The sequence below is a fragment of the Cloeon dipterum genome, chromosome 4 (assembly GCF_949628265.1).
Source record: "Cloeon dipterum chromosome 4, ieCloDipt1.1, whole genome shotgun sequence".
In the NCBI taxonomy this organism is placed as follows: domain Eukaryota; kingdom Metazoa; phylum Arthropoda; class Insecta; order Ephemeroptera; family Baetidae; genus Cloeon; species Cloeon dipterum.
The window spans coordinates 1833583-1955936 of NC_088789.1; the positions used below are offsets into that span (position 1 = coordinate 1833583).

Consider the following 122354-nt stretch of genomic DNA (forward strand, 5'->3'; position numbering starts at 1 on the left):
AAATTCAAGTTCATAAATAGTTAAACTGGATAAAATACACTTTTCGCTGTCCATATATGGGATTCTCATAAGAACTGGAAAAATAATGTATGTAACCTGGCGGCAACTGTAATTTTTCCATAAATATGATAAAATCTGTCAATCGCAATCTATGCACACCCTTCTCACTTGATTCCCATTATTGGAAATTCTATTTAAATTTAGAGACATCAGCCCGAGATGATTATTTAAGGCGGCGGCTGGCGGGACGGGCTAAGCAGAATTTTTTTGTCCCGCCCTTTTCACTGTCAGTTGACAATATTTTTAACATGATATTTGATGATGTTAAGGGCCAGATATTTTCTCCTACACATTTTTAATTATCTACCCTTTTTCACTAGCGACTGGCTGAGATCTCTATCAAAATATTGTTAAATTTGCACCTTCAAACACATTTATACTGAGATTAATTGCAATATGAATAGAATTAAATTTAAAAATATAGCTCTTATAATCAAGACCGCTTTTTATTTCCAGAAAGAAAGATAACATTAGAATTACTTGGCCGCAGGCGCCTTCTTTGCCTTCTTGGCTGTCTTGGGCTTAGCGGCCTTGGACTTCTGGATAGCTTCTTTCCTCTTCTGAATGAGTTGTTCATAGCGAACCTGCTGCTTGGTCTTCTGCAGAGGCACGCCAGTTTTCTTGGCCAAGAACTCCTGCTTGTCCAAATGCTTCTTCTGAATGGTTAGAATGGCTTTCCTCTTGAGAACGGCGGCATATGGGTTCAATTTGAGCATAGCCCGCACGTTGCGCAGAGGGTTCAGCTTCCTAACAGCACGCACTGGCCGCTTGTTAGGAGTCCTCAACACCTGGATAAATAAATTGGATTTAGCAATGTAAGAAATAATTAAATAACCTTTTACCTTGCGGATTTCTTCGGCCTTAAGCAACCTTGACAGGTCAGTGTTGGTCATCTTAGGAGTGGGCAGGTTGTAGTCCTTCTTTTCGCTGGAAGGAGAAGACCAGGTGCCATAAATGGCATCAAGCGCTCTGAATGCACTCTCTGTCCAGATGATAAATCTGCCCACATGACCACCTACGGAAAAATAATAATCATAAGCCTCAAGTCAATCCCTAAAAACCAAAGTCTTACCAGGTGCCAGCTTGAGAAGACTCAATTTCTTCACGGAGCAGACATCAACGCCAGGAATGTTCCTGAAGGCCAGCTTAAGACCCTGGTCCTCACCGTAGATGATGAGGGGTCCGCGACGCTGCACACGACGCCTGTTCCTCATCTTTCCCTTTCCGGCGCGCAGTCTCCTGCTGCGGTACACCTTCTGGACATCGGTCCAGGCCTTGATGCGGCGCAGGAAGATGACGGCCTGCTTGGTCTTGTTGAAGCTCTGAACCTTGTCGGACACAACCAACGGCAGCTCAGGGATGTCGTGAACCATGTGTCCCTTGGACATGACCAGGGCGGGCACGCCACTGGCAGCAATCGAGGACACAAGCGCGAAACGACGCTGGTTCACATTAATCCTGAAATATTAATTTATTTAAAAAACCACAAATACAAAATCGTGGACAGTGAATTACCTGCGGTGCCAACGCCTCCAGGTCTTGGTGGGAGCGAACATGCGACCTCCGCGACACATGTTGCCGAACGCACCCTGGCCAGAGCGGTGAGTACCACCTCCCCTGACCCTGGGAATACGGGCGACAGCCCTGCCAGTGCCCCACGACTCGGCACTGGTCTGGTGGCCGGCGTCCTTGTTGACAGCGTACGGCTGGCGACGGTTCTTGGACATCTGATGGTGCACAAAGCTGACCACATCAGGTCTGATGGGTGCCTTGAACACTACAGGCAGGTGCACACTTGTGCCGGTCTTTTCATTCTTCTCCGAATAGACGGTTATCAACGGGCGCGCAAGTGCTGAAGCCATTTTTGCGCTGCGAAATAGAAATTTAATTATTAGTCGGTTCTGTTAATTAACAAGGGTAATCAAACACGCTAAATTGATGCGAATCAACTTTTGGGAACAGTAGATACGTTTTTAGGTGCTTTAAAGTGATCCATATTTTTTAAGCCACTTTGGCGACAAACCATGTGCCCACAAACATCGCGAGAGGCTGACAACATTAACGCTCCGGGCCACTTAAAGTGGCCCAGTCCAGAGATGGACCGCAGGAATCTCCAAAATTCTATTTTAACATAGACATTCTTAAACGTATTCAATGAATATTAATGCGGAAAAGCGATGTAAATAGGGAAAATACCACCAAACCACAACAAAATAATGGAATCCGGCACTTCCTGAGCAAGTGGCGTTGCACACTTGAGAAGGAAATTTATCAACAAGACAACTTTTACGGGTAAAATTATCAATGCAATTACATTGGCAAATGAATCAAAAATTATATTCCGTGAAAATTGATCGCAATGGTGTTAGGATGACAGAAATAATTCCAAATATAAAAGCAGACATACCTTCAACCCCGATCAGTGCGCACGTAAAACCTTAAGAGTCTATAAGAATGTGGCAGGATCCGTGCCCGTGGATCTACTGGAAAACCTCTTTGAGATGATAGCGCGAAAGTTTAAACTGAACGAAGCGCGTGCGCACATATATGGGCGAGAGCGCTCGGCTGCGTTCGGCTGGCCAGCCGGCTCCCGCGACAGCGACACAGATCACACGATCACAGATGCACAACAGCAAAACAACCAACACATGAACACAACCACATGGCAACTAGCATTGGCTATTTTAATTAATAAAAATTTGTTTCTCTACACTTTTTATAATATAGCCGAACAATTAAATTAACCGTAAGCCATGGTAAAAGTCCATAAATCATTCTAATATCCTTTTTCTGTTCATTTTAATATTTAAAATCTCAATTTCAGACGGAAGAAATGGACTGCGAAGACAACAGCGAGATTGAAACTGCAGACACTTTTATTAAAGTGGATGACGCGGGTCCAGAAACTTTCAAGAGCGACCCAGAAAACATTATTCTTGTGCCAAATGCTCTCGACCCAGAGACAATGGTTTTACATCATCTGGCATTTGATGCAGAAAGCAAAACCTTAGCCGTTTTCAAATACGCGAGAAAGTAAGGAATTTTTATCAGTGTATTTTCTGCTCAAATATCTAAATTTGTATCTTTTACTAGGGTTCGCAGTGAAGAAGGCTCGAAATCGTCAATCAAAGGGCCTGTTGGGAAAATTGAAATTTGGGGCACTTCCCCGCTTTACAGATTAAAGCAATCAATTTTTCTTCCTGGAGAGTTCAGTTCAAATGAGGGCCTTGCGTGGTACAAAGGAAGATTGTTTTCATGTGGAATCCATGGCCACCTTGTAGAGTATGACATAGAAGCAGAAAAAATTAAAGTATGTGTTGAGTTCTATCAATTTGGAAAAGATTTGAAATTAATTTTAAATTTTAGAAATGGACTCCTGTGCCTGGAGGCATTAAGTGGTGTTTAGCAATTGATCAAGCAACTGGTCGAATTGCAGTAGGATCAGAAGATGGATTTGTCATCATAATGCAAATCTATGACTATGAAATCGAGTTGGAGAAAATTCTCGACCGGCAAGAAGACAGGGTTTTGTGCATTTCTTGGAGCCCTGATGGCAAGAAACTTGTCACCGGCTCACCAAACGCCGTTCGAATTTGGGACGTGAAATCAGGGCAAGCTGTGGACAGAATCACCATTGGCAAAGTGGTGGCCAAAGATGACACCATTGTTTGGTGCACGGCATTCTTGGACGACTCTACGTTCGCAACTGGAGACTCCAAGTAAGCATTATTAAATTTTTGGGAACTAAATATAATAATTTTCTTCCTCAGAGGACGAGTCTGCATTTGGGATGCGAAAATGGGCGTTTGCAGTGAGACGCACGAAACAAAATTGCAGCAAGTGCAATGCCTGGCTACAGCAAAGAATAAAATCTATTGTGCTGGTAATGGACTTCAACTTTTTTAGTTTAATAAATTAAAATTTAAAAAAATGTATTCCTACCAGGTGTTGGAAAGCAGATTCAAGTGCTACTGAAGGGAAAAGAGGAATTCAGCAACAAGTGGGTTGTCGGTGCCACAAGGACCATTCACACTCATGATGTCAGGGCACTCGCTGCCATCACGGACAGCGAGCTTGTCTCCGGTGGAGTTGACTCGTATTTAGTTGTGTCCAGGGCTCCTCCAATCACGGTCAATGTGATTCCACCTTACCGCAGCTCAGTATGATTATTTTTTCTTTCGAGATAACAACAATTAATTATTCTTGATCTAGGATGTGCAAATTTCATCTCAGAAGAGACTGTTCATGATCCGCTACATTAGTAGCACAGCTGTGCTGCACCTCCCAGAAGACAGCTTTTCTGCCAACATGCTTTTGCGGTTCAACACAAGTTCTCCTATCACAACCATTGGCTTGTCTGAAGATGGCAACTGGTGTGCGCTGAGCACTGTCAAAAACGCGAAGATGTTTGCTCTGGTAGGTCGTTGATATTCTGCTTTAGTTCAAAGTAAATTAATTTAATTCCCTTTAGAATTGCTTCTCATCCAATGCCAAAGCTAGTGCCGAGTTAGTGTTGCTTCCGTCTAATGAGTACAAATCGTTCAAGAGGATACAGTTTTCTCAAAACCCGGGCAACATGGCAGCAGTGTTTACGAAGAATAACAAAATTCGGATTCTGGCACTTTCCTATGAATTTAAAGCGGTGACTGAAACGCATGTGGTAAATTTGGAGCAAGGTGAGTTAAATTAAAATTTAAAATTAGAGGTCTCAGCCAGCCAACGTTGAAAAAGGATCAAAAATTAAAGAGTGTAGGAGATAAAATGTCTTCCGGCTGTTCAGGCAGTTAAACACTATCAAACTTAACGTTTAAAATAATTTCAGCCGCACCAGCCGCTAGCTGCTGGTGTAAATGGCCAGCCGCCGCCTTAAATAAATTTTCTAAACGCGGCTGACAATGAGAAATGAGATCTCTAATTAAAATTAAATACAAGGAAAGATCATATAATTATCATAAATATTTTTTCAGTGCTGCCGACATATTGCACTATAAATTTGATGGCCTTCACAGACAATCGACTGATTGTCTCAGACTTTGAGGGAAATGTGGCTTTTTCAAGCCAAAAGAATGACTGTTCAAAGGTAAATTATTTATAAAAATAATCTTCCAATCTGTAAAATGAATTTTTAGTCACAAGATTGGACTCTCCTTCCGAAGCATACCCACGAGGTGACAGCATTAACAGTTAACCCAGAGAATAGAAACAAAGTGATTCTGATCTACGCTGATGGACAGGTAATAAATTCACTGAGCCATTTTGAAATGGATAAAATATTAATCCACGTTGCAGATATCCGAGTTTGCAATGGAAGGCTTTTCGTATAAAATCCTTAAAGCAAAGGAAGAGAGCAACGAGGAGAGTTCGCGTTGCGCGCCTGGGAGCTCGCTGACAACTGTGTGCTGTCATAATTCAAGTGATGGCCTGTTCATGTCGGTGGATGGTGGAAAACTTATTGGCTTCAACTACTTCAACATGCTGCTCCAGAAACATGGAAAAGGGAACGCTCTTTATCCTTCAGTGATCGAGACAAATTTTGGCAAGTTCTTGGTCAATATGGCGCAATTTGCAAATGGGGACATTTGCATAGTGCGTGCATCTCACGAGAGGTTATTGGAGAAACTCCCTCCTATGCCAGCAGCAAAGTCGTACGGCACTCACTTGTTATAAAATAAAGCTTTATTTCTTAGAAAAATTTAACAAATTTTCAATATTAGCAATTTAAACAACTACAAATATTCTTAGATAATTTATTAGAATTTTTATATGCCGAATTTACAAAAGAATTAAAAATGACACAGATTTTTCCCGGATATGCCGCCTAGCCATCTCAGCAAGGCACCAAATAAAGAACGTTTTGTGGAATTTTTATCAACTTTGATTTTATAAAAGTGGAATTCGCGGGGTTTTTTATCGACGTCTTCCGACTTCTTTGTAAAAATTTAACAAATTGTCAATATTAGCAATTTAAACACTTATAATATTTCTATCTTGGCTCATTTATTTGAAATAATTGTACAGTCAACTTTTTTCTTTCACAAAATAGCTGTTTTGGGAGACCCTCCTATATAAAGAAATATACTTTCCTGCAGGCAGTGTCACGGGTATCAGGACTTTCTCACAGAAAGTTTCCCTATCACAAGTGAATTGGTTCAGGTGGCACATAGGAAGGCTGGTGAGAAAGCTCAAAACAAATGTGTAGCAGTTGTAACTGTCCTCGTTGTACCTAAATGAAAATTTAAAATAATCGAGTCAATTGGCAATGAGGGTTAAGGAAACAAAAGAACCTTTCTGGAACCCAGTTTTCACTTTGCAGACACGTATTTAGTGCACTGTCCCATGAGATTTCAAAGAAATCAGAGGAAGTTGTGTTGCATTGAATGCTTAAACACTCATCCCAATCTTTGGCTGGTTCTTCTTTCAATCCGTGCTCGTCATAGGAAAATATATTTCCTCTAGAGTTTGTGACACCTATGTGCAAGTCCGCGTTGTTAGAATATGATCTGCGGGGGAAATTGTTATTTTTATCCAAATTATTAAATTTCTGCTAAACTTATACCTCAAGAAATCGCCATTTGTAGGCCGCAAGACTAAACTGCAAGGATATTGCGAGGCTCGTGTGAAAGGAAACGGTATGCTGAGGATCAAATTAAATTTAATTATTGCAAAATATTAAAAATAATCAAAATTACCTAAAAGGTGTGATGTCAGTGTTGGTTGTTAAATCTGCATTGCACTCTGGGCAACCTTTTGGCACAGAGAAAACAAAAATATCAGATTTGCAATGATTGAAGCAAATTAATCCTGGATCTCTGTTCATTTTAATTTATAGAGAATTTCGATGGAATTAAATAGGTCATTGTAGTAACGCCTCTATACTGATTCTCGTACAAATAATACGTTAAACGAGGAAAAAGAATTGTTTACTATCAGTTGTTTCTGTATATTTTTAATTTGAAACTTCCGCAGAAAAATAAAAGCACCACCTGGCGACCAAAGGTTATCTGTTCAGGAAAAACGACAGGTATAAAGTATATCGGTTATTTTTCCGACTTTTCCAATGACCGGTAAGATTTGTATCTAAAAACGCTAAAAACTATATTTTGACTTAATTCTATTACATATGAATTTGTCCAATTTCAAAATATGGTTTAAAATTAACTTGTATTTAATGCTGATACGCATTAAAGATTTCGATTAATGTGAAATTTCATTAACCGCCTTGGAATCGGTAGACTCCTGCAGAAGAGGGAGGGGCATTCAATTCCATTTTGGTACCAAAGTGACAACACAGAGAAGTTTGATTTCTGAGTCACGATCGCATGATTCGCCTAAGTTTGCTCTGAATTTTAATTCACATTGGCCATGGGAATCTTTTCGACAGCGTCTTCCTTCGACGCTGACGTTGGTAAGCATAGAAATTCAACACTGACGAGCACAGAAACTCCCAAAAGTTGCAGAGACCCTAATTTAATTAACGGGGTCTCGCACTATTCCAAACACCTTAATACGCAATCATATTGAAAACACATTTGGACTTTCTTAGAATCCTGTTTTCCTTTAGAGAAAGCCACCGACGAGAAAAATACCACGGAGAAATGGGCCGAAATCATGGACATTTGCGACAGAGTGGTTACAACCCAAAACGGGGCAAAGGAATGCCTCCGCTCAATCATGAAAAGGGTTATCCATCCTGATCCCCATGTCGCCCTGCAGGCTCTTACCGTAAGTTTAATTTATTGCACACGTATATCCTGTATTCATTCACGGCATGAATCCTGCGTAATCTAACAACTAGACAACTTGTTTTTATTATTAAAATTTTGTGTACTCTTGGCACTTACGTATTACGAGTCAATTTGAAATTATGTAATTAAGATGCATGTATTGTGACGCATATTGTGTACAAGTTTTTCAATCATAGGCCATTAGTTTTGTCTAACTTAATCTGTGATGGTAAAAATTACATAAATTTTTTGCAAGAGTTTTTTTTATCACAACGCAGGGTTTAAATTGTAATAAAATTGTTATCTTGGCTTTCAGTTGTTGGATGCCTGTGTAAACAACTGCGGCAAACCATTTCATTTGGAAGTCTCATCTAGGGATTTTGAGTCTGAAGTTAGGCGCCTTGTCTCCAGAGGCGGGCGGACACCATTGCAGGAAAAATTGAAGTCAATGTTGAAATCATGGGCTGAGTCACCAGATTTCACGAAAGACCCTCAGTTAAGCCTCATCCCTTCACTCTACAAAAAGCTGAAAGAGGAAGGCGTGGACTTCACTCCGTCACATCAGCCTGTGGAACCCATCAAGCTCTCAAAGGACCCGAATGTTGTTCAGAGCAAACAGGAAGAGGATGACATTGCTAAAGGTGAGACTTTTGGCTCCGGGATAATTGGTATTAAAAAATACTAGATTTTTTATGGTTTTGGCTTTGAAATAGCCGAAGAGGGGGGCGTAATCAAAGGACTACAGTATGACCGCTCATAGGGGGCCTGATGCGCCACCATATTGTAGTCCCTCGGCTGTTTCGACGTTTCGACGCCAAACATTTCGGTTTCACGCACATTAAAAAATCTAGTTTATTTTTTTATACCAAAACCCGGTCGAAGGAAACATTCCTATTAACCGAGTCTTTGGGTGCAGCCATTGAGTTGTCCTTGAAAGAGTCTACCAAGAAGTCAGGCAGTGGAAGCAGCAGCATCGGCGGTGCTATCAGCAGTTCCTCCCTTTACCCATCGATGAACAACTTTTCTTTGAAAGCTTCTTCACCACCACCGCAGGAAACCAAAGTCCGAGCGCTCTACGACTTCGAAGCAGCAGAGGACAATGAACTCAGTTTTAAAGCTGGTGATATAGGTAAAATCTGATTGAGGTACTAGTGTTCTTTAACTAAAATCGCGCAATTTCAAGTTTTTGTGACTGACAATACGGATCCCAATTGGTGGAAAGGTCACTCTTCTAAGGGAGAAGGCCTCTTTCCTGCTAATTTTGTCACCACAGACTTGTCAGAACCGAAGAGAAGCGTCCAATTCAATGAAGCTGTAGAGGTAAAAACACTAACTTACGAAGAGGAAGAGGAGGAGGACACTTCTGTCCCAGAAGTAGACGAAAGTAAAATTGATAGGCAAGTAGTACTCACATCTCTAATCAATAATCTAATTAATTTAACGCTCTCGCAGGCTGTTATCGATCATCCATGATATTGATCCCACTGACGAAGCTGCTTCTGGCGTGGATCCTTCCTTGGAGAAGCAAGTGAATGCCATGGGACCACTCATAGATGTTGAGCTTGAGAAAATTGACCGGCGGCACGCAAGTCTCACTCAGCTGGCTACTGAACTGACTGATGCACTTAACATGTATCATTCGCTAATGAGAGAAAACGTGAAACCAGATTGGAACCCTTACATGCAACCTCCACAGGTAGGATGACAGTCTTACTTTATTCAATCAGGCGTGGGACCATAAATTAAAATCAAGGAATTATATTTGTAGTCATCGTTACTAAAAGTCTCGGCCGCAAGATTTAAAGCGTTGGCTGGCCATTTTCACTGGCTGCTGGCGCGGCCGACTTTAATCTCTGCATAAATCTTAAGCTTTGGTCGAACTGAAAATTTGACCTTGGATCGTTTTCTTTTTCAGGCATACGGTCAGCAGTTTCCTCAGCCAATGCCTCCCCCTCCTGCAGGCATGCCTGCCATGTACCCAGGGCCCATGCCAGGGGGCGGACCACCGCCTCAGGGACCCCCCGAGGGCTACGCATGGGCACCTCCACCAATGGGAGTTCCTTACGGACATCTGCCTGCAGATTACGGGGCCACTCAGTACCCTCAGGGTCCAGCGATGCCACAGAACACTCCCTCGTCAACAATGATGTGATAATTTTTAATTAGATTATGATTAATGGATATGAAGAAAGATTTATTTCAATTCCTAAGAAGGCTTTTAAATTTTGGATCACGAATCAAGTCGTTGGTTTTAAGTTGGGAGTTCCCAAGCTCTCCAAGATATTTTCTTAAGCAAAAAAATAACTCCCATTAAGCATCACACATTGTTTGTCTTTCGGACCAGGCGTTGCATGAACTTAAAAACAAAAAATCTATCCGCCCCTTCTGTAAGATTGGACACTATCTGACGCAATCTTAGCAAGAATGCAGCTCTAGTTTTAATAATTCTTCCCCGCGTGTTGGCTTTCTATATTTATACCGAGATGCGTTCTGGATTTTGTGTATTTACAATCTTTTGCATGCAATAGCTATCTTCAACACATTCTATATAATTATTAACTAAGTGAGAATGGATATTATACCTGCTAGTTAATTGAAAAATTATCTGCTTCATATTTATAAAAAGCCTGTTCAAACTGTGAATGTTGATGAGCAAAAGTTGAGGTGAAACAAGAGATGAAAGGACGTTGTTGCATATTTTACTACATCAGTTGATTTATCATGTTCGGAATATGTATATTGAAATGGACATTTAAAATAAATTGCTCCGTAAAAATCACACGTTTTTAAAATAACACTTAAATCCTACATTTTACAAATGCTTGCAAGAGGAACATATTATTGAGCTGGGAACATTCTCAATCGCTATCATCATCAAAGAAACTTCCAATTCTGTTGCCTGGCTTTGGCTGAGTTGGCCTTGTGTATCTGGTAATATTCATGGATGGCGGTGGAGAAGTCTTTCTCGCCTGCAATGAAGGATTTAAATAACAGACCTCAACCTCCCATGAATATGAAAATACCGATGGAGCTGCGGCCTTGGCGCCTCTTGCTCTGCTTCCTCTGCCACCCCGCGAACCTGGTCCTCTTGCAGGCCGAGCTGGAGGTTCATCCATATACGGATTCTCATCATCTTCATCTGAGATTTGGGCAACTTTTCGACTAAAACAAAGGATTACGCTTATTTTTTATTTTCCTAATTATGCGTAGTCAACATCTAATATTTGTTGATATATGTAACAACTGCAAATTAACTAATTCCCCTTTATGAATTAAACGTGAAAAGATGCACCAATATAAACTTCAATATAAATTCAAAATATTCATATTTCAGAAAAATGCGTAGCATGCAAAAATTTGCGGAAAAAATGATCAGAATGGTGAGAAAAAGTTTAGGACATCTAAGCTAAAAAACTAAAATCACCCTCTGGCAACTCCTCTTCCCCTTCCACGGGCTCGAGTTGTCTTTGCGCCTCTTCCTCTGGAAGTTGACTCAGCAAATGGATCTTCATCGTTAATGCTCATGAGTGTATCTTCATCTGCATTGCCGCCATTCTCGCGAGGTTCTTCAAGCATACCTCGAACCTGTATTTTTATTATTATGTTGACATCATAATAATTTCATTATTACGCACTTCATTGATTATCTGCTCTGCATTTTCAGGTCCATTTTTCGTATCTCTGATAGCCTCAAGTTCTTCTCTGATCTCATCTTCCTCAATGATTCCCTTGTCCAAGATGCTTTTGACAACTTTGTCCTTAATTTTTCTGCAGAGAATATTTTTACTGATGATTCAACTAATTAATAGAGCTCTCACTTAATGACAATGTCAAAAGCGGAAAGGTCGCCTTTCATTTGCTGAGCAAGCGCTTCATTCACAGATACAACAGGCAAAACTTGCATTCTCTTTCCTGCTTCACAGTCATTGAAATATTTCTCCACAAGTTCTTCAACATTGTGCAGCACAGATTCTGTCTGAAAATTACGCTTATCAAAGTCAGCTGCAAGAAATTCATTTATTTATACTTTACCTTTGCAGAGTCAAACACGTCCTGGTCCAATTCAACCTTGATCTTTTTGGGAGCTTGAGGTCGCTTGATAGCAATCATGTCAGTCGGGTTAGCAACCTGAAAGGCAAAAGTTAGGATTTTGTCGTGGTAACGGCAATATTGCGCAACAAACATGTTTTCTGTTGAATTGATTGTTGACCTTTTCTTGCAACAAGCAAATTCGCGTTTGGTTGTTGAGCTATGCGCTAACACGACGATTAATAGAGGTCTCAGCCGGCGGCTGGCAGGACCAGCTTAGCCAAATTTTTCACCCAGTGCCGGCTCGGATCGGTCAATATTTCCTATTTTGTGCAGATTTGTTCTTTTAAATTGCCATTTTCTGCCTCAATTTCTCCAAAAATATATTTCTCTGACAATTTTTCAAGTCATGAGCTAGTAATTAGAAAATTATTTAAAATTAAGGTTTAGCGTTGCCTGCAAGAAACTGGTAAAATTGAAAAAAACGCTTTTTACCACAGCACTGTATTTAAAAAATAAAATAAAATGCGGGATATTTGCCGCCCTGGCGGCTGCCATGAGACCAACAATTTGCACACTCGCGAGGCACAGCGCGGCTGGCTGAGACATCTAAGATTTAGTAAAAATTACCTTTTCTTCAAACTGAAGTCCAAAGCGAACAGTATTAAACAACTCTTCCTGTTTGAAGCATTCCACTCTCAGTCTGACCAGAGGCAATTTTGGCTGTTTAGGATTTCCTACAAATTAATACTGTATTTATCAAGATTTGGTAAAAAAATAGCTGTGAAATTAGTACCAGTCAGTTGGCCTTCCGCTTCTCTCAGTAGTTCTTCGACGCGTTGTTCCAAAAATGCTTGCACGCCTTGCTTCATTGTGCGAGAAGGTTTGTCCCTGTATTCAGTGGCGAGGTCGACCACATCAAATATAAAAGGCCTGACAGTCTCCAGAGGAATTGGTCGCATGTGGAATTTGGTTCCCTTCACATACAAAATACCAACTTTCTTTTCCCTTGATTCTCCCTCACACAGTGATGTTGCTACGGAGCTGCCTGTTGTGATTAAAAATAATTATTTTAAATTGGTTATAAATAAAGTTCTTTTAGAGGTCTCCATCACGTGGGCTGTCGCCGGTGAAAAAGGGTAAAAAATTAATCAGTGCAGAAGAAAAAATGTCTTTTAGCCGCGCCAACTGCAAGCCGCCGGTGAAAATGGCCAGCCGCCATCTTAAATCTCGCGGCTGAGACCTCCAAGTTATTTAATTTTGATATTTAGTTCTAGTTGACCTGGTTGAGTGACATAGAAGTTTCTAGTTGCATTGAATTCAGGTTCAATCCTGCACTCGTGCTCATGGCCCCAGAAAACCAGGTTCATCGACTCAGGGAGATACGATTCATGGAGGCACTCGTCTTTCGTGTGGGCACTTCTGTTCTGATGCAGAACCATAATGTTGAACCAGCTATCAGGTTCCTCAGGCTGCATGATGTTGACCTGGCGGGATGATTAGTAATTTTTCTCATCAGAGAGGAGAGCCGGCACGTACTTGTTCTTGTCTGAACAACCGACTAGCCATCTTGTCCTTCAAGGATCCAAGCCCATAAATCGCAACTCTAGTGTTGCCTTTGGATATCAAAAGGGGCACCAGAGAAATGTCATCTTGCAGGTTTGTGTACTTTCCAAAGTAGTTAATTAGACCAGCTGCGCTTAGCATGTCGAGTGAGCACTTCGCATTGTAGCCTGAAAATTTTGATTTTTGTATTAAATCACAGAAACCACATAATTTATGTCTTACCAAGGGGATCATCATGATTGCCGTGGATGGAAAAGATTGGCAGAGCAACGTTCAAATTTGGATTCATATAATTGACCATTGGATTCGCTGAGAAACTAAAAATTTCAGCAGGATCACTGAGCACGTTGATGTTCACCTCTCTGAATAACATAAAACGCTGTTAAAAATTAGATAATTAAAAATCAAACAAGTCATACATACCCATGTCCCATGCAGTATCTGTTTAGCAGGTCCATGCACCTGCTGAGACAGTTGACAGAAGGTTTTCCATCGTGGAACAAATCTCCGCCAAGCAAGACAAAATCCACTTTGTGTTTCACGCCTAACTTCAGGATTTCCTCAAACGTGATGAAAGAATCATCTCCTAATAAGTCGCAGCTTTAATTAAAGTTGAGTGTTTTTTTTTATTATAAGACCTCTGACAGGATGTGTTTCAATGTATCCCAAATGAATGTCAGTGGCAATTAAAATCTTCATGGTGTTTTCATCATCTTGAGTTATGTTTGAAGCCATTTTCGACTTCCTTCAGAAAACTTATCCAACAGCTGAAGGGTTTGAAATAATGCTAAATTTATAAAATGACACATGGTTGTTCCGGACAACTCTAAATCAAAGGGAATCATACCTTAGAAGTTAAAGGGTTTCCACACAAAATAAATTTGGACGTTTCTTATGTCAGCTGTGTTCATCCCGCTTAATCTGACTGAGTTAATCTGTCAGTCAGGCCGGTCAGGTGGTCACGTGACTGGCGAATGGTAGCGCCCTGCTAGACATTTTTTGAACTATCAAATTATTTTGCCGGCTTGCGCGCGATGGACTTTTCTTTTATTGGCAATTTAGAGCAGGCTGAGTTGCGTACGAGGAGTGTCAATCTTTATAAAAAAAAGTATTGGAGTGGTGATGGTGATAGAGTTTCCATAGTTAGATTGTGAGCATTATGTTTGTTCCAGAAATTTCATTTTGATCCTATTGCAACCTTGAAAACGCCGGAGACGCTGCATCCAACGTGTTATGCATAGTGTCAGAAAGCCCAGAAACACACACGTGCTAAAAACAGGTTTTACAGTTGTTGTATTTGCTGGCACATGAAGTGTTTATCAGGTCATGAGAGTTAATAACATTAAGCAAGCACTTCACACTCGACTAGAAATGATACGTAAATAATCTATTCTTCAGCAATTGAGTTTTTTTCTATTTTTTTATGCGTATGAAACAAAAATCATAGCCTTTGTCATCGGTCAAATATATGTTTTTGAATTTCAAATCAACCTCTTGGAAAGCTTATTTAAAAATAAATTTCATAGTTATTTCAAAATAATAGAAAATTCTAGTTATGTCAATGCACGAACTCATCTTTTAGGATTCAGTTGAAGCCAAAATTGACCTAAGCAGCAGCGTACATTTTTTTTTAGAAAAGTGGCTGCAAAGTTAGCTCTGTCTCCTTACTTGAAATCCTATTTCACAACAAAGAGTTTCCCTAAACACGCTTTTGGACAGGTCTCGACGAGAAGAATCGAAATCTGTCAAGAAAATGTGCTCAAGCGCTAGAAATTTTTGGGGAAAATGGAAAAAAAATTTTGTACAAGGTTCTATTTTATTAGAACCAATTTTTTATCGTACAACTGCTTATTGAATCCAACAATTCAAACAATTTTCAATTGTTACCCTGTCATTTTGATATTAAATGAGATTTATAGATGAAAAAATAAACTTCTCTTTGGGAAATCAGGGGAAAACATTATTTAATTTCATTCATTGAAAAATTCGATGGTGAAAGATAAAATATATTTTTAAAAATTCTGCTTGCTCTTTCGAAACGAACGATCAGCTTATCGAGTGCAAACAAAAGATGCAGATAAAAATTCCTCTATCACCGGGCAGGCACTCGGAGATTTGTGTCGGACGACTCACCGGGCTGCGCGTTGGTGCAGTGTGCTCTGAAGCGTCTCTGTTTATCCATGCCAAATAAGAATAAATAGCCGCGGGAGCAGTGCAAGACTCGCGCACGGTTTCATAGGTTGATATAAACGCTCCCATCCTATCCGATGCACTTGTCACGAGACCGACTAGTTGCTTCTCGGCGACGACATCCAGCAGCGCTGGCTGGTTTAACGCATCTTTATTACGATTTACCCTCGGCACGCTTCACTCCACTGTCAGGGCCGAGTGCAAACGCAGCGCGCTGTGTACTATTCAATTAATCCAACAGCGGGGCCATCGATCGGTGGTGCGCTAGTATGGCTTTCGACGAAAAACAGCTCTTGATCAAAGACAACTCGACAGAAATTTCGGCGTTCTCGTTGTCGGACGCTACTTCCGTGAAAAAAACCAGCAAAAAACTGACCAAGAGGCAATGGCTCACGGTGGTGGTATTCGGCATCGCCAATTTTATTGCAGCCTTGTGCATCTCGCTGCAGGCACCATTCTACCCTCAGGAGGTGAGTTATTATAATTTTACGTCTTAGTGTTTATAGGTCCATCGCATAATTAAATTATTTTAAAACAGGAAAACAATTTTTGTCGCATTGTTGAGGCATTCTCAGGAGTGTCAGAGTAATGGCAGATATTTGAGCATTCCGGAGAACTATTTCTGGCTACCGAATGTGACCAGAGATGACAAAAGGTGGTTAATTTAGAGTTTTGAAATGTTTAAATAGCTCAACAGGCTGGGAGGCGCACCGGCGCCGACTCGCCACTTGCTGGTTTTCACACCTTTCCAGCGGCTTGAAGGGACAAATTTCTGATAGAAATAAATTTCAATTGTGCTGAGGTCGGAATGGAGGCAAAAAAATGTTGTAACCGTTCAAATTCTCTGTGCTATGTCAGGTGTTTCGCTCCTTGTGCAAGTGAGTTTGGTTCTCACGCTCTTGACTTCCCCCAACTACCCTAACCAGTGGCTATACCTTTAATCTAAGAAATATCTGTTCAATTTCTTTACGTTAACGATTAGAAAAGATTTCTGGAAGGCACTATTCAAAAGCTACAATCCTCTCTCGCTGGTAAAACGCTTTGGTGACAATTTTACACGATTGAATGATTTTTACTGATCTTACAACTATTGTAGAAACGTGAAAGAGCACAAATCAAGCAGTTTGAACAATTAGAACCGTCTTATAAACCATCTAAATCGACTATAAATTCTTGAAATAAATTCTGCTTCTTTCCCAAATTTTAATATATAGAGATGGAATTTTCCAGCTTGAAAAATATGTTCTCGTCAGTTTTCTAGAACGAAATAGTTTTTCGTCACCTTAATAAAGTTTATTACGTAACAATTTGTACACCTTTCTTAGTTAGTTATTCTTGCTGGCAAAATAAAGCACAGGATTTATCAAAAATGTTGTATTTTTCAATTAATTTATAATAAAAGCGTAAACTCTTTTAACACATAATTATGTCACGCTAAAATTAAACGATTGCTGTCAAATGCAACCAGCTTATTGTATGAGTGTGTAATTATTCACTTTATTATTCTCTATGACAAGGAGTTGCTAATTTAAGTAATGAGTATTGGCACAGACAATTAATTTGGATTCCACTTTTGTAGGGTCGTTTCTAATCGGTGATCAAAATGCTCAGAACGCGTGTACGCACCCCAGAATGTATAAGAAAAATATAGTAAAAAATAGTATAATTTAAAATTACGCGTTTGTGACAATATTCAAACTAATGTTCAACTTTTTTGGTATCAAAATTTACAAGCAGTGTATATTAATTTATAATAGATATGCTAGTACAGAGATTTGAACATGGATAATTTTAATTTTTTACTTGATAAATAAGAGTCGAGAATATTACACCACTAAAAGTAAAAGGTTCTCCTAGTTCATCGACACAACCTCGAGTTTAGAAATATTGAAATATAACAAGTATTTTAAATTTCCTCAAAAGAAAAGAAGAATAATTATGATGAGTTGTAGTAGTTATATTTGAATAAATAAATTATTAGAATCTCTAATAAAGCGTTGGATTTTTTAAATCAACAAATTCGATCTTACCAAATAATACCACCTGTAATTTTAAGAAAATTGTTTAACAATATTTCATGTGTCAGGTTTCTTTAAAATTATGGACCGAAAAACATATTTCTTGAGTGTTACCTAACTTACGTGAGTTATTGAACTTTCCAGGCTGAAAGGAAGGGAGCTACAGCCACGGAATATGGTTTTGTGTTTGGAATTTATGAACTGACGTGCTTTATAACTTGCCCTATATTTGGAATGTATGTAAGTAACAAATAATTTGAAAAATTATTTCCAATTAATTTATCAACTATGGACAAATATATTTTAGCTTCCAAAATTGGGGCCAAGATTTGTATACAATGCAGGTATATTCGTCACAGCAGTCAGTTGCATCCTATTTGGGTATGATTGAAAATTTAACTTCTATTTCCGTGATCCACTCATCGCGCTAATTGCAGGGTCCTCGACTACGTGGAAGATCACACATCCTTCCTCGCCCTCTCGTTTGCTGTTAGAATTGTCGAGGCGCTCGGTTCTGCAGGAACACTGACAGCCACCTTTTCCATTATAGCGGCTGAATTTCCAGAGTCGGTCGCGACTACTTTCGTAAGTCAATCGAGACATTGAATAATTAATTACAGCTCTATTAACTATACTATTCACACGCAGGCGTCACTGGAGACGTTTTTCGGCCTTGGCTTGATTGTTGGACCAACGGTCGGCGGTGTTCTTTACCAGGTGATTATCGCACCATATATTATTTTTCTTATTTGTATGCAAATCCTAGCCGCATTATGGCAGTGTCGATTTCATTCCGATATCTGGATTTCAAAGACGTCAACGGCCTGCCTTGTGCACGCGACACACTTAATATATAGAGAAAAGTGCACTCGCCGCGTTTCCTATTGGAGGTTAATTACACTCCATTTCACTCACAGTCTGAATCTTTTGTTTGTTGATCAAGAAATGTTTGTCTTTATTCAATAACCTGTATTCTACACTTTTTGTTAACTTGATCCCAATGTTTAAAGAAAAGACCGTCTTTGACGAATTTTCTGAGCACACCAATCGATTCTTGCTGAGGGTGGAATTAGTTAAAGTGGATATTTAAAGTCCAGCGCGACGTGTGAACTTTTTTCCCGCCAAAACAATATGAATGTGAGAAGTGCGCATGCGTCAAAGCTGGCTTGATCTGACAAAGAAGTCATTTGTACAGGCGGTCTCTCTGTGAGTGCTCAAACCAGCTCTCACGCATGCGCAGTTCTCGCATTCGTATTGTTTTGCCGGGAAAAAAGTTCGCACGTCGCGCTGGACTTTAAATATCCACTTTAACTAATTCATCCCTCAGCAAGAATTGATTGGTGTGCTCAGAAAATTCGTCAAAGACCATGTTATTATGCCCCATGATTTCAAAACACGTAGTAAAATTAATAAAAAAATTCCAATAAGAAATAGTTTAAGAAATTGTGTCTCTTCTAGTTTGGAGGATTCGTGCTGCCCTTTTTAGTTACTGGAATTGTACTTTTAGTCGGCGGAACTGTCTCTGTGTTGCTCTTACCCGGAGAAACAATACAATTAGACGCTTCAAGTGTGGTTGCTTCTCGTAATTCAGGTATACCTTAACACTTTCAATTATCGGTAACGATTTTAAGATTTTAAAATATTTAGGATTGCTTGCTATTCTGAGGGTGCCTTCAGTAGCACTTTCAGCAGCATCCATTGTTGCGTCATCAATGAGTTTGGGATTTATTGCAGCGACTCTTGAGCCTCATCTGAGACAGGTAAATATAACTATATGCAAATATTTTGAAATGAAAAATAAATTCTGAATTTGAATTGCAGTTCAATCTGAGTCCTGTGCTCATGGGTTTTATGTTCATCATCAGCGGTGGGATGTACGCCATCGTCGCGCCATTCGCTGGCTTCCTTTGCGACAGGGGAGTCGGCCCAAAGGTTTTGGCCTCCGTGGGAAACTTTTGCATTGCCTTTTCGTATTTTCTAATTGGACCGTCACCGTTCTTCGCAATTGACACGTAAATTTTAATTCAATCTAATGATATAAATTTCATTCCTACAATTTTAGTGTTTTGTGGATGGTGATAATTGGCTTGATGATTCACGGCACGGGAATCGGTTGCTCGCTGGTTACTGCATTTATTGGTGCCCTTCAATCAGCAGTGTAAGACGATATTGTCTTATGTAGACAATGGCTATTCATTTTTCTTGGTTTTTGTAGGAAGAATGGCTTTTCTAACGATATTTCCACATACGCAATGGTATCGGGATTGTGGGCATCTGCCTTTGCCTTAGGAGCATTCGTCGGGCCTTCGATTGGAGGTGTGATGCTGGACTTGGTCGGCTTCAGATGGGGAACCCTAGTGGTTATCGGCACTCACGCCTTATCAGTGAGTTTCTTGAATTTATAAAAGATTTTTCCTTTAATTAAGGCAATGTTATCATTGCAGTTTATCGCACACATAATTTTCATCCAAGTGGAATCTCCCAGGCCGAAATACACGGAAATTGTAACAGAAGAGATCCGTCCACTGCTAAAAGCGACGCAGGTGCGGGCGTAATTGTAAAATTGGTACTGTTAATTATAGGTAATATATGATTATTGTATGTGTGGCAAACACCTAATTTATTTTATATGAAAGAGATTGCACATTTACGTAAACATGAAAGAGATACAAACTTTTTTATAGAAAATAAGCTACATGCGCTGTAAATCATATCAGTATAAGATACAAAAGACAAAACTATCCTTTAACCAGACTTGTATTTTGATTAAAACTCAGATTTCTTGTAAAAGACATCATCGGTACTCATATTTTTGTTCCAAAATATTTAAAAAAGAAATGCTTAAATTATTCCGCGTGCCGGGGTGGTGTTGGTGATTAGCGGCGGTGCAGGGTGTATCCACTGTATCCGCTGTATCCAGTGTAGCCGACGGGGTAGGCCATCGCGGGGGCGTGATAGGCCAGCGGAGCATGGTACGCGGGGGCAGCTACAGCCACGGCGGGTGCAGGGTGGTAGGCCACCGGAGCGTGGTACACGGCGGGAGCAGGAGCGTGGTATACAGCGGGAGCTGGAGCGTGGTAGAGGGCCGGCGCGGCTTGGTAGACGGCGGGGGCGGCGGCGACGGCGTAGCCTCTCTTGTCGCGCGGAGCAGCAGCGCCGGCCATGGCCACAATGCAGACAATCACCTGGAAAGGTAAGGCATAGTGTGAAATGGGGGCATTTGCTTGAAATTTATAAGGACACTTTTGCGCTGCGATTTTAGATTCAATCCTGCCACTGTGCATTCTTCACTTAATATCTTTTCTTTTGACGGGCTGAAAACCGAAATCGGTTGAGCCAATCGCCGTAGAATCGTAAAAACTGATATTCTTTAAATCCAAAAAATCTTTTCCGATGTTTCTACGGCGAATGGCTGGACTGATTTATGTTTTCAGCACGTCTCAAGAAATAATTCTAGAAGCATAATGCACAGCAGAAGGATTGAGGGTCAAATCGCAGCGGAAGTTCCTTAAAATTGACAGTATACACTGAGGGCTTACCCAACTGGTGCATTAAAATTATTTTATCAGATTCTCTCGTTTCACTTCCACGGACAAGCTGATTTAAAGCGAATTTAACTTGGTTGAATTATGAGAGTAAACGCAAATTCTTCAAATCATTTGATAAATTTTCACTCTATACACATGATTTTTTAAAAATTTAATTTAAGTCGTTGTAAAACTATGACGATTTAAACCAATTAATGATCTAAAATAAGGAACCCCTTCAAAAAGAAGAGTTTGACTAGCAAGGCAATACTCCAAACCTTTGAAAATAAACTACATTTGAAAATTTGAAAGAAACTCAGTCTTACGCAGTGGCAATAAATTAACTGAATAAATGGAACTTACGAAGGCAGTCTTCATGTTGGTTGCTCACTGCTTTGGTGGGTACCTGAGATGTGATTCGAATGCGATTGTCTCCTTTATTTATATGAGAGGGCAACAGGTGCATGCACAAATAGGACTCCTCCTCTCCTCGGTAACTCAAGGAACAATGCTAGAAATGTCACTTTTGTGGCTAGGTCAGGCGACTGCTCATATTCAGTACAATTAACGCAGTGAGGCAGGTCGCGCCGCTTGATTATTATGGTTGGGTAAACGCTCTTTACAGATTGTGTGTGTGTATGTGTGGTCTCGTTCGAGAACAAGACCGGCGTTGCATAATTTTTGTTATGACATGCTGTGCGAGCCGAGTTTGCGTTTCATCAATTAACGATAAAATAAAATCAAACCAGTTTTGTTACTGCGGCGTGATCTGATTTTCTTATTTCTTTCCTGACGAGAGTCAAAATAATATGGGTGGAACAGTTGTGTAATTTCCCATCATTAAAGAACAACACAAGAAGCCGCTGATGCATGCATAGCTTTAGCATTGAACTACAGGGAAAACGCATTCCGGAGAGAAATTGCTCGCTTTTATAATGCATTACATCACGATATCTATAGTACTATATGATGCTGTCACGGACCACGGTTTTTTCTATTTAAATCGGTCATGTTTCAATCTCCCAGGAACTTGCACTTTTATGATCTTAACACACCATTTTACGGCTTAATTGGTGAATGCATGTTGCTTCTTAATTAGGACATTTGTAAAAATCATTGATGGAAGGTGAGAATTGAAATCATGTTTTTTACAGTCAAATCAGTCGGGTGAATTTATTTTACACTCTGCGGGATCACAATATAAATCGATGTGTGTGGTATAATAAATAACTCGAAATGGTGTTTGATGTGGTTAAAAATCTTTGGTGCATTCGCTTAGTAGTGGAGGCCGTGGAGACCGTAGCCGTGGGCGTAGTTCTTGTAGCCGTAGCTGTAGGCGGAGGCGGCGGGGTAGGTGTTGTAAGCGTTTCCGTAGACGCGGCCGTACGAGTTGTAGGCCAGGGGGCTGTGGCCGTATCCGTAGGCGACGGGGGCGGCGTGGTGCACGGAGTGCACGTTAGCGTAGGAGGTGGCGACGGGGGCGATGGCCTTGACGACGGGGGCGGCATAGTGGTGGCCGTAGGGGGCGGCGGCGTAGCCGTAAGAGTTGTAGCCCAAAACTCCGGGCTCGGCGGAGGCCACGGCGGCCAGGAGGGCGATGCAAACCTGAGGGTGGTTTTTTAGAGTTTAAATTTTACAAAATGTTAAAATTTCTTACCAGGAATTTCATGTTGGTTGGTTGGGCTGTTTGTTTGCTGTGCTGCAGACGAACTGATGCTTTGGTGAGGCAGTGGCGGAGTTTATATAGCGCACCCAAGGTGGATGTGCAGACAGGCACCTCTTCTGCACGCGCCACTCCCCCCGCCCGTCGCAATTACGCAGCCCTTTGGCCATCAGGGACACCACACCTTTGGTGCAATACTCGCACTGCATGAAAAAGCGGCGGCTGCGGAGATTTGCTCACTCAAGTGTGCACTGCGATAATTATAATCACTTACCTTGCCGCACGCGCTTATTTCCTTTTTTTGGAGAGCTTGCCTGCTGGCTGCAGAGCATGACGATGATTTGTTTTTTCGTTCTTTAAAAAGTGATCACGTTTCTTCCAACGGAGGGTTATTATGGCAAATCAACTTGGCACGCTGAGGCCGAGCGGGCGGTGATTTTTGAAGGCCTCCAACCGCGGAAACAAAAGGAGAATAGACAAAATCGCTTGAGGACGAGAGTCTGATTGGTTTCTTGTGTGTTAGCGTTCGATTTCCTTGCCAAATTAAGGCAGCTGATTCAAAGAAACACTGGAAAGATTTTACCGTGCATGATTAATTATGCAAATCAATGAGATGCTAGTTTAAAATAAGTTATTCTACACACGAACCAATCATAGATGGAATTTAAATTCAATGTAATATTTCTTTATTTACCTAGCTAATAATTATAAATAATAATTACGAGAATGGAGCCCAATTCAAACCTCATTATAATCGGACTATTCATCAAAAGTACAAAATCAGAATTATGCATCTTTCACTTTGCTCTTTTTCTAATTGGGTCGTGTGCATATTGAAAATACCAAACGAATATTATTCAAATTACCTGCAAGACCTTGTCAATATGCGTATCCGCCTGCAGGAATACTATTTATTTCCGGAAGCATTTAACATAGTCCAATAAAGAAATTAGCAATATTTACAACCAGGTCGCGCGAACGCAATCAGGGCTCCTTGAAAACTAATTAGGAATTAACATTTTTGTCGCTAAGTCACGCGTAAATGCTGTTCGTTATTATTCCTTCAAATGCGAATAAATCAAGGTTAAAACTTTCGGCTAAAATGCAGTGCAACGTTGCGGTCAACTCTTGCTGGCTGGGTTTGCCCGCGATATAAACAATAATGGTGAACGTGATTTCGTGAACGTATGTATTGATCAAAATGCATATCCTGATTCTGTAACAATTATTGTGCCACTCTCAATGCTATTAGCGAGATTGATCTTGTTAAAACTTTATTGAGACAAATTTGCGATTTGGAAAGTCACGCCGGTAATTCGTGATTGTCTTAATTATTAGGACGAAATGAAAGGAAAAGGACAACATGAGATTTGAGTTTTAATAGCTTAAAATTAGCTCTCCATTTTTCTTTGTTTTTCTGAACTTTTTCTCCGAGCTGGATCAAGATGGTGATTGTTTCAGGAAATTAATTATCAATAAATTATCTACCATGTGAAAAGTGCGCGAAGAAACGAGAGTGAAATGGCATTGCGCACTCGTGTTATGCAAGGGAACATTGATAAACATCGCAGCTCACACATCATAACGTTGTGCGGATTACTACAGACATGCATGGCTAAATTCTTCACTCTGATTCAAAATTAAATCACACGCGTTGTGCGTTTTCAGACTCAATGTGTAAATTAGACTTGATAGCTTTCGCGCGCCGAGCAACGCCTTAAAAAAACTACTAATTTTTAACCTTGTCTTTGCACTCGTTGCAGAATTTTGTGATAATATCTGTTACATAAAAGCGGGTTGTTTACTTGGATTTGCAACAGCGACACTCATTGTAAGGCTGAGACGTTTAATTATGGTCATAAAGTCTTTGCTCTCTTTGATCGTTTGTATATGCGAGCCCGCGACAGATTTATTTATTGCCCTTCGCACTCCACTGGCTCATATATTAATGGATGAAATCGTGCTGCAAACCTTACTCTTACAGATCTGCGTTGCTGATTCACTTTGCAATTTATGCCTTATATGAATGCTGATGATCAAATTACTATTAATTACTTTTACACCGATATTTTCCTGTGAAATTATTTGCATATTTAGCTCAAAGGTCACATGATAAAATTTCAATATCTAACTGTTGGAGTGGACGAGGCATGAACACCATTTAAATTTCCTACAAAATATCTAGAGGCCTCAGCCGCAAAATTTAAGGCGGCGGCTGGCCATTTTCACCGGCGGCTGGCGGTCGGCGCGGCTGACAATATTTTAAACGTAAAGTTTGATAGTGCATAACGGCTCGAAGGGCCGGAAAACATATTTCGAGTCATTTTAAATTTGTGACCTTTTTCACCGGAGGCTGGCGTGGCTGGCGCAGCTTAGCCAGATACACTGCGGCGGGCGCTGCTTAGCTCGGCTAGTTGGCTGGCTGACACCTCTAAATATCATAAATCTGATTTTAACAATCTTACGACTATTACGACGAAAGGAGACTCGTTTGAAAATGTGTTCCACAATTTATACTAATATAATAACAGTGCAAATAAATATAGATATGTTTATTTTGATTTTAGAGACAAAGTTTATTGTTGAAAATTAAAGTGTGCCATTATTTTGTTGTCACATGGTCTAAAAATACTAAAATTTACTTTAAATAATGCAAATATTTCTTTAAATTTAAAGTAAATGATTTCAGTGGCCAATTTTTATAAATATCCTATATTTTATTAATGTTTTGCTAAAATATGCTTCGCATGTAACTGGTTGGATGCTATAAAAGTAATTTTAAATTGGGTAGCATATAAAAAGTACCTTTTAACAGTAGACGTTCAAGTTTACAAGTCTTGTAGATGATATTAAGCCAATAGGTTGAGATCGATAGGATTAAAATATAAATTTATATTTAAATCAGTCTGATAAATTTATTATACATTCTTGGATCACGAAACATTTGAGCGGATATCATTATGTGGGAATAAATAGATCGAAATGATGTTGGATGCGCTGTCAAAAACAATCTTAGTAGTGGAGGCCGTGGAGACCGTAGCTGTGGGCGTAGTTCCTGTGGCCGTAGCTGTAGGAAGAGGCGGCGGGGTAGGTGTTGTAAGCGTTTCCGTAGACGCGACCGTAGGAGTTGTAGGCCAGGGGGCTGTGGCCGTATCCGTAGGCGACGGGGGCGGCGCGGTGCACGGAGTTCACGTTGGCGTAGGAGGTGGCGACGGGGGCGACGTAGTGGTGCCTGTAAGGGGCAACGCCGTAGTTGTAAGAGTTGTAGCCATATCCGGGCTCGGCGGCGGCCACGGCGACCAGCAGGGCGATGCAAACCTGAGGGACAAAAAGGGTGAATTTTTAGTGTTAAAATTTCACAAAATATTAAAAATATTTGAAAAAGTTTTAAAATCAAATTCTCACCAGGAATTTCATGTTGGTTGGTTGGGCTGTTTGTTTGCTGTGCTGCAGACGAACTGATGCTTTGGTAAGGCAGTGGCGAGTTTATATAGCACCTAAGGTGGATGTGCCGATATATGGGCGCCTGTTCTGCATGCGCCACTCTCCCCGCCCGTCGCAGTTACGCATGCAGCCATCAGGGACACACCTTTGGTGCAATCGCACATTTCAAATGATGTTTATTATGCTTCACCAGGGCAACTAAACCCCACACATCCTTATACATCCACGACTAATTGAAAAAGCCATTAGCTTAAATGAAAGAACGTGCGTTAAAGTTTACACATTCTAGAAGGTGTTTTACTACAGGATAGTAGGGCATTGCGAAATTCAAACTCATTTTCATTCAAGCTCTATTTTCTTATAGTGAGACAGATTTCATCCAATAAAAGTATATTTGTAATTGTGTAGAATGGTAATCTCTCATGAGTGATCGCCCAAATAAAAATTCATGCGCGCTTTAGTACAAACTGTAAGTAAAACGAACCTATTCATTTTTCCATCAAAATTAAAGTAAACGGCAAAAAATATTAGGAGGAAATTTTTTGAAATAATGAAATTAATGTATTCGCGAAGGCATGAGACTTTTAAACGGTTAATTTCTTAATAACAATTAAAAAAACGAAGTGTTTAATTCCCTGATTTTCAATAAAATATTATCCAAAAATTAAATTAGGTTAATGTTTGTTTCTTGAAACTTTGCTTAAGGACATTCCGTGGTTTACGAGCTCACCGAGTCCCAATGGCACCACAAGGTGGATAACATATATAGGGGGCCCGAGTGGGCGCAGAGGAATTTGGCCCATAATGTTGACAATTTAAACAAACTATATAAATTAAATTTGCTGTCTGCTGCCAAAAACATCGATTTCAAAATATTTTCTGGGATCTTTCTTTTAAAATTTGGTATATCAATTTTTAACAGATTCAAGCCGTATTTTGTTTAAACCATATTAACAAAGTAAAATTTTGTAATTTTAAAAAGGAGATGTCATTCGAGCCGAGAAATTATTAAAGATCGAGTTATTTGCATCTTTTTGTGACATTTTTAATTTGAAAGTAATTTTAATCGTTAAAAATGGCAATTTCCAATATTTTTTTGGAGAAACAGCTGCTGTATGTGGACATTCTTTCGCCTCTCTGCTTCGAGGTCTTGTTACTGAAACGACAAACATTTATCCCTAAGCCCGCTGGAAAGGTGCGAAATCCGCAGCTAGCGGCAAATTAGCACGTTGAGCTAAGGTGATCATTATTTCAAGACAATTATTAACTAACCATTTTTCGCTAACTCTGATAATGCACAAACAGTAATAGATCGCTGAAATTCTCAAAAACAAATGCATTATAACAGTGCGATCCAACGGGCAGGTTGAATGCTTACAACTGCGATTTAATTAAGAAAGGGATATTTAGAGGGATTTGAAGCCTTGTTCTAGCAGTTTTTGGAACTCAAATGTGTCAGTTGATCAATTTTGTTGTGGTTTATGTCATCTGGAATTTTTTCATTTCATTGCATCTAAAGTTAATTTAAAACAGCTTCCCAATTTATCATTTAAGTTTTGGCAGAAATGTGCTTAGCATAACTCAATATAAACTTTGTGGATGTTTAAATTTATTTTCTTGATTGAAAACGAGCCAGAGGTTGAGATAAAAAGTATTAAAAGATAAAAATTATATTTGAATCAGTCTGATAATTTTATTATACATTCTTGGATCACAAAACATGTAAATGTAAGGCAATAAATAGATCGAAATGATGTTGGATGCGCTGTCAAAAACAATCTTAGTAGTGGAGGCCGTGGAGACCGTAGCTGTGGGCGTAGTTCCTGTGGCCGTAGCTGTAGGAAGAGGCGGCGGGGTAGGTGTTGTAAGCGTTTCCGTAGACGCGGCCGTACGAGTTGTAGGCCAGGGGGCTGTGGCCGTATCCGTAGGCAACGGGGGTGGCGCGGTGCACGGAGTGCACGTTGGCGTAGGAAGTGGCGACGGGGGCGACGTAGTGGTGGCGGTAGGGGGCAACGCCGTAGTTGTAAGAGTTGTAGCCATATCCGGGCTCGGCGGCGGCCACGGCGACCAGGAGGGCGATGCAAACCTGAGCGATAAAAAGGGTGAATTTTTAGTGATGAACTTATGCGAAACAGTTTTACGAAATATTAAAAAATTAAGTTCTAAAATTTAATTCTCACCAGGAATTTCATGTTGGTTGGTTGGGCTGTTTGTTTGCTGTGCTGCAGACGAACTGATGCTTTGGTGAGGCAGTGGCGAGTTTATATAGCTCACCTAAGGTGGATGTGCAGATATAGGCACCTGTTCTGCACGCGCCACTCTCCCCGCCCATCGCAATTACGCAGCCATCAGGGACAGGGACACACCTTTGGTGCAATCGCACATTTCAAATGATGTTTATTTATGCTTCACTAGGGCAACATTCCTAATCTGTTACGTGCAGATTTACATAAAATTATGTATTAATTAATACAAATAAGAATTATTATTTTAATCATGGTTTCTTCTAATATTTTAAAGCTATAGCTCTGAATCCAAATTAATTTCCCTGTGAGTTTAAATTTATTTGATTTGACATGAAAGGCGCGTGAGACGACATTCGTTATTGAGCGTCTCTGGTAGTTTTTTTATAGCAAGGCAAAACCTTGTCAGTCTGTGCCTTTACAGAAGTGTAGTGGTACTTCTCATTTAATTTTGTTATCAAATTTTGGTTTATTAAAAACCATAATTAATGTCGGATAGGAGCAAAAAATTTTCAGGACGCTAACGTAGCAGTTGGGGGGGGGGGGCGCTCGGCCTGAGGGATTTCAAAGGGCCAATTTTAAATGAAATATACAGGGAGTGCATCGGGGAATGCCTGCTACGTCTATATATATAGCCAGTCTGGCACTCACCACAATATATGATCAGTATTGCGTATTGTTCCTATGCTTCAGATTCAGATACTCTTTTATTTTGAATGAATTAGACACCAAAGGTGTACAACAGACATATAATAATTAAATCACAGATCAATGCTTGTTGTTTGCTTTGGTGGCTTTTGGCACAGTGTCAATAAACTGTTCTTATCACATTCGAAAAGAATACTCTCTTATTTTGTAAAGCCATTATTTTGTGATGAGTGATATAATATACAAGAACATCTTTAATGAATATAAAGGTTTCTATATTACATTCAGTCAGCAACTCTTGAAAAATGTATTATGAATTTTACCTATAAAGTGAGCTTCATAAATTATAAGTTTCTATTTATAAATTTTATCACTTGGCAAGACCACTTTTCTTTAATACTTGTGTATAGAAATAGTAGAATCCAGCCCGTTGACTCGCACTATTAAGGCATCCTCAGGAGTGTCAAAGCAGTGGGAGATATTTGAGCAGTTCCTGGCTGCCCAATGTCAGAGATGGCAATTTAGAGACTCGATGAAATGCTCAAATAGCTCAAGGGGCTGGGAGGCGTACCGGCGTCGACTCGCCACTTGCTGCTTCGTTTCCGCACCTTTCCAGCGGCTTTAGGAACAAATGTCTGGCGTTTCAATAAAAGACCTCGGTGAAAAGATTGCCACATTGGGCCCAAGTTCCTCTGCGGCCACTTGGGCCCCAATGCTATCCACTTAGCGGTTTATTGGGACCCAGTGACCTCGTAGCCAAAGGTTAAACATATCTCACTTTGAAAAAATAAAATGGGAGGGGATGATAATGATCAAAATAGTTCAAATGAAAATTACATACTCCATTTTTCCTGTTAAATTATCAATTTATTTATATGTACAACCGTATATTTCTGCATATCAAGCGCAAACAATAATTTACAACCGTTGAGAGGGCATCATGGCTTAATTTTTAGTAATAGTGAGATCCGTAAGCAGATCCAAGTCCAAGTCCATGTCCATGTCCATATCCGCCATAAGCAGATCCATAGCCGTATCCTTGGCCGTAGTGAGGTGCGGCCAGGGCGACGGAGTGCGTGTTGGCGTAAGAGGTGGCCTTTCCGTAGGGGTAGCCATAGCCGCCATAGCCGTGTCCATATCCCAGGGATCCCAGTCCGTAGCCGTTGCCGTAGCCATTGCCGTAGCCTCCATAGCCATTGTAGCCATAGTCATCGCCGTACAGTCCACCGTAACCCGATCCAAGATACGAGTTGGAGTACGAGGTGGCCACGGCCACAGGGGAGGCCGAAGCACAAGCGGCCAGGAAGGCCAGGCTGAAGATCTGAAATTTTTTTGATAGTATAAGAAAATGATAAAATAGCAGCATTTGCGAAAAAACAGCCGAAAAACCACCAGTTTTGGGTTGTTCTGCATTTTTCCGAATTTAACCCCGAAAAGGTCACATTTCGCGCCAAAAAAGTGAAATTGTGGAAAATTATGATAAAGCGTTAAAATTTTCGTTCTTTTGGTGAAACTAGTGGCTTTTATAAATGCATGCGTTTCGGGAAAATGTGCAAAGTTGCAGAAAAAAACGCAAAAACAGATTTTTGCGATGGAAAAAGGTTTTGATTAATATAGTGGTTAGCTAAATATCGTGTAATTTTCTGAATAAGTAAATCATTCACAACAAAACTTAAAATTATGATAAAAATGCAGATTAATAAGAGCTCAAAATGCCCTACTAAGATTTTAATTAAAACTGCACCTTGAAAATATAAAAATTACACAATTTAGTTTTGGTGCATCAATAAGCGAATGAAGTGTTCCAATGCCAAGTGACTTACCACAAGAGTGTTCATGTTGCTTGAATGCTTGCTGAGGGTGAAGTGGATGCCTTTGGGCTAGATCCGCTCGCTTTTATACCTCGAAGCATGTGCATTGCAAATTTTTAATCACGGCCAAACACCATGTAACATAACACTTGGTGTCAGCGGTTTCACTCGGCGTTTTGTGGTCGGCCAGTTAATTTTAATGCAGCGGCGCGTGTGCATGCACTCGAGCGTGCACCGCGCGCGAAATGTGTGTGCAAAACGCCGGTCAAGTTGGGCAATCTCTGCTGCAGTTCGGCTTATTTGAACTAATGGAGCTGACCGGCCGGCGCACGCTCCATTCGTCGCGGTATTGAATTTGTCAACGCCCGCGTCGAGAGGCGTGAAAATGCCATTCATTGTCTTTTCCCACGTGCGCACCCTTCTCTTTAGGAAATCGTATCTTATTGTTCTGATATATATGTCGTTTGAGGCAGGGCTGTGAAAATTAGACCGTTTTTTCAGGAAATGGTCGGCTATTTTTATACATAATAGACGGTTTTTTGAGACATAATTTCAGCCCAAAGTACACGTTTATTGGCTATAATTTGAATTTTACTGACGTTGCTATAAAGGTCATTTTATTGACGCTCCAAAAGCAGGAAAAAAATTTTAAAAAAACACGATTTGAAATAGATATTGTTGAGCTAAATTAAACAGTATTATTTATCCTGTATACTGGGAGGGACTCAAGTCAATATTATTTATTCCAATTGTTCCCTCAATCAAGCCTTCAACCATTCCTATCAATAAAAACTGAAAAAAATCAGAGTGCAGAAGATTGAAAGAAAGTAGGGAATATTTTTAAATGCAGTATTTAACTTTTTCAGTTATAGTTGGGAATAGGGTTGAAGGCGGGGTGGTTAGGGGGAGGGTTGAAGGGACGTCTGAATTGAGACCCAGCCAACCCACTGAAAATGGTGACAAAGAAAGCATTGTTTTATTCTCTTGACATGAAAATTTTCCTTAAAAATTAAAACTGTGACGAACATTTCTACTAGCGAAGCAAAATTATGCACTTTTATCTACATCATCTATTATCTTTTATAAACATTAATTGGAATCTAATATATATGAAATAAAATATTGTAAAATTATTATTTTATATCTGTACCGTTGTGTGGATACAAAAAATAAATAAAATTATTTTAAATTAAGAACTGTCCAAATTTTTTTTTATAACCTTATAAATATTAAGGAAAAAATTGTTCTAATTAATTCCAGTTTTTGCCTTGTCAATAAATAATTCATATATATTTGGATGAAATACCAATACGTCATATATGCACATGGCGGAGTACATATAGATAAAATAAAATGAAAATTGATTAAATAAATATTGCAAAAAAGCTGCATTTCAAGCTGTCTGTTTTTTATACGTTTTCCATTCATTGTCTTCAATTTGGGCCGTAAATGTTTAGTTTGAATCTATTTTATTCAATCACAAAATAAATTTATAAACAGCAAAAATGTACGCGCAGGTATTTTTTTTTTTTAAATTACAAATTCCGTTTCCTCTATTTGATTGTTGCTCAGCAATGAGTAAAATCGGACACGTATTCAACGATCGCTGATTCACAGTATTCTTATTCTCTGAGGTGAGAATTATGTTCACGAGGTAAAATACTGCTTAATTCGAGGCCTGATGCTGTTCTGTGCGAGAGAGTGTTATTTATTTTTCTTTCAAAATATTACACCAATAACTATCCGTTCCCAGTAAATCCGTGCATTTTAAATGTCACAAAATAAATTTGAGACTCTTTCAATTGTACAAAAAAAAATTTAATGCGCAAGTTTATATATTTGCAACTTTGAATTATGCTACTGTAAAATTTTTATGACCTCTAACTACGAGAAATAAATTATATAAAAAGCTCTGCATTTATTTACGAGAACCACATTTCACTTTTTCATTTATGGCGCAGCTTTAAAATTATCTGCAGCTTTGCGTTGGGAACTGTAGCGCCCTCTCTATATCAGTGGTCGTAGTATCAAAAGGCATTTTACGATCAAAGTATATATAACTTTTTTATTGTTAGGAAACGGTCCTCATGCCGAAAACTTGTCAAAGTTGATCTGGTTTACTGCAGCTTTTCAATCAATTTATCTCCAGAAAATCCTTTATTTAAGTTACAAATTCAATTAAAATAGATCATTAGAAAATTATTTAATATAGAGAATCTGATTGATATTTAGATGTCAACGACGGGCTGGATGCTTGCACATTTGATTCCAATGAATTGCTACGATGAGTCCACAAAAATTTGAGATGGATGTGAAAAGAAGTCCGACTCGCTACCTCCTGCATGCGTAAATTATAATTCCACGGAATATTACGTATTGCCTGCAGCGTTCCAATAAAATTCCTAGATGTGGAGGCATGATGTTCCTTTTCTAGACTGGACTTCTCCCATTGAGTCTCGTGTCATTCGTTCGCGAAATCGCGAGTTGATTGCATTATCTAAAAATGGATAAAAAAAAAATACCAAGAATTTAACATTTCATCTTTAATATTAACGCAATAAGTGATACCGGTTTGCAAGCGACCGTGCGCATGACATCCTTTCAATTTCAGAGATTGACTGGGGTGGTTGATCCAGAATTATTCTTGCAATCACCGAGTGAAAATATATATTCAAACTTGCAAAGTGGCTTTTCGTCATATCGGCGGCACTTCCGCTACAAAGCCACTCATTCCCAAAACTGCGAGTGACGAGCGCAAAACTGGTTTCTAGTCCTCTTCTTGTCACCTTCCCTCCGGGCTGTGCGTGAGTTCTTTATATTGTAGCCCGTATATAGAGAATGTAAGGCAGCTTCGGTGAAAGCATTTATTATAAGATGAGATCGAAAGACAAAAGGAGCACACGCGTCCATTAATCAGCAGCCTCTTGTTCTTTGCAACACGACCAAACAACGGAAATTGAGTCGAGGAAGTATAGTGGTGTTTATACGTTCACACAGAATTACGTCGGTAATCGTTATACAATGTGTATATTATTGAGTGAATGCGAAAGCGGTTTGTTGTCCTCCAGCTATTTCCGTGTAATGATTTTCAATCGTTTTTTCTCTCTCTCGTGTAATTTGTAGAATTAGGAGAGAAAACTCTTACTTCTAATAAGCAGTTGTTTGGCAAACGTTCACAAAAAATAATGAACGAAATATTTGTTAGATAAAAAAGTGTAAGTTTTATTTGCCAAATGTTGGTAAATTGATTTCTGTAGAGAAAGAGTCTAAAATATAAGACAATATCCTTCGAAGAAATAAACTAAATTAAATTTAGCCAATTTGTTGCATTTTGCTAGAATTTTCTTAGCGATTGAATTATTATAAATTTAATTATGTGAACAGCATAATAAAAGTCAGCTATTTATATTAAAAGAGCGGTCGTTCTTTTATTATAATAAAATTAAATATAGAGGTACAAATGGAGCAAACATGAACTTATATCAAACTGACAATAATGGCGGTGATGTTATATCATACAGGCGAAAAAATGGAATAACACAAATGCTATCATTACACCTGGGTGGTGAAGGAGGAGGAGCTGTAAGAAGTGCCTCCAGCCTCACCGTGTCCAGGGTGGTGGGTGATCTGCAAACTGCCGCTCGCGGCGTTGCTCAGTTCGGCTGCCGAGCCGAACACGCTGGTCTGCCTGGACAGCGGGGAGGCAGCCACCAGGGGAGCCTCCGTGGCAATAGAACGGACGGGCGAGGGAGACCCTTCGGCAGGGAGGCCATTGAAGAAGGTGGCAAAGTTGGAAGCGTAATTCTGCTGTTGGGGACGGCTGGGGGACGAGATGCTGGGGGCGGCGGAGCGGAAGGGCACTCCGGTGGCAGGGTATTGATCCAGGTTGATGCCCTGAGCGAGGAGTTGTTGGTACTGAAATTATTTGGAGGGTGTTAGAATAAAGCTGTAATTATACTGTCCTATTCAGAAGTCACTGTTTAGATTTCTGAGCACACCAATCGATTCTTTAGGGTAGAATTAGGTAGCGTGGATATATTTTCCGACCAAGAAGTCCAGCGAGAAGTGCGCATGCGTCAGAGCTGCCTGAATCTGACAAAAAGTCATTCGTACAGGCGGTCTCTATGCAAGTGCTTTCTGACGCATGCGCAGTTCTTGCATTCATATTGTTTTGGCGGGAAAAAAGTTGCGCTGGACTTTTTGGTCGGAAAATATATCCACACTACCTAGTAATTCTACCCTCAAAAATCGATTGGTGTGCTCAGAAAAACTTGGTCAAAATAACGGTTTTTGATCAAATCATACCTGTTCACGGAGGGGCACAAAGTTGACCGCATCAGGGGGTGGCACGATGGCTGGGGGCGGCTCGACGATGCGACGTCCGCCGTTGGGAATGACCGAGTTGACCACCTGCACAACCCCAGGGACGGCTGTGGGCGTGGCGGGGTTGACGGGGGCCTGAGTGACGGGGGCGGGGGAGAGGGAAAGGGGCCCCGAGGCGGGAGGAGGAATGCCGAAGACTGCGGCAGCATCGGCGGCGAACGCGGGCGGGTTCACCATCTGGGGCTGGGGCGCCGCAGGGGGCGCAGGGGGCAACACGCGCGGGGGTGGAGGGATGTCGTTCTGCTCCTCGCGCACGGGGGCAGGTTCGATGGGGGCTGCCGCGCCGGCGTGCAGGGCGGCGAACATGGGCGACGAGCCGTCAGCGACGATGATGCGGAAGTCTCTCGGGGATGGCAGCGAAGTGGGCTCGTGGAAACTGATTATGCGACCTGCGCTCAGGTGTAGGCTGAGCAGGACCTGGAATTAGAGGAGGATGAGAAAAGGAATAAAACATAGAAAATTCTCAGGAATGCTGTAAAAACAAAACTAGAGGTCTCAGCCGCGAGATTTAAGGCGGCGGCTGGCCATTTTTACCGGTTGCTGGTGCGGCTGATAATACTTTTAACGTGAAGTTTGATAGTGCTTAACAGGAAGACATTTTTTTCTCCTGCACTTTTAAATTTTTGACCCTTTTTCCCCGGCGGCTGCCCACGAGACCCAAATTTGCCGGCTGCCGCGGCGCAGTGCGGCTGGCTGAGATCTCTGATACAACATTCACTCAATTAAAATAAGTGTAAATTTATCACAGCCATTCTTATAAAAAATAAATTTTCTCGCTCTAGCTATTCTACATTGGTTTGTATTCCTCGAGTATGCATTTCCTAGTACATTAAAATTGAATTTCAAATTTTTTAATAGGATTCTTTTGTTTAGTAACATTTAATTGTTAATTTTTTATTCATTTTTCGCGTTGATTTAGCAATGAATGGGGCAAGGTTGATCTATAGATATTTTCCTTCTAATTATCATGCTACTTAATAAACATCTCTATTTCGGACTCAGATAAAACGCGTTTAATTTAAAGTTAGAATTGATGCAAAAGCATCACACAAAAAATGCACCTATAAACTTGAACTTTCCACTCTGTTTCACTAAACTAGGTGAACCTTTTTTGTTTTGTGCTAAAAGTTGATCATTTCATAACGACGCAAATTATTTTTAAATGCTCTTGCGCGCACAACCTTGGGTCTGATTGCGGTTCCAAAAATGACAAAAAAAATTCATTAGGCAAGAGACCTATTCCACTGATCGAGTTTAAACGACCAAGCCGCACGTCTGGAACCGGATATCTGGGTCAATTTTTCCGAAATAGCATATTATGCGTTGGGCAACAGTCGCCCTCGCGCGCATAACTTGTTTTGTTTCAGACAAAAAGCATAATCAGGTTAAGTGAGGTAGTTGAGGAAAGTAACTGGCTCGCCTATTACCATGTTCGAAAGACACATCAATCAGATTGATTAAGTGTGTGAAACAATAATGGGCTAATATATTATATGCGAACGCCTTAGGCAAATGTAAGACTTCTCTAGGTTGCATTCGAGTGAATAAAAATGGTATTATAAACAGCCGTTACATAACGCGATCGCGAGACTAGAGTAATTCACCAGTCTGCGTCTAGAAAAAAAAGAAAGTTTATAAGAGCACGAGGATCAAACGCGAGCGTAATTTTCTGAAGGCTGCGTGAAAAATGGAATAAATGCGTCGGCCCATAACACTATGCGAATAATAATCTATTCACTTTTACTCTCCGCCAAGGAAAGGGAGTTGTCAACCGAGGTTTTATTTTTAGAATGCAGTTAATTACAATGAACGCCGTGTTTGATTTGTGATATTTCTGCGGAATAGCATTTCTCTTTGCTGCGCGCGCTCCTAAATTCTCCAATATATCGGCTTTCACTGGTGGACACGTATGAATCGAAAGATGCTCCGATCGTGTGGGAAGATTACACCACAGATTTCACTTATAAATAATTAATCGTCTTGAGGAGGAAGAGCGCCGCTTTGTAATGCAATCTCAATAACGAATGAATCTTTTGATTTGTGCGGCATTGAGTAAAGGCGGTGTCAGTGAAGCTCACGCGTAATCGACGCAATGCCAAGTCGCAAACAACTATTGCATGCACTTGATAGCTTTCACAAACTGTACTCTTGTAGTTACACTGTTACAATCAATCGTAATTGAAGCAATGCCAAAATTGGCTAACACGTAAATGGTGTAAAATAATTAATTTATTTTGTATCAAATAGTCGGTGACAAAGTAATGAGGAGGAATTTCGTGCTGGGATTTCTCCTAATTACACTCGACAGTAAAAAATTTCTCATCCATGCTACTTTTGGGTTGGAAATCGAACATTTTTTACTCGCCGACAAGTGCCAGGTGCCTCTGGCCACGTCGGGGAAAAATGTAAAGTTAATTTACAAAAATCAAGGCCTAAAATTAACGTTATAAATTCAATCAGTTTATTAAACACCAGTTGGTGTACAAACGCTTACAAATAAAAATTAATTATTTTACACCATTTACGTGGGTAGCCAATTTCACGTTAAGTAACGATTTGTTGATTTCCCATTTTCAGCACTGAAATTATTTGCAAGGTTCAGCTTAGTATTATTTAATCATTTTTAAAAGTGCAAATTTTAGAAAATATCCGGGCATATGAGAAAATTGGTATAGTTTGTGAAATACCCGCATCACTCATATAAAAAAAAGCTTTTGGCAAATGACGTAATGAAGTAAGATTCACTCGAGATTGTCATTAAAATTAAATTAAATGAGCTGTTTTATTTTTCAAATTTCCTAAGAAATGTCGTGCTTCCCATGCACCGAGAAAGCTTCTTGTAATTTCAACACGAAAAATTGTAAATAAATGAAAAATAATTTATTTTGCATATTAAAAAGTAACTGGGTGTGGCATCTAGTTGAATTAAGACTGTACTTACCCCAAGAAGTGCGAGCTGCAGTTTTGTCGACGCCATGGCGAGAAATGTGCGAAAAGCCGGTGCGGCGGCGAGTGTATAGGCTGGCTGACAGCCCCCCTTTCTAAAGCGTGTATGTTCTGTGCCCTTCCTCCGCCTGCTCCAGACCATTTACGCGACCCGCACCATCCACTTTCAATATTCCAGGTGGGTGCACTCGCCACACAATCGGTCTCGAGATCGTAGGTGGAGAAAGTAATAAGCAACGTGCGAATTCAGTTTCAATCAACGAGATATTTTTGCAATGCTCCAGTTGCACCGCAGAATCTGCAATTCATCGGCGAGTTTATTGGGTGAATAATCGGCAAACTAGTTTAAATAAGAAACTTTGCAGTGATTTTTTCTTTTTCCAACAAGAGAAATATTCGATCTCAGGAAGTATGCTTGAGGAGCAAACATCTGTCGAAAATATGACGGCACGAGGGCAATAAAACGTGAAATATAAAGTGCAACAACCTCCGGAATTTGACGCGAAGCCATAAAAAGCGAAATCCATACTCAAGCTCAGTCAGTTTTACGTTCAATAGAGCAAAGTTGTGTCTTGCTCTCGTTGTCAGAGCTCATTAAACTAACAATGATACATATTCCGATCCCGGAGGCACTTGTATAGTAATTACGCGCGCGCACAATGCAGGTGATTGTTGAGAAAGCAGTGAAGGAGTCGCACCGCTGGCGACATTCGCCATCACGCAGAATTTAAAAAATCCCGCAGGTCGTGGGAACAGCCGAAATTATCCGCCTCGAAGGTGCTTTGTGAAGCGAGGCACGCACGACCCAAAACACCAGTGAAGACCTTGTCTCGCTCTTTCAATTGTGCATCCGAAACAATTTCAACTAGGCAGGAAAATATGAAAATATGACACTCTAAACGCAGCGCTGAAAGTAAAAAAGTCCTCTTTTGCGGCTTTTTTCGCCACCGCAGGAGAAAACTCGAAGGCTTACAGACTTCTTGATTCCAGTCCATTCACCGATTTCGCGAGCACTCTCTGGTTTCGATTTTTTTTTAACAAACAAGTTGAGTAAATTTCACGCCGTATATTCATTTAGATGCCGGTTGAACCTGACCTTCTTTCCTGAAGACTGGAAGAGGTTCCATGTTTGAGAGTCATGAGAATATTGGAGATCTGACCATCTGACAGGTTTGGAAACTATCGTAGCTCTAGGGCTTGGCAAAACTAGTTTCGTAGTCATTTTATGGCAAGTTTAAATAGAGTTATTAAATAAAACCACCTAGTAAATTTAATAAATAATGCGAAAATATTATCACTGCCAGCAGTTGGTGCTTATTAAAAAACTAACTCTTATAAACACAATCAATTAATTAGTTTAAAAAATAATACACTTTAGCTTATATTCAAAACAGCATTTAAAAATACTACTGCTTTCTATTGGCCTTTTACAACCGTTTTGCAACATTTAATATAATAATAAAAATATGAATAAACTAGAGCAATTTAAATAAGGAAATTTTTACGATGCTGTTTAGACTAACTGTCTTCACCAGGAATACAATTTCTTTTAATGATACCTGCGTCTCCACCTGTGAGACGGCGTGGAAGCTATGATGCCGTTTTGGTTGGCTATAGTAATTGTTTTATTAGCAGAAATTGAACTTTCACTCTCTTACTTACTGAATCGTAGGCAACCGGCGCGACACATAAGAGATGCAGGCTGCGGACCAAACCCTTTTCAGATTTCAGAAAAAGAGAAATTTTTTAAACACAATTGGTGTATTGGCATATAAAATTAAAGACTAAAATTATTTCTCATGTAATCGCGGTAGGCAGCAGTTGTTTCTACGTCTTAGACCCTCATACAGAATACTTAAAAAATATTTACAAAATTATATGCTGATTGTGAGCATTACAAACCACCAGTCGTTGGAAACATTAAAATTGAGCAATAGGGAATAAATTTGGCGTACCGACACAACTATCTCTTTCAAAATGCGATGCTATATTATGTAAAGCTGTTTCAATGGGTGAAATTCTGCTTGTCACGAAACGAAAAATCTAGAAGGATTATTGTTTTGTCGTGTTGCTTGTCGATTTTGGAAAAGTGTAAATGCGAGTCTTTGTGTTCGTTTCAATTCTGAAGGAAGCCAAGTTTCCTCCCTCAAAAAAAAAAAATAAAAAATAAAAAACAGGAATGATCTGTTGTTTTATTCGCATCATATTTTTTTGGAGATTTTAATTTAAAAAACAATTTTGTACGGCACTTAAAAATCTGCTAAACTTTTTCTCGAATTTAAGACACCTTTGAGAATATTTCAAAGACTTTGGGTATCAAAAAGAAGTATTTTCTCTGAGATATGTCTTATCCTAAAAATAAATTGTATGCATCTTATTATATTTCTCTATAAATATAATTTATAGGACGTGTTTTTGTGGAAAAACAAATTAATTGAAAATAAAATCTATGTACAGTTATTCTGAAGAGGAATAAATCGACAGTATTTTGAGGTTCGCATAAAAAGAAAAGACGAGCAATTAATTCCGTAACAAATACATATATTATATCACTGTAACTGTTCACATTTATTTTACATAAATTACAAAATTAAATGCGATCGAAAATCAAGGCAGCGCTCCACAAAAAATTTTAAGTCTTTGAGTTCAGTTGGCATTTCTAGGAGTTCGTCGCTCACCACCAAGGATCGGCGGCGTAGGGCTTGGAGACAAGGAAGGGTTTGGGCACGAAGTAGGGGGTGGGCACTCCGTAGGGCACGGCCTTGGGGACAGGGACGGGGTAGGGGTCAGGGTAGGGCACGGCGTAGGGCTTGGCCACGTGCACCGGCACCTTGACGGGCACGTGCACCGGATAGGGCTTTTCGACGGGCACGGCGTAGGGCTTCTCGACGGTGACGGGCACCTTCACGGGCACGTGGACAGGGTAGGGGCGAGGCACCTCGACGGGGTAGGGCGCGGCCACGGCGTACGGAACCTTCTTCTCCACGGTGTAGGGCACAGGGTGGGGCACGGGGTAGGGCACGTGGTTCGTCACCTCGACCGTGGTCGGCGGCAGGTGCTTGTCGAAGCCGAAGTACGGGTAGTCGCTTCCGTAGGACAGCGACGAGAACAGACCCCGCTTGTCGCGCTTGTCGTCAACGTCGGCGGCCAGGGCACAGCCCACCAAAAGGCAAACCTGAGACAATTAAAGTGGATTGAAACAGGGTGAAATTGACAATTATTTGAATGGTTGATCGATAAGCAATTTGTTTTAATCCAAATCGGAACTTGCGCTAAGTACAAATTCATTTTTTTTTTCAAAATTTCTCCAACATTTTGAGCGCTTGACCACATTTTCTTGAGAGAAAACAGAAGATCTACCCAACAGCGTATGAAGCCTTTTTGTTGTGAATTAAAAAAGGATTTTAAGTAAGGAGACTCCTGGTAAGGAGACAGTGCTAACTTTGCAGCCACTTTTCTCAAAAAATTATTTTAATTTAGGCTTCAAATGAATCCTAGGGAATGTCTTCGTGCATTCGCAACAACGACTCTCCAGGAATTTGTAGTAACAAATCATGTTTAAATATTTTCCGTGTAAAATTTTTTAGAGTTTCGCATATAAAAAGAGCAATTTGATATTTTTATCTCAAAATCAGTGTTGTGAATCATAAAAGATTCGGTTTAGTTCAACCTTCAAATGTTTGAGCACAAAATTCACCATTAGAGAAGCTATCAAAGTTTAAAATTTGAAAATTCAAAGTGTAATTGGAACTCACCAGGAAGGTCTTCATGTTGTTTCTCTGCACACACAGTGGTTATGTCATGGTTATCTAATAGACGCTTTGTATTTATACTGTTGGCCTCCCCACCTTGGTTTCTCGCATGAATATCGCTCATAGTTGGGTCGGCTCCCAAACAATCTTGTTGCAAATATGGAGAAATTCCCTCTCGACTTAAATACCCCACCTCTTCGCAGTAAAAATCGTAAAAATTATTTGCTACATAAATAAATAAATAAAATAACTACAAAATAGTTTTTGTCAATGATAACTGTCCCACGTGATAATTTACAAATTCATATTCATACGACAAATTAAATTTTAAGGTTTTCCAAATACATAATTGAACCTAAAATTCTTGTCCTCAAATTTTTGCCCCAAAATTCAATTTGTCTAGAAATAATCTTCCTCCTTAAACGTGATTTGGACACTTGAACAGTATTTATTTGATTTTTTCCCAATTTCATCTGGAAAATAATTTTATGTTTATCTTTAATTATTTTGGAAAATAATTAATTAACCAATATTGCTTTTTTTGCTGTGAAGCACTGAAATTTAATTTTCTGGCAGGGCCAAAATAAGGCTCCATCTATTTTTATTCTTAATTTTTCTTCTTAATGTGATAAAAAAATAAACTAGAAAATAAACACTTTCTATGAAGAGAAAATAAATTCCAACAGAAATTGAACAGCGAAATTTCACGAAAAATGACGCGATGAACTCTCAGGGGAAATACATATTTAGCAATAACTGATTTTAAGTGGCACATCGCTCTACATTTATTTTAACCATTTAAAACATACATACACTTGTTTCACATATGTACCTATTTGAAAAAATAATTACTTAAGTGGATCGATACAGGGCGATAATTGAAAATTATTTGAATTGTTGGATGCAATAAGCAGTTGATGGATAAAAAATTTGTTCTACAATTTGCCATAATCAGAAAATGGCAGTAAAAATTCAAATTTTCTCCAAAATTTCCTGCACTTGACCACATTTTCTTGGCAGATTTTGATTCCTCTCGTCGAGATCTGTCCAACAGCTATTTAAAGGAAACTCATTGTTGGAAAATAAAATAGGATTTCAAGTAAGGAGACAGTCCTCACCATTTGCAGATACTTTTCTAAAAAATTACACTGCTACTTAATCAATTTTGGCTTCAACTGAATCCTAACGAAAGAGTTCATGCATTGGCAACAAGCATTTTCTAGTAAAAAAGAGCTACACCGCTAGCATCACTTCATAACTAATAAATGCGTGCACTATTTACGCTATGCGTGGTTAATTGTGTGTTGACAAAGAAATGCAATCTGCTGGAAACAATTCCAATTTCTCCGCTGCAAACTCTCATGATGCATGAATTTTTCAGCCTTCTGTGGTAACCGAGTAAGGGCCCAGGGATAGTTTTACTACTCTCATTTTCGGCCCGCGGGCGTTCCGTGCTGCGTGCACGCTGTGTCCGCCGCGACGCAATAAATTTCTGCCCTGGCGACGCGGCATACTGATCGAAAAAAGCAGTTTCATATTCTCCGCCGAGACGCAGAGTGCGAGTGCACGTGGTGGCGCGGATGACTCCGGGGCAGCACTTCCTGCAAATGCTGCAACTAGAAAATATTATGAAAATGCACACAGCAATTATCTCGCACTTGCATCACGCACCTGGACATTAATTCCGACAGGAACTTGAATTTATGATTCTCGCTGGACTTATAGAGCAATTAACAGGTTTTTATCAAGTTTTGGTTTTTTCTGCGTCTCAATTCTGTTGTTTACAACTCTATTTGCCCGGCAGCGCGTTGAGTCAGCAGGCAATTAGGAAAATTTTCGGCAATATCGGGTGTTCAACCGGTTGAAATAAAATAACTGCCTCTCCTTATTCTTGTCACTGCGCCGAAGTAGGACACCACCGCACAGGAGCCGTTTGACTAATTTATTGCGTGTGCACCAGACGACTTTCGTGCGCCTGGCCTATATTTTTTCAGCAACTAATTTCCGCAAATTAGTATCCTGTATGTTCCAGCAACAATCAATCAATCAATCAATGCCAATAAAATATATATTATTATAGAGTTTTATATGATGTTTATTGCGTCAGATTTGGAGTTTTCCGTAGAGAAAGGTATCCCAATTGCCCCATGAAACATTTTTTTATAGTCATCAATGCGCTGATTGATCTAATAATCCATGAAGATAAATTTGAGCAAAGCTTTAAATTTCAATCGTAAGTGGATTCCAATTGGTCTACACTGACAGTACAAAAATATTTCCAATCTATCAGCTGAAACCTGGAATGTTTTCAATTAGAAATTTTTATGTACAATATAACTCAACTTTCTTTCCAGCGTGCAAATTCAGCACGCCGAGAGCTATTCATGCTATATTAATATTTTAAAACTGTGATAATCAGGCTAATAAGAATTGTAAACCAATCGACTCGTGTTTAAAACCGTCACGGCGGTGTTTAAGCAGTTTCGCAAAGGCTGTGGCACAATTTTAATCCCCTGCTTCATTGGCAACATGTGTTTATCAAAAATACGCGTGAATTAAAACAAACACCATATAAACAAGAAGATTGTTTGGACCGCGAAATTCCCAGCGGCGCGTGAGAAAGTGCGTACAAAGAGGGTTTGAGTTAATTGCGTGATAATGCGTTCGCCGTGAATGTGAAGTAAGTGATACAAATGTAGTTGGATATTTTCTCGCCATTCCTTGAGAATTATCGCAACCGCAGCATATTGTTTTGCATTATAGGGTCAAGGCCGAGGAATGAATACGTTTGACCGCAAACGCGCCAAAATGTTAATTATAAGCAATAAAATATTTAAAAGATTTTGGTTATTGCCTACAATAAAATGCAAGGAGTTGCGTGACAAATAATTCAAACCATGTATTTCGTAAAAATCAGTTTATTTGCGAAAATCTCAACACTCTATGGCAGCGATACCATTTTGCTAAAACACAAAAGGCAATCGTGAAAGTACTGAAATCATCGGGGTAACAGTTCCACCGTTGGTCTCTCACACTTATTGAAATAATATGACAATGCAGCTGAGCGGGAAAAGCGCCGATTATGCAACCGACAGATCCGACTTTCGTAAAATCGATAAAAAGATAATATCAAACAGAGTGACAAGTAAAAAACCGACCAGAATTTCGTGACTACTAAACAAAGTCGATTCAAAATGATTGGCACGTAAATGGAGCAGCCTCTTGAATAATATTTTTACTTCAGAGACAATTCCTCGGGCGCCAGGGAGATGTCCAGGGGTTCGCTGTGCACAGGCACGGGGTAGTCCTTGATGTAGGGCACGGGGATGTCCTTGGTCACGGGCACGTGGTACGGGGCGTCGACGGGCACCGGCACCGGCTTGTCGACGTACACGTTGTAGGGCTTGATCACCTTCACGGGGTAGGGCGCGTCGACGTAGACGGGCACCTTCTTCTTCACCAGCACGGGCACCGGCTTGTCGACGGCGACGGCGAACGGCTTGATCACAGGCACGGCGTGCTTCTTGTGGATGGTCAGCGTGGGAGGGTGGAAGTGCTCGGCGAGCAGGGCGAACGGCGACGAGTAGGGCGAGAAGTGGCCGAGGGCGGCTTTCTTCAGCAGCAGGCTCCTCGCGATGCTGGGGTACAGGCCGGGGTAGAATCCGGGGTGCAGACTAAGTCCGGAGTAGAAGCCTGGCGATGGCATGCTGCTCACGGCAGCCAGGGCCGCTAAGAGAGGCTGCAGGGAAAATTAAAATTAGATTAAAAACCATAAAATAGGCTTTTTGTATTTTTTACTCTCTGTAAATTTAAAAAACAGCCATTCAATATAATTTAAATCGTTTTTGTCCTTGGTTTTAAATGTTTTTAATAAATAAATTAAATTAAAATCTATATCTCAGAGATTGGAAAATGCACTTCACTTACAAGCAATAGTTTCATGCTGCTCTATCGGATAGACTGATGCATTTTCTAGATATACAAGGGTAATTTATAGGCGCACATGCAGTTCCCCTGCTTTTTTCGCGCGAATCTCGCACTTTCTCCGCAGGTCGGCGCATTGCACCTAAGACGCGGTGCAACTTGAGATCGCTACGCAGTGAAACCGAACTGACCACTCCATGAACAAACCCTTTTTTGAATTACAGGCAGAAACGTAGAGAGTGTGCCGCTGCGGCGTTTTCTTCTCTTTGCAGATTTGTAAATAAAATCCTGTTTCGTTTAGATCGTCACTTTCATGCGATGAACGTGAGAGAAAATGCAAATTTCGTCCGGAAAAAAGAGAGCTTACACTTGTTTCCGGAATTGCGTCGTCAAACTTTTCTCAGCGTGACTTGTGTCCATTTGTACGTGAAGCGTAGGTCAGTGCCGCATGCAGGAAGCCGAAAAGACAATGATGCTCGCTGACCGTTCCGAGAATCGTCACTGCTTTCACTGGCAGTGAGAATCCCATCGGCTCGCACGTGTGGGAAGCCGGCAAATGCGCGTCTTTTATTACGAAAGATGGACACCTGCACGGTAATTTTATGCAACTGCATCTCACTTTTGATTCGGAGAAAATAACATTCCGCAGCTAGAACTCATAACTCGTTTTATTGTAAACAATCACAGCATTAAATATTCTTATCATACACATCATAGAAATGTTTGAAAATTAGATTTAATTCTCATTGAAGAATAATTAGGGACTTGAGTATGCTGGCACACGACTCGTTACTTCTTTCCGTGGTTGACGGGCTTGCCTAATTCTTGGTTTTGGTAGCTGTACGACCCACTGACGGAGTATGCATTTGCCTCCGAGTGCTGCGGGTGGCTTACTATCGTCTGCGCCTGAGGGTGATGATGAGCGGCCAGGATTTGGGTCATTTGCGACTGAGGCACGGCTCTAGATACAACTTGTGACTGCAACAATTAAAATTAAAAATTATGCCTTTTTATATGCACGCTGATTTAAAAACAAATCCACAAATTTTTAGGATATTGTATTTTTTAAAGACTCTTTGACGAAGTTTCTGAGCTCACCAATCGATTTTTGAGGGTCGAATTAGCTAAAGTGGATATTTTTTCCGACCAAATCGTCCAGCGCGATGTGCGAATTTTTAAGCATACTTGCAGAGAGGCCGCCTGTACGAATGACTTCTTTGTCACATCCAGCCAGCTATGACGCATGCGCGCTTCTCGCATTCATATTGTTTTGGCGGAAAAACAGTTCGCAGGTCGCGCTGGACTTTTTGGTCGGAAAAAAATATCCACTTCACTTAAATCGACCCTCAAGAATCGATTAGTGTGCTCAGAAACTTAATAAAAGACGGTCTTTAAATTTCCCAATGAATATTGATCAGCCCTGAAAACGCACCTGAGGCTGTTGCACCTGAGCAAATGCCTGCTGAGGCTGCAGCATCAAGAACATGGGACTCTGTTGAGGATTCTGCGCCAGGGACTGCATGAGGGCAGGGTTGATCAGCACCAGCTGGGCCACCGGCTGCTGTCCTCCCTGGAAGAAGGGGGCGTACGAAGAAGCACCCTGTCCGTAGAACTGTCTGGCGGCCCTGCTGTAGTCGAAGTAGGCAGGCTGCACAGCCGGTTGCCTCCTGAAGGCCGGCAGTCTCCTGAAGGGCAACCGAGACGGAAAGGCGGGGGCGTACGCACGCTGGGGTTGGTAAAAGGGAGCGTAGCCTGCGCCAGCGTAACCTGCGGTGGCGTAGGGGTAGTTTTGGAAAGCTCCCGCTGCAGGTGAGAGGAGTGCCTGCGCCCCGCCTGACATCGACTGGTGCGCCAGCGAAGTCAGAAACAACAGGGTGGGTTGCAGAAACGCCTGCTGCTCGGTCACGAAACGAAATTTTAAATTAGGGGAGTAGCGAGGGAAATCAAAATTGCATCAAAATAATTTAAATTTAACACGAAATGTTTCTTTGATGGCTATAATTTTAACTTTTTTTTACAAAAATATCTCAACGTTAGGTGCAGAGCTTTTTTAAATCAAATTAATCAAGCTAAAATTTAATCTTTCAGGTATTAAGGTAATTTTAAGAAATATGAATGAAATTATTTTAAATTGTTTAACAAATTTTTCCTCCTTACCATTTTGTCAGATCCTCAAAGATTAATTCAGGAGCACAAAATCACACTGGGCCAGCTATCCTCTCTTGATCAATGTCGGAGCTGAGATGAGTCCGAAGATGCTACTGACCCTGTCTTTTATACCGTGGCCTTGCTCTTGACATTCGCGCCGAATCGGTGCATCCTCTCTCTCCACGCAGATGTTTTGTTGATTTTTGTCTGTCGCCGGTGAGTACACTTTCTCCGCTGCTGCGCGTCGGAACCAAAAGAACCTTATTTGAGCTATAACGCCGGCTTAACGGAAAGGCAATCGCGCGCCTAGCTCTACAAAGAAAGTGAAAAACTAGTCGCGACAACAAGAAATGCATCGCGTCCGTGCGTAAATACACGCAGCTGATAGATTTCGATTTAATTTGTTGTGGAACTGGCTCTGAAAAATGCGTGCAGTGAAATTTTTGCTTCGTGCAAAGGGAAATCACGCGCAACTAGAGTAAATATATTTCACTTTTCTTTAATGGCAGATAGTTGCTCGCTTGCATCACGGTTGGTTTGTTTTCAATTGAGGGACGGAATGTTTTTTTATATAAAAATATTTTATTCCTATCATCTGTATCAAGTACATGGTATGGCAGGTGGTCATTTTATACAGTTGGTGAACAGGTCATGGATTGCAATAATTAATTAATTGCGGATCCAAAAAAATTACAGATGCGTGGAGACTCGCAACAACTCTCACAACTCCAGTCGGGCGGTTTGTGCAAAAATTTTGCCTACATGGCTGCAGTTACATAGTAGATATTTACAAAAGAGCAGCGCAAGTACTGCGGAAAAATGTATCTCTTTGGGCCTATCAGACAGTCTTGTTCGAAAAAAGATGAAGAATTAGAAGAAAATCTGGAAACTGCTCAAAGGGCCTTGAGTCCATGGGCGGTGGGCACGAAGGCGGCGGTGACGTCGGTGTGCGTGCTGATGGACACGGCCTCCGTGTGGACGGGCACGGCGCGGGGCACCTCGACGGGCACGTGGTTGGGCACCTCGAGGGCCACCGGCCTGGGCACGGGGTAGGGGACAGCCCTGGGCACCTCGACGGCCACCGGCTTGTGCACCTTGACGTACACGGGACGCGGCACCGGGATGCGCACGTGCTCGATCACCTTGACGGGCACAGCACGGGGGATGGGCACAAACACGGGGTGCGGCACCTTCACCGGGTACGCCGAGTGGATGGTGCGCACGCTGTAAGGGTGGAATCCGCGACGGATCCTTCCACCAGCGGCGACGGCCACCAGAGCCACGAGGGCGACGAGAACCTGCAAGAAAAAATTGAATGGAATTTATCAATAAGATTGTTGATTATGTAATTCAACACAATTAGCGATTTTGAACTCATGAAAACAATTTTCTGAAATTTTAAAAACTAATTTTGAATTTTAATTATGTAATAGGAAAGAGCGGAGTGATTACAAAAAATATTTATGATTCTCAGAAGAATTTAATCAATTTAAAAAAGCTTTATTTACGATTTGAAATATGTGAAAGTTGCAAAAAGCGGAGCTTGAGTTTACCTGGGACTTCATGACTGGAGTGTGTGTTGTGTGAGGGACGGAGGTTGTGCACGCACTTGCACCTACCGAGGGGACTAATATTTATATAAAGGTGCGCGGCGGCTCTTTTCGTCCCTGTCCGACACTTTCCCCACCACCTTTGAACGCTGTATTAAGTCTCTCTGCCCTTTTCCAGACGCTCAATCTTGCTTTCCTGTTGTGAGTCGCGCGCGCAATGCAGTCATATCCGTTTTCGATAATCATTGATGCGATCACAGATTCCTTTGCATTAAGCTGCTGTCCAAGTTCAGAACGCTGCAAAATTAAAAATCTAAAAATCATTCTAGGATAAAAATAAATGGTTTAAAAGAATGTCTTGTTCATTCTCAAAAGTTCATTTTTTTGTTCATTCTCAAAAGTGCGACTTTTCCGGCAACCAAGTTAGCTAAGACCCTGATGTCCTAGACAAAAAAGCCGAAGAGAGCCCATTGATAATTTTACTTTATTATTTTATAAGTATAAATATATGGAAAAATAATTTTGAGGTTTGATATTTATTTACTCTCCATTAAAAAATAAAAATGTAGGGAAAAACCTTGAAATAAATGAATTTTTATATTGTTTTCAATAGATTCAACTTAATTTAATCCTTAAGTCAAATTTGAAAGTGACAAATAATGTTTGTTTGCATTCTCACAATCAGTCATTCATTCAGTTTTGAATTGATTTACAGAGCTGAATCTTGTTTTGCCACCTGTACATTGTAATTGAAAAATCACTTTCATTGCTGTGAGACGTCCATAAACCCAGTTTAAATATGCAAATGCAATTACCGAGGACATACAATACAAATTACGAATGTCTCATCACGACTTGTATTTTGTAATTCGTAATTACGCAGTATATTCTTCTCACGTGTGCGATTTAAGATATATGTGTATTGCCTCTCCGTATTGCGCAATGTTCGCCCGAGAAAGTGCATAATAATTATTGCAGCTGTATGCACTTACTAAATGATGCTGAACGATCAACATGCATGCAAGTTCAAAAACAAGGTCGCACACCTATCTCGCGATTCAACTTGTCAGTGCTATGCACTTTTACTTTTCACATCTATCCGCGCAGACTGGTTTTTGCATTTGGCGACTGGAGGAAAGTTATGAATTTCTGATTTCCATCCTGCACTGCTTTTAAGCTATGCATGCTAATTAGCAATTTTCCATATCAGTGCCCTCTAGCTGTTGTATACATATGTTTTACTGAGATAGTCACAGTGCTCAATATGTTATATAATATAGGCAGAAGTAACTACTGCCAGTGCATGAACTCTTCCCTTTTAGGATTCAGTTCAAGCCAAAATTGACTGTAAATTTTTGAGAAAAGTGGCTGCAAAGTTAGAATGCTTTTCAAACGGCGAGGACTGTCTTCCTACTTGAAATCTGATTATATTTCACAACAAAGAGTTTCCCTTAAAGGTTTCATACGCTGTCGGACAGATCTCAACGAGAGGAATCGAAATCTGCCAAGAAAAAATGATTAAGCGAGAAAATTTTTTAATTTTTCTGTCCTTTTTTAATTATCGCAAATTGTGGAACAAATTGTTTATCGATCAACTGCTCATTGCATCCAATAATTCAAATAATTTTCAATTGTCGCCCTGTATAGATCACCTTTAAGGCACACTCACGGGGACTGGGATGGTTATGGGCAATATAATTTACCAATTAATTTCTTCGTGGTGGTTGCCTCTGCTGTATGCGGCAGCCTGCAGACTGCAGACATCTCTCCTTCTTTTCCAAAGCGACACCACCTGCACTTCAGAGATGATCTTGGTCCATTTGCTTTTGCCTTCTCCTCTCCGGTGGCCAGAGCAATGAACAGGACGACTACCTATGAATTTGATTTAAATTACATGTCCAATATTTTTATCTATTTTTTAAATGTTCTACGAAGATTTGATGGACTCACCAGCAACCTCATCTTCTCAATTGCAGACGTAATGTGATGCCCTACAGTGGGCTTAGTCTCATATTAATAGGGCTTTGGCTATTTTGAGCCCTTAATATCATTCAAGTGTTTCTGTATGCATGTTATTGTCAAAGCATTTCTCATACCGGAGGGATGTGTTCAGCAATGTATATTTTGCTTTGATTTTGCATTCACATTTTGAGAAATTTGCCTTATTACAAATACTAGTCCAATGACCTGAAAATGCTCGACATGTTTAATGTTACGTGCAAGTTGTGATTACTTTCAATTATTTAGATTGAAATTACTTTGATCAAGATTTTTCTGTTTCTAATTTAATTAAATATATTAACTTTGAATTTCTATTGTTATTAATTGCAATTACTTTAACGCAAACAGACTAAACAATATGAATTGTTTCTTGAGTTATCATTCAACCAATTGACCATCCATCCATGAAGAAATGAATGGTTTAATTTCTAGTTTTCTACTTGCAGGGGTCTAGTATAAAGGAAAACTTGTTTCGTTTGGTAAAATCCAAAAGCAATATTTGCTTTATTAAACGTTAATACATCGTTTTTCATATGGTGATATGGACCACAGTACATTATTTGGCTTTATAAAATGTTGGTGTAGCTTTCACTTTTTAACCTGTATGGAGTGCAGGAATTTTTTCTCTAGTTTTATCACATTTCAACAATTATCGGATGTTGGTTATATACAATTTAGTTTGAAAATAGGAACCACGCACCCAGCCGCCTCGTGAGAAGCTTCCGGGATCTTGATTAGTGCTTGCCGTAGCTGATGCTAGCGTGGCTGCTGCCGCCGCTGCCGCCGCTGCCACCTCCCAGGCTAATAGAGTGTCCGCCTCCCAAGCCAGAGCTGCCTCCGTGGCCACCTCCAAAGCCAGAGCCGCCTCCGAATCCAGAGCCACCTCCGTGGCCGCCTCCAAATCCAGAGCCACCTCCGAAGCCGGCGCCAGCGCCATGACCTCCGAATCCGCCTCCTCCTAACGAAATAAATTTCATGTTGAATTATTTTTTATGATGTATATATTTTACCGAAACCTCCAGCGCCTCCTCCGAATCCACCAGCACCTCCGAAACCGCCAGCACCTCCGGCACCACCTCCAAGGGAACCTCCGAGCTGTCCGACGTTGTTGTTGGTACCGACGACGACAGGAGAGGCGATGACGTAGGGCTGAGGAACGTTGACGGGAACGGCCTTAGGCACGCTCACGGGGACGGAATAAGGAACGGCGATGGGCACGGGCCTGGAAACGGCGACAGGGACGGGCCTGGGGATGGACACGGGGTAGGGCCTGTCGACCGGCACGGCGTAAGGACGAGGGATCGTCACCTGAAAGGTTAATTCGTTAAATATTTTCCTTTTGAATAAAAATTGTGCAACTTGCCTGGACAGCTTGGGGAACCTCAATGGGGACGGGTCTTGGCACGGCCACGGGGAAGGGCTGGGGCACAGCGATGGGCACCGGCCTGTTGATGGTGATGGCAATGGGCTGGGGAACGTTCACGTGCTGGGTGGTCGTGATCACGCGGACGGGCGCCTGACCGTTGCCTCCAGCACCACCGGCTCCACCGGCACCTCCGGCTCCACCTGTGAAAATTCCACCTTTGTGAAATTCAAACAAAATTGTAGTTCTAATCGCGTATTTGATAAAAAAATAATGTTTCAAAATTCCTTGATGGTGGAATTTACTTTAGCCACTATATTAAAGATGGGAAAAGTGCAAAAATAAAGATACCAGCGTCATCTCCACCTCCAAAACCACCGGCGCCGCTTCCGCCAAAGCCGCCAGCTCCGCTGCCTCCGAATCCGCCTCCAGAGCCGCCTCCGTAGCCGCCTCCAGCACCGCCTCCGTAACCGCCTCCAGAGCTGCCTCCGTAGCCTCCTCCAGCGCTGCCGCCGTAGCCGCCTCCGGAGCTTCCTCCGTAGCTGCCTCCGGCGCTAGCACCATAGCCGCCGTCACCGCCCCCGAATCCGCCGTGTCCGCCGCCGCCTCCTAGGGAGATGCTGCCTCCAGAGTATCCACCGGCATCGCCGCCGCCACCACCTACAAAATTTAGAAAAATAAATTTTGGAATTAAAAGAGCAAAAAATATGTTACCGATTCCTCCGTGGTCGCTGCCTCCGCCGAATCCGCCGGCCAGACCCCTCTTCTCCTTTTTGTCCGACGCGGCCGCCTGGACTTCAACGGTGACCTTGGTCTCTTTGGCTTTGGCCGCCTCCTCTGCGGTGGCCAGAGCAACCAAGAGGACTGCGCATACCTAAAATAGTTGGCAAATAAATTTTTGGATTTTTTTGAATGCTGCGCTTAGCTCACCAGGAACCTCATCTTGTGAGCTGCAGCTGTACTGTGATGCTCTTCTGTGGGTCCAAGCTCTTTTATAGTGTTGCGGACCCTTCACTATCATCCAAGCGCATCTGGCCGCCATTGTCCAAGCAGATGGTGTTCCTGCCGGAAGGATGTGTTCAGGCGAAGCACTTTTGCGCAGATTTCGCTCAGTCATATGGAGAGAAATTCCTTCTGCAGCGCAAAAAAAATTAGAGATCATCAATCCGAAAATGCTCAACAAGCGCGAGATGTGCAAGTTGCGTTAAAATTAATCTACAAGTTTAATTGCCTTCAAGTGTATTTCGCTCTTTTCTGTCGTTCGTACTAGTAATTACTGCTAATTGTACATTTCTGCTGAGAAATTACAGGCTTGAGAATAATTATACTCACTGGGAGGTATGCATCGAGCCAGTGTGAAAATCAACTCGCGTTGCATACGTGACAGGCGCGTTTCTGCATCTACTTCTCGCACAGCAGGACAACTTGTCGCGGTGCAAGGAAAAATTTTTAATTAAATTAGTTACACAGTAAGAGAAATTTGTTGTAATTATACAATCACTCTTGGCGAGGAAAATAGATTTCGAAACTGCCGTTGACGAACAATGGCGCTATTAATTTTTGTTCTTGATTGCTAAACTCAAAGTAAAAAAATCACAATATATGACCATAAGAAATTGAAATGTTTAATAATACAAATATGGACATCATTTGTTCTGGATTCTCTGCAGCGCCAATCATGGGTTAGAGCAGAGCTATTGTTATTTTGCTCATTTTCTACACCAGTTGCGACCAGTGAGCTTTCTTTTCATTTTTTCTTGGAAAAAACACATTTAATCCGTCACGTTCACGTTGCTCTTTAGATTCAAACATTAATACTTCGCGGCTGAACGCTTTAAGAAGCGACCAAAGGCGCAAATTATGAGGAAGCTAGCCATTATACAAAGAGTGCTCGCTGGTGCGAACAGCCCTTCCAGAAGCATTGCCACTGCAACAATCAAAGCTTCATTATAAAGCCCGATGTGAGTGATGTGGCAGGGCCATTTCTCCAAAGCGTGATCCATCGCTTGGCACCTGATAGCGGAATAAACATTGAACATTACTTGCTAATTTATCCAAACGGGTTTGTTGTTTAAATGAATATTTATTAATGGCTGCACTTAATTTCCATCAAAGGAATTTTAAAAATCGATATGTTCTAAAAACATATAGCATAAAACTGGTTAAATAACTCTTGGAAATTATTAATTTCTTCTCAATTCAGTTCTAAAAGCTATACAGCCGCAGTTTTTTTTAGATTAGTAACGTGTGTTTACATATTAAATAGTTTAAGATATAAGAAGTGTTCTTTATGTGCTGAATTTCATTTGACGAGTACCGCTTGATTCTTATTCTGACAATAATGTATTGTGCATATGTATTTTTACTCAATTTGCCTGTCACGGTTGTCAGTTATCTCTTTTGAATTAACCAGAACTAAAAGAAGATTGAAATTTGTACTGTTTACAATACCATTCAAAATTTCACGACTTAAACTTTGAGAGCAGCAAGATTAAATAAAAACAGTTATTTTCTACTGTGTTCATTAAAGTATGAAAGAGATGCACATCTTACTAGCTCATAATGATTTCAGCGAAATAAGTCGTAGTATCACAACTTGCTTTCTGAGGTTGGACAGTGCATTTGTCATTTAATACGCACCTGCAACTGAAAGTAAGTAAATGATAATAGAAAGTGCAATGAACACCAAGACAAAGTGAAAAGTGTGTAATTTAAACCAACAAGTGGCCTTCTTTTGTGTAAAACTCGCGATGACTATTGAATCAATTGCATGAATCGGGTTTATTTTTAGCAAGCAAAGTAAACTTCAGCATGTGTATTTTATAAATATAAAAAATTATTTTATTCACTGCACTCAGCAGAATTTACACCTAGGTACAAAAATTTTGACGCCGGCAAATTGTGCGCCGAACTGACTTAGTATTTGGAGGGGGCGCCGTAGCTGCTGGACAACGATCCAGATGAGCTGTAGCTGCCCGATGACAGGGAGGAACCGCCGTGTCCGCTGAGGGCAGGGGTGCCGTAGGACGTGGTCAAAGATGGAGAGCCGTACGAGTTGGACAGGGATGATCCGTAGGACGAGTAGGACGGGGATCCGTAGGAGGAGGAGAGGGATGGAGATCCATAAGAGGAGGAGAGCGACGAGCCTCCGTAAGAGGAGTAAGATGGACTTCCGTACGAGGAGGACAGGGCAGGGGTGCCGTAGGAGGTTGACAGACCAGATCCGTGGCCAAGGGACGATCCAAGGGATGATCCAAAGGATGAGCCGTAGGATGAGCCGAAGGACGAACCGTACGAGCCAGAGCCGTCAGTGGTCAGGAGGCCGGTGGTGGGGATGCCGGAGGAGGTGGCCAGGCCATTGCTGCTGGACAGACCTCCGTAGGAGCCACCGCTCAGGGAGGAACCGCCGAAGGAAGATCCACCGTAGGAGCCACCGCCCAGGGAAGATCCACCGTAGGAGCCACCGCTCAGGGAAGATCCACCGTAGGAGCCACCGCCCAGGGAGGAACCACCGAAGGACGAGCCGAGGGAAGATCCGCTACCGACGGAGACGGCGATGGGCTGGGGGACGGCCACGGGCTGAGGCACGGGAACGGGCACGGGCCTGGGGACGGCGACGGGGACGGGGTGGGGCACGGAGACGGGCACTGGCTTGGGCACATGCACGGCCTGGGGAACGGGAACCTGCGGATGCAATTTGATGTTTAGACTTGGCCAATTAATAATCAAGTTGTAAGCTCACCTTGACGGGGTAAGGGCGGGGCACGGCGACGGGGTAGGGCCTAGGGACGGTGACGGGAACAGCCTGAGGAACGTGGACGGGGTAGGGACGAGGAACGTTGACGGGGTACGGCTGAGGAACGGAGACGGGCACGGGCTGGTTGACCTGCACGGGGAAGGGCTGGGGCACGGGGTAGGCGCGAGGGACGGTCACAGTGTTGACAGTAACGCGACCAACGCCAATACCGGAGCCAAGGCCATTACCAGAAAATCCTGTAAAACATCCAAGCATTAGAAGATATCTCTTAAAAATTAAATCAAATTTCACATACCTCCCAATCCGTTTCCAAGACCAAGTCCGCCATAGGAGAGACCAGAAAGTCCAGAGAATCCACCGAGTCCCGAAAGACCGCCAAGTCCGTTGCCTCCATAGCCATATCCAAGTCCATAAGACGAGCCAAGTCCGTAGCCCGATCCAAGTCCATAGCTAGAGCCGAGTCCGTAGCCCGATCCAAGTCCGTGGCTTGATCCAAGCCCGAAGCTTGATCCAAGTCCATAATTTGATCCAAGTCCGTAGCTAGAGCCGAGTCCGTAGCTGGATCCCAGGCTGGACGAGTGGCCTCCAACAGTGGCAGACGTAAGCCCAGAAGAACCATGACTGGCGCCGGAGAGCCCGGAGGAAAGTCCAGAGGAAATCGAGGCGCTGGAACCGTAGTTGTTTGCCACGATTCCTCGTTTGTCCTTTTTGGGCTCTTCGACGGCGGCGGCAACCGCGCACAGTGCAATAAGCAAAACTGTGGTCCTCTGCAGAAAGATGAAAATTATTAATTGTACTCCAATTGCCGAGAGTGGAACACTTAAAGCGGAAAATAATCTCGAAAGCTGAATTGTAAAAATCTGCTAGTCATTGTTTATGCGAGAAACGGGTACTTTTACATTTTGCACGCGGACACATCGTAAGCAAAGAATACAAAGGGAGATCGCATTTCTGAAAGTGACCGCCCAAGTGAAATTGCGCTCTGCACGTAGGTGTACGATTGAATCCGGGGCGCGCGCTTAAATTCTCTTTACTTTCTGTTTCACTCAACGCCGCGAGATGAGAATTATATTTAAATGCTTTTTGAAAGTTCAATTCTTTGCATTAGAGGAAATGAATCAAGTATTTAACTTTGATTTTCTAATATTTTCCTCATTTTAAATTTTTACAAAATACAAATTTTGAATAGCAAAAATTTGAACCAGTAATTTAAGGAAAATCTGGACTAGATTATTTCTTTTTTTAAAATGTCAACTTTGTATAGAGACACAAAAAACAAGAGCTGACAATGAATAAAAAATCAATGATGCCTGTCGTTTGTATTGAATCAACGAATCGATAATGGATTTAGTTGTTCAAACGCTAAATTCGCGTCAGCTTTCCGGATAACTGAGCGAACACGAACGCTATAATAGCAAATTGAGCGGAACCCAACTCACCGTGGTCTTCATGGCTGGTGGAGTGCGACTGATGATGCCACAACAGTGCGACCCCCCTTTATATATGCGCCCCTAGACCCTGACCAGAGAAGGTTAACTCGCGGCGGGTGCAAAGGGGAACTTTCGCTGATGGTCCACTCCCAGGCGGGTCTTCCTCCACGCCCTTCCCTTCCACACACGCCGGGTGTACGTACGTTCAAGTGAACGTGAACCGGTCTCGAGAGGAAGATCGCATAATAAATTTATCTGCTCACTTTTAGCGCAGACGCTGCACACACGCGCTCGCGTGTGCTACACTTATAGGTGCCTTGCTTTCATTCTAGCAGGCCGAGAGTTCGCCGGCAGATCGCATTCCGCGATGCAGCCAAAGCCCCTTTGCGTGCGAGACACGGCTCCGAGCCCTCAAATTCATACACATAATTTTACTCGAGAAAGTGACATCAAAAAACTCTTTGCCGCTACTCAATGACGCAAGTTTTTTTACTGAGAATTATCTGGTTTTGTTGGAACTCCTCTCAATGCAGACTAGATGTCTTAGTTAGATATCAAAAGTTGTTTTCAAGGAACGGTTTAACACTTTTATTTAATTCATTGTCGCTCATGCAATTTCATAATTTTCTGAAAATAACAGTTATTTTTAACAATTTTAACAGATTGTACGGGACAAAGGTAGCGATTGACAATATATCAATGAGAAAAAATATTGGAAATACTTTAAATTTAATGTTATAATTTAGAGTATAATCTTGAAAATAATTTAAACGTCGAATTTGAATTATACTCGAAACAGAAATGTGTTTCAAACATAATTCTTATCACGTCATGTTAAATTTATTTTGAGCGAAGAATACAATCGCACTCTTCGCTTCATAATAATTGAAAAAAAGCGAAATAAATGAACTCTCTCTGTGATTTAATTTATATTCCAATTTATCTAGCGCACGCATTATATTTAAAAGGGTCATTAAATGTCCCCTTGTGATTAGTAAACCGGTCCATTGTTTTCCGCAGTTTCACAATCTAATTATTTAATGATTTTGTTCGATTTGGCGTGGACCAAGCTGGCCAGTGCCCCTCTGTTTCGCAATAACGAAATGCAATATCCACTTCAGCTTTCTTTTGTTCTCCCTTTTTGCACCGAAAAACCTGTTGGTCAGGAAAAGGTTGGCCCCTTCACGCTCTACGTGATGTGAATTGAGGAAAGACTGAAAATTAGATCTTACTCGTGGAAATTGCACCGAGATGTGTATGTAATTTACGTGTCAGACGAAATAAAAGCATGCACGCTTCTTAGATTTGCTTAATAATTTTACCCACTATCGCGAGCAACAATCGCAGCTTGGACCCAATTAGCTTAAAAGCTTTTCAGCCTAGGCCTTTTTCTCTAAAAATCTGGAACAAGCCATCCAGTAAACGACCGGCCAGCAGCTCAGCGCAGATTATGATCCAGTTTGTTCAATTCTGCGAGAAAGTATGTTGCGCGAACGGAGCGATGTAATTAAATGTAAATCTGCACCGAAAAGCGAGCAATTTGACGTGTGTAATTGTTCGCCTCGCGGTAGACCGGGTGTGGCGTCTTGCCAAAAAGCATATACCCTTTCTTCGGCGTGGATGTGGGTTAACAACCTGCGAGAGGTTGCACCTGAGCTGCGAGATCATCCATCATAAGTGAAAACTAGTCGCGCGCCTTGAAAGGGGATCAACAATTTCGACAGATTGGTATTGTATCAATGAATGATCACGCATCCGTATTAATTGGCGGCGGTTCCTTGCCCTAGGTCAGTCTTCCGCTAGGCCAGTGCGCACGTTATCACTCAATTATATAACTTATAGGATATGTTGCCTCCGGCTGTATAGTAGTAGCTGACCTATCCAACAACAATCCATCAAAATATTTAGACTGCTTCCTTTCACCATTTAGATAGTGGTTTCGTTTGATTAAAACGTGAAATTGTAATCCTTTCAAAATTGAAGCAAGCCACAGAATTGTTAATATGCATTACTTGAAGTTCAAAATCGACTTACAAATATATAAAGTTATTTTTAAAACGATTTTTTTATCATTAGAAGCCCAGCTAACTCGGACAAATTTAACTATCGGCTAGTGCTCACTAGGCTATTAATTGCAAAAAATAATTTAAAACAGTATTTTATAAATTTCCTTTTCACTTAATTTTTCTCAAGGTAGCTGGTTTTATATTCTTGGAAGTTCGACAGCGATCAAAATATTTACTTTTAATCATTTCATCATATTGGCGCGTTTGTTCAGTGCCAAAATTACCATAAAATAGTGAATAAACTTGATTTATGCATGTCATGTTATCCAACGACATAACATTCTCAATAACAAGTTTTTATATTTCATATTTGTTTCAAAATATCAAAGTGTAATGAATAACTAAGAGAAATTTCAGCTTGGAGATAGTGGCAATTGGAAAGTATTCTCCTTCAAACCATAGAGAAATAAGAACGAGTCGAATTAAATACTGTTTTTAAAAATTGTAAAGAGTTTTCAAACTGATTAACAGCCTGCCAATTTTTTCACTTGGAAATTTCTTTGCCTTATGTTGATAATGCAACACTAACGTATTCATTAATTAAAAAGGAGTGCTATTTATTTTTTACTTTCAGCCCGTCATGCAAAATAATCGAGTGTGCATGGCATGCCTTTCAATTCATCGCACGTCAACAAGATCACTGCGCACTGGATTGATTGCGGAAACAATCCAGTTTTTCGCCAACAACATTTTGACTTGCATAACGAGATCGCCAGCCAGGGAAATTGCTTGCCTGCAATAATAGCGCTCGATATATCCATTACAGTCGTTTCCCGTTGGAACGTAAATTCGCCGCATGGAGCGAGACATCCCTTTTAATTGCACACACAGCCACACAATCTCCGCCCGCGGCGATCAACCTGCGACTGATCTCATTGTGACGGCATCCGCAGCTGCAAAAAAGCGGGCATGCAGCAGATGTGGCGATCGATATACATAAATAGAACTACTATTCGTCCGCTATAACTCTCTCGATCTTTCACATTTCGCTTTTGATTCAGGCACGCGAGACAAAAGGAAGTGGTGAAATCAAACCACATTTTATGGCACCTTTCTGTTTCGCAGAAGGTGAACATTAACATCTTTAGCTGCAATTTTTGAATCTTTTCCCTGTTTTTATAAGAATTGGTGCAGGTTTATTGCGACCTGGAAGTTGCATAAAAGCCATTTCACGAAATCGGGCTCTCAAAAACTGGTTAGATGAATGATGGGAAAAAATACGCACTTTTATTTCAAGTTGCGAAGTGACTTTTCGCTCCACAAGGGGGAGATATGAAAAATGGATCTGACACGCTGAAATAGGGTCCCCCTACTGCGACTTTCCACGAAGTTTTAAGTAAGACACTTTTGCTTTTGATATTTATTATAATAGAGAGCGAGTGACCAGGCACATATCGTAATAGCAAGAGACGTGAACGACAAGATAATTTTGAATCTTTTCCACGATGATGGGATTAAATTTTATTTGACACAAGCTACAAAGGGATTATTAAACGAGTCCTTTCACTGCAGCCTTTGACACGATGTGCGCGTTAAAGTATCTCAGTGCCTAATGGCTTTCGGAGAGCTTTTAATGTGCTCTAGCGAACGCGAACATCACTAAATCAGAGCGAGCGACCGTCTGGACAAGTGCAGCGCAACAAATTGAGTGCGTGGATGATTGTGAGAGAGCTAGACGGCTGGGCAGCTCTCTCCGATCCGCGACAGCGACGTGTGTCGGTGTTGGTGCACCTCATCCTGGATCCCAGCATTATTTTTCCTCGCTTAACGTGACACGCGACAGAAGAGAAAAGTGAAGGAGGATCAATCACGCGTTGTTTGTGTTTCCCTTTGTGAGGCATCGACAGCAACAGCGACAGCATAGGGAAACATTGCATAATTGCTGGAGAAATTTTCCATCAACGCATTTTTTGATCGTGAAATAAATCACCGCTTGCTTCTTCAATTTATTTTTAATAAAGCATTCCAGGAGAAGATTTAAAATTTCAGAGCAGAAAATTTTAATGGATTCGTCAGGCGTGAAAGCAAGAACTTAAATTACAGTAATAATAATAACACAGTCAATTTGCTCCACAGAGTGCAAAAGATTTCACAAGAGGATCATTTTCCTTATGAGATGTAATCTGTCAAATTAAACATGGAAAGTAGTCCATGCGGTGGCATATCAACTCGATTTTAAAAATGTGGTCTGGCCAGCCGCAATTATCATGCAATAACTTTTACACCTGCCGCAGTCATTTCAGCTTTAACACGAACAACTTTTTATTAATGCAATGAACCAGGGCCTACTCCACGAAGATCTCATCAAGAGCGACCAGGGCGTGTTTAGGCTTGATATTGCTCACGTTGCCCTGTTTGGCGACGGCCATTCTGATGCGTTCCTGCAGCATGTGGAATTCTTTGGTGTGCGTCTCCTTGCGCATTTCCATCTCCTCGGCCTTGAGGAAGGCGTAAGGCAGCAGGTCGGTGGTCAGGGGCGCCTCGACGAGCATGGCCACCTCCTGGTCTTGGGGGTCGCAGCTGTCCAGCTTGTCCAGCGTGTCCCAGTTCTGTTCGCAAGCCTCGCACTTGCACTCGAGCCCTCCAGACTGGAAACAGGCATCCTGGAGGAGGCTCTGGCGCAGGGCCCGACCTATTTTCAGGAAGTCAACTTCAGGGTAGAGGCACTGGGTTACCAGACTGCCAGCAGTGATCAGACGAGTCGCCTGGATTTGAGTGGGTATTAATATCAGGTTTGTTATAAATTAATAAATAAATTGCCTGCATGATCAAGCGTCGACCAAGGCTGAAGGTGGTGGTGTTTGGCGAGCAGGCGTGGCTCACCAGAGCCGTGACAGGGTAGACCCCAAGTCCGACTGCACTGTTTGAGTCTTCGCCCAGGTAGCCGCCAAAGGGAACCACTTGGTCGATGCTGAACGTCGCAGCAGACAACCTCGTCACGAGTTCACCCAGGGAAAGCACCAGCTGGTCGAAATCTGGTGACTGCTCCTCGTAGCCGAGTATCCTGGCCCACAGAGTGAAGAACATTGTCAGCATGGCCTTGTTTTCAGACAGGATAGGACGTTGCAGGAAAAGCGAATTTGGGTCGCTCGAGAGCAGCGGCTTCGTGTAGCCGAGTTGGTCGTCCCTCTGGCACTTGGTGATGTCGTGAGCCAGCTTTAGTTTCATCAAGTTGAGCATGTTGAACTGGACGCCGGCCGATTGCAGAGCTGGCATCAGGGCGCACTCTTTGGAGTGCAAATCCTTGGCTTCAGCCTTGCACTTTTCGCTGCAGTACACCTCCTTAGAGTTTTGTTACATAATTTGGATCTGATTAATTTTTTGAAACAAATCTTACCCATTGGCACGTGTCGCACGGAATGAGGTTTAAGGCGTGATGCATGCAGGAGCAGCATCTGTCCAGCTGATCAGGGTTGAGGAACGAGACCAGTGGCTCCTCAGATATGAGAATTTCGCCTGCCTTGATCTCTCTGGTGGCCACGAAGCGGTGGATCTTGTTCTCCGAGTCGACCTCCAGCTTCAGAGCATCGCTGACGCACGGAACGAGCGGATTAGCGGTGCTTACGGCCAGTTTGCCGCAGTCAGTGACCGTCATTCTGGCCGCCAGTTCGCAAATTTCGCGCTCAGTGTCTCCAGAGTCAGCCTCCTGCTTGGTTGGCTGCGCCGCTTTGGCCATGTATTTGAGGCACAGATCGAGCTTGTTCTTCAGCTTGATTTGTGACTCAGGGTCCAATGTGCAGGCCAAAGCAGCATGCACGTCGCTGGCACAGGCGTTGAACTGACGCATTCGCAACAGGATTTCCGACCTGACGGTCAGGGCCTTGGCCCTGAGGCCTTCCTGGTCGCTTGGGATGTGGGCCAGACCTTTGTTCACTTTCGCCAAAGCGAATTCCAAGTCGTGAGTGAGCATGGAAATTCTGTAAAAATTTAGATATCAAATAATTTATTTTGTTGAACGGTTTCAACAAACCTTGCACTTTCCAAGTACTCGGTCTCGACGCATTCCGGAATCTTCTTATTCTGCACCTTCAGCTCAGGAAGTTGGAAATTCCTGAGGATGGCTTTGACGGATTCGACGCGCTCTCTGTCCTCTGGAATCGCGTTCAACTCGTTCATCAGCTCCTCGCCTGACTTTCCCTCCTGGACATTGTCCAAGTGCTGAAGAAGCTTGTCTGAAACTTCCAAAATCAGATATTCGGCCATCCTTCTAAATTCTTTCAGAGGAATTGACCGTTCAAGCTGCTTTTGTTTGGTTTTCAGCTATTCTTTGCTGGCTGATTGTTGAAAAAAAATTTTTCAACTGTCAAAATTACTCAAAAATTGATGATGGAATGCAACAATAATTTTTTTAGTTTTTATTATGCTAGGTGTACATACCAGCACCAGCATTCTGAGCGACTTATTTGATCATTATTTGTAACACATACTTTCCAAATTAATATTCCGGTGTACAATTAATTAATTATTGCGTGCACAAATTAAAAATGAGCTAATTATGACGCAAAGGTTCTTCGAGTATATGCATAATAAAATCCAACAGCCCTTCACGCCATCAACACAAGACAGTTTTTTATTTGTCCATAAATTATCACCTTGTTCGTATTTTAGGAAAATAATATTTTACGCCCTAAATGGAAAGAGCAAATTCCTTTATTTATTTATTTTTTTATGATGCGTTGTCGGGTTTCAGGTGTTATTTTGCTTATGAATAAAAAGTCAAATCTTTTCCGTGTTGAGTTTTATTTTGCATGAAATTCTTTTTTAAGGACATCAAGTTATTTAATCATACATCATATGCACTGGCATCTGAGAGTTTCAGGTTTTGTAAAATGCAGAAGAAGTTTGAAAGTAAAAGTAAGTGGTTACTGCAGGCAAAATGAAATGCATTAAATCAATGCCGCCAGACCAAAATGCTTTCATGGAACAAAAAGGAAATACTTTACCTTCCCTTTGCGCACATTGTATAGATGCACGATTAATTATGGAAGCCATCTGTTTGATGATCTCCATTGCCAACGGCTGCAGTGGAAAGATAAATTGCCTCAATTTGGCTAATTTCCCCACGGGCGTAATTTTTGCATGCTCATTCTGCAATAAATTTCTTCCGACGCGCGTAGCAAAACCCGTTTGCATGCAATGAGAACAGTTTTGCTTAATGACTACGTGTCATCGGCAGTTTTATTTACTCTCGTGTTATCCAACATCTCCATTGTGTCAAAACACAGTCGGAGAAATTCTCCCGGTAAATCATCAAATTTCAATCTCCACCAATAACAAATTCATCGATCCCTCGCCCGAGGATGAAATAAAAAAAATCGTTTTCCTGGGTGTGAAACCGAGTGTATATACTTTTTTGTCTGGAGGCGTTGTTTTACCTCTGTGGCTTCGCATTTAAATTAAAAGGCTTTTGTAATTATGCCGTTGTACGCTGCTCGCCTTACTCGAGTTGATTATATTCTAGATCGAGTCTTTGCGCACCCAGGCACATGAGTGGATGTGGCTTCCTGCTCAGCTCGTTTCGGGCCAGACAACATGTCTTATTGTGCGATCATCGCGCCGCAATATATTAATCGCGCCGAGATGCGGTGCTTCCTGCTGGACCAAAAAGCAAAAAGCGGCTCCTCCTTTCACTGCAGTCGGCGCAGATAAACTGGCAGTTTTATACATTGAAGTCCGATCCATGTGCTAGTCCTTTTTCTTATTCGTTTTTACACAGCACGAGACTTTCCTTCTGTTGTTTTGAGTACAGTCACGGCTACAAATTAAATGTGGCCGCTTTCTTCGAATTTTGTCTGCCGATTCACGAGAGCCGAGACCCTCTAATTTGATGCAATTTACGCGAGACAATTGCCGTTTAATTGAATAGCGTGTACGACCTATCGCTCCTTTTCATTCAAATTAGCGGAGAGCAAAAGGCGCTGCCACACCAACCACCATCCATAATGCCCACCTTGCTCTTATCTCAGATCGCGGAGAGCAAACAAGCTCATGTCGCTCGCTGCGGTTGTGTGATTTTCACTTTGCATGTGTAATTTATGCGCAAAGTTGTTACTTTGAATCGGAATATTGTTTCTAATTTATTGAGCGGTTTTCAATATTCCGATTTTGTACCAACACTTGTTCCGATTCCCAATGCGACCGCGAGATCGTGCATGCGGCATCAAAGCTGAGAAAGTTCAACCAGATGAAACCCGATGCTGCTTTTGCTCCGCATTTTATTGGCACGAGTCCACATTGTGAATTTGATAGATTGCATACTGGTAAGCCCCAAATAAAATCAAAACTTGTTATAAATTAATCACTTTCGATTGAACTCCATCATAAATCAATCTGTGCGTGGGAATCTCGCACTTTATTCACACTCGACGCGTTAAAAAGCGTGTTGAACCGGAATTTCAGCGGTGCTGGTGAATTATAATTCTCCTTTCAGTGCGATTTTTGCAGCGCTCTCATTATCCCTAATCACTCTTCATTCACTGACGCTATAGTTGCTGACATGAAAATTCGATCACTTCCCCTGCTAATGTGTACAGTTCATTGTTCTCGATAACAATGGAATCAAACAATGCGGCGTGAACTTTAGCCTCTTCTCTGAAATTAAAAACTTCCGTGTCACCGAAACTACCAGATAAAAATACAATTGGATCAATCATCACATCAATATTTCCAAGAGCAAATCTGGCTAAATATTGAAGATATTATAATGATTTCATTGAAGGTCGTTCATGGGAGGAAAAGTTGTCGTTTTATTAATGCCCCCGCTAGTTTCAATTTTCAACTGCAGCCCTATTTCGTGGAGAATGAAATTTTAGATCATAAAGTAAAATTTAAAAAGATTAAAATATTAAATATACTGAAGTATTCATAACAATGATTCATGGCACACACTCGCTTTCCGTAATGTATATTTAAAGTTTTACTATATGATCTTAAAATACATATACAAATCGATTTGACATGAAATATGGCTGCAGTTGACCACGAAAACTAGTAGGCATTAATATAACGATGCATTTTTAATGAGGAATGTCCGATATTAATGATGTACACTTTTATGATACCCAAAAATTAGAAACACACTCGTTGCCTATTATCTTCATTTATATGAACTTTGCTCAAAATTTAAATTTGAAAGGATGAATTTACTAATTTAAAATTTATATTTAAATTGGGCAAATCTTAATAAAACTAAATGAAGAAAATTAAACAGAAAATTTAAGTCTTCAAATTTAATGTATAAATTTATTCACAACTCTGCACATGCGAGTGAAACTTAATAAAAAAAGATTGATCATCAATAATCGATTAACAAAATAAAATTGTTATATTAAAATAATAGTAAGCGATCCTATGATGTACAAAAATTGATGCAATTTTTATTCAACGAACAACTCAATCAAAAAATTGCCTAACTGATCCGCGACAAACACAAATGTTAAATAACAAATTAAACCTGAAGGAGTTTCTACGCAAATGAATAACAACGTTTGTAAAACTTCAATTGCATTTAATCACTTGTGAATAACCCATTTTCCAGCTTTATATCATTTACCGGAACGCGCCGGTCTGTTTGAGAATGCGAGCAGATCGGAATGACATGCAGTGAAGGCGTCTGCTCCGACAACAACGGAAAAAGTGCGCGGCGGAGAGCGAGCGGTGCTTCTCTTCCAAGAGTTCACCGCGAGTGTGTCTCTCATCTGGTGGCAGCGTGCACACTTTGCAACTGGTTCGTTTTTTGCCTCCTTTCTATGATGTGGATCGCTCCTGAATCACTTCTTGCACTTTCTCCGGTCGTTGGCACGCCCACTTTATCATCCGCCAGTGGACCAGCGGGTCATTTTTAACGAAAGCCCTAGCTGCGCCGAGAAATATGAACGCGACAGTCGATTACTTACGTCCGCGTGCAGTGCACTGCAAACGATGTGTGAGAGATAAACTTCTACTACTCTCCACGAGAGAAATTACCCTTTACTTTTTCGTCATCCAATTTGCGCATTTTTATGGGGCCAGTGCAGTGGACAGCCAGGTCGTTTCTATAAACACTTCGCCGCGAGATGGGCGTCTGAGATTCGAACTGACCATTAATCACATAAATCATTCGAGATCTGGGTGTTAGCTCGCTTTATAAAGAGAACCCATGAATAATGCAGAAATGCGAAGAATGGTTGCTAATTTAATTTTTTATAACCCCAGGAGAGAAAGTGTTAAATCCTTCTTGAATAAATCGAAACAATATTAATTCTGTTACTGGGGCTACTGTCCAGTAAATACTGGCCATTGCTTAAACGAGAGCTGAATTGAGTTTGGTTTTTGTGCAAATCCAGCATTGACTGCTCACAGGAATTAAAAAAAACGTTATGTAATTTTATTAATTTTTTTAGATCAACTTTTTCCAACAGTTTGTACGTCTTAGAATCAGGGTTTGCCAATTTTGAAATGCGCAAAAATGCACCACTGTTTTTTTACTATAGATTCCTTCTCAATTGTGTTTTGAATCGCTTCAGAAAAACTCTGTTTTTTTAATCTATTACTTAATGAACCATTAAAAAATAATTTTATAATCTCCGTGTGCCAGTTAATGCAAAATCAGGTTCATACTTTATCTTTTTACCCAGGCACGCATGCAGAAACAGCTTTTTAGACCATAATGGCTTGTCACTGATGGCATTTTTGAAGCAAAATAAGCAGTTAAGCCCGAAAATCTCGTTAGTTGGATGCCGATGTTGCTCCATATTGGGCGTCGATCAATCCCATCGTATGGCTGAACAAACAGTCGCCCCGGTCCAGTTTTAATTAACGGAGTGCTCAGGCGCAGTGATGTAACCGCAGACAGACGGACGCCGATATTAACAGAGTCAGCAAAAAATACATTTTCCTTCACCAAAAGACAGCAGGTCGGTGAGCCCGAGTTTTAATGACGCGCCAGCTGGACGGGCTGTCGCAATCGTGAAAGAGCTGGAGCATTTTATTTGGGTCCATGCACCAGAAATGATCGTGCTTTTTAAGTGGAAATGAGTGAATCAAACGGTTTTATTTCGCACGGTTTGGTTTTATTAGAAAAAGCAGTCGCAGACGAAACTGTGCTGAACAGAATACAACAAAGTAACAAAACATCAGTCGTGGCATTGAAATTCAAAATGAATTACAAAATTAAAAACGAAAACACTCCTCTTCTCAACCCTTGTAGGTGGATGAGTATTTGCTGGAATCGTCAGCGCCGGTTGCTCCCACGGAGCTCAAGTTGGAGTGGTCCTGCTGGCTCGAGCTGGACGGACTGGACAGGCTGCTGGACGATCCGTACGAGTCGCTCGAGTGGCTGGATGGTGCGAGCGAAGATGACGAGCCGTAGGAGGACGGGGAAATCGCTTGGGTATTGCTGTAATAACGCATCAGAATCGACCTTTTTCATTCGGATTAGAATCGTTGCGAAAGCGGCATGTGGATATCGCAAAAGCAGCCAGAATTTTACAACTACGTTTACTTCTAATTGAAAAATACATTTATTTTTGAACTTGGTGCCCCAGACAGGTGGTAAAAAAAACTATCTAAATTAAATTGGTTTTAAAATTACCTGACAGCATCGAGCGTATTAGAGTGATCTCCAGATCCTGCTCCAAGTCCTGCAGAGGATCCAAAGTCCCCGCCGCTTCCGTGGTTGTATGCGCTCGCGTAGCTGCCGCTTCCAAGTCCACCGTAGCTGGAGCCCAGGTCGCTCTGGCCTGCTCCAGCGGCGCCGTAAGAGCTTCCAAGGCCGCCGTATGAGCCACCGAGTCCTCCATAAGAGCCGCCTAGTCCACCGTAAGAGCTTCCGAGTCCACCGTACGATCCACCAAAGGAGCCGCCAAGTCCGCCGTGAGAGCCGCCAAGTCCGCCGCTAGAGCCGCCAAAGGAGTTGCCGAGTCCGCCGTAGCTTCCGCCAAAGCCGCCGTCGTGTCCTCCTCCGAAGCCTCCTCCGAATCCACCGCCGAGCCCGGCGTGTCCTCCCAGTCCTCCGCCGAATCCTCCGAAACCGCCGAAAGAGCCGCCGTGGCCTCCGAAAGAGCCTCCGTGTCCTCCGACGGGCACGGGAACGGGCACGGGCACCCTAATAGGGTGGGGCACCGGCACGGCGACGGGCCTGGGCACGTGCACGGGCACGGGGTGGGGCACGGGGACGGCGACAGGCCGGGGAATGTGGACAGGGTAGGGCCTAGGCACGGCCACGGGCACGGGATGTGGGACAGGCACGGGCACGGCGTGCGGCACGGACACTCTGTAGGGCTGGGGCACCGGCACGGGCACCGACTTGGTCACGGTCACCGGGTACGGCTGGGGCACGGGGTACGGCTTGGGCACGTACACCGTCTTCACCTGCGTGTGCCACGGTTGAACGCCTCTCTTTTCCGTTTTGCGCACCACCAAAGTGGTCTTGGGGCTCTCCGTGGAGGCGGCCAACGCCAGCCAGCACGCAGCCACCATCAGCGCTATCTGAAACGACAAAATAAAATAATTTTAAAGCCCTTCTCTATACAGAATATTATTCTGAATGCATGTATTTAATTTTTATAGCTCAAGGCGTGTCAACAGAACAGGTTTGAGAGTAAAATTATAAATGCGTAATAAATACGTGTAGAATGTAGCAAGATAAATAATTAAAATAAATTCGATTTCATATATACATAGCTTTATACCACAATGGTGATTTAGTTTCAGTTTGTTTAAAATTAGAAAAGGTTTAAAATGTACTTACCAGAGACTTGTTCATGTTGCTGTGAGGATGCTCAGGGTGCGAGTGATGTCGACACACCCAGTCCACCGGCTTAAATACTCTAGAGGAATTGGTTTGGTGCCATCCCATCCTCCGAGTCCACCCTTCACCCACGGACGACGTTCGTTCTTGACCCTGCCGCGTGACGACCGAAGGAGAAAGGTTGAAGAAGAAGAAGAGCGGCGTGCAAGACAATGCAATTTAAACTCACTATCACTCGCCATCCATTCCACGGGTAAAAGTTCCACGCGGCGTCAGTGTCAGGGACAGAAGAATGGACACGAATGTGCAAAAAGATGCGCTGCCGGAACCAATTGCCACGGGTCCAGCGAACAATGCGTGATGTTCGTCCGCTCGAATCACCTGCGGAGCAATTGGATAATTGCAATCGGCCGATTTTGCCAGGCGGAGATTGCCTCGCTTTTTGTAGGATCCGCGCATAAAACGGTTGAAAGTTGGCTTTCTTAGCACACGCCGAGGTTCACCGCAGATCAAGAATTCTTTTGAAGGTGTCGTCGTGACAACTCTCGATTTTAATTAACGTGTTGCATTTTTACAGAGGCGTTGAGTCACTAGCTCGGCGTTAATTGTTAGTGAATCCGCGTCATTTCGTGTCACAGACAAACAAAAGATTCGAACTAGTGTTTTTTTGCTTAATTCAGGATTAAAAAAAATAGTATAGATTGAACGAGGTCTGCTTTTCTTATTCCATCATGCTTTAAGGAAGACAGATTAATATAATTTCAAAAATCATCGTTATTAAAAAACTGTAACAAAGTTTGTTTGTATTTTTGTCTATCTCTTTATTAACCCATCATTGGAATTATCAGGATTTGACGCAAAAAAAATCTTCATTTAACACTCTGTATCATGGATTTGCCACTTGTTTGCTGCTTTTAAGTTTAAATGAAACACACATTTAAAAAAAATATATATATATATAAAAAGCTCTTGTTGTTGTCGCTGTGCAGTAAATTTTACGATTATGCAGTGTATTTTTCTACATCTTATCTTTACCAAAAAAAATATGTGTATATTTATTTAAACACATTTTTATAGAAAATTATTTATTGGGAGTTTAGAAAAAATGAGCTAAAGAATTGCACTGTAGCCGAATTTCTCTTGCTCTCAAAGAGAGAGAACCTACACGCTGTATGAAAAAATTAAACGAAACTGACGAAAAATTGTTCAATTGCTTTGAAACAAGGATAAGCGCCAAAAAACGAACAACCAAATGGAAAAATAATTTATTAGCACGTGTTTCTGTACTGGACAGCAAGTTGTTTCGGCCCCTCAGGCATCATCAGCAGCACAAAACCTGTAAAAAAATCAACGCGACAATAACATTTATAACTGCAGGAAACGTTTATTCCATACCAATAATTAAATTATCGGTCAAGCAGCGGCTCTTTCCCAGGGTGGCGAGAGAGAAATGTTGTGAATAATTGCTTTAGACTATTTCCATTGCATGAAAATGAAAAAATAAAACCTTGGATAAAAAGGAATAAAATTTGACTTGTCGTTATATCATCAGGAAAAGCTTAAGTAAGAATAAGTAACTGGATCAAGCAACAATGATCGATGTCTGCAATTAGAATGTTTTATTCATATTTTGACATACATGTTTGCACCGCAGCATTAATCATAATCAAAACGTTTCGAAAAATTGAACCATATAGTTGCTTCACTGACAAAATATTTATTTATTTTTGAATTGGCATCATACACATATTCATTTTCCATATGCAGAGCAATCTCGCTTTAATAAACTTTATTTGAAAGGAGGAAAAACCCACATTCACCTTGGCAAATACGTTTCTAATCACGATTTTTGTAATGCTTTTACGCGCTTAGTACGAATTCCATTGCTCTTTGGTCAAACAATAGGACAATACATATTTTTTGTTCCTCTTGCAAATAACAATCATCCCACTAGAGTTTTATTTTACAAGGAACCAGTGGCGTGAAATAAATAAAAGTCGTTTCAAAATTCATTTGAACCTCTTTCAATACCACAAAACAACCTAATTAAAATGGTCCGCCGCGCGATCATTGCGCGCTAAGCGTAAAGCAGAAAATCAAGATTTCGCAGGTTGTGATTCACCGCACCTTTTTAGCGTGACAGCGATCAGCAAGTCGAGATTCTGTAAACGATTTTGCAATGCCACGCCGATCTCCTCAAATATAATTCAATCTCATTGCGCTCTGAATAATACGAACAATGAGGCAAGTGCGAACAGATGCTCGTGAATGTTTGCTCTCCATTTATTTTAGTTGTGTGCTTGAATTTTAATTTTAGGATCGATGAGTACATATTTCATTTGGTTTCGGTTTGGTATAAATGTTTTTATTTCTTTTTTTATAACAAAAAATACATCAGTTGTAAAACTTAACAATTAAAATGACTGTCTCATGGCTCGTTTAATGCTTCCATCCGCCGCCTCCGCTCTTGCCACCGTAGCCGCCTCCATAGCCGCCTCCGTGTCCACCTCCGTATCCGCCTCCGTGTCCACCGCCGCCTCCGTAAGACTTCTGGATGACGATGGGGTGGGGCACGGGGATGTGGACGGGCTTGGGCACCTCAATGGGCACGTACTTGGGCACGGTGATCTTGACGGCCTTGGGCACCGGCACGGCGTAAGGTTGGGGCACGTGCACGGCGTACGGCTTCTCGATGAAGATGGGCACAGGCTTGGGAACGTGCACGGTCTTGGGCACCGCGTAGGGTACGGGGTAGGGCTTGGGCACTTGCACGGGCACAGGGTAGGGCACGTGCTTGATCACTTGCACGGGAACGGGGTGTGGCACCCGGATGATCTTGACTTCGCCGTGCCCGCCGCCCTGGCCGCCGCCATATCCGCCTCCGTATCCGCCTCCGCTGCCTCCGAATCCGCCTCCGTGGCCGCCGCCGAATCCGCCTCCGTAGCCTCCGAGTCCCTGGCCGCCGAAGCTGCCGCCTCCAAATCCACCGTGTCCACCAAAGCCTCCGCCGAAGCCGCCGCCGAGACCGCCGCCGCCGTGGGTGTTGAAGGAAGCAAGGGCCTCCGAGTGGCCGCCTCCGGTCGCGCCGCCAATGTCTCCTTGGCCGCCGAACGATTCCTTGAGGCTGCCTCCGCCGGTGCCGCCGCCGCCGCCGCCGCCGTGGCCGCCTGCGGAGGACAAGCTGCTCGAGACCCCGTGGTCGCCGAAGTCGGCGCCGGTGTAGCTGTTCTGTCCGTAGCCGCCGCCGTAGCCGTTGCCCTCGGAGCTGGCGCCGTAGTTGCTGGCCACGATGCCCCGCTTGTCCGGCTGGTGGTCATCGTCCTCCGTCTCGGAGGCCGCCACCACCAAGCAGGCGGCGAGGAGCAAGCAGGCGGTCTGGAAAATAAATTCAAATTTAAATGAAAATCGAATTGAAAGCAGAGGAGCTGCTTGTACCTGGATGGTTCGAGCCATGGAAGATCTGTGTCTTGCAATGCCAAGGTCCCCATCTTATATACCAACAGCTCCTTTCGCTCTGCCGCAGAGAGGATGCCGCACTTTGAGTATTCGCGCTTTTGGTCATTGTTTTTTTTTTTTGTGTGTGCGCCCGGTGAGGCGTCAAATGATGGGATTCCACTATCCCATGCGCGGCCGGCCCTTTCTCCCTGACCCTTCACTTTTGAACAGAGGCTCTTGGCATTACCCTGAATAACTGGCGGGCGTATCTAACAGACTTTTGCAAAAAGTGCGACAAAAACTCAAGTGTTTTGCTAGGTAATAATCCACTTCACGTATGCATGCATAGTGAACTTTCGTTTTTACGCTTTCAAGAGGCAAAAAATGGTATTGTGTTGAAGTGGCGACTTTTCAATGAAAATAATTAAATTGTTTTGAAAATGTAAACATTTTTATTTGATTTGTATATAGCAGATGCGCAGAGCCAAGCTCCTACTCCTTTTTCATTTTTGGTTCAGGACATTGTTAGTGTTTAATGATAAATTATTATTCGTATTGCAATTAACAGAGAGCGAATTTTGATTTTAATAAAATTTCGACCATCAGGTCGCATTTCTTAACAGTAACGGACCCGGATCAATCAGGTAAATTATTGTTTTGATTTAAGCTGTTCATATATAATTCAATCCAGATTGTTTTGTCAGTTAAGTTTCTCTGATAACGTTAATCTGTAGAAATTCAATTTTGAAATTGTTTTTAAGAATTTTGTTCCAGGTCCAAGTGTCCTTTTATTTCAATTTTAATTATAAAGAAGATAATTCAAACTTCCGAGAGTTTATTCATCACCCCTTTCCCAAAGATTCATAACGCTTCTATATTTGAAATATTGGAAAACATTATTTAGAGCGAATACTTCTTCAACACTAAAATGCAACCGACATGAAAGGTTAAAAAAACCGATCAACGTTTCCTTTGCGCTTTTGCTTCTCGCGCGGCTTGAGAGGAAGTTATTATCATTCTCACCACAGTCAAGGATGTAGTCAAGATTTGGGATTGAATATTTTTAATATAATTCTAAATGTGTAGAAGTAACTTTTAAATGCAGCGTCAGGACAAAAAACAATTTTTACGAACAGAAAGCGAGGCAAAATGTAATTATTAGTAGGGTTGTGCAACACCGATTAACGATTATTCTTTCTTTTGCCTCTATGCGAATTTGTAACAATGTTGTAAGCAGCAGAGAGGTCGCCAAAGCCAAGTTATTAAAGGAATCTTGAAAAAAACAGATAATGTTTGAACAAAATGATTAATTAAAATATACTTGCTTCTATAGCTGAAATTTTAACATGTAAGATTTATTTTTTTATCTATACTAACAGTAATGTACGTAAGCAATGATTGATTTGGAATGTGATAATTTGTAAGGATCGCATGATTGAACCAGTTGCAGAAAGTTGTTGTTCGTTACAGTATAGCTCTACAGTAAGAGAAAATTCTTTTTAACTTTATCTGAAATTTGAAAAAAGCTAAATTTTTGCCATTAAACATTATATGTATTTATTTCTACCTCTTTAAAACTCAAATTATATATTCACAGGCTGCTGGTGTCTACGTTTTACCTGCGCAATATTAAAACCACGAAATTTGTCGAATCTTTTTTATAGTTATTTAAATTGCGAGCGGTAACCAAACCAAGCCAAACGAGCAATAGCCGCACATAAAGCTGATGTAGGCCACGCCATGTATAATGTACGTATTTTTGTGATTGATTAGACGCCTCGTCTGCATGTTATGCAAAATTCCCGAGGAAAATCCGGAGCGAAAGTTGAGGAGCTATAAAGGATCGGCCATTGGACTACAAATGCACCAGTTGACCAGTCCGTCTGAATCATGAAAATCTTGGTGCATCCACTGCAAACCAACGTTTCTAGCATCATTCTAATCTCTATATTTTGCACCACAGGTATGCACTTTGGCCGTTCTGGCCGTCGCTCTGGCCGCTGAGAAGCAGCCTGAGCTTAGGGCAAACTTATATTCCGGTGGCCTAGGAGGCGGACACGGTGGCGGCAGCTCTGGCGGCGGACTCGGCGGCGGACTCGGCGGCGGACACGGAGGTGACGGCGGCGGCCACGGAGGCGGCAAACTGGCCAGTGGAGCCATTGGCGGAGACGGCGGTGAAGGCCTCGACGACGGATCCGGCCACGCCAAGGTACAGTTTCTTAACTTATTATTTATATTTTTTCCTGATTTAAATTTGGAATATATTCAGGTCCACGGCATCACCATCCACAAGGTGATCAAGATCCCCATCAACCAGCCGGTTCCCTATCCCGTGATCCGCAAGATCCCGGTCCACATCCCCCACCCCGTTCCCGTGCCAGTTGACAAGCCCTACCCGGTGCACGTGCCTGTGAAGGTGCCCCTGCATCACACCGAGCTCTACCCCGTCTCTAAGCCCGTTCCCGTTCCTGTCCACGTGCCCGTGAAGACGACCTGAGAGGATATTGCTCTCCTATGAAGAAGCTATATATAGCTGTAATTGTGAGAGTGTTTACAAGCTAAACAATCTTATATTTTGTTATTTTTATGCCAACTTTAACAAGTGCTTATCCAATTTTTTCTTCAAAATAAATATTTATTTGTGGACACATTTGAGTTGCTTCTATTTTAAAATCGAACACATAATAATTACATGGGGAATAGATGAATTGACTTTTACTCACTAATACATATTTGACAGTTGTAAATCGAGCTCATCACGTCATAAAAGTTTGGTTGTTTTGGTGATCGACTCAAACCTTTAAATGAGATGACAGACAAAGATAATCTGTTCTGATTGAGAAAATAGAGGCGTTAAACTATTCAAACCAAAGAAATTTAGATCCAAAAATGAGAATTATTTCAAATAATTCAACTAAACTAACATTTTTAATTTATCGTTTTGTTTAATTAGTAAATTTTACAACCAATATAAAAAACTGGCGTGTTGGTTCTTCACCTGTTTGCTTTAAGATTTTATTGTTAAGAAAATAAAACAGTCTTCTAACTCATTTCATTGAGAGAAAAATAAAATGAAAAATAAGTCAATGGTTGAGTAATTTAAAAGTCAGAATACATGTTCTTAATTAATTCAACCATCCAAAATCTTCAAATATGACTAACATTAATCCCCAGGTAATTAGCACTTCTTATGTATTCAATTGACGGAAAAAGAGGAAAAGGAACCAAATGAGGAGATATTTGATTTAAAAACAGATTTTTCAATCTAGAAAAACTAACAAAAATATGGTGAGACATTATTTTTTCTGCAATAAATGCCAGCTATACTTTGTGACAGTGAATTGTTTATTTCGGGTGATAACGTAATTGTGTGAAATATTTCATTTGTAAGTCACAAATCCAATTTCCAACCAGAATTTTAATCCTCGTTACTGTGGAAAAGTTATTCATCGAACGCGAAAAGAGATTTCTATTTGTTTTTCTTGAATGTTCTTGCATGCCAATACATACAATTAAAGAAAATACAGCAAGACCAACAAAATATTGCAAAAATGATTTTATGCGAGAAGCCATTTAAAATTTATTGTTTTACTTGCAGAAATGACCGTCTAATCGCTAAAATATTATGCATGTCATCAAAATCATTATACATGTTCCATCAATTAGATATTATGTCCGTTTCAGCGACTGTCCCCAAGTGTATTCCATAAGTAATGAAAGCACAAGGCACTCAACGAATTTGTCCGCAAAAACTGATTTCCATTTTCTAACAATGGAAGTTATTAAGAAAGGCGCCGCATCAGCTGTGGCTCGGCAGGTAGCAAACAACATTAACAGCTCTCCACACAAGTGGGAATTCCCAGAAACCTTTCTGCTCGAGTTTTGAGTGACGGGCCTTGATGCAAAGAGAACCTATTCACTTGCCGTGTAATTTCTCTTCAGATTTTTTTGTTCGACTCTAGGAGCCGAGCAGGAACCGCATCAAATCACCAACACAGTGGCTTATCGACAGGGAAAATGAATTAATTATATCGCCTTGTCGGATAAATTTTGGGATTGGCGAGAAAGCAGAACAAATTTTCGAGTATTCTACGTGATTTACTACCGTATTTATGCATTATGCCGGTGGTCTGAGCGTGGCTGATGGGCCTGCGGGCGACCACTGTGAAGCAGCATGACTCTTCACAAAGCTCGATTGACACTTTCGCCTTCCATCGGCTATTCATACTCGCAAATTACCGTTTATTCCGCTCCTTTTGTCATTGTCACTTGGACGCACAAGTTTCGCTGCAATAAGACTGCATTGTCCCCTGGTTGTTGCTCTATATGCATAATAATGTTCAGAGAATCGGAACTCGACTTTCGATTTCTTTTGTAATTAAAAAACAGTTCCGCCGTTTGGTGAATAATGTGTAATCAAGAGGAGTTATTTGAGTAAACTGTAGGTAGTTCTTGCTCGTAATAAATTTGTCACTTTTATTTGAAAGGATTTTATTATTAATTGCTAAATCACGTACATTTTTCCCTCCATGATATTCTAAACATGAAAAATCAGACAGGTAGATTTTACAATTCGAAGCCATAATTAAATTTATTAGCGTTTTAGGTTATACAAAATGGAGTGAATGCCAATTCCAAAATTTGGTTTCTGAATGTACAAACTTGAATCTTGAATTTAATATATTTTTACCTCTAAAAGCCAAAGCCTTATAAAAATTGTATTTCGGCATTGTTGACTTTAATTAAGCACGAAATTTTCTGTTTCATAAAATTTTATTCGCACAATTTAATTTCTTAAAGAAGGCAAAATTGGCATAATTTTAGTGCAGCCCTTGGAAAAGGTACAGGTGTCAGCATTTGATTGCTGGTGATAAAGTAAAAACTGTTATTTATCCTCATCACATATCAGTTTATTTGTAACGATGTTCACAGCAGTGAGAGTAATTCGTAACAAACATATTTTTGGTGTTTTAAGAAATGCAAAAATCTGATTTCTACATTCGAGTCTTACAGTTAAAATAGGGAACTTTAGTTTGACGGGGGCGGCACGCCTCCCCCAGTATGGGCCCTGCCAGCGGGCGCTTATTTGCCCTTCCAGCCGCCGTCTCCGCCGCTGCTGTATCCGCCTCCGTAGCTGGAGCCTTGTCCGCCGCCGAAGCCTCCGTAGCTGCCGCCGCCGCCTCCGAAGCTGGAGCCGCTGTCGGATCCGTGTCCGCCGGAGGGCGCCTTGTCCAGACTGACCACGATCGGAACGGCCTTGTGGATGGGCACGGGCTTGTGCACCGGGAACGGTTGGGGCTTCTGCACGGGCACGGCCACGGGCTTCTTGACGTAGACGGGAACGTCGTGGTGCAGGGGCACCTTGACGGGCACGTGCACCGGGTAGGGCACGGGCCGCTCGATGGGGTAGGGAACGGGCTTCTCCACGTGCACGGGGTACGGCCTGGGGATCTGCACGTGGTAGGGCTTGTCAACTGGCACGGGAACGGGATGGGGGATGTGGACCGGGATCCTGCGGATCACGGGATAGGGCACCGGCTGGTGGATGGGGATCTTGATCACCTTGTGGATGGTGATGCCGTGGACCTGAATATATTCAAAATTTAAATCAGGAAAAATTTAAATAATAATGTTAGAAACTGTACCTTGGCGTGTCCGGATCCGTCGTCGAGGCCTTCACCGCCGTCTCCGCCGATGGCTCCACCGGCCAGTTCGCCGCCTCCGTGGCCGCCGCCGTCACCTCCGTGTCCGCCGCCGAGCCCGCCGCCACCGTGGCCGCCGCCGGAGCTGCCGCCACCGTGTCCGCCTCCTAGGCCACCGGAATAGTCTGCCCCGAGCTCGGCGGCGCCGCCATAGTCGATTCCGCGCTTTTCAGGCTGCTTCTCAGCGGCCAGAGCGACGGCCAGAACGGCCAAAGTGCATACCTGTGGTGCGAAATGTAAAGATTAGAACGGGATGCTGCGGAATCGTGGCTTCGCAGCGGACGTACCAAGATTCTCATGATCCTCTGTATGGTTTGGACGGACTGGATGGTCAGTTGGTGCAATGTCTGAGCTTTTTATATCCACTACTTCCTTTGTCGCCCTTTCCACCGGCGCAATTTGCGCGCAGAAAGTCTGCATCCATGCATCCAGCCATCCGTCAATCCGCGGCAGCTGCACTGATTCAGCACCGCGAGGAGAGATGCATGCTCATCAGCCTGTGGCGCGCCAAAATTGCTTCTATGCCGCGCACCGAGCTCTTAATTGAACACAGAGCAATTCAATTTTATTCATTAGCCTGCCAAGTCAGTAATTTAATAATTAGATTATCACAAGAAACTCAATATAGAGCGGATATAGCTTTTATCTTTATCAAGATCAGCCTAATATATATAATTTAATCATGCGATCTCCGTGAATTTAAAATGCAAAGGATTGTGACTTGCACGTCTATCAGAGGCAACCCAAAATTTGGAAAGCAACATTACGAATCAGTAATGCAAACACTTAGTTGTAATTAGAGAGTTCTAGAGAGGAACATAGTGTTTAGTGTTTTGCTATCAACAATTTATTTATGGAAATAGTTGGGATAAATTTTTTGTTTTAATCACTACAATTAAATATTTACTGTTTATTTCATATAAGTTTACTTATAATTTTTTATATCATTGTAACTCGAGAAAACTACATGACTGTGTAAAATAAATTTAAGTGTATTTAATTAGCATAATATGTTATATATTAATTGGACTTTCCGCCATGTTCATTACTAATTTGCAAGATATTTGTTTGAAATGCATAGCTACTTTTATGTAAATCTCTTAATATCAAATTGAATAGAGAAAAGGTGTTGACTGCCACTGTTGTCTATTAATTAATTAAAGTGATTCTTTGAACTACTATAAATCTGATAAAGCTTCTTAAATCATGTTTTTACATTAAATTTGTTGCAATATTCAATCAGTAAAAAATAATTCTAACGTTGATAGAAAAAGTTATTAACGAATGAAAACGGGATAATGAAGCAAAAAATATAGTTTTCTCTCCGTGGATATGATTTACGTGCCGTCATCTATCGTGCAAATGATCCACTTGTCAGACAGAAGTGGCTTTCTTTTGTAGCCGACGTTCCATTTAACATCAGTGAAAACGTACAAATTTTTCACAGCTTCGCAGCGGGATTTAGCAATTTATAAATTTTCTATAGATTTGTGGGTACTTCTGCTCAATTTTTCTCCAAAATTCTTGTGCATCCCATAGAGGACTCAAGCATCTCGCTGTGCAAAGTCACACTCATGACAATGAATGCAATGAGTAAGCATTTTATTTTAGATATGCGTGCAATGCACTCTAGAAGTTTATTCCATTTTTAAATTTTGATATAGGATTTCCCAACGTGTTGCAGAGTAAAAGTGATCTTAAAATAAAATATTTAACTTGCCAGAGACTGATATGTATATAAAATTTTCGTGAATCAAAGAAAACAATTAACTTCGAGACTGAAACTATGATTAATGAGAATTAATGAGAACTGGCGGGGCCCTGATTTTCCTGATATACATATTTTTACAAGATTTGCATTGTTTTCTGTAGTAATACAACGTTTTATTAAGCATCTAGCAATATCTGTGGCGAGACTTGTGAAAAACATCAAATTCAAAAGTGTACTGCAAGAAAATTGATTTGGAGAGAAGAAGCAAAAATTTGTAAAAATTGATATTTTACAGATTAAAAATATTTAACACAATTATTTGCCGTATAATTTTTTTGCTACGATTTAGAGATCCCAAATTTCAAATTTTAGCCATTTGCGGTTGTGAAAAAAGGATTTATCTTGGATATTTTCTGCGGAGGTGAAATTAAAAAGTGTTGCTTCGGTATAAATTATAAAAACTTTATTCTACACACAATTATATAAACAATCAGAATTTCAGATCACATGTATTCAACAAAAATGAATTTGAGAGCGAGACCATTATTTACTTAGTAAGAGCCATAGCCTCCCAGGTCGTAGGAGTCGTGGTGGCCTCCCTTGACGTAGACGGGCACGGGCTTGGCCACAGGGTAGGGCTGGGCGACGGGCACCTTCACGGGCACGTGCACGGGGTAGGGCACGGGCTTAGCCACGGGGTAGGGCACGGGGTGGTGGACGGGCACCTTGTAGGGAACGTGCACGGGGTAGGGGACGGGCTTCTCCACGGGGTAGGGCACCAGCTTCTCGACGGGCACGGGAACCTTGACGGGCACGTGCACGGGGTAGGGCTTGTCGACGGGAACGGCCACAGGGTGGGGCACGGCAACGGGCACCCTCTTCACCACGGGAACGGGATAGGGGTGGGGAACGGGCACGCCGACCTCGCGGTGGATGGTGATTCCGGAAATGCGCTCCTGGCGGCCGTAGCCCAGACCGGCACCGCCGAGTCCAGCGCCTCCGAGTCCAGCACCGCCGAGTCCAGCGCCTCCGAGTCCACCACCGAGTCCAGAGCCGAGTCCGAGACCGGAGCCGTATCCGTAGCTGGAGCCGTAGCCGCCGGAGAGACCAAGTCCGCTGCTGAGACCGAGACCGCTTCCATGGCTGAGGCCGCTTCCGAGGCCGAGGCCGCTTCCACTTCCGTAGCCAAGGCCGCCTCCGCTTCCGTAGCCGAGGCCGCTGCTGTAGCCACCACCGAGTCCTCCGAGGCTGGATCCGTATCCGTAGCCCAGACCGGCCAGGCCTCGCTTGTCTGTCTTCTTCTCGTCCTTGACGTCGTCAGCAAATACTGCTGAAGCAAGGAGCAGAACGCAGACCTGAAATGCGAGAAGGAATACAATTAAATATTTCAATTCAGTCGAGTGTGCATGAACCTGCCAATTAGGCTATTTGTGAACAATAAAAAGCGGCTGATAGAATCCTAAGTCGTCGTTAAACATAAAGACCCGGCTTTGTGAGAGTCATTCTTGTTATTTGCTGTCTAACAGCAACGCCCATTGTGAACTATACACGAATGACGGCGGCGGTCCTTTCTTTTCCAACACCTACACGACTCGTTTCCGGTGATCTGAATGCACGCATTACGAAAGTGAACAGCATCATTTATCCATTCACCTGTTTTAAAATCGACTGATAAGAGCGGCGTGCAGTTAGCGCAGAAGTGAGCATTAATAGATTATAAAAATAGATCTAATAAATGTAATTATGCAATAAATCGAGCAGATTACTTTGATAGACGCGGCCAATGACCAATTAATTTAATCGTCGGCATGTTTCCTTCTGGCTGACAGTGCGAGCGAGAGGAGAAATTGCCGCTGCCGGACCAGGTGGGCCCGCAAGGCAAATTATATGGTGTTGCCATTTAGAATAAAAACGTTTGCGTGTGACATCACTTTAATGTATTATGCGGGTATTATGCAATGAAAGAAAATGAAAAAAAGTCGAACACACGTGAAATCGCTTCCTAATGGAACTGGATTACCGCAACACCTTTCGCATAGAGATTTAGAGTCAAAATTTTCACAGTTAGGAAATTTAAGAGCAAATATCAGCAATTTGCATTTTTCTTATAATTTAAAATAAAAATATAATTGCAAATATTTCAAAATTGAAATTTGCCGAGTAAATTACGAATTGAAAAAGCCAGTTGAAATTATTTGTAAATTTCACTGGCTGGTTGTGAGTACTCACCAGGGACTTCATGTTGTGAGCTTGTGTGTGTGTGGATTGTGAGGGTCAGGCTGAGAGTGCCTGAGGTCGGCGGTCGGATCGTATTTATACAGCCACCACGCAGCGCAGGGGGCAGTTTGCAGTCTTACTTTCATCTCCCACTCAGGAGGGCCAGGTGACCCGCACTTGCCTCGATATATCGCTCCTCCCTGTGCCTGGTTATGCAAAGCCAGCAGGGCCCGAGGAGATGGACGGGAAGAGGACTGCTGCTGCTGCTGCTGCAGAGGGACGCGCCCATTTTTCTCGCTCGCGGGGCTCGCTCTTCCACTTTCTTCGAGTCCACGCGGTGCGCGCTCTCGGTACAATTATAATTTTGCTCTCGCGCTGTTTAGACGGGATGTCGCATTTCCTCGTTCGACGTAATATCATGCATAATATGTGTACTAGACGCGAGCGGCGCTTCCTATACTCGCAGCAGAAAGGAAAGGCAGCGATATATTTTTATGTAATAGCTTCTGGAGCAGTGGACAAAAAGATGCAGAGCTTGCCTCACACTCGACGCGTAAATAAATTGATGAGTCATGAAATTGCTTTGCATTTGCAAGCCAGTATTGTGCACTATTTTGACACAATTATTTTCACTACTGCCCTTGAACTGTGAAGAAATTAAGGCTATCCCTGCAAATAAATACTAATCATAAAACTTTTTACTGAAGTCGATGATTAAAATAAGAAAATGGCATCAATGAAGGGCTTTAATCTGTGATTTTTCTATCGATATTTTTCTTATTTTTTCGTACGACTGCAGCTATTTCGGCCCTTGAAATGCATTACAAGCTAAAACCCTCACTGTAAGCAACTCTGAATCGCTGGCCGGTTAATTGAGACACAGTATATTTTTATTGATTCAGTAGAAATTTAGTTTATTTCGTCCCGTTGGATATTGAGTACATTTTTAAAATAGTATGACCACTATAAAGCCAAAAAACTTCACAATCAATGATAAAATCTTAGTGCAGTTTTATCAAAGATGAATTTTTAGCAATTCATGTAAAAGATTTATTATCAGATAAAAATTGGCAGTTGATGATTTAGGAAGTTTTTTTTTATAATAAATTGATATATTTTGTAATTTTTAGATATTATTAAAATTAAAATAAAATTCTCATGTGTGGTAGCTGTTGTCCATGAATAACAATTAAATACGCAGGGATTTTGGTTTTTATTTCAAAAATTTATTTTTTATGTTTATGGTGCCACCACTATATGTTAAATTTAATTTTGTATACTTCTCCAAAACAAGTCATCTTACACAGCATAAAATATTAAATTAAAACAAATATCATATTAAGGATAAATTATCAGGCGTTTTTTTTTTAAATAAAGCTACGGTTGAAATAAGAGCCAATTAATTTACTCACTCGCCACAATACATCACGTTTTATATAACATAATATATAATGCAATTAAATATTTTTTTAGCAATCAATAGTTTTATTAAACGCAATTTGAGTACAACTGTAAAACGTTATCTATTATACATTCCTGCGCCCTGGTGAGTTCGCTCAGGTTGTTTGTGACAAAGAAGCAATATAGCTTTTTTTTATTTTGTATATGCTGAACTATTATAAGGTAACTGTGAAATAAAGCTTTTGATTTCACAATCATCACACTATCCATCGGGTTTCAGAATTAGAGTTCCTCTGCGTTTCCGTATATAACATACAGGTTTCTCTTTGAATCGTCCATCCACTGATTACGACAAACCGTAAAAGTTATTATATTAAGCCAAGACTTGTTAACCGGTCAGGGGCCTAACTTCTTGTGCGGAAACGCGTCACACCGGCGATTAAAACATAGACGTCCTGTCTCTTTTTTAGCAGAAACCCGAGCCGGATAACGTTTCCGCGGGTTTGGGTTCCTCTATGCAAATTGTCGCCGATTTCACAACGCGTCTCAACAATGGACGAATGGAAGAAATGGTCACGCTATCGGAACCGACGCCTTGACTGACAGCTTGATTGCCAGTTACAGATTTCTAAAAGCTCCTTAAATTTCGGCCTGCCAAACGAGAATCAAGCAGGAATGGTGCAAATCTTGATTTCCCACGCCGCACATTTTTTTGCAAGCACGGCAAACAATCTCTTAACTCTTAAAAGGGATTAACAGTTAACAAAAATTTCTAATTTAATTCGATTTTTTCCTCTTGATGAATTAAGGCTATAACACACGTAAAGAGCCAGTGACATATTCCTTAAAGACCGTATTCGACGATGTTTTTGAGCCCACCAATCGATTCTTGAGGGTCGAATTAGGTAAAGTGGACATTTTTTCCGATCAAAAAGTCCAGCGAACCTTTTTTCCCGCCAAAACAATATGAATGCGAGAAGTGCGCATGCGTCAGAACTGGTTTGAGCACTTGCAGAGAGACCGCCTGTGCAAATGACTTCTTTGTCAGATCCAGCCAGCTCTGACGCATGCGCACTTCTCGCATTCATAGTGTTTTGGCGGGGAAAAAGGTTAGCACGTCGCACTGGACTTTTTGGTCGGAAAAAATGTCCACTTTACCTAATTCGACCCCCCAAGAATCGATTGGTGTGCTTAGAAACTTCGTCAAAGACGATCCTTAACACTAATCCAGCTTAATGACACTGTTGATGCAATTGTTAATAGAGGAACTCGTGAAAAAAATTGAAGGCCGTGATTTTCGGTCGAAACTTGTTGTGGACAATGCATACTTTTTCCACTGCTCAAGTGCAGCTGAACGGTATTGACACGCATTCCCAAAAAAGGGAATGCAGCTGTAAATCATGCCCTGACGCTGATCACCGCATGCCCAGCAGCCGAAATTAGTCAACGTGCCATTAATGAGAGTCGGAATAATAACCCGAAAAACCAGAAGCTGCTGCTTTTTCTGCCTCTTTTCATTCGCGAAAATTGAGCAAACGCTCGATATCCCGGGCGGGTTTTGTTTTGGTCAATGCCGTCCGGACCACTTTTGCTCGAGAGCGATTTCGCGATCACGCACGCGGTTCCTCTGGGGTGATGCCCGCGTTGCGCAAAGCGGTCCGGCGCTTGCATCACGCCGCGCCGGGCCTAATTGGCCGCCAATAAAACCAAAAGTGAAACGGACGCTTTTTCAATATGCATAGCTCTAATTTTCTCGCAAACGAAATAACTAGAGCTCGGTGTCACTGACGAGAAAGAGTAGTCTGTATGCGCGACAGAAAAAAAATGCACGAGTGGACGGAGATCGCTGCCTCTCGCGCGAGTGTGAGCGCGTGTGTGGACCGCCTCTCTTGTAGGAAACAGACGCGCTGCTAAAAAAATCGCCAGCCGCAAAGCTACTTTCACGAATGTGTTTTATCTTACTCTTTCGGCTCACGGGGAATGGCTTCCAGCTCGAAATGCTAACAGAAACGCGATTGTCTCAAGTAAATGGTTTATTGAAATTCAGCATTGTTTCACAGATACGCTCGTTCAATTGGAGATTATTCTGTCTTAATTGCTGAATCGATTTTAATATTCATTACGTGACTATGCCAAAATAATTGCCGGAATTTTCATTTTAACTAAATTTAAATCGCATGACTGTCTTGCAAAAATATTTATAATTTTAAAATTGATTATTTGTAAATTGAAGCTTTCAAAACTTGCTATTTTTACTCAAATCTATTTTAAAATAAAAAAATTTACGCATATTGGCTCTACTTTGCGCGGAGTTTACTAAAAATTTATGGCTTATATACGAATTGAATTTTGTTAGAGTTATTAGTTAACTCAATACAAAATGGAGCGAGTACGCCAATTTTAATTTCATAAAATTTCCTGCGTGGGCGTATTTCTTTTCATTTTTATTTTAATACATTTGTTGTGATATAGCAAAATGATAACAGAATTAAAGAACCCGGGCAAGCATACTAGAAGTTTGTAGTTCCTCTTAAATTAATTCCTATAAAACAAGCTGTTTTTCTAGTCTTTCCATGATGTCCAAACAACAAAGAATAATTTATTTACACTGTTACTTAGGTCAATTTGGCTTCAACTCTATCCTAAGGGATCAGTTCATGCTTTGGCAACAATCATTTCCTGGATTTTTGCTATCAATCCTCTTGAAGAGGTTGCAAAATGTTATTTTTCACTTTATCAGAGTTTTACTAAAAAACTTTATTAAAATAAACATAATATTATACACATGCATAATTTAACAATTAATTATTAATTTTAGTTTTATTTTATTTTAAAACATATATTCTACTACAATTTTATTATTTTAAGTTTAATTTAATTTCAACTTTAATTTTTGTTTGTAAATATGATTAAAATGTACCCATTTAATTTATGTATATCACCACATAACTATAAAATTTGTATTTAAATACTTACTCGAACACCCATTGAATTAATTTATGATTCATGAAGCGACTCGGCTGTCTTGTACAAATTCTCTTTACGATCAGCTTTACCGATACAGAATACTTAAATTAAAGTTAAAAGTGGAACTTCACTTGAATTCTTTAAAAGGATAACATAATATGTTATATGATATTATCATTTCATGTACATATTGGCTACTAGCATTTTTCTGGATTGTGCAGTATAACAATTCTCTAATGAGGTGTGGATGTATAATGAAAATGATATAATTATCACTGAATAAATTCACATTTTTATCCATGAATTTCTAATTGTTTATTCAAGAGAATTTATATGCGCACCGTCACCATACCAAATACTAAAAAGTTTAAACTAATGATTCCACTCTTAAAACTTTTATAATCTTTTATATCTTTCGGAAATTAAATTAAATTTAATGTGAAATAATTCAGTCTGTTAAGCCTGAATAATTTAGTGCCGATACTTTTACTTTTTAAGGAGTAAAGGCTTTATAATAATATAGAAAACATTCTTCAATTCGGCATAAAGTCTGCTGCGCGCTCAACCGCCGCGTTGTGCCGGTTGCGTGTGCCTCAGGCGAATACAAAAGTCTGATATATTATGCCTTCCCCAACGTGATCCACTTGCTGTGGCCAGACGGCTGTCATCTCTCGCTGCATTCGGAGGTATCAAAATTCACACGGTAGCGACCACTTTCACCTGCTGCCTGCAAGGTATGCAACTGGTGCGACGTTGGCGCTGCACACATTGCCGCCGCAGAGCGTGAGTCTGTTGCTTTTTTATTTTTAAAGCATCGGCGATCGATTGTCCGTAGTATTGGGTTTCTTGCTCGCTCAGTTTGCCGTGTTTGTTTCGCTCGTCATCACAACAAACTGTAATTGGAGATCGTTCCTAGAACTTGACAGTCGACTTAATAGAAAAGTGACGACGGCAAGTCATTCCCTGTGGATGTTATACGCTTTTCAGCGCGAGGAAATGCATATTACGCTCTCCTGTTGTTTGGTACAATTGGTTAACTTTCTTATTTTGAAACCCATTTCAAGCGAGTCTCGTGAGGAAATGAGGTTACCGTTAAAACTTTTAGTGAATTCTGATAGTGACTATTTAATTATCTTAAGTCAAATGTGATTATTGAAAGTTATTAGTTGTTACTTTATTTATTTTTGTGGATGGTGAAAGAACATATGTGTTCATGCGTATAAAAAATATCTGTCTTCCTGCTTGGAATAAAAAGAAGCAAACCAAGGTCTCCGCCAACGCCGCTTTTTGTAATGCGCTGATTCGCCGCTGGCTTGGAGAATCTGGTTTTGGTCCAGTCTGCTTTCTGATCGCACGTGAAGAATGAGCTGCTTTAGAGGAGGACTCGTATAATTGTTTGCATTTCGCTCTATTTTATCACAATTCAAATTTTCCTTTGAAGATGGCACCAGGTATTAATCGCAAATCTTTTTAGGAGTCTAAAAATCGTTATGGTTTAGTTTTCAGCTGGGATAAAAGGTAGTGAGATTGGCCCTTTGATCACTTCCCCTATGGAAAGCAGAAATTTAGCTGAGCCCTTGAATTTTTATTTCTAGGAGAGTCATTGCCACTTTTGATGGTAAGTTGCGGTTTAATGATGAACATTTTAAAAATGATTTACTTTCAGAGGAACCAGGAGGTTTCAATGAGTCAACAGACCAAACAGCTATTTACTTCGGTCGCTGCTCTGAGGTTGACAAAGACCAGCCATTCACAGACAACAATGAAGGCTATCGGACAAAAATAAAATTTTGAAGTTTAATCAATTTTACGATTTTTATACCAGTGCTTAAATCTACTTTGGAAAATTGCAAGAAATTTAAAAAAAAACTACAGACTAACGTAAATGGCTATTCTCTGTGTTCTCTTCTTCTTTCGTTTAGTTTATATAATGAATAAATTTATTATTAAATGCATATGTGCGTGCGACACTAATCCTATACAATCAATTCTTTCAAGTCTTTGCTGCTTTTCTTAAACTAATTCTTTTTAATACACATTTCAAAATATGTTATATTTTTTTAGTTAATATAATGCATTTAATTTTTTATTCTTTTGTTAGTTAAAATTTCGACATTCAGATTGGTGTTGTTTCAAAGTGTAATTAAACTCAATTTTTTACTTTTAGGTAGTCAAACTGGAATATCAGGTCCTGTGATTTTTTTCACATTTTAATCTTCGTTCCAAGAATCCATGAATTCAACGATTGGGGAAGGCCAATGTGTTTATTCAATAAACAGACAATGCTTAGGATTTTAGCCAGTCAGAAGAACAGTGCGCCTAAAGCGTAAGCTAAATTTTTGCAAATAAAAACTAATGACCTTTTAAAAATACAAAATATACAGGGTTACTTAGTGCACAATTACATGGCGAAAATGTTGAACTACATAGCGAATGTTTGAAGAACAAGAAGAGCGGAATTGTGTGCGACCCTGAGGGCTTAAAACTCTGTGTCGACAAAGGTCTCGATTGCTATTCAAGATTTAAAACGACGGAAAATTTAGTAACAACTCTCACTTTTACAGATTGAGCTTCTTGGACGCGGGGACAAGTGAATTTGCACAATTACGCAGGCTCTTTTCTGACATCACTTATCGTGACAGTACCTGCATGCACTTTTGTCGACTTGCTGGACCACATGAATACATTTGTGAGTACATTTGTGTTTATTAAGCAAAATCTGTTAAAGAAAAACTTTTGTTTTTAGTAAAATTACAAATTTTATTTTAGTTTAAAAGTAACTCAAAATTTATATAATTTTATTTTATTATACTTATTTATTTTATTTTAGAACATATTTTACATTAATTTTGTTATTTAAGTTTAATTTAATTTTAACTTATATTTTTGTTGTAAAAATATCCTTTAAATGTACCCATTGTAATTATGTAGATCACCACATAACTTAAATATTTGTTTATAAATATTTACTCAAATCATTGTTAATTTATTATTGCATACAGTTAATTTAGAGTGTTTTGAAATGGTGTGATTTTTACTTGCAATTAGCCTTTTAAACTAACTAACCACGCGAATCATGTACACATTAGTGAGCACATTCATATATATTAAGCAGAAACCTGCCGAAGAAAAACTTTTGCATAGAAATTAAGAATTTCAATTCAGTTTTAAACCAACTTGAATTCATATAAACGTATTTTAAATATATTTAACTTGTTTCAACTGAGAAATAATTATAAAATTTGCGATGCACAGCTATTGCCAGAAAACCAATTCAAACGACGGCCATAACACACTTTTCATGATTCTCCTCTGATTTTTAACTCACAAATTAAGTTTTGAAGCTGTCATTATTTTCATGTTGCTGCACTATTGTTAAACCGCAAATATATTTTCCATTTTTGTGTGCTAAGAAATTTATAAGCTAACCATAAACGACTTAAGTTTAACCTAGTTTCTTTTCTGTTAACATTTAAGAGCCTCTCTTTTCGTTGTAGAAACTCTGCAAACAAACAATCTAAGTTTTCCCGAGTGTGGGATGAAGTGGAGCATTTTGCGCAGTGAGAGACTTGGAAAATATCTCAGCTACATTCCGGTTGAACACATTATCCGTGGTCAATCGAGCAAGCAGGGAAAGCAGAAAGTACCCTTGGCATGCGGACACATCCATTTGGCGGCACTCTTATCTTGCCCAAAGCCGGGATCACTGGTAAAATCCTATGTAGTAATTATTATTGATAATAAATAAATATTATTGCTTCACTGCAAGTCAGGGGTGAGAAAATGTCACTGCAGCGCAGTGATATTTTCTCACCCCTGACTTGCAGTGTTCTATAGCGGCACACACTGCTTGCTAAAACTGACGAGCACTTGATTGAATGAGACGACAGTAGGTTTGGGGATAAGCAAAAAGGACGAGGTGCAAGTTCAGAAGCGAAACGTCTGTTTTTAAATAAAAAAATCAATATTTTCAATTGATTTAAAGTAACGAAGTCCTGGACTATAAAACCATTTAAAATTCATTTGGCACGATTTCTCGCGGGCAATGTTCAAAGAAATTGTTTTGTTTATTATTTTAGGTGATTGATGAAAATTAAGAATCTACCAAATTACAATTTGCTCCTCATTCTGCGCTATTCTCTTTCCTGGAATGAACTTCTGCGCCGGTATCTTAAATGGTGTGTTCTTCTCGCCACGATTTAAAATCAATATAATTTGCATTTTACTCTCTTTAATCTTCAGGAAGGAGCACATGCAACGGAGTCTGTGGCGGCGGCATTCTGCTGGAAAGGGGCGCCCGCTGGATGATCAGGGGTATTCGGAGCCCGGGCAGGAGACACAAAACGTATTATACTGACTTTTAAATTACTCAATCATTGACTTACGAGCTCATTTAATTTTTCTCTCAATGAAATTAGTTAGTAGAATGTTTTATTTTCCCAATGTAGTGCCTGTCAATAGGTGGCACTCTCCTCCTCCCTTTCCCTGAGCTGTGAACCTTTCCTTAGTGTTAGTGTCATTACGATATATTTCCCTTTAGCGTGAGACGTCATATTTACTCACGCCGCAGACGCTGTGAATAATTTCGCTCAATACTATTTAATTCGCTCGTCTGTGTATAATCGAGAATATATTTTGTGAGCCCAATTGTAATTGACTGACCCGGATTAACGGGTCCAAATTTGAGGCATTAATAAAGGCATTAAACGAATTTGAGCAATTTACTTCGAGCATATTCCTCACCAACAAGTAAATATTAAACCAAACAGGTAGAGAAACACAAGCCTGTTTTTTACATTTGTTGTAAAATTTACTTCTAATAAACAGTGATAAATCAAAAATATTAATAAGCGCTGTATATTTTAATTATTTGAAATAATTTTCATTTGTGGATCTAAATTTCTTTGGTTTGGATATTTTAACGCCTTTACTTTCTCAATCAGAACAGAAAATCTTTATCTGTTATCTCATTCAAAGGTTTTAGTTGGATCACTAAAACAACCAAAATTTTAAGACACGAAGAGCTCAAGTTACAACTGTCAAATCTTAGTGAGTAATAAAAGTCACTTCATCCATTCCCCATGGTGTGTTCGATTTTAAAATGGATGCAACTCAAAAATTGTGTACAACAATAGATATTTATTTTGAATTAAAACACTAAAATTTCCATGGATGTTAAGTTAAAGTTGGATTGAGGCTTCTTCACCACCGGCACGGGTTGGGGGTGAGGAACGGCCACGGACTGAGGCGCGTGAACTGGCACGGGCCTGGGGATGGAGACGGGGTAGGGTCGGTCAACGGGCACCGCATTGGGTCGGTCAACGGGCGCCGGCTTGGGCACGTGCACAGTCTGAGGAACGGGAATGCAATTTAATATTTAGTGTTTGACATTTAATTAATTTGCGTTTTGTAAGCCCACCTTGACGGGGTAATGGCGGGGCGCAACAACGGAGACATTCATGGGGCCCTCAATGGGCTTGGGCACGGGGTGAGCGACCTTGACGGGTGTGGTTACCGGATAGGGTGGCTTCTCGACGGAGACGGGCACCTTTACGGGCAACTTGACCTTGTTGACGGCAACGTGCACGGGGTGCGGCTTAGGGATCTGCACATGGTAGGGTTTATCAAATGGCACGGGAATCATGAAAAATTGGAATAATTAGAAACTGTACCTTAGTGTGGCCAGATCCGTCCTCGAGGCCTTCACCGCCGTCTCCGCCGATGGCTCCACCGGCCGGTTTGCCGCCACCGTTTCCGCCTCCTAGGCTACCAGGCCCGAACTTGGCAGCGCTGCCAAAGTCCATTCCACGCTTTTCAGGCTGCTTCTCAGCGGTCAGAGCGACGGCCAGAGCGGCCAAAGTGCATACCTGTGGTGCAAAATATATTATGGAGATTAGAACTATGCTGGGATCGTGGGTTTGTAGCGGACGGACCAAGATTCTCATGACACTCTGAATGGTTTAGACGGATTGGATGCAAAGGGGGTCCAATAACCGATCATTTATAGCTCCTCAACTTCCGCTCCCGATTTTCCATGGGAATTTTGCATACATGCAGACGAGGCGTCTAATCAATCACAAAAATACGTACATTATATGGCGTGGCCTACATTAACTATATATGTGGCTATTGCTCCTTTGGCTTGGTTTGGTTACCACTCGCAATTTAAATAACTAAAACAGATTCGACAAATTTCATGGTTTTAATATTGCGCAGGTAAAACGTAGACACCAGCAGCCTGTGAATATAATTTGAGTTTTAAAGAGGTAGAAATAAATTTAAATATTTTTACATAACTTTAACAATAATACCATTGATGATGCAGAATTTAACATATTTTTGTCATCAGTAATATAAAAGAGACCGACTGGTAAATCAAAACGAAATCATCGTGACGTCACCAAACACTTAAGATGTTGATGATCTCAAACAAGTTATAAACGTTGTTTGATGAGAGCAAGAGTTGTGAAACAGCAAGCGGGAATATTTGACGAGATTATGCAAGGCCTCTGATAATTCAGACAAGTTCACAGCCGTTTTCACAAATCCTCTAAAGTTCAGGTCAGGCAACTCATATTGAAAAGTTACTTTATTTTAGTTATATTTCGACTGACAATGAGAGTTTGATTTTAATATCCTTTTAAAGGATTAAATTTTCTAGTCAAGCTCAAAAAGACTCGTGTAAATCACCTTTACTGAATTAATTTTTTTTGTAATTGGAGGAAAAAAGAGTCGAATATATATATTTTTATTTTGTTATTTATTTTCATAAAAATTTATATTTTCTCACATATAAAACAGTCACGAGTATACAAAGTCAGTTACAAAAATAGTGAACTAGAGGATGAGAGTGAGGTGTTTGGTGTGCGTCGGAAGCAGGAGCTCGGCCGTAGGTCGGACACTCTAGGGTCCACCTGACGGCCGCCTCGGGGTTGCTTCGCTCTAGTAGTGGTAGTCACCGTGGTGGTGGTAGTCGTGGGACTTGACGTAGACGGGCACGGGCTTGGGCACGGCGTACGGCTGGGGCACGGGCACCTTCACGGGCACGTGCACGGGGTAGGGCACGGGCTTAGCCACGGGGTAGGGCACGGGGTGGTGGACGGGCACCTTGACCGGGACGTGCACGGGGTAGGGCACGGGCTTCTCCACGGGGTAGGGCACGTGCTTGATGACCTGCACGGGAACCTTGACGGGCACGTGGACGGGGTAGGGCTTGTCAACGTGCACGGCCACAGGGTGGGGCACGGGCACGGGCACCTTCTTCACAACGGGAACGGGATAGGGGTGGGGAACAGCGTAGGGCACCTCCTTGGTGATGGTCACAGCCTTGATGTGGCCGTGCTCGGCGTGGCCGTAGCCGCCGCCGAGGCCGCCGCCGTAGCCGCCGAGTCCACCGTAACCGCCCCCGTAGCCGCCTCCGTAGCCGCCTCCGTATGAGCCATAGCCGCCGCCGTATCCGAAGCCGGAGCCGTAGATGCCGCGCTTTTCGGTCTTCTTGTCCTCATCCTTAGCCGCCTCGTCGGCACGGGCAATGGCCGCCACCAAAAGGACGCACACCTGCGGGGGAAAGGTCCGTGTTAAATTGTTTTTGGAGCGGATCAAGATGAAAGGTGAGTAATTAGGCAAACATAACGGGACTCGCTGAACAAAGGCGATGTTGTCTGAGCGATTCCGCGTATGTAAATTCACCAAACACGAAAAAGAGGCCTTGTTCAAACAGAAAGTGGTAATTGGACAAATGCGCATAAAGAAGAACGCGCCTACTTGACAGGTTTCACTTACGCGCCGTCTGATCTGCCACGATAAAATTAGAAATTCATGCCACGCCGTGTCAATCTGATGAGCGCGTTTACACTCTCGTGAGATGTGTAAACAAGTATAATCGTCTTACGGTTTAATTAAGCAGCGAGAGTGAAATTAGTGCGTGTCTTTTTACGAGAGAAACTTTTGCGGATCATAAAATTAATTTGGTGCGTGTGAAATTTGTCGCGAGAGTCAGATCCGTTTAACAGCGGAAGTTGGAGACACAACAATTCGCAAATTGACGCTTGGGAACCGAAAAATAGTCGTGACCACAGCAGGGAAGACGCGTGGGAATGCAAAAGTGCCATCAAAAGTTGGGATTGCAAGCATGGGGCTGACCGAATTTTGAAATGCACTCTCGAGGAAGTGAAATTGGCCGTGTTGAGCAACGAATGAGTCGCCGAAATTCTCTCATCACATTGTAAAACAGGAAGGAAAAGTGCAGCGCGAGTTTGCGTGCCAGACGAGACGAGCGAGCGAGCGAATAGTGCAATTTAGGCAACTTCTCGTATCTGATTAAACTGCAAATAATATTCTGCTTATTATGTATCAAATTGTTGAGTCTAGATAAATAACAAAAGAGTTAATCTAATGCCCATGTGTGTGTTCATGAGTAAATGAAATAACAAAAAAATGTAATTATGAATAAAAATAAATAGAAATAAATGTGAAATGGTTTTGTATAATATTACAGGTGGTGTCTGAATGAAATTCGCAACTCACCAAGAACTTCATTGTCGACTGTTGTCAGGGAGAAGTCAAACTCGACAGTGACTACCATGGAAGGCGCCGGCCGTTATATACGTGGGGTGGCCCTTCGAGGACCGGCCCCCACTCACGAGGCCACTTTCGCTGCATCATCCCTTCTATTGCGCTAGCCGAATTGTCTTCCTTTCCCTCAAGGCTGGTTGTCTAACCAACGTGCAGCAAGTGCAGCCCCTCCATCCTCGAAGCGTTCATCTCTCGTTCCGCGGCGACGGCGGCGGCGAGAGTGTGTGTGTGTTTGCCTGCTCTACACAGTGCGGTGCACACACACAGTCAGTCGGACGGACGAACTTGTGTCACAAATGCTCATCAAGTAATTAGCGAGGAAATTTTCACAACGGCTTAATTTCTTTGGGGACAAGGGCGCCGTCAAATTTGTCATCGTCCTGGGATGAGCCCGACCGCGAATTGTTTGCTTTAATTGCACTTCACACACTTGTTTTGCAGATTGCAATTCGTCTAATTGTATAAGGTCGGTCGCAGTTTTTGCAACGCTTTCGGTGGGAACGTTTTCCTATCATACTATTAGAGCTTTGGTGGTTTCGCAAAATGCACTGTGAGGCAACAATAAATCGATGCTAGTTTCAGTTTGTAAATTAACAGATTTAGAAATAGCGCCAAAGCTTTAAAATGGTCTCAGTTAAGTTGGAAGGCGAAATTAATTTCTTTTTAAATAAAAATCATAATTTTCAAAGATTAAAAACAGTTTTGTTTATTTCTCCAGAAGAAATCCAAATTAAATACATCTTTCCAAGCTTGTATAATTGTCTACAATAAATTTTAAACTTTAAAAAAAAACAATTATTCGTGAATATGCAATTATATTGATTCCCTCTAATTATGTCAAATGCTATTATCAGGACCTAATGAGTATTGGAGCAACATCTAAAGTCACCTAGCAGATTTCCTGGTCTGTTATCTGGATTTCAGAAATTACATTGCTGAATTAATTTCAATTTTCTAGCGTGAAAACTAGCACTATCGCTTCTATGATTGCGAGTAAACAAGATTAGAGCGCTGTTGCTGCTCAATGAAATTCAATTTCAACACAGTTTTCAAAGTTGTAGTGTTCTGGATTATGATTTTATTCAAAGTATCAAGAACAAGCAAACCGTGCACAGTTTCTCAAAGTTTCCATGTTACAAAATTTAATCTCGAGCGTGGACCAAAAATACTAACAAGCAAAACGGTGTCGTTCTGCTGTATCAATTAGAGAAAATCTCTCTCTCTCTCTCTCTCTCCGTCGGGAGCGCATATTGAATTCAGTTCCTGCCGCGTGTTGCATAATACAGAGTGGGTACACGTACGTGCACTCCTTATCTCCATTATATTATTCTCTCGTCGGGGAAGTCATTCACACTTCACTTTTATTGCACCGCCGCACATTTCCTGCCTGCACTAAATTCGGCAAACGAAACAATGCAATTTTAATTGCACCGCAAGAGGTCGAAATTTATGCGTGAAAGGGATTTTACAACAGCTGTGAGAATTTGAAATTGCAAATTTTGCTAATATAACAGACAAATTTAAAAGTCAATAACATTCATGTGTTCAAAAAGGCAATTATAAAACTCCTCAGAATATTTTTAGCTGCTACTAGTAATTCTTTCTCGTTACACGCAATTATGATTAAATAATTTTTCTCTGGTCGTGTGGCTTTAATGAATTAAATTTGGAAAACATTGAAATAAATATTGGTTTGTTGAATTAGGAAGTTGATAATGAGCATGCTTCTTGTAATGAGCGATAAAACTGCCGTGTAAAACCAGCTGTTCGCTTGTAAAACACGCGGAATTGGAATTTTTCAAGGTCCATTAACCGCAAAGCTTCTCGTATTTATGGCTCGTTTGGATATTTTCCCATTTTTCCTCCATGATCTTGAATCGAGATTCGTGTCTAATCAAGCTGAAAGTCACAGCGGTTGCATGTGCACTATGCAAAGAGAAGCAAACTAAGATTTTCTCGGTCTGAAAAACCAACAAAAATTCAATTAGCACCGAGTGTTCACGCAAATTTCACGTGTTTTACTGTCCGTGAAGAGAACTTCTGGCTTACAAAGAGTATAGAGTGAGAATTAAAGAAATCGAGCACCAGGAATCCGAGCGAGAAGTTGCATTGCGATAAGTGCGTGTAAACTGCCGCTTTTGCCTAACTGCAACATCCTCTTGCATTAATCAGTCTCGCGTCGGAGGCAGCCAATTATTTCATTATACAACCGAAAGAATGTGCGTCGTCTTTGACAGGCGCGCGTCACGGTCTGAATCGGTTGCTTGTCAACAGAATGGTCGCGTGTGCGGCGCCGAATTTTGTGTCGCGATTGCGCCAGAGCCGTTTATTTTTTGCCCAAAATTTGCCATTATCCGCTCGTCACGCTTCACCGCTTTATTTTCCTGCGAATGCGATTATGTTTCGATCTCATGCATGCGAGCCGCAGGTGTTGCGCAATGTAAATGCAGTGTAATGTGGTGCGCCGGAGAAATTGTTCATTAATTTGCCATTCATCACTTTCTTTTGTCAGGCCAACACAAAGATCCCGTGCTCTTTTTGCACTCTCGCGCCTCGTCTCACTCAGCAACGAATTCGTACGTGTGTTGTGTGCTGACACCGCACAGAATCTGCACAACTACTATCTTGATCCGCAAGCTGCATGAACATTTCAATTATTCCGAATAAATGTTACGTCATTGTATAATTTTTTTATTCAATTACCTTTGTGATTCAAACAGTTCTGTGAATTCAATCTATCGTCTGCAGATGATGACCAGCTTCAAAATACATACTAATGTATTAAAGACCGTCTTTGACGAAGTTTCTGAGCACACCAATCGATTCTTGAGGGTCGAATTGGATAAAGTGGATATTTTTTCTGACCAAAAAGTGCAGCGTGACGTTAGGGATTCACACTTGAGCATTGAGCAGTGTTGTGGTTTCATACGCTGTAGGTCAGATGTCGACGAGAGGAATCGAAATCCGACAAACGAATATGGTCAAAAGTGCTTTATACGTTTACTGTCACCTCTCAATATAATTGTGCTAGCATGTTATCTTTTTCCAAAAGACTTTCTTGTCTAGAGAGTTAATAGTTCAATCACTTATCATTCCTGACAATTTAATTTGAAAAAAAAGTATAATATCTTTCTCAGAAGTTCCTGTTGAGCGTCGATCCCAAGAAATCAATGCGAGAGGAACGTGCAATTTAACTTAAAAAGGCTAGCGAGCGAACGAGCTCTCCCTCGGTCACACTCGACTGACTTTCCGCCCTTTCAATCAAATCAGTCCGGGCAGTAAAATAATAATCGCTCACACATCTCTCTCCGCAGTGCGGACGCAACTTTCTTCCGAGACAGATTACGCTCGATTTGAAATTCACTGCGGCGAGCCAGCGCATGTGAGAGGGCGTTCTTATGTGTTACTTCTTATATTTCACCTGGTTAGAAAGATCCGGAGGAATAGTACGGAAAAGCGTGCGCTCGCCGCACTCACGACACGCAGAGCCCAAGACCGTTTGCCGCCGAGATTGATAGTTTTTGGGCGTTCCTCGAATGACGGCGCGGATCTAATTTCTCGGCAAATCGCCGCCTGTTGACGAAAGTTAATTTCACGTGCTGATTAAACGATCACGACGAGAGCCCTTTCATCTCAATCCATCATTTTGCCTGCGCGGCCGGCCAAATTAACAAGAAGCTCGAGCGGCAGAGCGGGCTGTTTGTCATTTTTAATTGATGGCTGCACTTGGCCCGATCAAACGTCTGCCCAAAACTAATTAAGTTAGCGCAAACTGGACATTTAGTGCTTGCTTATCCGGCTCATTAATTTTGCATTGGTTGAAATAATTCATAAGCAGTGTACGTGCTTTCGATGAGCTACCTAAGAGCGTGTTTTTAATTTTATTCACCGCGTGTTTTAATAATTGACACAATTAGTAACTTTCATGGCTCAAAAATAGCGGATTTAAGGCGGCAACGATTAGGTATTTTAAACGTGAAGTTTGATAGTGCTTAAACGCCGTCTTTTGTTTCTGAGCACACCAATCGATTCTTGAGGGTCGAATTAGGAAGAGTGGGTGTTTTTTCCGACAAAAAAGTCCAGCGCGACGTGCGAACTTTTTTCCCGCCAAAACAATACGAATGCGAGAAGTGCGCATGCGTCAGAGCTGGTTTGAGCATTTGCAGAGAGACCGCCTATATGAATGACTTTGTCAGATCCAGCCACCTCTGACGCATGCGCACTTCTCGCATTCGTATTGTTTTGGCGGGAAAAAAGTTCACACGTCGCGCTGGACTTTTTTGTCGGAAAAAACACCCACTCTTCCTAATTCGACCCTCAAGAATCGATTGGTGTGCTCAGAAAATTCGTCAAAGACGGTCTTTAATAATTTAATTTCGGAAATTTACAATTTTAAAACAAAAAAGTAGCACTAAGCATATTTTTATTTTATTTTTGTAGCTAGATTTATTCAAGGTGCAATTTTTCAGGCAAAATTTCCTAGCAACGAAATAAAATAAAGATTTCTAATTAGTAGAAAGGGCTGACCATTTTTTCTTAATTGCCTTTATTTGTATTACACACAGCGGTACAAAAATCGAAGCTCCTCCATTTCTGTCCGCACATTAATAAATGAGTCTCATAAAAACATTTCAATAACAATAAATAAAAGAAACATAGTGTAAACATTTCGTGATGTTTGTGTCTTTTAGAAATAAACTTTGATGAGAGCTTTGTTTTGGTGTACGACTTTGAAACCAAATTCGTCTATCTTTTAAATTATCCAATACCTCCATTTCCCAGTTATTCTCTTAGAAATTTTTACTTGCGGCATTTCTCTTTCACTTAAATTATAGCTCGAATCATTTTGGTTTATTTTTATTCCGTAATAAAATTCATAGAGGAAGTAATTTAATCTGCTGCGGTGTTTTTGCTATTACTATTAGCCATTTAATTATGCCATTATTTTAAATAGCACACTTGCCACCGCAAAAATTGCCTCCCGGGCGAGAAATTTCGCACTACTTGTCTATTACGTAAGAGCAATCGACTGAACGGAGTTATCAATAGAGGAGGAAGAGCCGCTAGGCGGTTGGCGCGCCTCCAGATCAGCTGCTGCGAGTTCAAGGTCCTCGGAGAGTGAGTCATTCTCGGGACGCGAACTCGAGACCTTTGACAGGTATGCATATAGCAGTGAAAGCGCGACAGCCGCGGAGAGATGGTCCAGCCGGCGGCGAAACAGGTATCCGCACTTCCGACATCCACTCGCCGCTGGCACGCACACAAATTAATATAAAATTCAGCAAATCGACCTCTTTCCGGCTCGACGACTAGTTGCCACGCGACTGCGATAATTGATCTTTCTCTTTTATTAGTCCAGCTGGATCCGAAGCAGAGCAGCAGGAAGGAAATCACTTTTACTCTCAGATTAAAAAGTGAAAAAAAAACGCCGTCGGATGGGTGTGCATGCGTTCTAGCATGCTCCTTATTATTATTATTATTATTATTGCCGGCCGTTCAGGCGTGACTCGCGGGACAATTTATCTATCTCTTATTCATATTTCGCCGTCGCGCTGGGCGAGTCCCGCGGCGTGCCTGGTGGTCTCGAACCGAAGATTTATTCGCCGCTTGAGCATAACGACCGTGAAAATTGAGAAAAATCGGCTAAAGACGAGAATGACGCTTTTTCTTGTCACGAGGAAACGATAAATTAGGTTTTCGAGTTGCGAAAGGCACGGCTATTAATAATAATGAGAATAGTGGCTTTTTATTTTAAAATTAAGTCATTTTGGCAAGAAATATGAGCTTTTCGGAATTCCTTCACATGCCCTCAAAATTAACTTAAATCTATTTTATTTTTTAAATACATAAAATATTTTTCTCTGCTCCGTGTTGATTGTGGATCATAATCTATTGTCCATAGGTTGAGTGCTGTCTACTGCTTTATCAATGTGATGAAAAATAATCTCTCAACATCTTAATCCTAGACAGCGGTTTCGGCCCTTCTGGTCGCAACAGCTTAATTTTACCTGTTAAGTAGGACTAATTTGTTAAAAAATATGCTAACGTAATATATTTTTTCAATATTTGTAACAGCTTATTTAAATAAAATTAAAGCCAATTATTAATTTTGAAATTATATTTATTTTATTACACAAAATTTTTTTAAATAGTTTTCATATTAATTTAAATTTTGTTTTAATGCTTTAATTTTTAATTTGATTTTTATAACATATTTATAATTAATATTATATAAATTGGAACTCGTCTCACTTTCAGTATTAGCTTAGCAGTGCTTAATGTTATTTATTTCATGTTTTCCACCACTTGTTTTTAATCAAGAAAATATTATAATAATGAAACATGGAATATATAAAGGTCGCCATAATATACACGATGATTTTTCCTAATTATTAAGCTCAAATTTTGCCAACCCGTTTCATACGTTCCAGGAGAGTGAGCGGAGCGGCCGCTCATAACAAATGCAGAAATAGACAGTCATTAATCATGCGTCCTTGTGCAACTGTAACAATCGGCGCAGAATATTGCAAGCATTTTTACACCAATGTGGCACCGGCTGTCAGTGCAGCGGAGCACTCGTGAATATCAACTTGTGCAAGAAATGAGCACATAGATGTGCGGACGGCAATGTAATAAAGATTAAATTGCAATTTCTCTCAGGCTACTATGCTCGAGTGTAATTCTCCCACAGTGCAAAGACGGTGGCGCCCTGCCGAGAGCTATTTAATATCAATGAAAAGAGTCTAACATTCGATCATTCACTCAATTTGAATCTCAATTAACGTGAGCGAGCGGCTAATCTGGCAGAATTCAATTTCGTTGCGAGCTAAAATCACTCACTCTCTCGCTGGAAACAGTTATTTGAGACGCTTTAATTGACTTTAATGGCGCTGCTAATTCAGATTAATTTGAAATTTATCAAGAAACACCAATTTTCTCCCTGAATGTGATTGTATGCTCAACTTTCATATCGGAATCGATGCCGCTTTTTATTATAAGAAAGCACTTTGTATAAACAGGTGGCCGGTTTTTCAGAGCTCCGCGGCCGGCGAGTGCGTGCGTGTGTGTGTATATATTTTTCTAACATGACGAACAGGTGAATGCACGTCGCGGAATAAGACCTCTCGCTCGTAATCGCAAGAACCCGTTTTTGCAGGCTGACAAAAAGTGGAATAAAATCCTATTTCCGCCCGCTCTTCATTCCGGCAATAAAAATTATATCTACTGGTCTGCCTAATGAAAGTTTCGGTAAAAAAATCAGGTTCAATTTGCACCGATGTTGTTAACTACTCAGCGTGAAATTTCGCCGCGATAATAACTAATAACTCGAGATAAACTGTTACTAACCTATCAAGGCTAATTTTAAAAATTGATACTATAAAATTTTAAAGAAGGTGAAATCAATTTAAAAAATATATATACTTAAAGTTATGTAATATCAGGAATATTTTTATCTTAAAATTGCAATTCACCAGTTTCATAAGCCATTGTATAGTGTTTGAAGCCACCAAAAGATAGCGCCAGTGGTTTGTTTAGATTTGAATTAACTTTCAGCTGCGATTTAAGACTCAATCCGGCTTCTAGAATTATTTCTTTAGACGTGCTGAAAACCAAAATCAGTCCAGCCAGTCGCCGTAGACACGTCGGAAAAGATTTTTTATTAAAAAAAAACAGTAGTTTTCACGATTCTCCGGCGATTGGCTTAACCGATTTTAGTTTTCAGCACGTCAAAAGAATGAATTTTAAGTGAAGAATATGCAGTGGCAAGATTGAGTCTGAAATCGCAGCGGAAGTGCCTTAAAACTAAATTTATTACCAAAATATACGGTGGTGCCATCTATTGGCAGCTTCGAACACTAACAATAAGGGCTTATAGGGCTTATACAACTGGTGAATTGTTTCTAACAAAAAAAAAATGCATTATGAAATATTGTGTTCATAAGCTAGAGTAAGATAATTGTATTTTACAGGATTTCTCGGAAGTCTTGAAGAATAATAAATAATTCATTGCATTTTAATTGTTGCTGATTTATGTTTTGTATTCCGAAAACTCAATTCACTTTCTTCAATGTCCGAAGGATGTGAATGGATTGTTGGATGTGTGGGAAAATCACCGAGGTTAATGCTGCATTTAAATGCAATAAAAAATGAGTTCACCACGGCACGGGCAAGCACCGCACACATACAAACACAAATCCTCGCCAGAGCCAAATAATAAATAACGCCGTGTGCACATGCAGTTCCTTTCTACCGGTTGCATAAGCGTAGATCACGTCTCATTACGGCAGCTTAGCCCCAGCACTGACTTTGCTTTCATGGCGCAACCAGGCCCCGACACAAAGAGAACATCGCTAAACAGAATTATTATGTGAATAAATTACGATGTTGTCCGAAGGCTTAATTTGAGCAGTGCTGGGCGTAAAATAATGAGTAATGAGAAGGTGCTTGAATTAATTTGTTTTTAATCGGGCAATCTCTCATTATTTTCAAATTAAAATTATTCAAAACGTTAAAGGCTGAGTTAAGCAATGTATAAAAAATGTCTTCCTAGTTTTGCTTATGCGGTGCAGCGCTGAATTGCAATTAACGCAACGCCAGAACGAATTTCCCGGCAGAGAGGCTTTTGTGTGCGCGCCGCACGCAAATCTCCGGCAAACCGAGACTCGCTCCATATCCAGAGATATGCATTGGTGCCTGAATAATTTTGCTAATCAACCCGTTGAATTTGGACTCTTTGTTGTGTCGGCACTAAGTTAGGAAAGACGCAATTTGTGGCGACCGGTGCGTTGCTCCATCCGATTGTTGTTCGTCAATCTTTTGAGTGGTCCAGTCGGATTTGACTTTTACGAATTCGGCCGACACGCTTGGATTGAGATTGAGACATTATCACAGATCAGATTAAAGTGATGAAATAATGATCATCATCATATTTTTTTCTTACAAAAGAGAACATCAAATAAATCTGACGTTTCCTTTTATCCTCATGGTTTGCTATTACAAAATCAAATTTATATCCTTTTATTTTCATTTCGAAGCGTGTTAGATGTAAAATCAAGACTGGGAATATTTAAAAACCGAATCATAATTTTTTTAACACAGTGCAGTTCTCTAGAGAATGAAATCTTATTTAAAAGTGATTATCTCGTTTCATAAACATTATTTTTACCCATTTTTAGGATATATATAATGCGTGCCTAATTCAAAAATTAAATTTTGCAACATTTTTTTACTGGATTTAAGTGAAAATCTAATTTACGCTTACTGAATTTCGCTTCTCCCATATTTCGATCTGACCCTGAAAAAGACCAGAACATCAGAGAGAGAAATTAGAGGCGCTGAAACAATACGCGAGATTATCTCAGCATCAAATTAGCCGGGAATCTCCAAGCGGAAAACACCATTTATAATGAGCAAAACTGTTATCTCAAACTCCATTTTCCAGCCAATGAATTACATATTGCGCAAGTAAAGTGCATTAATTAATTATTATATTGTCAGTGACGCTATTTTGGGCCTCTTATTGGTTTCCGGCGCTAAAAGCCTACGCTCAAAGCACTTCCGCTGTGCTCCAATTTAAGCAAAAGTGCGAGCAGCGAGTTGCGCAACGCCGAGATCTAATTGTGATGTTGTGTCGCGGTGGATGTGCATGTACCAAATCAGACGAGCTCGCGAAACGACATCATCATCTGTTTCTCAAGTTCCTCTCGAAACGCGCGACTCAAGGAACCAATACTTTTTCCGTGTCTTGCTAACCTCCGGTATAGTTTTGCAGCGAGTTTTGTGCCGAAAATTGCATGACTTTATCATTTACCTCAACTTTTTCACAGCTCGTGATTTCCAATTTTTATCCAATTTTTTTTAAATTTACCATCATGAGAAGTTCAAATCTCTATTACACGTTTCTTACATTGCAGATTGCCAGATTGCATTTATTTTATGTATTATAATTTTTATTGTTAGAGTTAGTGGGCAACAATAATATATAAATTCAATTTTAATAAACTGTTGATGACATGATTTTTAAATATTAATTGTAAAAAATACTCAAAACAAATTGTGTTAAATAAACTAATTATATAAAGAGAGTTAAAAAAACCTTTTAGACTATTTTATGTTGCAATAACTATTTATGTCCAGTTTAATTGCTTTTAAAATAGATTGTTAAATTGACTTAATTAGAAGTTTAAGTACAACACACAAAGAAATGGAAATTACGGTGATAAAAGTACACGATTATTTGTTAATAATTTTAACAAGTTCAATTTAATTTGACCAGCCTGTTGGCTTGCATTGGTAGCAGCGTTGATGTGATGGGAGATATTTTAGCATTTCTGATGCTCAAATAGCTCAACGAGACCGGCCACTTGCTGGTTTTCGCACCTTCTCAGCGGCTTTGGGGACAAATTAAACACCTCGGTGCAGGGATGCGAAAAGATGGCTCCATTTTATCCTTTTGGCGGTGTTATTGGGGCCCGGTGAGCTCAAAATCATACAAAAATAACTCAAAAAATACTCACATGGAACATAAGTCTATAAAGATATTCGTGAAGCCTAAATCATGACTTTTTCATTTTTATTTTTGTGAGAAATTTATGAATGAAGATGTGTGAGTTTATTTAAATTTGTAGATTTACCTGCGAGTGAATTACTTCATTCTTCTTAATATGAAGTTTAATTATATTTAAATCCGTAATCTACAGTAAAAAATATTTTATGTAGCAATTTGACAGGGTGTAACCTTGATTTAGTTTGAATTGTACAAAATACAAAAGCACCTAGTGAGGCGACTTCCTTCCTTTCTTTCCTTCGACAAGCTCGACGGACGTATCAGATCTTGCGAGTATTAATTTTACAGCTTTTCGCTGCACACGAAGTGCATTTTAATGAACCGCCGCCGCCAATGCAGTTGCACACAGTGGCAATAAATCTCGCTCGATCTCTTTTGGAAAAGTGTTGGGCAGCGCGCGCGAAAGAGCGAAAAAGTCACGTGCTCGTTGAATGTAATAGGAAGTAGTGGAGAATTTAGCACGAGAAATAACTAGACTGCTCAGAGCTAATAATTGTATTAATGTATCTATATATAGCCTTTGAGAATGTACCGACACGCGGCTCTTGCCATGCACATAAATATCGCCGCTGACAGAGACACATACGCTCTATAGCCACCTGACTCATAATCTCATGGTCCACTTACTTCCTGGGAGACGGTAATTAGCCGAGTGAAAAAAGCGAGTTTTGCGAGAATTCTCGTGACAGACATGCTCTAGACTCATTTTTCAGGTTTCATTTTTGTAAAAGTAATATTTGCTAGAATGTCTGCTCGGTCAAGTCGTGATTAAATTGACTGCCAGTGGCATTTCCAGTTTTCTCTGCAAATGAGACCATTTTGCTTCAAGTACCCTCAATTAACACATGCTTAGATGGTGTTATTATTTTATTCCTGGTAATTTCTGAGAGTACTTGCATGATTACATCACTGTATCTTCATTTACTCTCTAATTTCTTAATTTTTTTTAGACCAAAAGCGACTTAAATTCACATTTGAATAAACAAAATACCCGCACTGAATATTAATTGCTCTCAAGCGAAACTTTTCAACGCGGAATATACAAGTTGAAATGGATATAGGAATGTTGCAACTGTGTAGCATCTAACAATAGAATATCTTTAACTTCGTGGCGCCAGACCACGGCTTGGGATAATTAATATTCCCAGCAGGTTGTTGCATCGCGGAATAATTAATTCCGTCTAATTTGATACGAGACGAAACGCTCAATTAGCGCAGTGCTGCTGCACACCCAATTAGGCAGCTCAGGCGTCAGTTCCGGGGTGCCTCTCCTCTCGCGGCGGACCACAAAATTCGCACGGCCAGCATCCGCAGATGGTGAATTGTTCGGGTGTCGGCATTCGGTGCCTAACGAACGCGAAAGCCGTGCGCGCGTGTGGTTGGAATTTGGAATGGAACACTGCACTCTCTTTGCTCTTGTTTTCCTGCATTTGCAGGTGAAAATTGAAACAATTGACCAGAGAGTGCGTCCGTCTCTCAGTCAGGTGGAAGCAGAGAAAGTCGCGCGCGCCGGCCAATACTGCTCTGGTTTGATTTATCTAATAATTTTCCACCGTCGTCGCTCTCTTAAGCGCTCATTTATGAATCGCAATTAGCACTCGTTCGTCGGAAACGCCGGCTGCACTCTCCATGCCACACCGCAATTATTGCCGGAGAGGCATGCAGGCGAGCGAGCGAGCGAGCGATCTCGCCGCCAGCAGAGAGAGAGAGAAAGAGATTATTAATTCTATCGTGGCCAGGGATGGACTGTTTACAGGTGGCCCCATCAGTAAAAAATACAACACATGAAAAATGAATTAAATTAATTGGTTCTGATTTCAATTGCAGAAAAACTGTTGAACTTGGTGTTTTATATTTTAGGCCTGAACCGCGAAAAAATCGAAGCGGCTATCATCCCTTAAAGACCGTATTTGACGAAGTTTCTGAGCACACCAATCGATTCTTGAGGGTCGAATTAAGTATGAAAAATATTTTTCGGCCCAAAAAGTGCAGCGCGACGTGAGAACTTTTTTGCCGCCAAAACAATATGAATGCGAGCATACGTCAGTGCACATTCGACCCTCAAGAATCGATTGGTGTGCTCAGAAACTTCGTCAAAGACGGTCTTTAAATATTTGATTGATATTTTTTATCTTCATCATCAACATTATTTTGAATAAGCGCATAAAAGGTAAATTTGTTGCTACCATTTACATTTCAGAAACACTGAAAACGTAATTTGCAGTACATTAATAGAGACATGAGCTGTTTGAGCAAATAACGCAGCACGGAAAATTTGTAACGAGTTTGTAGATCGACTTTAGCAGGTACAGGTAGAAATGTTCATTTTAAACCCTTTGAGATCCTGATCGTAAATATTAATTGTAAACACACACACACACACCTGTTATTAACTTGACATGTTATTATAGTGAACATTGGGGATTTGAGTATTCGGCCTTAGGGGATGCAGCAGCACTAACGCATTAATAATATTAATTACTATTTGAGTCAATTCGGATACGCCTGTGTGGCGCTTGATAAAATTCATTTTTAAGTTTGCTCCTTCTGCCTGAGAAATGAAAATGAAATAATTTCACTGACAATTTTCTCCTCTTACTCAACTGAGAACGCTTTAAAAGCCAGAAGTGTGGGATAAAATTTAACGAAATGTATGACAGTTTAATTATTCGGTGGTCAACATGTGGGACTGCCTGTATACATTCTGCGATGCGTCATGCACAAGTTAGCAATTGAATGTGTGACGCGCAGGTGAGGAGCAGCCCAGTGCGCTACAATTTCACTCGGTCGTACGTGCGTCCAGCTGAGTCTATTTATATACGTGCGGATATATAGTTTATGCAGCCAGTAGGATGACTATGTTGCGAAATTGTATTTAGCACGCCTCACCGGAAGATTGATACGAGTTCAAAAGTGTGTATCACGCGCGAGCAGCCGGTGAAACTAATTTCAATGGAATTGTAATATGCAATCTGACGCGCCGCGCCAGATTGCATTTTGTGATAAATAATGCCGTGGACCGTCTCACTTTCTTTCCGAGATAAGTTTCTACGAACGAACGGAGAGGTCAAGCAAAAAACTGCATCAAGTCTAATGGGAGGTTGCGTTCGTTGGTCAATTGTTATTGCTGGTTTAATGAAAAGCAAAAGCTTATTATTACGCCATTCATTGATTTTTTATCTCCTCTCAGCGGGTAATCCCTTGTTTGGGTGCCTGGAAAGTTAAGTATGCGTAAAATCCGTAAAATAATATTAAATGTTGGCTAATATGATCACGGCTTTGCTTTGTATTCATCCACTAGACACAAGAGATGAAGAGATCGCGCATCAAGAACAGAATTAGAGGTTAATACCCTTTTAAAGCAGGGTTGATGTCGAGAGGGAGAAGAAAGGGATGCTTTGAACTTTGCTGTTTACTCGAGTGGTCCATTACTCCACTTATCTCATTACGTGCAAATGCTCGGCGGTTTGGTTAGAGCCGTTCAGCTCGCGTAAATCCGCCGAGTTTATTGCGCACAGAGCGGCACTCTGTGCGAGCATGTTAATCAGTGGCAGGTGGGCTAATGCGACGGATGTTTCGAAAGAGCCGCACAGTGAAGGGAGCATTGGACGCCGCCGCGTTTAAATTGAGATGAAAATTGCAAAGCTCCGATTGCTCCAGTTGAAGAGGACGTACGGTTTTAATGTGACACATTGGTTTTGTAAATTATTTAAAACTGTTAAAATAAAATAAATATATTGACCTTTGCACATGCACAGAGTATTTAAATACTACAAGTGAAGCTTTTTGAAGAGGGGGAAAAATAAACTTAAAAAGTGGGTTGATACAGGGCGACAGTTGGGAATTATTAAAATTGTTGGATGTAATAAAATAAACGATTTGTTCTCCAATTTGCAATAGTAAAAAAACCTTTTACTACAGTAAAAATTCAATTTTTTTAATTTCCTCTAAAATTTTCAGCGCCAGACCACATATTCTTGACAGATTTTTATTCCTCTCGTCGAGATCTGTCTTGAACCTTTTAGGGAAACTATTTGTTCTGAAATAAAATAGGATTTCAAGTAAGGAGACAGTCCTCGCAACTTGAAAAGCATGCTAACTTTGCAGCCACTTTTATAAAAAAATTACGCGGCTAATTAGGTCAATTTTGGCTTCAACTGAATCCTAAGGGATCAATTCATGCACTGGCAACAAGCAATATAGATGATTTGTTTTCAATATCGATCCACTTCAAAGCACAAAAAGTCATTTTTTGAAGTTCTACCTTTAAATCTAAACCTCCCTTGCAGAAAAGTAGGATGTCGCTTTCCTTGACATGTGAATTTGAGAGAGTTCCCTCTCTTTAATTATGCAACAAAAATTGCAAAAGGATTAAAAGAAACGGGAATTACCACTTCCCTGTCTAAATAATGAAAGTTAAATGCCTGGAGGCTGTACTTTGGCTTCAATGATGGTTCAAATTTTTTTAATTCATATCTGCGCTTGTGGTTTTTTATAATTCCCTTAAATTGGTGAGTGTTTTTAATTTAAAATTGCAGTTAGTTCTATTTTGGTAAAAAAATCTTTATTTTTCAATAAACAGTACAAAAGCTATTTATGTGGCGAGAGCGTATAGACAACAATGGATGACAAGATGCGATCTGGCGAGGACAGGAACAATCTTTAGACGACAGCCTTTTGATTCACCCCGGCAGCTTAGCCGTGGTGGGTGTAGGTGTAGCTGGTGGCGCCTCCGTGGTGGCTGCCCAGGCCGATTCCGCTGCCGCCGCTGCTGCCGCCGTGTCCGAGACCGGCCGAGCCGTAGCTGCCGTAGCCGGAGAGGCCGGAAGAGCCGCCGGATCCGTAGCTAGCGAGACCACCGGAGTGTCCGCCCTCGAGGGAAGCGCCGCCTCCGTAAGATCCACCGTAAGAACCGCCGTAGGAAGCTCCGTCGTGCTCATCGTGGTGCTCCTGGACCTTGACGTAGTAGGGCTTGGGCACGTGGTAGGGCACGGGCACGGGGTGGGCGACCTTGACGGGCACGTGGACGGGGTAGGGCTTCTCGACGTGCACGGGGTAGGGCTTGGGCACGGCGACGGGCACCTTGACGGGCACGTGCACGGGGTAGGGCTTTTCGACGGTCACGGGGTAGGGCTTCTCGACGGTCACGGGAACCTTCACGGGCACCTTGACCTCATAGGGACGGGGCACGGAGACTTGGTAAGGGGCGGGCACGGCGTACGGCACCTTCTTGTACACGGTGTAGGGCACGGCGTGGGGCACGGCGTACGGCACGTGCTTGGTCACAGTGTGCACGGGCACGTGGTGCGACGTCTCGACGTGCTTGGACGCCTCGAAGCTGCCGCCGCCGTAGCCGCCGCCGTAGCCGCCGCCGAGACCGCCGCCGAGGCCGCCGCCGTGGCCGCCTCCGTAGCCACCTCCGTAGCTGCCGCCGTAGCCGAAGTCGGCGCCGATCACGCCACGCTTCTCGGTCTTCTTGTCAGCCTTATCGTCGGCAAAGACGGCGCCAACGAGGGCAAGCGCCACCTGAGAAAGAGCGAAAACGCCGTTTTAGTACAAATCAAAGTGAGAGCCAGATTGGCAATTAAAAAATAAGAGCAAACTAGTGGACCTACCAGAAGCTTGTACATTTTGCTGAGAGTGTTGAGAGTGTTCTGCGGCCTGGAGGCCCGGCCTAAGCATATATACCTTGCGCCGAGCCCCCCCTCAGGAGTAAGGAACTCATCAGGCGGTGTGCCCGCAAATTCAGGAATATTGCCTGCCTGCCTCCGTACCTTTCATCTCCGCAGCGGCAGAGCGGTAGCAAAAGTGAAATCAGTTTCTCCGCATGGAGGGGCTTTTCGTCCGCAGATTATCGCCGGAGCCGCATGTGTATGTGTTGGTCAGCACCAGCCTCTCCGTGGTACGCACGCCAATTATACTTATTAGTTCACATATATGCGTGTGAATGCAAATGGCTTGAACGTGCAGATTTTATCTGAATGCACCGCAAACAAAAAGAGCCAACACGCTGATTATGGTTACTTACGATTGATTTGCTTCAATTGTTTCTGATGGTATTCATCATGACTTATAATGTCTTTATTGCAGTGGAAAGTATTTTTTTTTAACATGCATTTAGGTGACTCATATCTCGACATACATTTTTAACAACGGATCCGTTGAGCGACGAAGACAAAAAACGGTATATTTCAAGTGTAAATATTTAAAACAACGATTATAAACCCTCTAAAAACGATTATTATTTGTTTTTATTGATTAATTTTAAATTGCAAAGACCTATAGACAATAACTGAAAATCCAAGGTTGTAAAAATTTTAATATTTTATTGAATACAATTTTCTTTTTCTTTTATTTCTACCATTAAATGAAGAATTATGAAAATTCATTGGTACGTGGTATCATTTCACATCAGATGCAGTGCCTCTTGAGAAAGGAACTTTCTTCGCAACTGAAAAGAAATACAGCAGACCAGAAAGAGTGCATAAAATGCACATTTCGCAGTGCCGTTGAAATCGCACGTTTCAGTTGCGGCGGTGAGCATATAAACATTTTATTACATTAAAATATATAACTATTCGCTCTCGTATCTGAAGCTCGGCGATCGTTCCACTGAGAGAGAGAGCCTAATTGACACCAATTAAATTTCTAGCGTGTACTTGGGCGGACTAGTTAGTCGATCGCATTACACATTCTGGTGGATGTGCTTGCGAATAAAACGTCCGGCGTCTGGTTGTGTCACTGACAGAGCAGAATGACTCGGCATTGACGTTTGACAGCACTCGGCGCTTTTCGCAATCAAATGTGAATTGCAGGATTGAACTGCAGTCCGCAAATCGTTGTGAAATTTACTGCTAATTTCTTCAATTAAATGGCACGCAAACCCATAAATAATGGAATCATAATGCAATTACTGCAGTCATAGAAAATCGTGATGTTCGACGGAACGAAAAGTTCCATTCACCACATTCGGAGCGGAATATATAACGCATGTTGATGGTCAGCAATTTCCGCTGCCAGAGGGATGCAGACGAGTTTCTCCTTGTCACTTATGCAAAATAGACCGTTGTCAAATACATATATGATTTCAACAGCAGAGAGGACTGTGTAAAACGATTAAATTTCGGAAGTGCGAGAGATAATTGAGACGCGGCGAGAGTGTTTTCTACGCCAGATCACGCACCGCTGACCAGGGCTAATCTGAAATCCAGTTTTGTTCGTTCGTGCACAATGTCATCCTTGGCTGTTGAGTTAGGAAACAAGAAATCGCGGCTGCTTTGCAATCAATCTCCCGCCGTCCGTCAACAAATAGATGCACGCAATCACAATCAACAACTGGATCACTCGGAGAATGGCACAAAAAGTGCACACACGCTCGCGTAATTAATTCATTAATCAGTCAGACACACGCGGACGCATCGACTACAAACTTTCCACGCCGCGGAAGAGAGTTAAAGTGTTTCCTTATGCTGATTAAAATGCATTGTTTCACGCCCATTCTATCCGTACTCTGAGAGAGCCACGCGCTTTTGTTACGCAATCTTGAATGGAACAATTATTTTAATTTGAATGCATTCAAATTGGGAGCAATTTTACAGGGTGAGAGCAAGTCGTCGTAAATAAAATTCCGACTCGCATGAGAAGAAAGTTCGTTAATTTCGTGCATCACTGAAAAGTGTTAAATCATATATAATAAAAATTAAACTGCATATCAGTTCCTTGTTTTTCTCGTTTTCCTTCTGGATTATATATTTTTGTGCAAAGGTGAACAACTCAAAAGGTGGCGAAAAAATATTAAAATATACGAGCAACATGTACTGGAGTTTACCAACCTCAAAAACCCTGCAGCTAATTTGATGTGTGGACAGAAAAAATTTAATTACTCAGGAAATTCATTCAGATAAAATCCCTCTTGATTTTCCTCTTTATTCACAATAACTACATATTTTTCAACAAGAAACTAACTTTGAAATAAAATAGCTGAAACCAATTTTATTTAGATGTAGAATCAAATCATGATATCGTTTACTGCACAACAACGCTTTCATGTAAATGCTGTAAATTATCTAATTTACAACAACAACAATGAGGTCATCAGAGGTACAAACAGGTAGCAATAATTAACAACAGCTTAAGTCTGTCATTATGAAGACTTCACTCTCTCGGCTGCAGCAATAAGTTATTACCGCACTCGCTGTCTTAACTTTAAAATCTGCGCTCTGACTGAGACAGAGATGCGCAGGCACGACGCGAGGAAATGAAAGCGCATCTTTAACTCTCATATCTCAATCCGGAAACTGAACCTGCAATCAAACTGAATCAATCACCAGGCTGAGGACCCACAGCGACGCCGCGTGCTGCGTGATCGTCATAAAATGTGAAATTGAACTAGAAAATTTAAATTGCATCTTTTTTGAATTATTGAGCTCCGTGTTCAGTGAGTGCAAGTGCATGTGGGTTTTGCACTTTTGATTTGAATGCGAGAGCGTGTGTGCAATGTACGCCACGGTCCACCGAGCAGACTAGAAATAATTATTTTATGAGCAAGCACCTCTCTGCTTATGCACTTGTTGCCTGCCCACGAGATAAAATCTCTTTGCGCTTCTGCACGGCAGCGCTCGCTCGTTGGCCATTCTCACGCCACGCTTCCAGGACTTCAATCTCTCGTGTTTGTATAAACGCTGTTTAGTTTTGAAACATATATATATAAACTGCTCCTGATAAAATTTCAAGCGCGCTTTGGAGCTCAGACGGAGCACTTTGAAGTAAGTTTCCCGACTAAACTGAATTAAATTTTCGTGGAACGCCGGAGCAGAGGATTACACACGTCAAATCGCCTTTAGTTGTTGTTCTTTGATCCTCTAAAATCTCTCATAAGAGCGTGCCTGAGCTTCATCCAACTACACGGCGCATATTCCCAAATCCATCGCAGTTCTAAGCTGAATTAATGTCACAATAAGAAATTTAAACGTTAAGAAACGTGAAAAATTATGCAAGTTTCCTCTCAGCATGCACAACACCGATTTAAAGTGCCAGCGGCGATTTGCACTGTCATGACGGCAACTGGTCTGCAAGAAAAAATAAATTAACCTGGATTCCCCCTCGAAGTAATGAAGACTTGCTCCAACTTGGGCAACCGCAAATCCATCCTGGCGGAACAAAACTCATTAGGTGCATTTCTTTCGCGAGTGTGTGTGTGTGTGAGTGTGTGTGTGTGTGTGTGTGTGTGTGTGTGTGTGTGTGTGTGTGTGAGAGAGCCGACAGTCACGAGGGAAGCACACGATTGCTCTGAATTTCGTATAGTCGGCTGCCCTTGCTCACAGACCAAATGCAAGGTGAGAATCGGCCCATTCTTCGCACTTGAGGAGCTGCCAGGTCGTGCAAAATTCAATTAAACCCTTCAGTGATATCTAAAGAGAGAGAGTTACTCATTTTAAAGAGGATCAACGTCAATTAAAAGAGCATATATTTCATGTCATTTCAAATTGTAATTGCGGCACATTGCTTCACACCACTATTTATGTCGGACTTGCACAAATTCCATGCCCTGGATTGTCGCTAATTTTAATTGAACAAGTTTGACAAGATTCTGGCTGTGCCGCTCTCGCAAACACTTCAAAGTTTACGCAGCGGAACACAAAAAATAACCATTCTCACATGGTTTTCAGGAACCACTTCCTTTAAAGAGAGGCTGCGTGACATAATATCTGCCGGACTGGTCCACTTTTTATAAAGCGACTGCTCCACTTGCATACTATTGCTTGAGTTGTGTGAGTTGTGCAAGCGGCGAGCGCAGTTTTTTGCCCGCTTCCAAAAGTTGTTTAATGTGACACTCGCCGAGAGCATATAATTTTCCCATTCTGACGAGAAGAACTGAGTGAGTGAATTATTTTTAGCAAGTGTGAACGGCTTGTCTCTACCTTGTATTCACAGAGCGTACTTTCTTGAATTGAGCAAGAAAAACCGTATAATTAGCATAAATAGGACATGGGACAGGGTAAAAAGTGGATGAAGGTATATTCATGAAAACCAGAACATTGTGGTCGTGGAGGTTTTTCACTTGCGAACGGCAATTAATTTAGTGTGTATAATTAAAAAATCATTTTAATAAAGCCTTTGGCAACAGGGAAAGTCCCATTTTAAGCAAAACAAACCTAATTATGCTAGCATGTGATTGGATTTTAAAAATAATATATACTCTTCGAAGTGCTTGTAATCAGATCGTTATATATAGGCTGGAGAGTATGCAACTGGCTCGACTTTTACGTAATGCGGGCAAGCATACGAATCAGGCGCGAGCTGACAAACACGTTTTACGCCTACTAAAAACTCACGCACTCAAATGCGGATTTAATGGATTTATTATTGCTAAAATGCGTTGCACCACTGTATTCTCATTTTGCAGTAAAAAAGTGAAATTGTTCCTAAGCGCAGACAGAAAGTATTTTATAATGAAACAAGTTAAAAATGAGTTTTTTAAAAAATATTTTATTTCGTGCATAGAAAAATTCAAAAATATTAAGCTTAGAACTGACACGTACATATTTAACATTTTTCAAGAATTACAGTTTTCCATTGGCAAGAGCAAAAGAGCCAACGTTAAGTTTGGCAGCTCCGAGGGCGCCGTACCCTCCAAGACCGTAGCCAAGGTTTGCTGCTCCGAAACTACCGTAGCCCAGATAATGGGCAGCACCCAGGCCCAGGGAGTGGACGGCCACAGGAACTGGGACGTGTTTGATGACGGGAACAGGGACGTGGCGGATGACGGGGACGGCGACGGGCTTGATAACAGGAACAGCCACGGGCACGGGCACAGCCTGCGTTCTGGTGATGACGGTCGGGAGGGAGGCGCCGTGCAGGCCGAGTCCGTTTACAGATCCAACTCCAATTCCTCCGAACCCGCCGAGTCCGCCGTGGGCTGCAAGTCCCAGGCCTTCGAGGCCAGAGCCGAGGCCGAGGGAGTTGAGTCCTAGGCCTGTAGGGAGGTCCAAAACTCCGCGCTTGGTTTTCTCGTCGCTGACGGCTGCTGCCTTTTGCTGCGCGTTGACGACGACAGCGATGAGAAGAACGCTAACCTGAATTTGAGAATCGAATATTCTGAATTGTATACGGATAGGCTAACTTTGAAAAAAGTGGAAACTGTCCGTCAAGGTGGCAAAATTGACCGAAAAACTCAAATATAATCGACAGCAAATCCGCAAAAAAAACAGTCCAGGGCGCGCGACCTGAGGAAGGTCGGGGAAAGGCAAGGATGAAAAATCGCGCTTGAGACTACAGAAAAAAGCATTAAAAACCGGCCTGGGAGCGGATCTCAGGTCGGGGTACCCTGAAAAAGGTCATTAAGGGTGTACCAAGTAAAAGTCCAATCTATTACCTGTCCGATGAGGGGTCGTGGTAAACGATCGGACAAACTGCCGAATTTTAATAAAAATAAAACCATTCTACATAACGCGTTTTAATTTTTCTATGGGCGCCAAAAATATTATAATTGGTTTCCAGACCAGCGGTGGTGCTTTGCGTGCAATGGATTCGGGGAGAACCCATTAAGAGTCCCACGTTCAGGAAAATTTGGGATTTCCCATGTTATCATCCTTAAAGGAAATCGTCAAAATCCCGTTTTTCGGTGAATTGTTTTGCAAAAATATTTAAACTATACTCACGAGAGTCCTCATGGTCCTTAAAACTCCTTGGTGTCAGGTGGTTAGGAAGAAAGTGGATGGCTGTGCTGGTCAGGTCTCCTTATATATACGTATTACTCCCGAATTAATACAAGAGTACAGAGACTAAAAATAACACAACTCGTTGCTAAAAACTGGAAAGCGGTGCAGGAAGTCGATATACTTCTTTTTGCATTGTTCAACTTGTGTAAAGGAACTGGTCCACCCTACTAGCAAATCAGCGGTATTTATATCAAGTTACAGAATGTTCTTAAAACAAAATCCGAAAATTAGTTAGCATTGCGTGAGTAAAACGTAGTCACAAAAGAAAGTTTCTCCTTTCAAGAGTTACTTAAGAATTTAGGACGTTTTTCCTTTTTTAGGCGACTGTCTTCAACTGCAAAATATGGCAATTTAAAAAATCTAACTTGCATTGCAGAGTATTGCAAAATGAAAATAAATTTAAATTCCTTTATTGTGCATAAACTCACTTTTATTGAGATAACCTCACAAAAAATTATGAGACGCTCATTTTTGATGTAGTATGAAGGATTTACCACTGACGCTCTAAGCTGAATTTCAGTAAAGAGTTTAATTCATACTGTTAAAACTCTTTTCCAGCTCAGAAATCAAATGTTCTTCTTCATGGAAAGTTTCCCAAGCGGCAGCTGAAAATTTTAAAAACATAACTAACACCTATTCAGAAATTAGGATCTACAATATACTCACTCTGACAAAATTTGGAGCAGTAATAGTTAACCTTTGGATACCCAGTTTTAATGCATTCTCCACAAGTTAAGAAATTTTTGTTGACAGATTTCTTGCACGTGTTGCAAATGTGCTCTTCAATTTCTTTTTGCGGTTTTTGTGCCTCTTGCAGGGCTTTACTTTGCTGTTTTTGTGCCTCTCGCAGGGCTTCGATAACTATCGCAAAAAACTATTAAAGAAAAATTTGAAATTTTTGAAAAAATACTTACCCTCCTTAGGAGGCTTAAACCTTTTCTTGGCCTTTACTGGTTTCGTTTTGCCACCATCACTGCTGGAAGAGGTCCAAAATTTGCAGTCCCTTAAACTAGAGAGGTCGCCCTTACTAACCACCGGCTGACAATTTTCCATCAACGGAAACTCCACGACCATGTCAGTAGCCATCTTGCAGATCACTTTGAAAGCAATTATGAAAATTATCTTAGATATTATAAATAGAACTAAAACTAAGAAACGAAGCATTTTTAAAAATGTGCATGTCACGCCAACGATATGCATGGCAATAGCAGGCATATTGACACTTGGCCAATCTGAGATACTTTTATTAATAATAACTTGTGACAAATCTCAATAATTTCTGCCGCGACCAGCAGTTGGATAAATTGCTTGGATATTTTCCTTTGCAAGGCAATTTCTTAGAAGCATTCTTCCAATTCCATAAATAACAAACTGACTTAAGAAAGGAAATTATTTAAAACATTTATTTGCCAATGTTTGAGCGATTGGCTCAGGTTAATATGAAGTTAATTATAAAAAATACCAAATTAATTCATGTAATCCTTAATTGCTCTCGTTTTAAGGCAGCAAATGACATGACATTAAACATCTGAGCCGCTTACATTTAGATCGGCGGCTGGCTTTCCGGATCCGCCGGCGGCTGGCTTTCCGGATCCGCCGGCGGCTGGCTTTCCGGATCCGCCGGCGGCTGGCTGGCAAAATATATTGTCCTGCTGACAATCGAGTCTGCTCATAGTTAGTTAAATTCTGATAATTAATAACACGATTCTCATCTATAAAAATCAAAAATCAAGCGTGGGAATATTTTGCGCCGTACACCAGCATTCTAAATTAAAATCGATTTTAAAGTTAGTCATCATACGAAACGATAATTGTGAGCGTACATTCATTTATATTTATAAAAAACAGTGGAATGACAAAATTGGAACCGTAAAAATATTAGGTTGGAACTGCTATTCTTGCGTTCAAGGTTAAAATATCAAATTAAAAATGAAAATATTTAGATCAATATTTTTATTTGACAGTGATAATAATTTCCAGATCAATGAAGGCAATAACATTTTACTGGATAAACAACTGTCGTATTTTTAGTTGATTAATTTTATTTAAATTCTAAAAATATTGATTTACATATTTTTACTGTCACCTTAGCATGTTTATTTATTTAAACGTTTAAAATTCTAATTAAATTAAATGGCTGAATAGCCCAGTGATTTTAACTTCTTAAAATTTCCCTCGTCTACTTAATGTTTGAACCACTATTAATGAAAAGTGAAATTCATTGCACACATACAAAATCTGCCTCCTTCCTCAATAGGATACAATTGGCAAACTGCAGCATATGGATAACGTTTTACGCTCTTATTCATGACGCAGCTTGTGCAGGTTTTTTCATATACGCTGTTGGTCAGATCTGACCGAGAGGAATCGAAATACGCCAAAAGAATATGGTTAAAATAAGCGCTGTAAATTTGAGAAAAAATCTGAAAAATTTTGAATTTGTACTGGAGCAAGTCTTTTTTATGTATGCAAATTGTTTATCGACCAACTGCTTATTGCATCCATCAATTCAAAGAGTATCAAAGCGGGCGGTAGACATTTATTTATTTAATAGAAAACTGTTAGTTTTAGTAAATTACAAATACATCTGACATAAATATTTTTTTACAGGATGGCAGTATTCCTTATTTTTTGGATGATATTCATGACCATTCTGTTCTTTCATATTTCGTGAGATCATCATCGCCGTTGACAGGATTAATGCACGCGAATGAGGAATATACGCAGCAGGTAATATGTTATTATTATTAATAAAAGCACATCAGACACTATTCCTCATATTTGTTTAGTACCGACGCTTGGAGCCCATCCACCTCAACTCGGCACCTTCTAAGACGCGTTAAATAAGGATTTTAACTTCAAAAGTGAAGAGCAGCAACACTTCAACTGAATTAAGATTAACAATAAAATATTTTAAACATTACAGCGTTCAAGAAGCAGCTTATTATGTAAATTTTATAGAGCATAATAAAGCATACACAAGCTAAGTATTGCGGTTTTTCTTATTGCCGTCACCACTGCTTTTTTCTCTGCTAGATGGGAAATTAGAGAAGTCGCCCTAATTAACCACCAGCTGACCATTTTCCAT

General features: G+C 41.1%; 24 protein-coding genes and 1 long non-coding RNA gene across 34 annotated transcripts; 4 read left to right on the forward strand and 21 right to left on the reverse strand.

Moving 5' to 3' along the window:
- Positions 1-487: 487 nt before the first annotated feature.
- On the reverse strand, positions 488-2562 carry RpL4 (ribosomal protein L4). Its single transcript, XM_065489479.1, has 5 exons — positions 2468-2562; positions 1576-1929; positions 1133-1518; positions 903-1075; positions 488-848 (listed from the first exon to the last, which is right to left on the reverse strand). Exons 2-5 carry the CDS (start codon positions 1920-1922, stop codon positions 537-539), a joined length of 1218 nt encoding a protein of 405 aa, XP_065345551.1. The 5' UTR covers positions 1923-1929; positions 2468-2562; the 3' UTR covers positions 488-536.
- Positions 2563-2672: 110 nt separating this feature from the next.
- l(3)72Dn (UTP4 small subunit processome component l(3)72Dn) lies at positions 2673-7036 on the forward strand. Of its 2 annotated transcripts, none has more exons than XM_065487644.1 (11): positions 2673-2806; positions 2885-3093; positions 3154-3370; positions 3427-3779; positions 3831-3943; positions 4006-4220; positions 4273-4476; positions 4532-4736; positions 5028-5140; positions 5190-5294; positions 5350-7036. In XM_065487644.1, exons 2-11 carry the CDS (start codon positions 2894-2896, stop codon positions 5725-5727), a joined length of 2103 nt encoding a protein of 700 aa, XP_065343716.1. In that variant the 5' UTR covers positions 2673-2806; positions 2885-2893; the 3' UTR covers positions 5728-7036. The 2 variants fall into 2 exon arrangements, with proteins under 2 accessions (XP_065343716.1, XP_065343715.1); XM_065487643.1 differs by having other exon boundaries at positions 2680-2816.
- On the reverse strand, positions 6039-6883 carry LOC135941882 (MKRN2 opposite strand protein). Its single transcript, XM_065487650.1, has 4 exons — positions 6750-6883; positions 6617-6694; positions 6345-6560; positions 6039-6283 (listed from the first exon to the last, which is right to left on the reverse strand). The coding sequence occupies exons 1-4, from the start codon at positions 6875-6877 to the stop codon at positions 6079-6081; spliced, it is 627 nt and encodes a 208-aa protein (XP_065343722.1). The 5' UTR covers positions 6878-6883; the 3' UTR covers positions 6039-6078.
- Positions 7037-7305: 269 nt separating the features above from the next.
- Stam (signal transducing adaptor molecule) lies at positions 7306-10560 on the forward strand. Of its 2 annotated transcripts, none has more exons than XM_065487648.1 (7): positions 7306-7465; positions 7622-7782; positions 8101-8425; positions 8701-8913; positions 8968-9181; positions 9237-9480; positions 9700-10560. In XM_065487648.1, exons 1-7 carry the CDS (start codon positions 7423-7425, stop codon positions 9934-9936), a joined length of 1437 nt encoding a protein of 478 aa, XP_065343720.1. In that variant the 5' UTR covers positions 7306-7422; the 3' UTR covers positions 9937-10560. The 2 variants fall into 2 exon arrangements, with proteins under 2 accessions (XP_065343720.1, XP_065343719.1); XM_065487647.1 differs by having other exon boundaries at positions 7319-7465; positions 7604-7782.
- On the reverse strand, positions 10480-14347 carry mre11 (double strand break repair nuclease mre11). 2 transcript variants are annotated; one of them, XM_065487645.1, is made up of 14 exons: positions 14227-14347; positions 14018-14146; positions 13803-13965; positions 13602-13741; positions 13353-13546; positions 13096-13300; positions 12610-12861; positions 12444-12550; positions 11817-11912; positions 11603-11760; positions 11420-11552; positions 11209-11369; positions 10808-10946; positions 10480-10753 (listed from the first exon to the last, which is right to left on the reverse strand). In XM_065487645.1, the coding sequence occupies exons 2-14, from the start codon at positions 14112-14114 to the stop codon at positions 10643-10645; spliced, it is 1956 nt and encodes a 651-aa protein (XP_065343717.1). In that variant the 5' UTR covers positions 14115-14146; positions 14227-14347; the 3' UTR covers positions 10480-10642. The 2 variants fall into 2 exon arrangements, with proteins under 2 accessions (XP_065343717.1, XP_065343718.1); XM_065487646.1 differs by having other exon boundaries at positions 14018-14166; positions 14227-14298.
- Positions 14348-15691: 1344 nt separating this feature from the next.
- On the forward strand, positions 15692-20341 carry LOC135941881 (MFS-type transporter SLC18B1-like). Its single transcript, XM_065487649.1, has 11 exons — positions 15692-16039; positions 17732-17827; positions 17895-17968; positions 18025-18172; positions 18236-18304; positions 19046-19178; positions 19235-19347; positions 19409-19599; positions 19650-19745; positions 19803-19971; positions 20032-20341. The coding sequence occupies exons 1-11, from the start codon at positions 15839-15841 to the stop codon at positions 20140-20142; spliced, it is 1401 nt and encodes a 466-aa protein (XP_065343721.1). The 5' UTR covers positions 15692-15838; the 3' UTR covers positions 20143-20341.
- On the reverse strand, positions 20178-21663 carry LOC135941884 (uncharacterized). Its single transcript, XM_065487651.1, has 2 exons — positions 21478-21663; positions 20178-20772 (listed from the first exon to the last, which is right to left on the reverse strand). Exons 1-2 carry the CDS (start codon positions 21490-21492, stop codon positions 20464-20466), a joined length of 324 nt encoding a protein of 107 aa, XP_065343723.1. The 5' UTR covers positions 21493-21663; the 3' UTR covers positions 20178-20463.
- Positions 21664-22258: 595 nt separating this feature from the next.
- On the reverse strand, positions 22259-22911 carry LOC135942575 (larval cuticle protein F1-like). Its single transcript, XM_065488752.1, has 2 exons — positions 22772-22911; positions 22259-22719 (listed from the first exon to the last, which is right to left on the reverse strand). The coding sequence occupies exons 1-2, from the start codon at positions 22781-22783 to the stop codon at positions 22390-22392; spliced, it is 342 nt and encodes a 113-aa protein (XP_065344824.1). The 5' UTR covers positions 22784-22911; the 3' UTR covers positions 22259-22389.
- Positions 22912-25666: 2755 nt separating this feature from the next.
- Positions 25667-26278, reverse strand: LOC135942930 (uncharacterized). Its single transcript, XM_065489284.1, has 2 exons — positions 26183-26278; positions 25667-26095 (listed from the first exon to the last, which is right to left on the reverse strand). The coding sequence occupies exons 1-2, from the start codon at positions 26192-26194 to the stop codon at positions 25790-25792; spliced, it is 318 nt and encodes a 105-aa protein (XP_065345356.1). The 5' UTR covers positions 26195-26278; the 3' UTR covers positions 25667-25789.
- Positions 26279-27889: 1611 nt separating this feature from the next.
- LOC135943212 (uncharacterized) lies at positions 27890-28476 on the reverse strand. Its single transcript, XM_065489669.1, has 2 exons — positions 28402-28476; positions 27890-28307 (listed from the first exon to the last, which is right to left on the reverse strand). The coding sequence occupies exons 1-2, from the start codon at positions 28411-28413 to the stop codon at positions 28002-28004; spliced, it is 318 nt and encodes a 105-aa protein (XP_065345741.1). The 5' UTR covers positions 28414-28476; the 3' UTR covers positions 27890-28001.
- Positions 28477-29957: 1481 nt separating this feature from the next.
- On the reverse strand, positions 29958-31078 carry LOC135942951 (keratin-associated protein 6-2-like). Its single transcript, XM_065489309.1, has 2 exons — positions 30936-31078; positions 29958-30433 (listed from the first exon to the last, which is right to left on the reverse strand). The coding sequence occupies exons 1-2, from the start codon at positions 30948-30950 to the stop codon at positions 30065-30067; spliced, it is 384 nt and encodes a 127-aa protein (XP_065345381.1). The 5' UTR covers positions 30951-31078; the 3' UTR covers positions 29958-30064.
- Positions 31079-34325: 3247 nt separating this feature from the next.
- Positions 34326-38396, reverse strand: LOC135943662 (uncharacterized). The gene is made up of 3 exons (XM_065490310.1): positions 38248-38396; positions 35229-35723; positions 34326-34838 (listed from the first exon to the last, which is right to left on the reverse strand). Exons 1-3 carry the CDS (start codon positions 38392-38394, stop codon positions 34476-34478), a joined length of 1005 nt encoding a protein of 334 aa, XP_065346382.1. The 5' UTR covers positions 38395-38396; the 3' UTR covers positions 34326-34475.
- Positions 38397-40772: 2376 nt separating this feature from the next.
- Positions 40773-45737, reverse strand: LOC135942300 (BCL-6 corepressor-like protein 1). Its single transcript, XM_065488338.1, has 4 exons — positions 45244-45737; positions 43663-43675; positions 42008-42031; positions 40773-41427 (listed from the first exon to the last, which is right to left on the reverse strand). The coding sequence occupies exons 1-4, from the start codon at positions 45708-45710 to the stop codon at positions 40927-40929; spliced, it is 1005 nt and encodes a 334-aa protein (XP_065344410.1). The 5' UTR covers positions 45711-45737; the 3' UTR covers positions 40773-40926.
- An 892-nt stretch (positions 45738-46629) lies between these two features.
- Positions 46630-48156, reverse strand: LOC135944789 (uncharacterized). The gene is made up of 3 exons (XM_065491990.1): positions 48086-48156; positions 47361-47822; positions 46630-46906 (listed from the first exon to the last, which is right to left on the reverse strand). Exons 1-3 carry the CDS (start codon positions 48086-48088, stop codon positions 46718-46720), a joined length of 654 nt encoding a protein of 217 aa, XP_065348062.1. The 5' UTR covers positions 48089-48156; the 3' UTR covers positions 46630-46717.
- Positions 48157-48694: 538 nt separating this feature from the next.
- On the reverse strand, positions 48695-49710 carry LOC135944791 (cyclin-dependent kinase inhibitor 1C-like). The gene is made up of 2 exons (XM_065491993.1): positions 49630-49710; positions 48695-49374 (listed from the first exon to the last, which is right to left on the reverse strand). Exons 1-2 carry the CDS (start codon positions 49639-49641, stop codon positions 48970-48972), a joined length of 417 nt encoding a protein of 138 aa, XP_065348065.1. The 5' UTR covers positions 49642-49710; the 3' UTR covers positions 48695-48969.
- Positions 49711-52094: 2384 nt separating this feature from the next.
- LOC135944787 (uncharacterized) lies at positions 52095-54069 on the reverse strand. Of its 4 annotated transcripts, none has more exons than XM_065491989.1 (6): positions 53921-54069; positions 53705-53864; positions 53357-53650; positions 52991-53193; positions 52638-52935; positions 52095-52585 (listed from the first exon to the last, which is right to left on the reverse strand). In XM_065491989.1, exons 1-6 carry the CDS (start codon positions 53930-53932, stop codon positions 52362-52364), a joined length of 1191 nt encoding a protein of 396 aa, XP_065348061.1. In that variant the 5' UTR covers positions 53933-54069; the 3' UTR covers positions 52095-52361. The 4 variants fall into 4 exon arrangements, with proteins under 4 accessions (XP_065348061.1, XP_065348060.1, XP_065348059.1 ...); XM_065491988.1 differs by having other exon boundaries at positions 52991-53208; XM_065491987.1 differs by having other exon boundaries at positions 53342-53650.
- Positions 54070-55804: 1735 nt separating this feature from the next.
- Positions 55805-58312, reverse strand: LOC135944785 (pupal cuticle protein 36-like). The gene is made up of 4 exons (XM_065491983.1): positions 58187-58312; positions 57043-57514; positions 56733-56983; positions 55805-56674 (listed from the first exon to the last, which is right to left on the reverse strand). The coding sequence occupies exons 1-4, from the start codon at positions 58196-58198 to the stop codon at positions 55907-55909; spliced, it is 1503 nt and encodes a 500-aa protein (XP_065348055.1). The 5' UTR covers positions 58199-58312; the 3' UTR covers positions 55805-55906.
- Positions 58313-62480: 4168 nt separating this feature from the next.
- On the reverse strand, positions 62481-64470 carry LOC135944784 (SET and MYND domain-containing protein 4-like). The gene is made up of 4 exons (XM_065491982.1): positions 64214-64470; positions 63581-64160; positions 63004-63525; positions 62481-62948 (listed from the first exon to the last, which is right to left on the reverse strand). The coding sequence occupies exons 1-4, from the start codon at positions 64444-64446 to the stop codon at positions 62529-62531; spliced, it is 1755 nt and encodes a 584-aa protein (XP_065348054.1). The 5' UTR covers positions 64447-64470; the 3' UTR covers positions 62481-62528.
- A 4801-nt stretch (positions 64471-69271) lies between these two features.
- Positions 69272-71114, reverse strand: LOC135944786 (keratin, type I cytoskeletal 9-like). 2 transcript variants are annotated; one of them, XM_065491985.1, is made up of 3 exons: positions 70973-71114; positions 69815-70710; positions 69272-69619 (listed from the first exon to the last, which is right to left on the reverse strand). In XM_065491985.1, the coding sequence occupies exons 1-3, from the start codon at positions 71078-71080 to the stop codon at positions 69418-69420; spliced, it is 1206 nt and encodes a 401-aa protein (XP_065348057.1). In that variant the 5' UTR covers positions 71081-71114; the 3' UTR covers positions 69272-69417. The 2 variants fall into 2 exon arrangements, with proteins under 2 accessions (XP_065348057.1, XP_065348056.1); XM_065491984.1 differs by having other exon boundaries at positions 69272-69643.
- A 2194-nt stretch (positions 71115-73308) lies between these two features.
- On the reverse strand, positions 73309-84207 carry LOC135942301 (uncharacterized). The gene is made up of 8 exons (XM_065488339.1): positions 84050-84207; positions 82378-83175; positions 80053-80331; positions 79493-79993; positions 76691-76919; positions 76465-76630; positions 74408-74438; positions 73309-74347 (listed from the first exon to the last, which is right to left on the reverse strand). The coding sequence occupies exons 1-8, from the start codon at positions 84059-84061 to the stop codon at positions 73412-73414; spliced, it is 2952 nt and encodes a 983-aa protein (XP_065344411.1). The 5' UTR covers positions 84062-84207; the 3' UTR covers positions 73309-73411.
- A 4871-nt stretch (positions 84208-89078) lies between these two features.
- Positions 89079-93207, forward strand: LOC135944792 (uncharacterized). Of its 3 annotated transcripts, XR_010575363.1 has the most exons (8): positions 89079-89856; positions 89905-90023; positions 90072-90731; positions 90790-90906; positions 90970-91094; positions 91903-92114; positions 92485-92583; positions 92648-93207. It is a non-coding gene; the product is annotated as an uncharacterized LOC135944792 (long non-coding RNA). The 3 variants fall into 3 exon arrangements; XR_010575365.1 differs by lacking the exon at positions 92485-92583; XR_010575364.1 differs by lacking the exons at positions 92485-92583; positions 92648-93207 and adding an exon at positions 92243-92459.
- Positions 93208-93554: 347 nt separating this feature from the next.
- LOC135942302 (tetra-peptide repeat homeobox protein 1-like) lies at positions 93555-95048 on the reverse strand. The gene is made up of 3 exons (XM_065488340.1): positions 94078-95048; positions 93825-94010; positions 93555-93755 (listed from the first exon to the last, which is right to left on the reverse strand). The coding sequence occupies exons 1-3, from the start codon at positions 94348-94350 to the stop codon at positions 93555-93557; spliced, it is 660 nt and encodes a 219-aa protein (XP_065344412.1). The 5' UTR covers positions 94351-95048.
- A 98-nt stretch (positions 95049-95146) lies between these two features.
- On the reverse strand, positions 95147-97089 carry LOC135944790 (tetra-peptide repeat homeobox protein 1-like). Its single transcript, XM_065491991.1, has 2 exons — positions 96932-97089; positions 95147-95962 (listed from the first exon to the last, which is right to left on the reverse strand). The coding sequence occupies exons 1-2, from the start codon at positions 96941-96943 to the stop codon at positions 95348-95350; spliced, it is 627 nt and encodes a 208-aa protein (XP_065348063.1). The 5' UTR covers positions 96944-97089; the 3' UTR covers positions 95147-95347.
- A 14999-nt stretch (positions 97090-112088) lies between these two features.
- Positions 112089-113314, reverse strand: LOC135943447 (pupal cuticle protein 36-like). Its single transcript, XM_065489978.1, has 2 exons — positions 113162-113314; positions 112089-113072 (listed from the first exon to the last, which is right to left on the reverse strand). The coding sequence occupies exons 1-2, from the start codon at positions 113174-113176 to the stop codon at positions 112242-112244; spliced, it is 846 nt and encodes a 281-aa protein (XP_065346050.1). The 5' UTR covers positions 113177-113314; the 3' UTR covers positions 112089-112241.
- A 4700-nt stretch (positions 113315-118014) lies between these two features.
- LOC135943448 (cuticle protein 64-like) lies at positions 118015-119288 on the reverse strand. Its single transcript, XM_065489979.1, has 2 exons — positions 119207-119288; positions 118015-118621 (listed from the first exon to the last, which is right to left on the reverse strand). The coding sequence occupies exons 1-2, from the start codon at positions 119216-119218 to the stop codon at positions 118109-118111; spliced, it is 525 nt and encodes a 174-aa protein (XP_065346051.1). The 5' UTR covers positions 119219-119288; the 3' UTR covers positions 118015-118108.
- Between the last annotated feature and the right edge of the window lie 3066 nt (positions 119289-122354).

Coding starts and splice junctions, on each gene's coding strand:
- RpL4 (XM_065489479.1), bottom strand. CDS start 1,922: ATGGCTTCAGCACTTGCGCGCCCGTTGATAACCGTCTATTCGGAGAAG. Junction 1,076..1,132: donor TCTTCTCAAGCTGGCACCTG/GTAAGACTTTGG, acceptor ATTTTTCCGTAG/GTGGTCATGTGGGCAGATTT. Junction 849..902: donor AGGCCGAAGAAATCCGCAAG/GTAAAAGGTTAT, acceptor TTATTTATCCAG/GTGTTGAGGACTCCTAACAA.
- LOC135941882 (XM_065487650.1), bottom strand. CDS start 6,877: ATGAACAGAGATCCAGGATTAATTTGCTTCAATCATTGCAAATCTGAT. Junction 6,561..6,616: donor ACAAATGGCGATTTCTTGAG/GTATAAGTTTAG, acceptor TTTCCCCCGCAG/ATCATATTCTAACAACGCGG. Junction 6,284..6,344: donor GAAAACTGGGTTCCAGAAAG/GTTCTTTTGTTT, acceptor ATTTTCATTTAG/GTACAACGAGGACAGTTACA.
- Stam (XM_065487647.1), top strand. CDS start 7,423: ATGGGAATCTTTTCGACAGCGTCTTCCTTCGACGCTGACGTTG. Junction 8,426..8,700: donor AGAGGATGACATTGCTAAAG/GTGAGACTTTTG, acceptor CTTTGGGTGCAG/CCATTGAGTTGTCCTTGAAA. Junction 9,182..9,236: donor GACGAAAGTAAAATTGATAG/GCAAGTAGTACT, acceptor ACGCTCTCGCAG/GCTGTTATCGATCATCCATG.
- mre11 (XM_065487645.1), bottom strand. CDS start 14,114: ATGGCTTCAAACATAACTCAAGATGATGAAAACACCATGAAGATTTTA. Junction 13,966..14,017: donor TGAAACACATCCTGTCAGAG/GTCTTATAATAA, acceptor GCGACTTATTAG/GAGATGATTCTTTCATCACG. Junction 13,547..13,601: donor CAATCATGATGATCCCCTTG/GTAAGACATAAA, acceptor CAAAATTTTCAG/GCTACAATGCGAAGTGCTCA.
- LOC135941881 (XM_065487649.1), top strand. CDS start 15,839: ATGGCTTTCGACGAAAAACAGCTCTTGATCAAAGACAACTCGACAGAA. Junction 16,040..17,731: donor CACCATTCTACCCTCAGGAG/GTGAGTTATTAT, acceptor TGAACTTTCCAG/GCTGAAAGGAAGGGAGCTAC. Junction 19,600..19,649: donor CCGTTCTTCGCAATTGACAC/GTAAATTTTAAT, acceptor CTACAATTTTAG/TGTTTTGTGGATGGTGATAA.
- LOC135943662 (XM_065490310.1), bottom strand. CDS start 38,394: ATGGTCTGGAGCAGGCGGAGGAAGGGCACAGAACATACACGCTTTAGA. Junction 35,724..38,247: donor TGCAGCTCGCACTTCTTGGG/GTAAGTACAGTC, acceptor CTCTAATTCCAG/GTCCTGCTCAGCCTACACCT. Junction 34,839..35,228: donor TTGTGCCCCTCCGTGAACAG/GTATGATTTGAT, acceptor AAATAATTTCAG/TACCAACAACTCCTCGCTCA.
- LOC135942300 (XM_065488338.1), bottom strand. CDS start 45,710: ATGCCATCGCCAGGCTTCTACTCCGGACTTAGTCTGCACCCCGGATTC. Junction 41,428..42,007: donor ACAACATGAAGACCTTCCTG/GTGAGTTCCAAT, acceptor TAATTGTCTCAG/GTTTGCCTTTTGGTGGGCTG.
- LOC135944789 (XM_065491990.1), bottom strand. Junction 46,907..47,360: donor CTCAGGTGCAACAGCCTCAG/GTGCGTTTTCAG, acceptor TAATTGTTGCAG/TCACAAGTTGTATCTAGAGC.
- LOC135944787 (XM_065491986.1), bottom strand. Junction 53,209..53,341: donor TGGAGGTGGAGATGACGCTG/GTATCTTTATTT, acceptor AATTTCACAAAG/GTGGAATTTTCACAGGTGGA. Junction 52,936..52,990: donor AGGTTCCCCAAGCTGTCCAG/GCAAGTTGCACA, acceptor TTAACCTTTCAG/GTGACGATCCCTCGTCCTTA.
- LOC135944785 (XM_065491983.1), bottom strand. Junction 56,984..57,042: donor TCTTGGAAACGGATTGGGAG/GTATGTGAAATT, acceptor GATGTTTTACAG/GATTTTCTGGTAATGGCCTT. Junction 56,675..56,732: donor CCCGCCCTTACCCCGTCAAG/GTGAGCTTACAA, acceptor TTGCATCCGCAG/GTTCCCGTTCCCCAGGCCGT.
- LOC135944784 (XM_065491982.1), bottom strand. CDS start 64,446: ATGGCCGAATATCTGATTTTGGAAGTTTCAGACAAGCTTCTTCAGCAC. Junction 63,526..63,580: donor CGTGCGACACGTGCCAATGG/GTAAGATTTGTT, acceptor CAAAACTCTAAG/GAGGTGTACTGCAGCGAAAA. Junction 62,949..63,003: donor GTCGACGCTTGATCATGCAG/GCAATTTATTTA, acceptor ACTCAAATCCAG/GCGACTCGTCTGATCACTGC.
- LOC135944786 (XM_065491984.1), bottom strand. CDS start 71,080: ATGGGATGGCACCAAACCAATTCCTCTAGAGTATTTAAGCCGGTGGAC. Junction 70,711..70,972: donor GCAACATGAACAAGTCTCTG/GTAAGTACATTT, acceptor TTGTCGTTTCAG/ATAGCGCTGATGGTGGCTGC. Junction 69,644..69,814: donor AATACGCTCGATGCTGTCAG/GTAATTTTAAAA, acceptor CGAATGAAAAAG/GTCGATTCTGATGCGTTATT.
- LOC135942301 (XM_065488339.1), bottom strand. Junction 79,994..80,052: donor ACGGATCCGGACACGCCAAG/GTACAGTTTCTA, acceptor GAATATATTCAG/GTCCACGGCATCACCATCCA. Junction 74,439..76,464: donor GCCAGAGCTGCCGCCACCGT/GTCCGCCTCCTA, acceptor TGGCATTGCAAG/ACACAGATCTTCCATGGCTC.
- LOC135942302 (XM_065488340.1), bottom strand. CDS start 94,350: ATGAGAATCTTGGTCCGTCCGCTACAAACCCACGATCCCAGCATAGTT. Junction 94,011..94,077: donor ACGGATCTGGCCACACTAAG/GTACAGTTTCTA, acceptor TACCATGTGCAG/ATCCCTAAGCCGCACCCCGT. Junction 93,756..93,824: donor CCCGCCATTACCCCGTCAAG/GTGGGCTTACAA, acceptor CCCGTTCCTCAG/ACTGTGCACGTGCCCAAGCC.